The sequence below is a fragment of the Ruditapes philippinarum genome, unplaced genomic scaffold (genome assembly GCF_026571515.1).
Source record: "Ruditapes philippinarum isolate M1 unplaced genomic scaffold, ASM2657151v2 ctg3444_1_1_1_1, whole genome shotgun sequence".
NCBI lineage: Eukaryota > Metazoa > Mollusca > Bivalvia > Venerida > Veneridae > Ruditapes > Ruditapes philippinarum.
In genome coordinates this window covers 1-113840 of record NW_026859447.1, presented here as the reverse complement: position 1 = coordinate 113840, position 113840 = coordinate 1, and the positions used below count along the sequence as shown (strand labels likewise).

Below are 113840 nucleotides of genomic sequence, written 5' to 3'. Positions count from 1 at the left end.
TTGTGTACTACGCTCTGGAGTATTCGGTAATTGGCATAGCTAAAAATAGCATTTTCATTGATTAAAATGATATTCATGATAATCCGAAGCTTTACGGAAATAGCCGAACATTTTTCATTGGGTAAAAAAGATATTCATCCGCGAAATTTGTGATTGTAACCTCATATTTCTATTGACTAATCTAAACTTTTAATGCACTGTAATTCGTTAAATGCCTACATTAAAAATTATTCTTTCTTTTAAATTGCTGGTTTTTAAGCAGTTTTGAGTGAGAACTACTTTGCGTTGTTAGGACTGTTAGGAAATTTTGTGTTAGACCGTGGGAGTTAGCTATGTATTTACTGATCATACGATCAGAAAATACAAAAACCTTCTTAACAAGTTAACCTGTCAATTAAACTCGATGCTATTTGAACATACCTTAACATTATACTTATAACTGTTTTTTTTTTTTTTTGGTATTTTTTCTTTTCTTCGCCGTGACAATCACATTGCTGCATTTCCCAGCAATTTTTTACTTGTTCATGATGTTTTATCAGTAATAAACTACTGATGTTTTATCAGTAACAAACTCCTGATGTTTTATCAATAACAAAAAAACTGATGTTTTATCGGTAATAAACTGCTGCTGATTTATCAGTAATAAACTACAGATGTTTTATCAATTATTATGTGATGTTTCATGGGTAATAAACTTTTGCTGTTTTATCAGTAATAAACTCGTGATGAATCATTAGTTGCAACAATGACCATCTCTTGATGTTTGATCAATAATAAACTCATGTTTTTTGTCATTAATAATCTCCTGATATTTTATCTGTAGTTAAAGCCTGATATTTTATCATTAATAAACTACTGATGTTTTATCAGTAATGAACTCATGATGTTTAATGGGTAAAAAACTACTGATGTTTCATTAGTAATTATGAACTTCGGATGTTTTTTTCAGTGATCAACTCCTTATGTTTGATAACTAAGAAACCCCTGATGTTTTATCAGTAATAAACTCCTTAAGTTCCGTTAGTAATATGTGTTATCCGAATCATATGCTTTGTCCGAACATGAATTGTACAAGTAATGCACACCTTTTTGCAGAATTTAAATCCATATAATTTCTATGATTAGTTATATTATGTCATAATACACTTAAACAACACAGTTTAGAACATTATTTATTATTTTGTATCTGTTTAAATCCATAACTGGGTGTACAATTATACGAAACATTTTGCAATTGAATTTGGCGGCCATATTGACTTGTTCTACTACGGTGCAAGAATATTGTTGTCATCTTGATATATATGCTAATAATTAAGTTTGTGTTACAAGTTGAATTAAAAATTGATCGTTAACGTATATTTTTGCATTACATATGAAATACTACAATGGATGATTGTTATATTGTATTTGAGAGTGATTGATTCTAAGGAACTATTTAAGGCACTTGTGCGTAAGAAAGTTAGCAAATGTTGGCAACTATTATTTCTATATGTCAAGAGTATTTTTGATATATTGATACATTAATGATTATCAGTCATTATTTAGGAACCTCTTGTTATGTTTAACATGTATTATATTGTATGTATGTCGAGTGAATGATGTTTATTTATTTGAAAACATTGTAGAACCTTTATACGCATTTTTATGTTTGCAAGTTCTGATTGGCTGACGCTTTGTTTGCCAACACTCGACTCTCCATATACAGTAGCACTACTATAATTTAACTTAATTTGTAATATAAAAATAATGGACTGGTTGATTTGGCTTTCGTTAAGGTAGCATTTTGTTCGGTCTTCTCAGTTTAATTAGTTTAAACATATTTTATTGTATATATATACATACAAACATAAATTTTCACAATTACACATAAATACATTAATGTAAATATACAAAAGGGTTGGGCCAAAAGTTATAACAACATTATCGGGGGCCCTCCTCAAGGAATACAGTGTACTGTTGAACATTCATTCAAACGCATTTTACGTGCGCGCAAATACTCGAGATTATTGTCACTGGTTACTGTATGTTAAGGTGCTGATTGACTGTTGTGTCTTACTTTCGGCTCACAATTCATATCTTTGACTCATAATACTCTGTGAAAATTCCAGGGAGGAATCTTTTCACAAATAAACCATTTAAAGGAGGCATGGCTGTTGACGTATCCAGGGCTTTAAAAAGCAAATAGACCCTCGCTAAACAAACGCTAACTGTATATTAACAAATTCGACTCAATTTTATAGAGGTAAAGATTAAGTGGAAATTGTTCTGAACATTTTGTTCGATAACAACATAAGTCACGAAAATGCCAACCGCCTCGCTCAATCATTGATTTGAAATACATGTATAATTAATATAACAAAGCACTCTTCAAAGGTTACTTAAAATGAGTAAACAAATCCCAATTCTTTAAACAGCCTGCTGTTGGCAATACATTCTACCTGTGTATGCCAAGTGCAGATCAAGATCAACCGTTGGCGGCACATTCGTGGCGTCTGATCATGGTCAGCACTGTTCGCTATTCATTCGTACTTATTCCCAAAAATGATCAATGGTTTTATCCAGATTACAAATGAACATGCTTATTTAAGAAAAATAATCGCGGTTAGGGTTAAAAAGTTTTAAGCGCCTTGCAACTGGAACACTTTTAGTTTTATACTAGTACTTAAGATATTAAAATATACTATATGTCAATTGCTTTTCGCAGTATTTTGTTTCATCTTTGTAACATGTCGCGTTGTTGATAAATTATTTAGTGTCAACTACTTATGGGGAAGATATGATATATAACATATGATATATGTTTATCGTGTTTAAAGTAAACAAATATTGTACTTAAGAGATAATTGTACTGTTAAGTGTTTAGTGGGTGCGTTATACCATTGTGATTCAAGTTTCAAGTGTCAAAATCAGCAAATCAAACAAATGCATTTGGCCATTTACAAAATATACATGTGAATGCAGTTGACAATACAATGACCCCCCCCCCCCGGTAAAGCGATTAAAGTACATTTTAATCAAACAATACTTAATCTAAGAAAATTTTCATAAACAATTAATTAATAAACTTTACAAGAGCCCACCACCGTGCGGGAGTTACGCTCGTCTTTTTAATTTTTCTTAAAACATACGAAAAATAAAGGTTTAACAAATCTTAAAAGGAAAATTAAAAAGAAGAGTTTCCTTTCTTAATAAGTCTGTTAAGTAAACCTTGTTGTTATGTTTAAATTTGAATCATTTCCATTTATAAATGACAATGTTAAGAAAAAATAATCAAAATTCAGTCAACTGACCAGGACGGTCAAGGTCATTTAAAGGTCAATGTCATAACTATGTTATTCAACGTGTCCATTTAGTCACGGTTGTAGTTATGTCCATGTATGAATCAAATCAGTACAGACGTAAATAGCAAAATTATAAAAACTTAACCAAAATTAAAGCATGTTACAATTAGGTCAAGGTCATTTTAAGATCAATGTTATTGTGGAATCAACCTTAAAGAAGGCCTTGTCCAAGTTTGAAGATAATTTATTGATTAGTTACTAAGATACAGCAAATAAAAGAAATAATCAGTAAAAATTCAATAATTTGACTTTCAAGGTCAAGGTCATACATGAGTCAAGGACCATTAAAGTCTGAAATATAAAAGGTTCTGACATAAAAGGTGTTTAATCTAAAAATCAAGTTAACCGTTAATAAATAACAAATTTATAGAATGTTACAAGAAAAACAAACAGAACTTTATTAAGTTGACCTTTTACAACCAAGGTCAATTTAAAAAGTTCAATGTCACAAATAGATATTAAATATGTTCGGTAGCAAGGCTTGTTTTGTTCAAGTATAAATCAAATCCGTACATAAATAACAAAATTATGGCATTTAAACCAAATTTCAATCATTTGCCCTGAACGGTCAAGGTCATTTAAAGATCAAGGTCAGTTCAATCTTTAAGAAGGTCTTGTCCAAAAGGCCCGAGTATGAAGATAACCCATTAATAAATAATTAAGTAACTGTCAATTATAGCAAAAAAGTGAAAAATTAATAATTCAACCTTCCAGGTGAAGGTCATTAATGGGGCAAGTTAACTTTGATGGTATTATCCTAAAGAATGTTGTGTATTAGTACAAAGTTAGTACATTCATTAATAACAAAGTTATAACCAGAACATCAATAATTTGAACTTTTATGCTTAGGTTATTTATTATTAAAGATCAAGGTATATCTGCTTAACTTAAAGGTTTATCTCTAAAGATTGCTGTGTTCAAATCCATTCAAAAATAAAAAGTTATAACCTCTGATAGAAAAAGAAATCAATAAAAATGAAGCAAAATTATGTCATTTGACCTTGAAGGTCAAGATCATTTATGACTGAAGGTCAAGTTTAGTCTGGTTGTCTTGAAGGTCTTGCCACAAGGGCTGTTGTGGCCAAATATGAAGACACTACACCAAAACATAATGAGCAACGTTAAAGTGTTGGGGATGCAACGGGGATGACGACATGACTGTAGCTATACCTTGAAAAAATGTCGAGCTAAAAATTGTTATATAATATACGATATATTAGTTTAAATACATGAATCGATATTGTTGTCTTATCAAACTTATTTTTATAACACCTGATATCAAGTATGTTTACAAATATTTCTTTGACATTTCATTTCATTGGTTTAAACTTATTTCATTCGATATATTTACATTATGATGAACAATATTTACACAATATATTTGGAATTGTGCAGAAAGCTTTGAAAGCTTATGAGTGTCCTGTCCCATTCCATTGCTTAAATGGCTTTTCATTTAATTTCGAATTGTTAACGAAATGACTTAATGAATACGCCATGATTATTAACATAAACTGCCACGAAATGAACCTGTCCACTTTGACTTTTATGATTTAAATCTTAAGTATTGATGATATCCTGGTTGGAAGTTTACCATTATCGCGCATGCCCATTCATTAAATACTTGTTCTTGTTACACAGTGTTTGCGTGATATGATAAGTATTCATCAAATCAACAAAGAAAAATTGTGTGTTACATAAGAAGACTTTATATCTATAATGTATATGCTACATTTATTTTGAAATTGGTTTTAAAAGACATGATGATATTCTTACAGTCAACAAAGGAAATTAAAAATGTGTAATAAAAGAAAATGAAAATGACGCGTGTGTCTTACACTTCTTTTTGCAATAATGTAAATTGTTAGAATTCAATAAGAATTTATCTATCGAAAGGAAAACGGTTATGGTCAAGAATATTGTTGATACTTTTGCGATCATGTACCATCGTAACGTGTTATTTGTCCTTTTCAAAAAGAGTGTATCGCTTTTCCAAGACTTAAAATTCTAAAGCTTTTCAGGTATCACGCAAAATCCGATAGTATATGAAAAGAATTATATTTAGATAGGTTTTATTTTTTGAAAAGGCCCTCCTTTAAGAGTCTTACGGCATGTTTAGTACAGGCAGGTAGTCAAACGTTTTTTTTTTACAAATTGTTGGTACGCGTCAAAAGATCAAATCAAAATGACCGCCATTGTCCTTAATCATGTAATTAATTATTCCATGTTTAACTTACTAGTTATAAGGGTTTTGTTTGTCCATTTAACAACGAGAAAAATATACGTTCTTGATACTTGAGCAGCCAATTCTGGATACTATGTGACTTTTAGGATATAGAAATAGATGAAAACAGAATCCCTAAAAAAATAGTCCAACACGGCAAAATTGTAAAATGTTGCAGGCTCGGTTTGATTGGGCCTGTTAATGGACGGTACTGGAAAGTGCAAGTTACCGTCCACGCCCCCTATGCACCGGCTTAAGCAGAATTCAACATTTAAACATAAAAATGGTGTAATTTTGAATTTAGATACATCATACGGCAGTTACCATGGAACCTTCAATGTGACACAGTAGTGTCATTCCATGAAAACCAGCGTATGGTCCCCAAGTAAAAGAATGCGTGTGTCCTAAAAGAAATAGTGGGCGGAACTATTAAAATGGAATTTTGAAAGGAGATCTGAGGTTATGAAGCCTGCATATCACAGACAAGACGTCAATATATATAAATTTGAAAAGCAGGCAGCATATGCCAAGGGTGATTGTACAGTATTCAAGTAGGAATACTGGAACCACCCAAGTTGAAAAAGGCCAAATACAAGAAACTAAAAATACCGTCTAAAATGTTAACACAACAATAATGTCGTGCTGAACGATTTTCGAGAATCGGAAATATAATATCATTGATTAAATGTACGGGGACACTTTTTACAGCCGCCACACGGCACAAATAACACGGATGTGACAATTAAAAAGAGAAAAACGAAGCCCCTAAAAAAAGCCCAACAAGGCAAAATTGTAAAATGTTGCAGGCTCGGTTTGCACATATTTACCACGTATTTTTCATAAATATCGTTGCTGTTACCCAACTTATGTTGACAAGTACCCGTAATTGTTCAAGATATCAACGGTTTATCAAAATTATGAAACTCCGGAAATAGTTTCATTCGAGATCATTAGAGATCATTCGAGTACACCATGGAATTGAATTAAGTAAATTAAAGTCCATGGGTACACACCAGAATGTAAAAATCGATTGCAAGCATATCCTCTAATCGAAAGAAATATATATAATAAATATCTAAGACCTTTTTCCAAAACGGTGTATTCTTAGAAACGGTAGTAGCATTTTTTGTGCATGCGAATTCTACGTAGGACAACAAAATAGGTTTATAAGTATTAAGCTACTTCTTTAAAAATTTGAAAAATTATTGAAAGATCCCAAATATGACCCGCTATTTGGATAATAATAGATTTAACCATAAACATTGACATGTGTTCTTTTATTAACAAGTATTGTGCGGTAAAATTCTTATTTTAATTAACTAATCAGATAATTCAAATTGATTATATGCAGGGATCTATGCATCTACCCAAAAGTAAGAATAATTTAATTGGATAAACAACCGATGCAACGGTGAAATAACGTGAACCGCGCCATGACAAAACCAACATTATGGGTTTGCGATCAGCATGAATCCAAACCAGTCAGCGCATCCGCGCAGTCTGATCAGGATCCATGCTGTTCGCTATCAGTTTCTCTACTTGTTATAGGGTTTGTAAGCGAACAGCATGGATCCTGATCAGACTGCGCGGATGCGCATGCTGTTCTGGATCAATGCTGGTCGCAAACGCATTATGTTGGTTTTGTCATGGCGCGGCTCACGTTATTAACTTGAAAATGTACGCATTTTTAATTAATTCAGGGTCTTTTTTATTTAAAAGATATATTTGATTTTGACAAAAAGAACTTTCGTATTCCAACATTAGAATTAAAAATGCCTTATCCTTTCAATCAGTATTGCTAATTTTTTGTCGCTCATTTTCTGTTAAAGATAATAATAATAATAATAATAATAATGATAATAATAATAATAATAATAATAATAATAATAATGATAATAATGATAATAATGATAATAATAATAATAATAATAATAATAATAATAATAATAATAATAATAATAATAATAATAATAATAATAATAAAAATAATAATAATAATAATACAATATTTTTGATATTATCAAATATAACGTTTTATGATTCAAACAAATTTTGTTTGAAGACTTGGTATCAATACGGTTTTTGTGGCTTCAACACGAATTTATTTCAATATGATTTTAGGGTATTTAGTGATCAAAACATGCGCTTAAGACAGATAATCATTTTGGTCTAGTGGTCATTATATTGCATTAACTAAGCTGATTCACCGGTTCACCCAAAATGAAATCCGGTGTCTTCTTCATAGCAGCATTCGATCAAGCTAAGTTATGTAAAAACTGACAAGGATAGCATAGTGAAGATAACAAGGAGGTACATATAAGGCTACAATGTTGCGTCAAGTGATTTGCGAGTACCGACTTGATGTTTGGCAGGATGCTATGAAGAGTGTAGAGAATTGTTCGAAAGTGTTTTGAAGCAGTTTCACTTCCTGTTGTTTCACTTCAGATATATAAAATTTTAATTAAATGAGAAGTTAATTATACTGTTTGATAAACTCGGATGGCTTTGAGTGGGAATTTTAAACTAAAACAAACAAACAAACAAACAAAGAAAAAAACTGTAAATACGTGTCTCTGAATTTCAGATATGCCTGCTTTAGACACAATTTAGATATTTATTTTAAACAATATAAGCTTTAATTGCTTTGAAAGATGTTTAATGTACTTTCTCATTCAAAATGCATGGTGAGCTATCACATCGGCTATATATTATGTGTCCGTTATGATGTGTCGTCCGTCAACATTTTGCTAGAAACAACATGTTTGCTTAAATTCACCAAATTGAACAACATTTCCGAGAAATCATTCTTGCATGGTTCTCTGCAAAAGTTGTTTAAATGATTTCATTTCATAAAGAACTCTGGTTATCATGGCATGTACAATATTTTTTTTCTTCCAAAAGCTTTTTGCATTTGTCTCAAATCGCAAGGTCTAGAGCTTAGATATTTAGTGTGTAGCTTTATTTAGTAATCCTATACCAAGATTTTACAAATAATATCCAGTAGGCAGAACTGACTCCGGGGATCATTTATTTTATATGACCTACATATGGCAAACATTTATTCAGGATATGTTTAAAGTCAAATTGGTTATGTCCAAATGTCAATCTAAGTAATTTATTAAATCAACGATCTTAAGGTAGCTCGCTACTTTCCGACCGAAATTTGACAATATCTCAGATCTTGATGATTTCTAGTATACAGACATGTAGATATGTAAGCTTTACTTCTGCAGCATTATTTTATAAATAAACAGCGATACTATGACGTCAAAGCGCCCTCTATCGGTGGCGGCGAAATTGCGTCTTTTTTATCAATAAACATGTCTGTTATTATCAATTTTCATCCGATTTCCTTCATTTTAATTTTATAATGTTCAGTAAATGTATGTCTTTGTAATGATGTCTTTCTTGAACATTTGCTTAATACTCTGCGATTCTGTGTTATTTTCCCTCTCGTTCTGACGTCCATATTTGATGCAAATATCGCGCGATATCGCAATAAAGATTGTGAAATAATAAAAAATCAACACGGTGAATTTTGCTTTAATTTTTTTAGCATGTAGTGAAGTCATAAAAGAAAATATTTATGCAATAAAAATATAGGGTCAACGCGTAAGATATTTTGCTATTACTATTTGAATATAAAATAAAGGGTGAGTAAAACGTAATGATTTTGGTGACGTCAAATATTTTTCTCAAGGAAATTTTCACGACTTTTTCGATAAATAACATACTGACAGGAATAAAAATGTGTGAAAACCATCAACAACAATAGTTTGTAGACATGTTCCGTAAAAATGTTCTTTTAAAAGTCCTGGCAGATGCCTGCATTTCGATGAATATCTTCAATTATATACATGTACAACAAATCAGGGTATAACTGTCTGCAAAAGTTGGTATCAATCGCTGAAAAACTGCAACGAATGGATATAAATACCTCGAGGACTGAAAGACAATTCAGAATATTGAAAGATATAATTAAAGGGCCACCTAAGTGGAAATTATAAAAACATAAATTTTGCAAAGAATGTCAGAAAAAAAGAATGAAAAGGCTGATGCAGTCGCAATGTCATCATGTTATGTATATCTCGGTACAACATAAACTTCCATGTTATCATATGTAACAATTTTGAATTGTATATATCAGTTAGTAGGAACAGAGACATAGATAACATCTATGTCTGTGGTAGGAAATAAATCAAATTTACGTTTCAAAAATATATGATCAACTGGAAGTAGCAACGATTTGTACGTAAGCCATGATTCACTGGTAGTCTTAATTATATTATAAAATCTAGCAGACATTTAATTCAAAAATTTTCTACACGTATATATTTTATTTTTTTATTCAGTATGATTTTGCTTCCAAAATAGTTTATAGTTTGTCACATAAGTGCTCATTTTCTAATTATCATGACATTTTAATTAGATTATAATTATATAATCTATGTATTGCATAGACTTAGAAATGGTAAGCAAAAATAAAAACAAAATAAAGGTTTTTGTTTCTTGTACAGTTTGTTTTTAAATATTCTTAAAGGGACTCCAATGAGGTTGAAAAGCTAAACACATAACATTTGAATTTCTTACATAAATGAGCTGGGCACTTTAAACAGAAATATATGCGAAGATAGTTAAGAAATATACTTTGAAATAAATTGAAAATCGTATTTTTATGTTTTTGTTAGCCCGATTGGGTGAAAAGCGTTTAAACACTTTTCATTTTGAATAATTATTCTGGAAAAACGAAGTGCGCGAATGCTCTGAAATTTTGCACAAAGATTCGTGGTGTAAACCTACATCAAATGGTACATTTATCTGGAAAAAATATTTTCAGTTCCATCATGTCAAAATACCTCAGTGGAGTCCCTTTAACATATTTGAATATTATTTCTGAATTTTATTTATCACTTATTTCGGCACATTTGTATGCATATCTATTTGAATTGTATTTTTACGATGTGTTTTGACACCGAGGCTCGTCTGCCTTTATGTGATTTTATGAAAGTGTTTAAAGGCTGAATGTAACGTAAAATAAATATTCTACGGGTAAGCGACCTTATATTCTTTCTACATTCATACAGCAATATGTGAATCTTATTTTTTGCGCTGAAACTAGTTAATTCATATAATAATATAACACTTTAACAACATCACATTATAAAATTAGAATTAAAAGATGTATGAGACTGTGTCCTGCAAATTAAAAAAGTATTTAAAAAGGGATTGTCGGATTAAACATTGTAAATGTGCTCATCTAGCGCATGCTTTCAATGAGAAAATAATCAACAATTTAAAAAATATACATTTCATCAAGTCCCTGTGTTGTTTATACTTACAATCGTAATGTTTGACGTAAGAAAATTGTTATTTGGTATTATTCTTTGAACTCCAACAACTATTAACGTCACCAAAATCATAACGTTTCACTCACCCTTATTTTATTTTAAAACAGTAATAGCAAAATATCTTACGCGTTGACCCTATATTTTTATTGCATAAATATTTTCCGTCACTATCTCACTACACGCTCGGAAAATTATAGCAAAATTCACCGTGTTGAATTTTTTTTATTACACAATCTTTAATGCGATATCGCGCGATATTTGCATCAAATATGGACGTCAGAAAGTAGAGAAAAATAACGTAAAATCGCAGACTATTAAGTAAATGTTAAAGAAAGACATCATTACGAAGACATACATTTACTGAACATTATGATATTAAAATGAAGGAAATCGGATGAAAATTGATAAGAACAGACCGGTTTATTGATAAAAAAGACGCAATTTCACCGCCACCGATAGAGGGCGCTTTGACGTCATAGTAACGCTGTTTATTTATAAAATAATACTGCAGAAGTAAAGCTTACATATCTACATGTCTGTATACCAGAAATCATCAAGATCTGAGATATTGTCAAATTTCGGTCGGAAAGTAGCGAGCTACCTTAACCACAGCCCAGTAATCTACATTTGCATTTTAGTCTCTTCGTTTGTGGTTTTTTTGTAAAGTCTTTATGAAGTTAATTAAATTACGACCACAGAAGACCTCGACTTTTACCCATTGACATACTTTTGCTTTTTTACAAACATTGAACTTTTGGATCAGATGTAAAGTTATGTGTGAGTTTTTAAGAAACTTGACCATGGTCTAATGACATTCGTTTACATTTGTCAAGTCATGCCCTTTTTTAATAGGAACTAAGGATTGTATGTGACCTTGAACTTTTACCTCGACCGCAACTAAGTGACCTACATTTTTGAAGCTATTGCTGTCACATTTGAACAACAGTAACATTTGGGGAACACCTTTAATATTGTTTGACCCCTAAGAAAACCCATTGACCTATTTGTGTATCTTTTAACTATTATTTGGTTATAAAGTCAGCGATATAGAACAATCACCGGCTCTTTGAGGGGAGTTAAAAAATTGCAAACTTTTAGTATTGTGTGTACGATTCGTTTACGCTCAAGTTTTTTTTAGATAAAACAATGTTGCTTTGTTATGACCCTTTCAAAGGAGATGTTTGTTAACTTTCTAATCAAGGTCACAATGACCTGTTAAAGATATTCACTTAAATATTGATTGCAACTTTTGTCAGAAAAGTGAATATGTACTTTGTAGACCATAACTGAAAAAATGCTTATCTAAATACTCTGGATTTAAATCACTGCTGTAACCGGTTATCTAGTTGTCCCGGCGGAATATTACTTATCTGGGAAGACAGATGGGGTATTCATAAAGGTTTTGCCGTCTGTTTTAGACAGACGTTATTTAAGAATAATTATTATTAACTATCACAAAGTTGTAAAAAATGTATGTATGTATGTATGTATGTATGTATGTATGTATGTATGTATGTATGCACGTACGTATGTATGTTTTTTTCTTCAAAACCTACGTGTCACATTAAATTCTTTTATAACAGATCTACATGGCTGTCTGATTGAGACAATAAAAAGATAACTTGATAAAGTCCATGACTGTCACTGTGTCACTGTGCACGATATGTCAATAAATGTTAAATAAAAGCATTATTATTTTTACTATTCTAAAGCTATGCCATGTAAACATAACAATAAAATGTTTAGGTATATTTGTTTAGAAATATACCTATATACATCTACATACATCTATAAAGACTTTTTTTGGTCATCATCACTTTTATGTCAATAGAATACGACGATATCACGTCATGTGGATATCATTGTTTTATATAACACATATTCCAAATAAAAGTATTTTATAAAGAAAAATAGATGTGTGTACGTGTGTGTGCGTGCGTGCGTGCGTGTGCGTGCGTGCGTGTGTGTGATATCTCATATAGATATAATGCTGTAAGACCATAAAAGTGTTGATTTTAAATGTTTTATATCAAAATAAATGTTAATTTCTAATATTACCTGTGAATATGAACATGTCCTTTTAACACGTACCAAAAGTATATTGTGCTCCTCTTAGTTAACGTTACTTAACACTTTGAAACATAAAGGAAAACAATGAACTAATCTTTTAAGAAATTGTCATAAACTGAAATATTAGGTATTTTCCGCTGTATGACAAAAGGAAACAACAACATATTCAATCAAAATTAGATTACATGGTCAAGGTCTGTCATTTTGAAAACAATATGTTATCGTTTAAATCGTTTTTTTTTTCTTCGGGACCCAACAATAAGGGTGAACCAATTTATTCCCCTGTCCAAATGATCAGTACTGGTCAGGAAAACCATCCCATACTGACCTTACAAAAACCATTTTGCATAAACATATGTCAGATTTATATATACATAATTATTCATAATCTATAAGAATTCACAATGTCAAAAAGTGGGTTGTGGTCCTACCCTAATTGATGGCCTTTTTTTGATAAATAATGATAAAATTAAGAATGATTTGCATCAGGGTAATTAGGCCGTTTATTAGGTGAGAATATGATGCTTTATTTTATTCAATATAATATGTCTATTATCGTTTTTAACGCTATACTTTTTTTTTCAAGTTCAATACATGTTCTAAATTCGGTTCTAAATTATTTAAATTTGGGATCATTGATTTGCATTTACATTTGTATTTGTGGTACTTTGCATGTGCAGTAAGACATTCCCATAATAATTGATCGAGATTTTAAATGATTCGGAGCTTTACATTTATGTAAAATGTCACATATCTATGGATAAACTTATATTGAAAATTTTTTTTGAAGTTCAGTCTCCTTGCAATATAAAATAGATGAAATATTTATTGCTTTCCAATGAAAATTATTGCTTAATTTTTCCTCCAATTTTTGTTCAGATTTACTTATTCCAACTTGTATATTTCTTGTTTATTCAAATCCTTCTGAGATTTATAAAGTCTATGTTACAAACCCTAGACAAATATTTTTAGTGTCGTTTTCCAACTTATTCGTGACAAGTTTTATAGAATGGTGACAACTTGTTTTTAAATTTTCTTAGGACATTTTAAAACAAGACTGTAACTATTAATGAAAATTGTATTTGCCATATGCTCATGTTTCGTCAGCCGTTTGTAAAAATTGAAACACATTTAATCATTCTGAAACTTTATAAAATGATTATGCACAAGTTAATGCTTTTTGGGCATGTCAAAAGTAGAATGTTAGTGAATTGAGTTGACATGGCAAGATACCAAAGTTTTTAAAGCAAAGTTTGCTTCCAATCATTCTCATGAAAATGGCATCGTTTTAAATGTTTATAGCAATTATTACAGTATATTACGAGTGGTCGGATCTCTTCGATTACCTTGTCAGAAGTAAGATTTTGAACTGTATTTTTAAAAGCCAAAACCTAACAACAGACGAAAAGTATACAGCATATTCATAAATTTATTTACATGTACCTCCTTAACATGTTTAAAAAAAAAACAAAAAAACAATCAAATTGTAACATTGTCCTGTAACATGTAAAGAGAAATAAGATATAAGGATGTTGTGTGTATTCTTAAAGAAGGCGAAAGTTAATAAACCCCATTGTTAATTTACAAAAAAATATATTGACATTAAATCGTGTTAAAGAAAAGTAGAACTGAGTTTATAAGAACATCAAGGTTTCTCCACTATTGAAGACAGTTTCGGATATCCAAAAATGAGTACAACAAATATCTGTCATATGACCACCATTTTGCCCTTCCAATTGATTTACCCTTGACACTTATAGATAAGATATATAAAACTGTTAAATGATATATACTGCCTGTCAGATCGGGATGAGGCTGCTAATGTATGCGATCAAAAGAGAACTTAAACCTACTGAAGATAATGGAGAAATATGAAAAAGAAATATAATTATGTAAGTTAACTTAAACATTTATCTTACATACGTATTTTTGATGACGAAATGCTGGTTCATTTCATGCGAATGAATGAATGTATTTACAAGTATTTTGTGTTTTAACAAAATGTTAACTGCTTTGAATCTCATTTAGTTTAGTGTTTTGGTCGCCTTCAAAACCATATGGTCCGAATGTCTTCACTTACATTTGTTTTTGGTCACAATAGCACAATGTGCTTATTTTGAGCTTTTGTCATAACTCACTTTCCGTCGTCCGTTTGTCCGTCCATCCACACTTCTGTTCTGCAATTACATTTTTAGGTCAATAATATCTTTTTGGAATGATCTTTATTTGATTTTATTGTTTAGATCTAAATACATTTGTCCCATACAGATACCTATTTTCATTGGCAATGAACCCAATTTGTGAACAGTTGTATACTGTATTGTACAAAATATTTGTTCAAATGTGCCTTTAAAATAAGGGAACATAATATTCTAATCTACAGTGGAGCAAGTATGAATATTTTGGGAATGAAGTCTTAGGCACTCACCACAATTAAAACAATCATAAAAATTTCTTCCTGTAAATGTGTCAATCTCTCTTTATCAAGTAGATCAAATTTATACAGTTAATCATAGGATAAAAAAATCAAAAACCAACACAATTTATCAAGACTAAGTCTTGTTTCGCTTTTACGAGTATAAGCGTAAAAGGAAAGTTATAACATCATAATAAAATAAATCGTCTATTACTGCTTTATACAAAAAATGCATATGCATCTATAGACGTAATTATTGTAGATAGCATGTGTTATTTCCGGAAAAAAGATACATAAATTAATTGGATCAAAAGATACATAAATTCAGTCCTACGCATAAACCCTTCCAGCCTGCTGAATCTCAGTAAGGGCTTATCAGCTAGTAAATCACTATTAACTGTATATCTCCCATTAACACTCCACCGAGTTGAGAGTCTTGTCATCATTAATTGGTCCTCTGTATTCTTATCTAATGGCCCTAACATTGAAGGATCAAATTTCTGAAGATACACTCACTTTTTATCGATGTTTTGTTCTCTGGGTCTGCAGCCCAAGTGAATTGTGAACTTTAGCAATAATTGAATTATTTGTAAATATATATATATCACCAATAAATTTTAGCTACTAAATGAATTATATGTTGGGATATACCTTTATAAAGGATCTTCATCTTCTTAATTAATAAACTTTCATAGTTAAGTGTCACTGTTACTCATGTTACTCATCCCCCCCCCCAAAAAAAAAACACTAATTTTTAAATGTAATTTTTTACTGTAAAGTGCAAACTTAACTAAGTGACCAGGTAAGTGATATTTTTATTATTAGCTCGACTATATAAAGTATATGTAGACCTATCCTACTCACCTCGGTTTTTAAGTTTGCGCCAGCGTACATACTTTAAATTAATGCCTATAGATGTGCAGTAAATATTTTATCCCTAACTTTTTTATTAGCTCATCTGAGGACAATGTTCGTGCGTCAAAAATTTATTTAAACAACTTCTACTCCTAAACCACTTAGCCAAATTTGTTAAAACTTTGCAGGAGTGTACCTTGCATAAAGCTCTACCAAAGGTGTTCAAAGAATAAAATCCCATGCAGAACTTTGATTGCCATAGCAATCAAAAAAAAAATTATAAACCTTTCTTTTAAAAAGTCCAAAGAGCTAGATCTTAGATATTTGGCATGAAACATCTTATACTGAGTGTCTATCAAGTTTATTCCGATCAAAGCCCTGGGATAAAAATTGGCCTGCCCCAAAGGGTCAATAATTTTCATTATACATCTGTATGTACACATGTATATCTTATCATCATACACATCATGTGATAAGGTGTTAAACTAACAACTACATCATATGTGACAATGTTGTTCACTTAAGCACCAATATTTTTCCAGAATATTTCCCCATGAACTCATTTTTTTTCCTCAAAATAATTATGTTACTTTTTACTAACTTCTTTATTTCTTAAGGTATCTACTTCTAACTTAAAAATATATGTTCCTTATACATGTGTGACAATATTCATAACTCTAGCATGAATATTTCCAGAATTATTTCCCCTTTGAACTTAGATGTTAATTATGCCCCCGAAGGGTGGCATATTAAAATCGAACCGTCCGTCTGTCAGTGCGTCCAGCTTTATATATATAGACAGTGGTGGTCTTGTCCGTTCTGAAACTTCAGTATACATGAAAGGATTTTAATTTTATTCATATATGAAATAACCAAAGATGTATGGTGTGTCGCAAACTAGACTCGGGTTCCTACGACTAAAGTCAAGGTCATTGTTGGGGTTCAAATTTTGTCATTTTTTATGTTATATAAATATAAAAGGGTGGTGGTTCTGTCCACTCTGAAACTTCTGTATTTCTCTATATTATATGCATGAAAGGATTTTATTTTTTCTTTCATATAAGAAATAACCATAGATGCATGGTGTGTCGCGAACAAGGCTCGGTTTCTTACGACTAAGGTCAAGGTCACTGTGGGGGTTCAAACTTTCAATTTTGATGTTAATATACAAAAAGGCAGAGATGGCCGTGTATGCTCTGAAACTAATATGCATGAAAGGATAATATGTTTTATTTCACATATGAAATTATCATAAATGTATGATGCGTTGCCCTTAAGACATATAAATGGTGGTTGTTGTGTCCGCTCTGTAACTTCCATATACATGAAAGTTTCTTTTTTTTTAAATATAAAGTCACCATAGATGGACAATGTGTTGTGAACAAGACCAAGGTTTCTTTCTCTAACTTAAAGGGCACTCAGCTGGGGTTCGAACTTTGTCAATTTTTACCACCACACAACATGTTATAGGTGGTTCATAACTAGAATCCTTTAGGGGCATTTGTAACGTTCTGTGACAGCTCTTCTTTATATATTATTTTTATACATTTATATTTTTGCTCTTACTTCTTTATTTATGAAAGAATTTACTTCTAACTTTAAACAATAACATGACAAGCTACATAACTCAAGCGTCAATATTTTCAGAATCATCATCCTTTTTTACTCAGAATTTTCCGCATTAAATTTTGACTTAAAAATATGTTTCTGAACACTTATATCAGGTGCGAATAGATTTATTAGTATTATCTCCATTAAATTTTGAACATGGGATTTAGTGAAAATTCATATATTTCTGAGTATTATCTTTGTCCTGAGTCCTGGCTCCTCTGGCAGCTATTGTGACTTTTGGTGTTCAGTTATGGTTTCCTAACAATAACTTAAAGGTCATCAAAAATTTTACTATTATCTGCTCTTTTGCAATTGGCAAAGTTAAAGTGATTTAGTATTTTGTATGGAAGTCAAAATACTACTTTGGTTACATTTTGCTACCTTTTTTACATTTTTTTTTCACTTCAGAGCTACTTTTCAAATTGAATGATAAGCATCAATAATGCTTTAAACCCATTATTTTTATTATTATTACTAAACATTATTTTGCTCCTTCAGAAAAAAATAAAAATAATATAAATGTCTGAGGCATGAAATGCATTTACCATGAAAGTAATTATACATTAGTGCACAGGAACTCGGCACAGTGTTGGGATAGTGTAAAAAGAAATTTTAGAAATAAAAAACCTATTCAATATTTTTGTTTCTAAAATTAATTTTTTACTACTGTAGTATATCCCAACACTGTACTGAGTCCCTGTGATTGTGAGTTGTAAGTGATTAAAATTCTTTTTAATGTAATCCAGTCATTTAAGTCTTTAACTTATTTCAAATTGAATGTATCTATGAAAATCTTAGTTTTCCTTACATCTAAAATGTTCTCTATATCCTCCAGCTAAAACTATACATTCTTGAAACATGATAGGGTCATCAAACATCTAGGGTGCTGCTATCAGTGATACTGTGACAAGCCATGTAATTATAATTAAATGCTCATCACTGGCCAGAGATATGAAATTTTGGGGGAAAACTGGAAATCTTGGGTTTATGCGTAGGACTGAATTGGTACAGAGAAACTAGGCTATAAATTCAACAAGTGGGAAAATAACAGTTACTTGCGTGAATGTTGAGAATTTCGAAAAAAATTGCTTTAACTACATTTTGAATTTGTAAGAAGGGAGATCATAGTTTAGAAAACATCGACATCATTAAATATAATTATAATTAAAAAAAAACAAAAAAACAATACCTATCTATTATCATATATATCATAACAGGCGTGAATAAAGGGAGGTAATCAAATAATATGAATTGTACTGAAAAAGATATTTAGTGGGATCATATGGTGAAAAATTGTTCACTTTGTGATAAAAGCAACAAACTTGGCACGTTTGTTGATGAACCAATTCTGATCAATTTCAGCTATGGACCCATCTTCAATTTTCAAAATGGCCGCCATTTTCAAGATGGCCGCCAAGATGGCTTCCATAAGATGAAACAATTACTTGCAATGAGAATACAGTTTAATAAATTGATAAATTGTTATCAAATTTACTTATTTCATGTTGCACACATATAAATCATTGTTTATCTCTAATAAGATTTGAATTTAAGTGCTGCATTTATTTCAAAATGGCTTCCAAAATGGCCGCCAAATGCACAAAAAAGTGTTTTTTATGTTTCAAAGTATAATTGATGTATTCAGGACTTCCATTTTGATTGTGTATCACTTGCAGTCATAGATAGGCTTAACAAACCAAGATATACCAATATTACTAACAACACCATAAATTACACAGACCCTAAACCTCGCCCATAAGTCTATCCTCGGTCACAATCTCCACCACACAGACAAAGAGCTGTGCACATCAAGTCAGCTTTGATACATTTGCACCTCCCACGACAACCTATCTGGGGACTACAGCTACACTTCAGTAACTCCTGGCAAGACTCGGAGGCCTGTTGTAATGTTGTCCAGAACGGCTCCCATGTAAATATCCTGACCTTTTACCTAACCCCAGTTACTTGGACAAGGAAGTTCTGGGGAGGGCAAAAGCGCCTGTCCCCAGCAGTACCCAGCCTGGTATGCAGATCTTCCTTTTCGTGTGAAGAGGTCTTTCCGCGCTTCGTTGACTCTTGTAGCAGCATTTGATCGGTCGTACCTAAGTATTACAAATCGCTCCAACGTTGGCATAACAGTGGCAATAGAGTCATCTGCTGGAGATTTACTAAGAACTTTAAATGCTTCGACAGCTCACTAAATGCTTTTAAGGTACCCCATGCTGTCTTTTTACCTTTGCCACAGAATGATGAAGTTTAATCACATCCAGTAAACGCATGGAATGCCGATAAACAACTTGCTATATCTTGACCGAGAGCATTACAGAGTTTATGTACAGGTATATATCTAAAAAAAATTCCAGTGCCAAATGCTATCCATAGCTCTTCATACATTCATATGTTGAAAGACTGTTATAGCTATGACAACAACATCTGTATCAACAGTGCGTACAAGGATTTTTGTATTGTTCAGCCTTGCAGCATGAGCAACATGAAGTAAAAGCCTTGTATCTGCTTCTTCGTGTGTACATGAAGATATGATACTGCTTTCTTCTATTGGTATATTGCTCAGAACGTCTGATCCTTTTGTGGTTATGATCTGCTTATTGCTGTCACATGTTAATGTTATCACCTGATCTGCTAAATACCCAAATAGCTCTGTTTTGTTTTCATCAACCTGAAGAAAGGCTTCCCAACTTCCAGGAATTCGTGAATCTGACTGGACTCTTCTACGAATACCTTGTCCATGTTTGCCTCTTGTTGCAGCTTTTAGACTATTTGTTATGTATTCATCCCAAACAATGTCCACTCTAGAAACACTCTGTATGTCAGATACAGAGCGTCAGGCTCAACGAACGGTATAAACACATTCTGTGAGTACTCAAGGAATGTTTGACAGCCATTAGGTTTTAATATATTGATAATGGCTGCACCATCGAAAATCTTTACACCAACATCTGGTATTTCATATTCAGATGGACATACTTGCTCGAGGCAGTTTAACAATTCAGATTTACAACTAAATCTTAGATGTCCGAACTGTGAAATTGAAGGAGAATACTTGCTTTTCTCATGGAGAAAAAACTCATCAAGGTCCCGTGTGTGCACCTGGCAAGATACATACAACTTTGAAAAAAGCGAACAAGTGTCTTTTAGTGAAGAAATTTGTTGTTTCTCCTTGCTCTTTTCTTAAATTGCAGGCCTACTAAAAAGCGGGAATTTATTCTGCTTTATAGAATCAGTGACAGGCTTTTGTCTGGTATTAAATAGTTCAGTAATGAAAGTTTCAAACTGTTCTTTGCCAACTCTTTCAATTTGCTTGACGGTGTCCTTCACCTGATCATCAAGTATGTCCCGAGTATCTAATACTAAAAGGTCCTCTGTGTAATCATTGAAAGGATTTCCAAACTCTTCAATGACTGCACACAAGTCTTTTACTTGGCAAGATCTGCAAGCTTATATATGGTTATTAAATCACTTGACTTACTCTCTTCTATATACGACACTAGTTCTGCAAGAGCAATGCCATGTATTTGTTGACAAGATTTATTTGAATCATTTTCTGCTTGCAGCTTCCTGGACCTATTGTAAAGGGTTACCAAACAATTAGAATGATACATGGCTTCTTGTGATATGAGGTCTCCCGCACTAAGTTTTGCTAAAAGAACTGTATCTTGTAACTCTAAAGCACATTGGCTAACTTTTGTGTCCATTTCAAATGTGGAAGCTTGATGAAGATCTCCAGATTCTGTATTACAAAAGAAACATTTTTTACAATCAGCCACTGTAGCTGCCCCACAACTCTTACAAGTTATTTTGTTTGGTGTACTGCTTTCAGTTTCGGCCTCAACTTTTAACTTGTCCTTGTGTAGCCTTGTAAGTTTCAGTTTGCTAACTTTGTTACGGCAATTCTTGTGCCATTTAGCTTCATTTTTTTAAAGAAGTTCAACTACATATTTCTGTTCCCCTAATAATGTTGAATTAATCGGTACTGTAAAATATCCAACTTCATGATAACTAGATATATCACTTAGCAGTGTCTCATAGCCTGCACTTTTAGAAACATCTTTGCATTTAATCAATGCGGGACACTGAAGTGCTTCCCTTGAAGGTGTTTGACAGAGAATACAATTTAACAAATCTATAGGACAATGTACTAGTTTAGACTTTGGTGATGTTTGTGACACTTTAGGCGTGACGTCATATAACCTTGAACTTGAAAGAAGCACTGGGTTCTTTGTAACATTTCCCACATTTCTCTGGAAGCTTAGATTCGTACCTGAAAATATATTAATTATAGATAACATATTCAATATGTCTGTCAAATGAAGTATTTTTTCTGCTTTTGTAAATTTATGTAATCAACAATTTCTTTAAAATGCTTATTACATTACTTTTGTTCTAGACTAGAATAGACATACCTGGGCTAGACTAGACTAGACCAGACCAGACCAGACCATTGATGCGTTTGTAAAAAGATGTAATTATATATGCTTGAAAAAAAGATTTGATTTTTTATTTTAAAAGTACTTTGGCAGATTCGGAATTTTTGCAAACTCAGCTACCTTTTTTAAAAGGATTAGAGGATACTAATACAATAATATTTATTCTTTTCACGGTGCCTGTTTTAATGATTATGTTAAGTATTTTCTTACGCTTTCTTTGATTGATTCCTTAGCGAATAAAATTTTCATAAAACAAATTAATACAAGAAAAAAAGGGAAATTGTGCGGAAAATACATTATATTTGAATACCTTAAATTCGCCGAGTTACGCGAAAATAAAATTTCGGCTGCAAACTGAAAACAAGAATAATGTGGTTACATTTTGATTTATCTTTATAAAGGAATATCAATTAATTTAGTACATACATATCATCGTTTTAATCTCTTTATATCGATCATATGTGCATTTTCATAAAGATTGTAATTCCATGCAAAACTTATTTTTGTTAACTTTAAGATCTTATTTTCATATAAATTATTTTTAAACAGATTAAATATGTTTTGATTTTTTTTTTCGTGCAGACATTATTTAATTTTGTTAAAATCTTATATTCATAGGCATCTTATGATCGTATAGATTTTATTTGTGAATGGATCCTTTTGGATCTTATTTTCGTAATATTTTTATATTATTATATTATTCTCATTTCCTAAAAAGGGATTTATTCCCATTTTTAAAATAATTAAATGTTTAATAGTTTATGAAACAAAAGCACAGTATGAGATGTAGGCTGATATGCTGACAACTGTTAAAGTAAATAAAAATGAATTTAAATTCAATTTAGATTTGAGGTGCTTTGTTGTTGCATTTTTCGTTTTACTGCTGTTCTGGCATTTGAATTTCATCTGTCTTTATTGATCATACTAAATTTTGTACCTTATATTGTGACGACAACAAGCTCTGGTTCGAAACCCTTGACGTAAACAACGGCAAATGAGCATAAGTGATGGTTACCTCTTCGACCAATCAAAAATACTCACCTCCCTTTAATATTTGTTGATTCGTGTATTTTTTTGGGCTGTAGTTTAAATAAGAAATATAAATTTTAAAAAGTCAACTGTACAACTTTACAGGTTTTCCATATTTTGGAGTAATTAAGTCGTGGCCACGAGAGAGTTAAGATGTGTGCACGGAATACTTTGTCGTGGCCACGACATAATTAAGTGGTGCGCACGAGAACTTTGTGCGCACCACTTAATTATCTCGTGGCCACGACTTAGTACCTCGTGGCCACGACATAGTATCTCGTGCGAACGAGATAAATAAAAACGCACACATATAAACTCTGAATCGCCGTAATTGGAAAGACATATGTGCCTATCGATAGTGAACAGAATATGTTTTCTTTTTCCAGATTGTGTAATTTGGGATCAGAATTATTAGACGTACTGACGAGGGAAACTTGAAAATTTATGTTGAGCGCTTCCATAAGGTACAATTATGTTTTTGTGTGTGTTTTTCTTCCTCTTTTTTTCGAAGCTAGTTTTTTCTAATTAAACAATACGAAAGTGACTTATGCGAGAACAGGGAAAGTGGCTTTAAAACTATTAAATATAGCGTTTAAATTGATATAAGTATGTAGACGTATATTATCAAATATGAATAATATTTAATTAAAAATAAAAAAAATAGTGATTTAAATTATATGTGCTGTGTTAGATTTAAATTTCAAGAGCGTTCAGTTACAGACAGTTTGGTAATCTTTTTTCAATATCCCATCTGCATCCATGACTAGCGAATATTAACTAAAGGATTTCTCCTTTATACTTTACTGGTATATTCAGTTCAAAATTATTAAAAAAATTTCGTGGATTACTTATTTCTTTATTTCTTTTTTTACAAAGCAAAATATTATTTTAACACAACGAGTGTGTTTTGACCACTTACGCTTGGATGAGCATAATTCCACTGTAATCTGCGCATCAATAAACAACGTTTCATCATTTACATAATCGATGACTGGATTACAGTAATACCTTAGCGATATTGGCCGTTACCCATCGTATATGAATAGATACGCAAGAGTTATTTAATTTTGGTGCAATAGAAAAAAATTCTGACAATACAATTTTAACGAAAAAATGAAATAATGTTTAGCTGATATTTAGACAGGTAGTAATCACAAACAACACAACAGACCATTATAGCGTGATTACTGTCAATTAAAGTGGGTGCGAAAATGTTATGAAAACACGTGTTTGCACGTAAATAATCAAGCTGTACTTTCTTCTAATTGCAATATTAATATTAAAATCTATAAAAACGTTATATTTGATATTCAATAAGTCACTTTCGTCAGGTTCACAGTTAGTGAAAGGTAGAAAGATGTCTCAGCTAATGTATAGACAATATCATAGACATTATCTATGTCTTTGAAATATACGTCTATAAACTGCAATATTAATACAAAATCCAATTTAAACGTTACATTCACTATTTTTAAAGTCACTTTCATTTCCTCTCGCTCACATTCATCCGAATAAATCACTTTCGTTTTGTTCTGTCTAAGCGAAAGGAGATTCTCTTGTATACATTATAAAAATTATGCGAACAGTTTGATATTAAATCTTCATGCAAAAAAAAGGTATCAGTCATTTATGAAAAATACGTCTACAAACATCAATTTTAGTATAAATTTCAATTTAAACGCTAGACACTTCCGTATTTTTCAACAACATAGTACATTTTAGTGTCAGACAGGGACATAATCTGATAAATCGTGTGCCTTAAAGAGTTACATGAAGCCATTTATTCCTAAACTGTATAGTAATTTGTTGATTTTTTCCATATCATATGACCTTGGAATATATTAAAAAAATATGAGTTGTAGACAGGACCAGTGCTCGACCAGTATTTCACAAAATCACAGTGAGACTCATGCAAAACAAAAAGACTGGTGGAAAAATTAATTTGTTTGGTATGTTCCCTATTTCACTAAAGCAAACAATTCCTAGAAAAAATTTTCATTTTATTTATATAAATATGCAATAATTTGCAGAAAAAGTCTATATGAAGTTCAACAGTTAATGCCATGGTGCTCCTTAAGGTGGCATTCCAAAATAATTATCTCAAAATCAGAAGCAAACGCTAGATATCAATGTACCAAAATATTTATTGATGAACGTATGACATTAAAGTAAACTAAACTTAACATTACTTGAACATGAATTAATGTTTGAACTAACAGTCCGATTTCCAGGTTAAATCCTTGGACTGTTTCTGTGCACAAAGAAAGAGCACAAAGAAAGAAATGCAAAAAACACGAACAGACAATTTGAATATACTCTTTTACAAAATAAATCCATTGAATAATTTAAGTACATAAGTATTAATTTGATCAATGCTGTAGCTTAAACACATATGAAATACCTTCACTCCACTAAGTAATTTTTAATACTCTGTACTAATAGAAAAGATCTTATAAAAAACTAAACATACAATTTTAAAATTGATGTAGTAAAATTTAAGCATACAATTGTAAAATTGATGTAGAAACATATTAGCATACAATTGTAAAATTGATGTAGAAACAGAAATATAAATAAAATTAGATAAAACTTTCCCATGTATGTACATATTCTTGTTTGTACCATCAACAAAGGGAGAATTAATTGTTGTATTGTCCCGAGATCCTGTTTTATAATCCCAAACTGTGTCTCTGAAAAAATGAAAAAATGATACAATTACCAATCATGAAGGAAATTTAGAATATTTTCCGAAACACATTTCTCAAACAGATTTTTTCAGATTTCTCCCAAAATGAGCCGCGTCACGACAAAACCAACAAAGTGGGTTTGCGACCAGTCTGATCAGGATCCATGCTGTTCGCTTACCAACCCTATTTCAAGTAGAAAAACTGATAGCTAACTGCGCGGAGGCACAGGCTGGTCTGGATCCATGCTGGTCGCAAACCCACTATGTTGGTTTTGTCGTGACGCGGCTCAAATGCATTTGTATACATAGGATCTTAATCCCATCTGGACAAACAATCTGTAATACGATTCTCATCAGAGCTCAGATGAATTACTCTCATTGCAAGCAAAACAAAAATATGGTATTATCCTTATCTGGTATTCAATTTTTAATATATCCTCGGGCAATCTTGACATATTGGTCAATTTTGTGGTCTGAAGCAAAATTTGAACTCAACCTAAAATTGATAAAGTACCAACTGTGTACAAAAAATTCTTAAATAATGTTAACTTTTAGAAATATTTTTTTTACTTTTAGTAAAACTGAACTTTGATTCCATGGGTACAAAAGCAAACCAAGTTAGTGTTCATATAAGCTTACTAAATACCAAGTTTGGTTACAATATATCATGCCTAACTGTAGTTAAAGTTCGGAAAATTATTTTCTACTTTCAGTAATGGTAAGTAAAAATTAAAAAAAAAAAAAAAAAAAAAAAAAAAAAAAACTCGAGTCTTTACATAAGTTTACTATATACAGTGTTTGATTACGATATTTTATTCGTTGTCTAAAGAACATTTTTCTATTTTAAGTAACAAGGCCCCTGACTTTGAGCCCAGGGGGTCCAAATGCAATACAACCCAGGTATTCATAAAAGCTTGCTTATTACCAAGTTTGATTACAATATCTCATTTCTAACCCTAGTTATTGTTCAGAAACCATTTTTTTATTTTAGTTACAGTCCCTTTGACCTTGACCCCAGGGGGGCCTAAATGCAACACAAATCAATGTCTTCATATTAGCTTGCTAAATACCAACATTTTTCTTCATTACTTTAGTTTTTTTCCGAAAACCATTTTTCCGTTGTTAGTACCGGTATCCTTGACCTTGACCCAATGTTGTCCAAAAGATATGACAACCAAGGTCTTCATACAAGCTAACTATATATCAATTTGATATTAATACCCGATCGCTAACTCTAGTAATTGTTTGGAAACCATTTCTTTTTATTTTAAGTATCGATGACCTTGACCTTGACCCAAGGGGGTATAAATGCTTTACCAACCCGATTCTTCATATAAGCTTGCTATAAAGCAAGTTTGAAAAAAATGTAATACCTAACTAAGTTTTAGCTAGAAAAACATTTGTTGAATTTTAATTACAGTAGCCTTGACCTTAACCCTAGGGTCCAAATGTATTACCAGCCCAGTTCTTCGTATTAGATTACTAAATACTGAGAATTAAAATATCTCATCCCAGTCTAGTAATTCTCTCAAAACCATTCTTCTATTGTAAATAATGGTTACTTTTAAGTTGGCTCCTGGGTGTCCAAATGCATAACCAACCCAGGTCTTCATATACGTTTGTTATATACCAAGTTTAATCACAATTAAATCAATTCTAACTCTAGTTATTGTCCGGAAAGCATTTTTGCTATTTTAGTTACAGTGACCTTGACACGAAGGGGGGGGGGTAAACGGAATACCAACCGGTTATTTTAGATAATGATGCTACATACAAAGTTTGATTATGATATCTCATTCCAAACTCTAGTTATCGTTCGGAAATCATGCAAAAGACCCACTGACATACTGGCAAATAGACGGACAGAAAGCCAAGCTGAGTCCTTTTTTACCATCCTAAACTTCGTTTATGGGGGTATAATTATGCAAACGGCTTAACTGCTTCATCGCAATGTAGTTATAAAAGAACAAGATTTCCTAAAATTTATTTACAAGATACACTTAAGTTAGCCCCAACCTAGGCCATGAAGCCAGACCTAAGGAGCCAAAGATTTCACAATTTGAAAGAGGAACTCTTCCTCACCAAACCTATGTACAAAATTCATCAACTTTATACTAGAGGAGGAGAAGATTTTAAAAGAATTAATGCATTTTCACTACATACTCATAAGAGCACCCCCTCCCTCCCAGAAAATAGAACCCCTGACCCTAGGGCTATGAAATTCATAATTTTGAAAAGACATCCTCTCATCATAACTATGTATTAACTTTGTTTCTTTATTGTTTGTTTGTTTCATTTTACGCATTTTCCCAACAGTATTTCAGTCATATAGGCGGGTAAGGGGACAGGAGACCTGGGGACTGGGGGGGGGGGGTAAATAAAAGAAATAAAAACTAGGGGCAAAGGGAAAGATACTTACCGTAGACGAGAAAACCACAAGGGAAACAAAAGTGACAAATTTATTCAAAGACTAGAGGAAAAATACATGGTGGCTGCAAGTATTTTTACATTTATCCTGCACCCTTCTGTATTTTGACAGTTATTCTCAAAGCACGAATACTGTGCTCCCTCAAGCGGAAATTATGATCCCTTCCAACTGTTTTCAGTGTTATACTGTTCATCTGATACAATAATATTGTGAGTGATAAAGTAAGTTGACAATACTCTAGCTTCATGCTTCCTAATGCCCTGAATAAATCTTCATCCTGCACATTCATACAGAAGAACAGAGACATAATGTATAAATGCCAGGAACTGCACCTGTTATAGTGTATGATCTAGACTAAGTTTAATAGCAAGCTGAAACTTAGCAAACTACATGCTATATAAATCCAAAGTTTGCATTTTTAAAATATCAACCTCAATCTCCAGCTTGCTGTAAACTTGCGGACAGATTCCAATTCTAAGGTTTTTGCAAAAATAGAGAAAATAAGAATCCCTAAAGAAAGCCCAACACGGTAAAATTGAAAATGTTGCAGTCTCGGTTTGATTGAGTCTGTTCATGGACGGTACTGTCAAGTGCAAACTACCATCCACGCCCCTAGCACCGACTTAAGCAGATTCAACATTTTTAATGAATTGGTACAATTTTGAAATTTGAAACATCCGCAGATGTGTACATATGGCGGTTATCATGGACTCTTCAGTGTGCCATTCCATGAAAAGTGGCATATGGTCCCCAAGTAAAAAATTGCGTGTGCCCTAAACGAGAAAACAATGGGCGGAACTAAATAAAATGCAATATTGAAAGGAGATCAAAGGTTATGAAGCCTGCATATCACAAATTTAAAAAGCAGGCCACACATTCTAAGGGTGATTAAACAGTATTTAAGTGAGGAATACTGGAACCACCCAACAAGAAAATAGCCGAGTAGAAAGAACTTAATTACCACAAGCACAACAATAATGTCGTGCTGAACGATCTTTAAGGATCGAAAATATAACATCTCTGATTGAATGTACGGGGCGACTTTTTACAGCCTCCACACGGCACAAACAACGCTGAAGTGGTGATAGAATAGAGATTCAATATTCATTTGAAAACAAAACCTGTAATAAACATATCACAATCTTGAGAAAAAGTCTTGCCAACTTGGTTTGAGATAAGCATTGGGAAAAATAAAGTCAAGTCTTACCAATATTGATTACATAAAAACTGCTTGAGTATCACAATAAATAATTCTTTCTTAAAACGGCACACCATAGTTTAAGAAAAATAATGACAGTTAACATCTCCAAAAAAGTTATGCTAAGATTCTGATACAATTGAAGTCAGGAAAATCCAAATGGAAAAGCAGTTACCATAAATACCATCACACCCTGTCAGACAGCTGTCGAAACTAAAATCCGAATCTGCAAGAGACAATTCCCCACAGTCAAATAATTTACCCTGAAATAAAGATAAATAAGAGGGCCATGGATAGCTCATCTGAGAAATAGGCCAAAAGGTCAAATTTAAGCACCTTTTCACCCCGAAAGCACAATTTGAAAACAAGGGACAGCTTAATCTGAACAATTTTTTGTATACCGTCACCAAGGAAAATTTGTGTTAAATTATTTCAAATTGAACCAGTGGTTTAGATACTGTTAAGATGTTGTTGTTTTCTAATTCTTGCTCTGGCAGGCATTTTATTAAACAGTTAAGCCTGTCATTAAGTGAGAGATGAACTAATAAAACAATGACAGAAAAAAGAAAGTAAACAAACATTTGACCTGACTGCGAATTGAACTGTCGACTTCGACCCTGGGGCAGTACCAATTTGACCCTAGGGGATTTATTTGAACAAACATGTTAGACATACACTAGAACCTGTTTCATGCCAAATATCTAAGCTCTATATTTTTTGGACTTTCGCAAAAAGATTTTTTAAGTTTTTACTATATAATTATGTATAAAGACAATCAATGACCGGGTAAATTTTGACCCTAGTGCTTTCACTTGAACAAACATGGTAGACATCCATTAGAAGATGTTTTATGCCAAATATCTATGTTCTAGCTCTTTTAGATTTTCACAAGAAGATTTTTTTTAAAGTTTTTACTATATACATGTATATATAAGAAAAATCGACGATCCCTTGGGCCTTGCCAATTATGACCCTATGGCGTTTATTTGAAGAAATTTGGTGGACATCCACTAGAAAATGTTTCATGCCAAAAATCTAATCTATAGTGCTTTTAGATTGTCACAATAAGATTTTTTTATAGTTTTTAAAATATACATAAAAGGAAAATTAATGACTCTATGCGGCGAGGTCTATTTTAACCTAGGATTTTTTTTTTGAACAAACATGGTAGACATCCACTTGAAGATGTTTCATGCCGAATATCTAGCTCTAGTCCTTTCGGTTTTTTACAAGAAGATTTTTTAAGAGTTTTTTGTAAAAAAATCTTTTTGCCTCTGGAATTAAATTCATTGAACTTTGGTAGAGCTTCATGCAAGGAACATCCCGGCAATGTTTCAACAAATTGGACAAGTGGTTCAGGAGGAGAAGTTGTTTAAAGAAATCGTTGACGCATGCACGTACGCACGGCCGGACGATGGAGTACGAACAATGGGCCATCACAAAAGCTCACATTGAGGACATATGCACCAAGATTCAGCCTTTGAAACATTATCATTAGTTCCTAATTCATCCTTGGGAAAACTCAAATCTAAAATTATACATCTCTCATTAAGGAACTGGGTTTATTTGAGAAATGATCATACCATCCAAAAATAACACGAACTAAAATCCCAAATTTCAATAAATCACACACCAATATATGATTGTAACCATGTAAATCTATCCTGTTATAAATATGAGTATTACGATGTATGATCAAAAAGTTCTCGGTCCGATATACTTCTATCACTACACTGATATTTACACACGATACGTCGGTACCGATATCTTATTGAAGATTAACGCGGTTTTACACAGATAAAGTAACATAAAACACATCTGATCAGTAGAAAGGTGTGTCATTTAGACTAAATGGAGAAAGTTGACATCGGAGCCGTCATTAAGTACCTCTGTAAGAAAGGGATTTCCCCCAAGGAAATTCACGAAGGCTTCTTGGATACACTTGGGATGGAGTCCCCTTCCTATAGTACTGTGAAAAAAAATGGCTGCTGAATTTAAGAGGGGCAGGGAGAGCAGTGGAGACGATGAGCGTCCTTGGCGGTCAAAAGACGCCACCAACGATGAAACTGCCGAAGCTGTGCACGATCTGGTCATGTGCGACAGAAGGCGAGACCTTGCTAGGGAAGTGAGTATTACCTTTAGTTCAGTTGGGGCAATTCTGGCTGATGTCTATGGCATGTCAAATGTTCCTCTATATAGGTCTCCAGACAGTCGACTGACAGCAAGAAACGGACCAGACTTGACATTTCAAGTTATCTTTTGTCTCGCTACGAGGATGAAGCTGATTTTATCTACCGGATCGTAACTTAGGATGAAATAGGGTCCATCACTTCGATCCAGAATCCCAAAAACAGATAATGCAGTTGAAGCACCCTGGCTTACCCCTCCGAAGAAATTCATAAGGGTGCAGGAAAAATGATGATTTCAATTAATTGGGATAGTCAGGGTTTAATCATGATTGACTATTTTTGAGCAAGATCGTACCATAAAAGGTATGTAGAGGAAATGAGACGTCTGCGTCCAGAAATCGCGCGTAAAAGAAGGGGAAAACTGACTCAATGCGTGTGCTTCTGCACGACAATGCTACGGCACACACATCCCAAGTTGCGATGGCTGCTGCAACTGACCGCGGCTTTGAAATTCTTCCCCAATCGCCATTTTCTTCGGATTTGGCCCCTTCTGACTCCGAAACTGAAAACCAAGCTTCATGAAGCAATGAAGGTCTCATGGAAGCGTCAATGAGTTCTTTGAGGATCAAAATAGAAAGTTCTATTTTGAAGGGTTTAAAAAGTTGAAGCACAGATTGGCAAAGTGCATTTATGTAGAAGGGGATTATATTGAACAGTAAGACCATAAGTTGTGTTTCTTGACTTTTGGAAGTACATCGGGCCAATAACATTTTGATCAATCCTCGTACAATGATCATAATTTCAAAAGTTAAAAAGCTGTTACTTTCCGACTAACCTCAATTTTTTTGAGATGACAGAGATAGTTTCCTTTCAATGGAAAAGAAATCGTTAAGTAAGAATGTATGTAATATTTCATACTTTTATGTTAATATTATATACTTAGCGATTAACGCAAATAAAAGCGTATGTCGTGCTTTGAGGGTACCTATGTGTTCAAAAATGAGAGGGTACCTGTGATATAAAAATTCAAATGAAGAGAGGTAGCCAGTGCCGCTGCAAAACCGAAAGTAGGCTGTTTTTATGAATTTTACATTTATTTTTGACAATATACTGCCATTTGTCCAAAGATGATATTATATGAATATATTAGATATGTATGATGTATATATCATCAAGCTACAGGTTCATTTCAGCCCGAAAGATATGTCATGGTGATGGGCGAGGCAAGACATGTCGATTTTTTGTAGCTTATTGTGAAGTTGCAGTACATGAAAATCGGGCACATGACAAATCAGCACATAAATTAAACATTATAGTGTTCCGTGGTATACATCTTTCCTACGTGTCATACCTCCTTTCCTTATTACAATGAAATTTTACTGGATTGTTATCCATCGATGGTTTGTTTTTAGCAGAGAATGACCTGTGCATGTTCGAAGAGGGTACCGTTTGAGCAGATTTCGCAAAGAGGGTACCGATATGGATATGCACCGTGATATACATCTCACTTAGTAGAAGTGCAATGCATAAGATAAGATAAAATATGCAATGCATATTTCCCACTGTAGCTTAACTCATTTTACTATCTAAGGTAACATAATTCCATTTAAATTAATGTTTTTTTTAATCCAATTTCGATAATTAAAATATTTTATGTTTTACTAAAAACACTTTTAATTGAAGACACAGCTTCGAATACCCATGGAGGATTTCTTGGATTAGGTGAAAACACCAATAAGCATTGATTTTGGATTTTAATAATATTTTTATGCAAATTTATGCATATATGCATACAATTGTGACTAGAAAATCCTATAAAAATATAAAAAAGGAACCAGGAAAAGCAAAATTTATTTTATTTAATTTTCCTTTTATTTGTTTACTTTAGGAAAAAGGTTAATAAGGTCGAGCGTGGCCCCCGCCCTAGTGTGTCTCTTGTTATATTTCAACATGTTTTCTGTTATTAAAAATGATTTGCTTTTACATTTTTAATTTTATTCGGTTTGAACTTCTATAAACAGATATACCAAATTCATTTTAACAACTGCTATCATATGGCGGGGTATATTAGTTCAATGAATTTGCATATTTTTTTGTTTTTGAGTGCCTCGGATTATTATCAGAACTTCAGATGTAATATTATGGAAGGAATCAGTGGAATGTTATCCAGGCAATTATACGAAAAAAAAAACAAAATTGTCGAAACTTAAAGATAGTGCGTAAAACATAATAAACAAACTCCTGATAGTGGAAGCATTTAATACCACTAATTGTTTTCTCGTTTAGGGCACCGAATACTTTTGGGGATTACACGCCGCTTTAAATGAAATGGCACGAACGTGACAAATTGATGGTTCTATGGTTAACGCCGTATGAACACATCTACGGATGTTTGTTAACTCTTCATACTTTTTCCATGTAGAACTCTTTTATAGCAGGTGCTAGTGGGTGTGGATGGTTGCTTGCAATTTTTTGTATCATCCATGAACAGCCTTAGTCCAAATTAGCGTGCGACATTAACATTTTTTTCGTTTTCGGCATTCTTTAAAAACTTATGTTTTTTCATCTTTATTTTACAATATTATCAGAAATAAGTACAGTAAATATAAAACGATTCCTTAGTGTCCTGTATCCATAACTTTATTTGCAACATTATAGAGATGCTTTAATGGATGCATCTTATTTAGTGTTCGGATAGTATTATATTTTAGCCTATAAGATATCCTATTATTTGATTTTAGGAAGGACTGAAAATGGCAGAGTCTGCTGATATTGTGATGGATATAAGTAAAGTCATCATAAGAAACTTTGTTGCCCTCAAGAAATATATGCATCCTGATCCTTTAATTGATTGTGACACAGGCTTTGAATTACTCACGATCACAGACAGAAGGAATAGCAAGGTATGCTGTAAATATACATTGTTATTAAGTTTAGATCATATTAAAAGTAAAACTGCTTGTCGGTATTATGTTATATACATTTGAAGAAGAGATAGGATCGCAGTCCATGCTTGAAATTAAAAAGCTTTATCTATTTATAACATTTTTTCATCAATACAAAAATCTGGAAACAAAATGATCCCTCGGAAGCATTAATCACAACAAAATTACATGAAAATCGCAGACTCGGTTTGATTGAGTCTGTACATGAGGGATAATGAATATCCCTTACGCCCCCTAGCAACGGCTTGAGCGGTACTCAATTCTCAACACTAAATAGTGCTGGCATCAATGACCCCGAAGACCAGAAAAATGTAACAACACTGAAGTGAAGTACAGGCAACTTTTTACAGTTGCCACACAGCACTTGACACCTGCTGATGTGCAGTATAAAACTCTGGAAACAAAGTAATCCCTCGGAAGCATTAATCACAACAAAATTACATGTACATTAAACAAGTACATTACATCCCAGTCAGTTTCGGAATTACTAGCTATATTTTTGTGTTGTCTTTTATTTACTCTATGCTTGAACCCTTCTAACCGAAGCGTTAACCTTTAAAAACTTATTGAAATAAATATAGAAATGTAATAGACATTAAATTACCTTACAGAATGAATATAAATTGTTAATTATTATGAAGATGCAATGTTCAATATTGTAGGGTAAGGACATTACAGATAAAAATGAAATGATTTTGAGAAAAGTAATATCCAAAGGTGTTAAAGGTTACAGTGACTTTAAAGAGCGGCTTAAAAAGACTTGGCAGACTGAACTATTAGACCTATTGACTTGTGCAGAGAATGAACAGGACACAACAGAGATAGAGAGTCGGCTTAAGAAAACCGCAGTGTTAAGTCAAGAGTATATCAAACACAGAGGTGGTAAGTCAATTGTTTTAAGTTCATCTAAGCACATACACCGGTGAGCTTTTCTGACAGCATGTTGTCGAATGTTCGCTGTCTGTCGTTCAACCTAGCTTACTTACTGAAGATTCTTTTCCACAACATTTAATTTATCATCATCAGTATAATTTAATGACGTTTCATTTTTAGCCAACCCCGAATATGCGTTGTTCTATGAAATGGTGTACTCGCTGCAGCAGTATAGCAGAAAGTAGTACGACTACGAGCACAAATATAGGAGAACCATTCGACAATATATTGAAATTGTATTGAAGTGACATTAGTTATTCAATAATTTTATACAATATGTCAATAAAACTGGCCAACTAGTATCGAAATGAATAAACAGCCATGATTCAAGATTCAAGATTTTATTAAGGCACAAACATAATGTCTATAGCCATAAACAATAATGGCGTGTATGCATACATATAAACATATTAACAAATCCATGAAACATCTAAATACGAGAAAAGTAATATTACATATATAATATCACAGTCATGAAATAAATATTAAGACTATAATAATTTATGTTTGAAATTAGTTGGAATTAGCTACCAGTTGTTTCTCTAGCTAACGTTGCATAGTAAATAAATTGAGATAATTTCTTTATAACATTCTGTTGTGAGTTATTCATTAACATTTTAAATTTGTGTACATTTGGCCAAGAGCAGTAGTATTTAGGTAAATATTCTCTTCGTAGATCAATGTAATACGGACAAGCAAGTAAAAAATGATATTCCGTTTCCACTACATTCATATTGCATTTTAAAAAAATCGTTGATTTCTTTCAATATTTCTAAATCTTCCTTCTTCAATCATTAATTTATGAGCAGAACATCTAAAACGTGAAAGGGCTATTCTATATTTATCATTTATAATACAATCAAGATACTTCTCTTTTCCAAACGTGCTTTTAATTAAACTATACGTATCAAGTTTGCTAGAATTATTAATTTCAGAAAACCATTGTTGATAATATTGATCATATATAAGTTGGATAATAGACTTAAGAAAAATAGAATGTGGGTTATCAAATAAGTAAGAAAAGCCTAAGTCTTGGAGGAGACATTTTACATCATTGGTCCATTTATTAACAAACTGATTGTTATTATCTGTCATCATCATAAGTTTATACAAAAATGAATCTGGATTCTTAGCAGTTCTAAACCAAAACTTTACAATACTAATCTTACGTAAAAACAAGAAGGGGAACTCTACCTAATTCACCAATATACGGTAGCATTACATGTTTGTTGTCTAACACCTAAAACTTGGTTCATAAACTTTTTTATGAACTCGCTCAATATCTGGTGAATTATGAAAGCCCCATATTTCAGACCCATAGTTAAGAATAGGCATTATCATAGAATCAAACAGTTTAATTTTTTCAGAAACATTCAATGACAAGTTATCAAAAAAGCGAGTTGAGTGCATATAGAGCCTTGAAGGCTTGCTCAGATAAACATGTTTGTGCTTGATTAAAGCTACCGTTTGAGGAAATTGTTACACCCAAGTATACAAAGTTTTTAACAATATTAAGAATTTTATTATCGTAAAGAAAAACATCATTTGAAGGCCTATTGCCCTTTTTACATATCATTACAACTGACTTGTCGGGGTTAACAGTTATTCCCCAGTTTTGACAATATAAATGTAGTTTGTCTAATAATATTTGTAATCCTTCTTTTGTATATGAGAACAACACAGTATCATCAGCAAACAATAAAAGAAATAATTTTAAATCTTCAATAGAGAAAAAATCTATATTGTCATCGTATAAAAAGTCATACATATCATTAATAAAAAATATAAACAACAGAGGAGATAATGGTTCTCCTTGTTTAACGCCTGTGTTACAATCGAAAAATTCACTTAAGGAGCCATTTACTCTTACAAATGTTTTAACATTTTCATACATGACTTTTAACATATTTACAATTCTAGAAGACGCTCCGTGTTTTATTAGTTTTAACCATATACCATTCCTATAAACAACATCAAAAGCTTTACGAAAATCAATAAATGCACAATAATAATGTTTTATTTTCATTTTTTATTACTTTATTTATAATTGAGTTAAGAGCAAAAAATACAGTCTATAGTGCTTTTATCTTTACGAAAACCAAATTGATAGTCGGACAGCAAATTATTACTTTCTGCCCACCCTCGTAGGCGAGAATCTAACATAATTGAAAATATTTTTTGAAAAAAACACTAGTTAAAGTAATGCCTCTATAATTATTTACATAACTAGAGTTTCCCTTTTTAGGCACGGGAACAATAATTCCTTTTGTCCAGGTTTCCGGATAAACACAATTGAATATACATATAATTGAACAATTTACAAAGGGTTGGTGTAATTATATCTTTACACTCACTTATTAAATTATCAACACCTCCGCTTTTCCCGCACTTTAATGATGAAATTGCTTTTTCAGTTTCTGAGATAGTAAACTCTTAATCTAATTGTAAAATAACATTTTCTTCTAAACAAGCCTCAGCCAAATTATTCTCTGTTTTCATCATTGCTAAATACATTGTCTACTGAAAAAAGGGTTTTAAAATGTTCAAAAAATTCCTCTTTGCTAATGTCACTCGCTGTTGATTTTTTATTTTTTATTTTACGTATTTCTTTTCAAAATTTTTTTGGTTTGATGTTTTGCTAAATATTGTAGATTTTGATTTTGATTTATATTGTATTTTGCACGTGCTTTCTTTTTTGAAATTTTATAAACAATTGCGTTTAGTTTTTAATAACATTGTGTTTTCAGAAGATTTGTTTTTCCTATAATATCGATTAGCTATTCTAAACTCCCGCCGTGCCACCTCGCAGTCATTGTTAAACCAGGATTTTTATATTTTCTTTTATTTTCATGTTTCTTATTTGTTTCAATTGAACACTTCTTACCAAAAATATTAAAATGCTTTGTCGTAAAGAATATTTGATATTTGAAATACACCATCATTAACACCGATTTCCTGCGATACAATATTGCTTACAATATTATCTATATTACATAATTCTGATAAAATAGCAGATCTATAACAATCAGTTTTATTTTCATCCCATACGATTTTATTATAAAAACAACTATTTATTACAAGAACATAAATTTGTACAAAAGATTTACAGTTATATCTATTTCAATAGGACAATGTGTCGATATAGAGTATAAATCGTGAACTATAAAGTTTTGAAAACAAGGGGGAACAACTCGTGCGAGCATAATGCATAATCAATCAGGCTATTGCCGTTCGGTGAAAGGTTCGTGTAACTACCAATACCGGCATCGTCACCGACCCTACCATTTATAAATACATATATTGCTACTTTGACATAATTCTAATAATCTGTTCCCGTGTGTATTGATAACTGTATCCATAGAAAATCTATGGGGAATGTTAGGATTGTTATCACAATCATCACTGTGTTCAATAGTTGAAATAAATTTATCAAAATATGAACTACTTTGAACGTAGTCTAATTTACTACCACATCTAGAGTTTAAATCACCTATTACGGCTAATTGACCTATTTGAGAGTATTTACGAATACCTTTTTCTAAGACTTCAAAAAAACCCTCTCCATGTAAAGTATAATATATGGAATTACTAGGTGGTATGTACAAGCAGCATAAATAAATATCAGTCTGTAATTTAAAGAACATTTTTACATAGTTTAATCCACATAACTCCACTAGTATCTGTTTCTATCACTGAGATACCCCTCTTTAAATTGTTTTTTGGTAAAAAAGACAAATTCCTCCATGACCCCTTTTTGACTTCAAACTTTCAGGCCTTGGTACTGTCACACATTCAAATTCATCTATTTGGTATATCTCATTATCTTTTTGCCAAGTTTCGCATAGAAAAATAATGTCAAAGTTAACAAACAAAATTAAGAAAATCATCGTCCTTAATACAATTTTTAAGGCCCTCAACGTTCCATGAAATAATTGAGAGGTCATACTTTTCTCGCAAAAATCCTAGTCACTAGACACGTTCCGTGCATAACTGTCGGGTTAAATAACTGGTTATCGATAAATAGTTTGTCTCGCACCAATACCGCTTTTCTACCTTGATTTCTCGCTTTAATAAGTTCCGGAATTAACTGTTTTTTTCTTTCTTTGACCTCTGGGGGAAACTGTTCTGACACGTTTTATAATCACTTTGTTTTAAATTAATGTTTTTCAAGGCATTTTTTACAAGCATTTTTGAATCTGTATTTTTAAATTTTACAACCACAGGTCGAATTTTCCCTTTGACAAAGCTGCCAATTCTATGGGCTCTATCAATTTCAATTCTGCTACTTGCTCCTGATATATGTAATACTTTTTCGCAGAAATCAAAAAATCTTATACACACAATTCTCAGTACTGGATACTGCCGAACTGGTCAAGTGTGACGTCATCGACGCATCGGTAGTGCCTGCGTCATAAGCACTTGAATTGCCTCGACCAATCCATGCAGGTTTTTGCGGCCCTTGATGTGTTTTTGGGATATTCGATGTTACTGTCCCGGCGAGGATCTTCGATATTTGACTCGTTAATCACACCAGTAGACGATAATGCTTTTATCTGCGAGCTGCCCTCCGGAATGCCAAAAAACAAGAGATTGTCACGCATGGAGCGACATTTAAGATCTATAACTGACTCCTTCAAGCTACTATTTTTCATTGTTTATGCCAGAATTTTGTTTTTTTTCAAAGATTTAACTTCACACTGTAAATGTTCAATATTCTTCTTATTAACATTGGTGCAGACAGAAAGTGTGTCGTATTGGTCACTCATGAATTTTTGGCTTTTTTCAATACCGTTAATTTTTCGACTCCATGCTATTCAGTCGTGATGTAAGGTCCGTTATTGAACTTTGAATGATATTTTTTAACTGGTTTAACTTTTGATCAACTTTGTCAAGCCTTTCCAGAATACATTGAAGAATGTCATTATGTTGACTTGTTTGTGTATATGGAATGTTTTGTTGTAAATGCACAGGCGAACCAGAGTTCAATTTCATGTATGATGGCGTATACAGGTATATTGGGGGTAAAGAGAATGACTGATTACCATGATTGCTTGGCGAAGTTTGTCCCGGCTGCACGGGTAAATCGATGTGCTGTTTAGGGTTGTTTGTCGTCATCTTGTTCTTTGTTTGTCTCTTACCGCCAGTGTCCGTTTCGTTCGGAGTGATGTCTTTGCGTTTTCTGCCCATCAGACAAAAACTAAATAGCACCAACTTATTTCACACATTGTAATCCACCACTAGTTCAAATTGTTAATTAAAAGATATCCGTTTTTACTGTTAAATTAATTTTTTATTATCCGATTTACTGAGAAGAAAAATTACACCGCCATTAAAACGCATGCGCAAAAAGAATTGATACCCGAAGGCACAACTAATATCACAAAAAATAAAATACGGTTAAGAAGACGCAAACACATCACTATCAGTATCCTTTTCAATTTGTGATTTTGCGTTTCAAAAAGGTATGGGTGTGGTCTGCATTTAACAATGACCTTGACCTAAACAATCAAGCCGGTGAAACATTATCTTTTATCCCTAGTTTCAACGTTGAATTTCTACCCTTACTCACATTTAATCCTTGAGAATTCACCCTGTCAATAATTCAACATTGAATTTTAATCAAGAAGTCTTTAGAACTGAACAGTTGTTACATGTTGATAAAAAGGGTCAGTTATGAATTTGGTGACACGTCTGTTTGTAGTAGAGAAACGCTTTGAAGAAACAAAATCTCTCACAATCGTCATAAACATATTTTTACATGCGTTTCAAGGCTGAGCATCTGCCCCGAACTTTTAATCTACTGAGCAGGGGAAGTAACCGTTGCGGGGAGTTTACAACTTTTTGAAATAGTCTCTTCCCCTGTTCAGTACGGTCAGTACTATAGTCTCCCTGTGATAGCGAAAACAAAACATAAGCATGCATAATTTTGCAAGCAATATAATATTTTAGTTTGGTTAATCTTTTATTATTCCCAATGGTGTATATAATGTACATAAAAGTAATCAATAAAATGGCCGTGAAGTACGCGGGGTAACGGGCTAGCAGTCTAGCGGGTGAACAGTGTGAACTGGGCGGGCTAACAGTCTAGCGGGCTAACAGTGTGAACTGGGCGGGATAGCAGTCTAACGGGATAACAGTGTGAACTGGGCGGGCTAGCAGTCTAGCGGTCTAGCAGTGTGAACTTTGCGGGCTGGCGGGCTAGCGGGATAAAACTCTAAAAGTTAACTGATTTAACATGAAAACGTTATGATAGTGTGAAATGGCCGGCTAACAGTGTAGCGGGATAGCAGCGTGAACTGAACGGGCTGGCGGGCCATCGGGCTAAACTTTTGTACATAATTTAATCCACATTAACAAATCATGATATATTTCCTAGCAGTGTGAAGTGGGCGGGCTGACAGTGTAGCGGATTAGCAGTGTGAACTGGGCGGGCTAGCGGATGGCGGGTTTAACTGTAAAACTTAACTGATTGAACATGAAAACGTTATGATACATTACCTGGCAGTGTGAAGTGGGCGGGCTAACAGTGTAGCGGGCTAGCAGTGTGAACTGGGCGGGCTGGCGGGCCAGCGGGCTAAACTCTAAAACTTAATTGATTGAACATGAAAACGTTATGATACATTACCTGGCAGTGTGAAGTGGGCGGGCTAACAGTGTAGCGGGCTAGCAGTGTGAACTGGGCGGGCTGGCGGGCCAGCGGGCTAAACTTTAATACTTAATTGAATCAACATTAAAACCTCATGATACATTTCCTAGCAGTGTGAAGTGGGCGGGCTAACAGTGTAGCGGGCTAGCAGTGTGAACTGAGCGGGCTGGCGGGCCAGCAGGCTAAACTTTAATACTTAATTGAATCAACATGAAAACGTTATGAAACATTTCCTAGCATTGTGAAGTGGGCGGGCTAACAGTGTGAACTTGGCAGGCTGATTGGCCAGCGGGATTTACTCTAAAACTTAACTGATTCAACACGAAAACGTTATGATACATATCCTGGCAATGTGAAGTGGTCGGGCTAACAGTGTAGCGGGCTAGCACTGTGAACTGAGCGGGATGGCGGACCAGCGGGCTAATCTTTAATACTTAATTGAATCAACATGAAAACCTCATGATATATTTCCTAGCGATGTGAAGTGGGCGGGCTAACAGTGTAGCGAGCTAGCAGTGTGAAACGGGCGGGCTAGATGGCCAGCGGGCTAAACTTTAATACTTAATTGAATCAACATGAAAACGTTATGAAACATTTCCTAGCAGTGTGAAGTGTGCGGGCTAACAGTGTACCGGGCTAGCAGTGTGAAGTGTGCGGGCTAACAGTGTACCGGGCTAGCAGTGTGAAGTGGGAGGGCTAACAGTGTAGCGGGATAGCAGTGTGAAATGGGCGGGCTGGCGGGCCAGCGGGCTAAACTTTAATACTTAATTGAATCCACATTAAAACATCATTATACATTTCCTAGCAGTGTGAAGTTGGCTGGCTGAGAGTGTAGCGGGCTAGCAATGTAAACTGAGCGGTTTCGCGGGCCAGGGGTTTAAACTTTAATACTTAATTTAATCCATATAAAAACGTTTTGAAACATATCCTAGCAGTGTGAAATTGGCGGGCTAATAGAATTAACATGAAAACGTAATGAAACATTTCCTAGCAGTGTGAAGAGAGCGGAATAACAGTGTAGCGGGCTAGCAGTGTGAACTGAGCGGGATGGCGGGCCAGCGGGTTAAACTTTAATACTTAATTGAATCCATATTAAAACGTTTTGAAACATTTCCTAGCAGTGTGAAGTGGGCGGGCTAACAGTGTAGCGGGCTAGCAGTGTGAACTGAGCGGGTTGATGGGCCAGCGGGCTTAACTTTAATACTTAATTGAATCAACATGAAAACGTGATGATACATTTCCTAGCAGTGTGAAGTGGGTGGGCTAACAGTGTAGCGGACTAGCACTGTGAACTAGGCGGGCTGGCCGGCCAGCTGGCCAAACTTTCATACTTAATTGAATCCACATTTAAATCTCGTGATACGTTCCTAACAGTGTGAAGTGGTCGGGCTGACAGTGTAGCGGGCTAGCAGTGTGAACTGGGCGGGATGGCGGGCCAGCGGGCTAAACTATAATATTTAATTGAATCAACATTAAAACTGATGATTCGTTACCGTGCAGTGTGGAGGTGGCGGGCTTACAGTGAACCGGGCTAGCAGTGTGAACTGGGCGGGCTGGTGGGCCAGCGGGCTAAACTTTATTACTTAATTGAATCAACATTAAAACTTCATGATACATTTCCTAGCAGTGTGAAGTGGGCGGGCTCACAGTGTAGTGGGAAAGCAGTGTGAACTGAGCGGTCTGGCGGGCCAGCGGGATAAACTTTAATACTTAATTGAATCCACGTTAAAAATCATGATACATTTCCTAGCAGTGTGAAGTTGGCGGGCTGACAGTGTCGCGGGCTAGCAGTGTGAACGTGGCGGGCTGGCGGGCCAGCGGGCTTAACTGTGAAACTTAACTGATTCAACATTAAAACGTTATGATACATTTCCTAGCAGTGTGAAGTGGGCGGGCTAACAGTGTAGCGGGCTAGCACTGTGAACTGGGTGGGCTGGCGGTCCAGCGGGATAAACGTTAATACTTAATTGAATAAACATTAAAACCTTATGATACATTTCGTAGCAGTGTAAGCTCGGCGAGCTAACAGTGTAGCGGGCTAGCGGTACAAATTCAGCATACTAGCAGCGTAGTTGTCTAAATTCTATACTTAATTACTTTAACACTAAAACGTTATGAAGCATTTGCTAGCAGTATGAACTTGGCGGGCTAACAATGCTTGTTTCATATGGTATACACGATCCTTGAGAATTGTCACAAATAATTATGTACACTAAATGTTTGAAAATCAGTATTGATATTTAAATGATGTATTATATACAGAAAAAAACGACAATCTTAACTGAAACAGAAAAAAAACACTGCAACATAAGATTTTAGTAGGGCAATCAAATGTAGAACCTCGTGTAGTGAAGCAGAAGATGCACCAGAGGTACATACATAGCTGCATATTTCGTACAATGACAGAAGCTTGTCCAATAATATAAGGACTAGGAATCTAGCGATTTATTTAGGAGCGGATCTGTGGTCTGGTGTTAATACATATATATAATCCAGGGGTCTTGAGTTCGATCCTCCCTAACATTACCAACAGTCTTTCGGATGGGACTTTAAACCGAGGTCCCGGGTATCGGTGCTTTACACCGGGCACATAAAAGATCCAGGTATGCTTCTGAAATGGGCCATCTTCTGTACTTCCTGCACTATCTTCACAAATCTAATTACGAATGTCAAATTGTGAAAAACCACAAAGCGACGGCATACCGATACCGACAGATGTACCATTAGAGTTTCCTCACTATATGGGTATTTTACGTGGAATCGGCGGTGATTCGCAGCATGTCATATTACTGAATGAGAACCGGAAAGCAGTTCTGCAGTACATGAATTCGAAAGCTATAAATAGCTATAAATGTTCTGATTTTTGACACTTAGGTAATAAATTTGTTATTTCAATCTTTTAGAAGTACATGTAATTATAATTTGTTACATTTTGAATTACATTTACACTCAGCATATCAAGTATACTATTTGTGATTGAATTTGTCAATATAATGAAGATTTCAGACATAAGACTTTAATAATTTTGCTTTTTGATAATTACTCTTAATTTATATTTATGAAATTAAATGTTTAATAATAACATGTTGATATATTGATTGTTTTGAAATAATTAAACTTTAGTATATAAGGTTACATTTTATTGGCGCCATTGGTATTGCATACCATTTTGTGCTTCAAAATTAACTCTTTAAGGGTATGACTGGTGACATGTCCGGGGTCCGTATTCGACACCGAAAGCTGCATTTTGTTGCCTTACGAGCGGGTGGACCCTCATTAAGCATAGGCTATAGATAGATAGCATCATTGATAACAGAATCTTTGATCTGCAGTTTGAGCATGAAGTGTAATGTTTTATACGCCCGTTTGAAAAACGGGACGTATTATGGGAACGCCCCTGGTGGGCGGATGGTCGGGCGGGCGGGCGGCGTCCAATTTTGTCCGCAGCATATCTCCTACATGTATGGAGGGATTTTAATGAAACTTCATAGAAATGTTCACCACTATGAGGAGCAGTGTCGCGCACATGAACCAGTTCTCTAGGTCAAAGGTCAAGGTCACACTTAGAGCTCATTAAAAAATGCTTGTCCGGAGCAAAACTTCCACATGTATAGAGGGATTTCAATATTACTTGGCACAAATGTTCACCATTGTGAGGCGGCGTGTCGCGCGCAAGATTCAGGTTCTTGCGGCCAAGGTCAATGTCACACATAGAGGTCAAAGTTCAGATAAAAATATGAAGATGTGTAAATGGACCATTTAGTCATCATTTATTGAAGGATTGTAACACAAATGGTCATTATCAAGACTATGGCTGTGATACATATAATTTAGGTCAATATATACAAGGTCAAGGTCACTAAAGATGATGAAATATCCAGATTTTGTCCGGAGCATATCTCCTACACGCATGGAGGGATTTTAATGAAATTTCATAGAAATGTTCACCATTATGAGAAGCCATGTCCCGCACATGAACTAGGTCTCTAGGTCAAAGGTCAAGGTCACACTTAGAGCTCATTGAAAAACGCTTGTCCGGAGCAAAACTTCCACATGCAAAAAGGGATTTCAATATAACTTGGCACTAATGTTCACCATTGTGAGGCGGAGTGTCGCGCACAAAATTCAGGTCTTTGCAGCCAAGGTCAATGTCACACATAGAGGTCAAAGTTTAGATAAAAATATGAAGATGTGTATAGGGACGATTTAATCATCATTTATTGAGGGATTGTAACACAAATGGTCATTATCATGACTACGGCTGTGACACATGTACTTTAGGTCAATATATACAAGGTCAAGGTCACTAAAGATGGTGAAATATCCAGATTTTGTCTGGAGCATATCTCCTACATGTATGGAAGAATTTTTATAATACTTTATGGAAATGTTCACCACCATAATATGTATTGCTCCATGCATGATCCAGGTCTCCAGGTCAAAGGTCAAGGTCACACTTAGAGCTCATTGAAAAACGCTTGTCCGGAGCAAAACTTCTACATTCATAGGGGGATTTCAATATAACTTGGCACAAATGTTCACCATTGTGAGGCTGAGTGTCCCACGCAAAATTCAGATCCCTGCGACCAAAGTCAAGGTTACACATAGAGGTCAAAGTTCAGATAAAAATTTGAAGATGTGTATAGGGACCATTTAGTCATCATTTATTGATGGATTGTAGCACAAATGGTAACTATTATGACTACAGGTGTGACACATTTAATTTAGGTTAATATTTGCAAGGTCAAGGTCACTGGAGATGATTAAATATCCAGATGTTGTCCGGAGCATATTTTCTACATGCATGGAGGAATTTTAATGTTACTTTATAGAATTGTTCACCACCATGAGACGTAGTGCCCTGCACATGAACCAAGTCTCTAGGTCAAAGGTGAAGGTCACAGTTAGAGCTCATAGAAAAACGCTTGTCTGGAGCAAAACTTCTACATGCATAGAGGGATTTCAATATAATTTGGCACAAATGTTCATCATTGTGAGGCTGAGTGCCGTGCATAAAATTCAGGTCCCTGCGACCAAGGTCAAGGTCACACATCCTGTGCATATCTTCCCTACTGATTTGTTTTAAGGTTCATTTAACAACACAGTGCCAAGAATAAAAACTTGCTTGCTAGATAACACTTATCCATAATGCCCCCATCTCCATCTAAAGCTTTCGTAAACGGGCGTATTTTGTGACTATGGCACCCTTGTTTATGAATGGTTTTAAAGCAATTAGTTAAAACAGTATATTGATCTCAATAAATCAATTAACAATAGTTTTATCACCATTGTCAAATAGCTTTTATATATTTGACTCGCACGAACATGATGTTAGTGAATTTCCTCATACCTGCCTAAAATTCAGGTAACAGTCTTCTATTATATTGATGAATACTGTATCACCATGTAACGCGTGTATAAGAAGCAAAAAAAAATCCTGAATTTGGTCTTTTTGAAATTCATCCCATTTTTTCATTCCAGAGTGTGTTCTACTTTCAGTATTGAAAGAAACCATTTTTTTAACCTGACATTAAAAAAACGCATGTTATAATACTATATTATAATATTAGTCCCTTTTGTTACTATTTGTATATTTGTTACAATTATAATAATAAAAAAAACAGACTTTGATATTTTATCATCTTATGTTACTGACTACAGTAGTGACACAAACAGAACACAGTACAGTCATGTCACATAGCATTTACAAGTTTTGTAAGTCTTGTTTGTATTCAATGGAATTACTTTCCTTACCAGGTATGCATCAGCGAAAGCATTTTTTTATATTTAATATCTGGCCCCTCTCTTATGGACAGTGCATAAGATAAGTATAATCATGCAAAAAACATTCGGAAAAAAATCTACAATAGTACTTAATCTGAATAAAACATGACCTGTGCGTAGGAATAATTTTGTAAGGTATCTGTAATGAGCGCATTCTTTGCGCGGAGCTTCTCAATTGCTGCATTGCAGCAACATTTGTACTTGTGAAGTATAGAATTTAGACCACTAGACTGCTAGGCACGCTGAATTTGTACCGCTGGCCCGCTACACACTGTTAGCTCGCCGAGCTTACACTGCTAGGAAATGTATCATAAGGTTTTAATGTTTATTCAATTAAGTATTAAAGTTTAGCCCGCTGGACCGCCAGTCGTTCCAGTTCACAATGCTAACCCGCTACAACTGTTAGCCCGCCCACTTCACAACTGCTAGGAAATGTATCATAACGTTTTCATGCTGAATCAGTTAAGTTTTACAGTTAAGCCCGCTGGCCCGCCAGCCCGCCCAGTTCAAACTGCTAGCCCGCTACACTGTTAGCCCGCCCACTTCACACTGCTAGGAATTCTTTCATAACGTTTTTATGTCGATTCAATAAAGTATGCAAGTTTAGCCCGCTGGCCTGCCAGCCCGCTCAGTTCACACTGCTAGCCCGCTACACTGTGAGCCCTCCCACTTCACACTGCTAGGAAATATATCATGAGGTTTTAATGTTGATTCAATTAAGTATTAAAGATTATCCCGCTGACCCGCCAGCCAGCCCAGTTCACACTGCTATTCCGCTACACTGTTAGCCCGCCCACTTCACCACGCCCGTTTAACTCACAACGAGTGAAAAATGTCCATCGGTAAAAATGTTTTGAGCAACTTCCGTTCCTCGTTGTGAGCACCCATCTTTGACGTGTGACACGATAAACAAGGCGAGTTTTTCATAATTTTTGAAGATTACAGACATTTATGTAAAAATATCGAAATGCAGTTAGCTAGCGATGTATGTTTTCCGAGTATTTACATGTAAAGATATTGCCTGTTGGTGGACAATTTGATGAAAATACCGTGCGACGCAGTCACTCGGGGTAGATGGAAAACTGGAGATAACTTCTTTTTGGACCTAATTTAACATTGAAAACGTCGATTATGGTGACGTTTTGTGCATTCTAACCTAAAACAGATGCCAACAAGTCTTCAGCGTAAATAATTATCTGAAAGTCTTCATAGAAACGAAGATATACCCTTTTTTGCTTTAATCCTCGTTGTGAGCACCATAACCTCGTTGTGAGCAAGACAAGCGCAGTGCTTGTCTGATTTTAATATGTAATTCAGAAGGTGAAAGTATAATTTTCAATCTACCACAGCAATTTAAACGTTTTTGCACAGCAGCATTTCTTTGCAAGACGTTGTGCATACCCCAAAGGGAGGCATATTAGTTTTGAACTGTCCGTCTGTCAGTCCGTCAATCTGTCCGAAAACTTTAACATTGGCCATAACTTCATTATTAGTAAACGGATTTGATTTATATTTGAACACAACATCCCTTAGCACCTTCCTACGGACCTGTATTTTTTTACCTTGACCCCTGAATGGCCTTTACCTTGAAGTTCAAATTGTCCAAAAACATTTATGATTTGCCATAATGTCCTGGCATAATGTTTAGGCACAACACATCTTTGGACAAGGCCTTTCAACTTTCCTATATTCTGTTGACCTTGACCCCTGAATGACCTTCACCTTGAAGGTCAAATTGTCCAAAAACTTAAAAATTGGTCATAACTTCCTTATTAGTATACGGATTCTACTCATATTTTGAAACAACACCCCTTTAGGCAAGACCTTCAAACTGATCTGTATTTTTTTACCTTGTATCGTGAATGACCTTCTAGAACATCCAAAAACTTTAACATTGGTCATAACTTCTTTATAAGTAAGTGGAATTAATTCATACTTGGACACAATGCCCCTTTGGACAAGACCTTCCAACTGACCTATATTTATTTCACCTTGAGCTTGAATTACCTTCACATTGAAAATCTAATTGTCCAAAAACAAATAAGCTATCTGGTCCATAAATCAAGGGACAAAGCACCACTTCAGGGGCATTGTCAACTTACCGTGATAGTTCTTGTTTTACATAACTTGGTCAGTCTTCAGCTCAGGATAAACACATGTATGTGTGAATCACACAGGTTGTGAAATTGTTGAAATATTCATAAACACCCCGTGATGTTCACTCGTGCCACACTAAGCAATACACAATAAGCCCATCCACTTCACACTGCCAGGTAATGTATCATAACGTTTTCATGTTAAATCAGTTAAGTTTTAGCGTTTATTCCGCTGGCCCGCCAGCCCGCCCAGTTCACACTGCTAACCTGCTACACTGTCAGCACGCCCACTTCACACTGCTAGGAAATGTATCATGAGGTTTAATGTGCAAAATCATCGCTTAATAGTTGCTAAAATGACAAAAAAACAATTTTCGTTGCAAAGTTTGACAAAACAAGTGTATCATAGTCATAAACCGATGCAACAGTATCGTCTAAATTATGTAAAACACAATATGAATTAACGTGTTTTACTTCGTTAATAAAATCAAAAGCAAACATTTTTTATTGTGTTTATTCCGTTTTATTTTGCATTTCTGTTCAATATTGTCACGTTTACCTAATTATAATCTTTTTCATTAATTTGAGAATATTAATATACATATAAAACTTTTAATTTATAAGGTTCATTCATTCATATATTTATTCGTCGTTCGTTCGTTCATTCATTCCTTCATTGTTTCCTCCTTCCTTTCTCTTCCTTTCCTTTCCTTCTTCCCTTCATTCATTCATTCATTCATCATTCATTCATCCATTCATTCAACCGAAACTCTTTCTTATATACGCAACCAAAGTCTGGCTTAGTTTACAATACACCATTTAAAAATATTACATCTCTTTTGTTATAATACACATTTAATACTATAATCTGGATTTACTAACAATTAGCAATTCTCTTTTGCTGAGCATTACTCTCTTTTTCTTCACACTCCCTAGTGTTATAATATCCGTGTTATACGATTCATGATACAATGCATACAAATTGATAATATATTTTTTTGGATATTACATTGCCGAACTATAATACAAAAACAGCCGAATATTACCCTTTTCTTTATTCATTTGTTATTGTAGAAAAATTAATTTTATGTTACATCGAATTCATGGTACTAATAAATTTATCTACTAAAAATCTCTAATCATGTCATAACCAAAATTGATTTTAATAAACTTGATATGTGACTTTAAAATACTAGAAAAACTGAATAAATACTGAATTAATGAACGCAACATTTTTACTTAGATTAGAAATTGTATTCATCATTCATGTTATAAATGGGCCTTTTTAATTTATATAACAGTCTTTCTCATTCATCTACACTAACATTAAATTCTTCTAGAATTAGATTGAAAAGGTGATATCTTCATTCTGTATAACAAACAGCATTTAACATTTAAAATTTGGTCAAAAATCATAATGCATTCTTCAAATTTGACATAATGATAACGTTTATATATTTGCTAAAATATCACGTTGTCAGTACTATGTAACGCAATTATCATCATTTTAACCACTTTTGGATATCTTCCATTCTTTATAACAAACACAATTTCATATATTTACAAATTTTACCAATCTCCTATCCATATTTATTCTTCAAATCATTATAACCATTATATTTTATTCTAATTTTACATAATGATTGCAATTTTTATAAATTTGCTAGTGCAAAAATTCTATTTTTTATCCAAACACATTTCATTATATAAAATTGTAATCAACAATAGAACCTTCCTTAATGATTCCTCTTTGTCAGTGTTATATACGTCTTATATAAATAATTTGACAAACAATACACCTTTGTAGTAATCTAATAACCTTTGTTATAGAACGCGTCTAATAAGATTAATTATATAATGCATATTATTTGATTTCGTAAATACTTTAAAACCAAACCAACAATAGATTACGTGATGGCATTCAAACTATAATACAAAATGGCCGTCGCGCAAAATAAACTGTAGGTGTCCCATAACCGTTCCCTATAATTATAACCATATCACAATGAATTTCAAAAGATTTTCTGATGTAATAGTTGATTTTTCTAACATTTTTCGGTTACAAACATTAATCTGCACAAAATATAAAAGACTGCCCCCCTCCCCTCGCTCTTTTAATAAATTGACCTTTACAGGTAAATTATGTTATCATGTTTACAGAAATTCGCTTTGACCATGTCAGTTTTTTATTGTTCATTTGGAGTAGATTATAAAACTGAAAGGAATTCTGGCAAAATGAAGTCATATTTTGACATTTACATGTTCACTCACTTAATAATCTTGGATTGGCACTTTAGCTGAATAAATGTAACACTTGTTCGCCTTGTATGATTGTTTATGATTTAACATTGATCGTCAGTCTTCCCACTGTGCCATGCTCTTTCCGTCAAACTTCGGATGCGACCTCGAACACCAATTGTAAATTTCCTGCTATTATAAGTTTTCTATTTTAAGATTTCGGGTGGCACGAAAACAAGTTTTAAAAACCTTTGTATTGGCGCAACAGTGCAATCGGAACATTTGGGCTATTATTCGTAAACCTCGAACTTTAAATGGATTAAAAGTAGCTCTACCACGTGAATTTAGATGTAAACAAAAACAGACAGTGTAATCTTTGAAAATGTATAACGAATGTATTTTATTTTCACATCAAAATGAAAATAACGTTTATTTTAATAAAATAAAGATTGCAAATATGTCTGATAATTGCCAATCGGTAAACATTTTATATAAATATAATGTACTGTTTACTTTTATATCTCTATATTTAGGTAGATTTTACACGATGTATTGGAACAATCGTAGTCAACAACTTCAAACATTAAATTGATATTTGTTTACATGTTAAGTTTTTTAACGTGGGTTAGATAAAAACCTGTATTCTTGGCTGTGTTTAACGCCAGATATAATTGAGAGATAGGAAAAAGAAATTTTCTGTCAGAATTCAATTCGAATTTCTTGTAAGTGTTACTTTTGACAGTCTTACAAAACTAGTCCAAGCTGTAGTAAAATTGTGTGTGGGAAGTACAGTACCGGTAATGCATGTGTGGTTCCGAAAGTAAACCCCCTTGAAGTCAATGTGCAAGATTTAATGTTTCTCGAAAAGCTATTCCAATAACTTGAAGTATATTCATGCATTGCATTTTGTAAGATGTTATTAGGCTTAAAATACTTACTTTTTAACAGTGTTGTTTAGTTTGTTTGTTTGATTGATTGAGTTTATGTCACAACATGTGTGATGTAAAGGTGATATGGCGACGTTATAGTTTTACTTGTGGGGGAATACCTTGTGTTCCCTTCCATGCATTATTACTCTACCTGAGTAGATCAACGACGTTGCATAAGCTTGCTAGCTAGATAGCTTCCTCACATGAACGAATCCAAAGTCCGTGTCGGGATTCGAACCCACAGCGGTGATGGGCAGGTGGTGTGTTGTTAAGCGCAATTTGTAGATGTCAACGGGATATCCATAAAGGCTGAAATGGAACTAGGGGGGGGGGCGGGGGGTCAGTCGTAATTGGACATAGATATTGACCTTAATTAAATGAATGTAATTATGACTAAGATAATTTAAGTTTTTTGTTATATAACATAATATTATTTAATAGAAATTATTAAAATGACCTTTATGTTTTGACATGTAAGCAATTCGTGTAAGAAAAACACGGAATGAAATTTATTAAGACCCGGTCAGTAGCTTTTATTAGCTTTTAAATATCAAAATATTGCCTACTTATTTTGGAAAATTTTCAGCCAGGTGAGCTCCTTTAAGTCATGATTGTCCTCTTATAAGGGCTTTAAAATGATAAGTCCCGTTTCCTTGGATGAGCATACAAATATATAAATAAAATAATTTTCTACATTTTTTTTTTTATTTTATTTATGTACACATATAACCAGCTATTTTAAAGTAAGTAAATTATATCCAGGAATACTGATAAAGTAATTGACACTTTTGGTCTGTTTTAAATAGTATGTAAATGAAAGAATGAAACGCTTTAAATGTATACAAAAGCTATGTTCACGTTCATTTATGTCGGTTTTTAAGATGAAATGATAAACGTATTTGAGTATGATTAAAGGTTTCTTTATAACTAATACAGAAACAACAAAGGAATTTTTATTGGCAATAACCACTGCTTTACATTTTGGAATCAATTCAGTGACCTTAATAATATAGATATTACCCGCATTACATCACAAAAAGATCAAATAAGCTGATTTTGAAATAACACTTACATTTATTTGAAAGATATCACACTACAAAAATTTAACAATTCATATCTTAAAAGAATTACATATCCTTCAAGTAATGATAGTTTTGGACTAAAACATGTTTTCTGTTTCTTCGATGCAAAAAATAATGCCAAAATAGTAACATATTACTCAATCAAATGATCTGTCACGAAAGTCAAAATAATCCCATTGTTTAAGTAAACGATTGTTTGATATTATTAATACCCATCGCATCGCAATCCATCACAAGTTTTCTCGGTCAATTAGTTGAGGAACAAAACAACCTCTTTTGTCGCAATTGTATAAGAAAAAAATTATAACAATAGTTGATGTTTGTATTAGAAGTAATAGAAAGAGCACCGAAACACGAGGTTATCTGATTTGTACGAGGGGGCGTAGCCCCCGAGTATTAATCAGATTACCGAGTGTTTTGGTGTTCTTTCTCTTTTGTATCATAGTCAAACATAAAAACACGTTCCCTGTTGTCACAATATGAAACCCCGGCAAAAATGAACCAATGAACGAACATCTAAATATGATAATTTTGTCGCTTTCCCTTTCTCTGCCGTCACAATATGTAAACCCCAGCAAAAATGAGCCAATCAATGGACATGCTCTGGAGTGCGGGTAACTAATACCCGCACTCCAGTTAACGCACTGTGCATGTATATGTATACGATTTAAACCTGACACATTTTCAACAGAAAGGTCTCCAAACTATGATACAAGCATATATTCATGCATGTTTCTCCTTAAATAGAAACTGAATTTATATTATAAACAAGATGATTGCATTTGCATCTTAAAATTAGTTGATATGTATTTGGTTTCTTTTTCTGATCTTTACAGCATACACATTCAGGTCTCTTCGTGTTGCAGAAAGAAGATATAAAATATGCAAAGTGAAATCAAAGTTATATAAAATAATCATTTTCAAACGAGTGTAAAAATTTACGCATCCAGCTATACTTTTTAATGGTGTTAAAAGGGTCACGCGAGTTAACATCCGTGGACAAAATTTGATTGGTTTGTTGGCGAAAAAAATGATCATGATTGAATATCATAAGTTTTTTTTCGTATAGGAGTTTCACGGTGGAAATAATTTCACAAAGCATTTATCTATCACTGAAGTTTGAAACTTAAGTATAACTACCAATTTTTCATAAGGGTAAACACACCTTATTTTGAAACAAGTGCATGTATGATGATTTGATACTGTAACAGATAAAGTGTTTTAACATTGAATATTCTTGTGTACATCTTGCAAGAATATAAAATTAGAATATTCGTGATACACAAATTACATTCTTATAAAAAGGATTTGTATTTGATAAGATGATAAGATATACAGTTTTCTTACATCATCTTTTTTATATTTAGTTCACATAAATGATGTATATACATACTCTTCTATTTCATTTCTGCAGAACTTAAAGATTGTTTGATAGTATTCTACAAAAAGAGACACAGTAAAATTTTTCTGTCGCCACTTTTTGAAGAGAAAGACACACCCTTGCTTCCTTTCTATATCAGACCAGAGTTGAACTCAATTGCCTCAACACAGACGGGAAATGATGATAAAATACCAGTCAAATCGCTATCGGAGATGTTCAAATCTGTACATAAAGGTAACCGAGAAATATATGTACCCGCTGATGCTGGAGTAGGAAAAACAGCATTTTCAAAGTATCTGGCAAACTTATGGTGTCAATTCAATTGTCCAGATGAAGGCATGACACAATATTTTGCTGAGGATGATTTAGACTGCATGCAAGAATTTGATTTCTTATTCCTAGTCTTATTGAGAGACTCGTATAATTTATGTTCTATAGATGATCTCATATTTGAAACGATTGTTTCAAATTTAGGTTTTCAAAATGAACCCTCAAAAGATTTCCTGTTAAAGATTTTGAAAAATGAGAAATATCTAGTTATACTTGACGGACTGGATGAATGGACCCACCCCAAGAGGAAATGTTCCAGAATGCCACGATCGATCCCCCACAGGAATGACCGAGAAAATTGTACAATACTGACTACCACACGACCATGGAAATTAGATGTTTTGCAACTTAAGTCGAGTGAGATAGGCGAAAAAGTAGAACTTACAAAACTAAGTAAAAACTCGGCAGATACCCTTACAAGGAGGATATTACAAATATTAAAACCTCAGGTAAGTGAGGATGCATTACAAAAAGACGTCACAAAATTGAAAGAAGAAATAAATAGTAGAAAAAACGCCGAACTTACTTCTGTGCCTCTACTTTTAATATTTACAATTTGTTTATGGTGCGACGGTGCTAAAATAGGAAATTCAAAATGTGATATCTATGTTAATCTGATCGAGCTACTCTTATCGAGAACGACTCGGAAGCAGAGACAACTCAAACAGCTGGACATTTCTTCCAGTGACATCCCAAAATACTTTGCTGAATATGAAAACTGTATGAAATACTACCTACTCCTGGTGAATCTAGGAAAATTAGCTTTTTATACATTACTCAATGAAACAAAGGAAAACACGCTTGTATTTGCTGAATCAGTAGCCAAAAAATATCTCTCAACAGACGAGATGAAGTTCACACTCCACTCAGGGATGTTGTCTGAAAGTACATCCAAAACACTAACAAAAAAGTATAGTAAAGTATCGTTTTTCCACAAAACAGTTCAGGAATTCTTTGCTGCCATATTTATAAGTTCACAAAGTGACGCTCAGAAAACTGTTCTAGAAAAATGTAGAAATCTTCAAGACATTCTGGACATGTCAAACATTTGGGAATTCATAAGTAAATTGAATGCTGACCGGATGTGTGCAATATCAAATGACTTGATGACTGTGAGAAATGAAGACGAGAAAACGCGCGACTTTAGGATAAGGACATGTGTCGAACACTACATATACACTATTCCATTTTATGTTATACAGACAATGTTCATGTCGTGTTTGCAAGAAATGCCTGAAAGTGAAAATATTCAATTATGTTTACAAGATTTCTTCATTGACGCGATCAACGAGCACAGTGAACTGTTACAACGTTTATTAAAACAAAATAAACACAACATAAAATCCCTTTATATAGACACCATTAATACTTCAAGAAAATTACATGAACTTATAGATTTATTCTCTCTCACAGATCTATGTCATATACAGACACTTTTTTATGAAGATGACGAGGAGAAGGAAGCTGAGATCAATCTAATATTGTTTCCCAGTTTGCAAAGTGTTACTTTGCGGACTGGTAAATGGACAAATGGTGAAGAAACTCTGAATGAAAATTTGGCCCGATGTCAAAAATTACAATATTTACATATTAGCAGCTTCACGTTATCTCACAAAATAATGGAAACAATATTCAATTTTGTCTACCATCAAAAATTAATGAAAGAATTAACATTAAAGGGGTTAAAATGTAAAGAACACGTCGGCCATGAGTGTGAGAGATGGAACTTAGACGTGTCTCAACACTCAACACTAACAAAGTTAAAGTTGCGGAACTTTCCTAGATTACACTTAAATATAACGACTCCGTCATTAGTTAATGTTAAGTTGTCGTCCATCAATCTAGATGAAAGTTCTTTAATACTGTCATGTGACATGTTGAATATTGCTCATTTGGAGTTGAAGGAGATAGATATGTCTGCAGGAAGTTTACAGAAGATTACCCTGCTGGAAAATCTGCCGCAGACAGTTACAGTAGAGATGGGTTACATAAAACCGTTCACAGAGTATGACCGTATTAGAGAAAATATTCGGAGATCACAAACATTTAATGTGATACGAGACGACGACTGGCTTAGCGTCGTTAAGTTGGAAAAAAGTTCAGAAAAGACCAAAAAAGAAAAACATTGTGAAATAAGCTGAAGACATTAATTTAAATATTGTAAATGAAAATACTTAGAAAAAACCAAAACAAAAAACAGAGACTTATCAAACTTAACTTTATCGATTCAGTATATTTACATTCAGACTAATGATAGACAATTTGGAAGTTAATTAAGTGACAGTATAGAAAACATTTAATTGAAAAGAATAATGCACGGACGATTTTACGGAACTATTTCATATACAATTTGAATAGTCGTCATTAAAAAAGGAAATAGTTGACAGGTACGAGAGGTTTATACTTTTATTATATGGTTATTACAATATATACTGAACTAGATTTTTAAAGTGAATAGTGTTCTAAAATATGCTTTTAATTTAAAAGTTTAAACTTTAATAATTGAACTATTAGTTTATTTATTCATAGTGAATACTTTTGATATTATTTTGATATCAGATTGAAATTTAACACATCTATAGATTTTTATAGTGAGCACTTATATATTGAAAATTTGAAATTATAAACAGTACGACCATGAGCAATTGGCATGAATGTGCCGACCGTTCTTGGTTATAACTAGTTTAACTAGTTGCATGAGAAGTATATTTAGTTGCAGCCATAAGGTTATATATATAAACCATATGTATATATATATAAACCATATATTTATATATATATCTTTTATTACAGACGTCTTTCATTACAGATTTTTCACAGAAAACAAAATATTGAACATTCGGTCATATCATATGTCTAATATCACTTGTCAGCGGCCGTGGAATATTTGTGATGCAGAATCAATGATGACACCAAAACAATGAAAATGAACTACTTATCAACATAGACATGTTTCTTTCTTGCCAATGTAATAATTCTTATATTATCTTAAATGATTTTCCGCTCAATAAACTGCAAATGGAGATAGAAAAATGGTACTCGAAGATAGCCTCCAGGAAGATATTGCTGACAATTTGCCTCATCTCACAAATTTACGAAGCAAAGTAAAGAGGTTTTTCTTTAAAAGAATATTTTTTCCTCCATCACCTAGGCATGATTCATTTGTACTGTTGTGTAGTCTAATTAATAGAAATAAATGGAATTTTTCCAGTTTCGTAGGTAATGTACTGTGTACTCTTATATTAAAAACTGCACTAATGGGAAATTCCTTTCTCGTTCCTTTAAGATTAGATTAAGAATAATCATTTATGGAAGGTCGGTGTATCTACTTGGATGTCCGCTTGTTCTTTTATAAACAAATACATTTTTATTCAGCTGGCTATCAGGCCACTGTGCCTGGAATCTTGCATTTGATACATACGAGGTATTCACCATAGATATTTCTAAAAAAGCACATAAAATATGTTAAGAAAATACTTACATCTGTATTTTATTATGTTTAATTATTCATTTATTTTATTTCTTTTTCCAGAATTTCAGCTTCACCAATCTACAGGGATGATGAGAAATTTACTCCTGGTTCCCGGCTTAACGAAAACAAACCCAAAAGCAAATTGTTTAAAACATGGTTTCATCACCAGTACCATGTGTATGCTTCTTGTTCCTGGTTTAACTGTGTAAAAATACAAACTTGCATCACAAGTACCATACTGATATCTGATTTCATCAATGCAACTTCACATCAAAGAAAATTACACCATGACCGCTGTCAAATGTTTAAGAACTAAGAAACTCTTTTATCAGTGAATTGAATTCCTACCGGTAGAAAACACAAATGTAACCACAGCTATAATTACACTAAGCCATGATTAAACTTATGTAGAAAAAAAATCTAGTTTAAGCAAGTCGATTCGAAATATTTTTACTTCATAATATTTGCATTAATACTATTTTTTGCAATTTAAGAGTGAAGTGATATATCAAGAATTGTTAAACAGTAAATGATTTTACTATTAAGATGATTGTAAAGCCTGGTATATGTATAGATGTTTATTGTACTATTAGACTGGAATTCTGTATTATTGTAGGATTTTGATGATAGTTTCGCGCTTATTTTTATTCATTCATTTTTCTGCAGTAATAGTTGCTGATGACATAAAGGAAACTTGAAAGTTATTAAATTGATGCTCTATATGTATAGATAAGATAAGTGAACATGTTCTATTTTGCTGTTCGTGATGTTAGTATTAACATTGATATATTTTCTCATGATTGATATGTACATGTATATAAGTTAGTAATTTAGATTTTTACAGGTTATATGGACAGTTATAATCCTACACATTTATAAGGTCGCTTTTCACTGGATAATCTTGACGTTTATATACTTATTACTTGTATTCTGTCAGAAGATTTTATGTATTACATATTTATGATAATGGCACAGCTTCTGTCTTTTTCTAAAATGGACTATATATCTTGAGTGTGCAACAACCTTGTATATAGATGATGTCCTGTTCAAGTTGACATTACACATGTACAGTATGATAAAATTAGTTATAAAGGTTGTTGACAGGTTATATGGCCCATCACAATCACTTGTGAGATTTTATAACCTGACCCGCTTGACTTTGGTTATATCGCACGGCCATATATCCTGTCAAGAATCTCAAACGAATTTATTTAACAACCTAATTCCTTAGAATGAAGAAATGGGAAAATGTCTTCATAAATAATTGCAGCCATATTTTATTAGTTCTATAGATTTTTGACAGGTTATATGGCCCTATATAAATGATTATATTGCAAACAACCGTTTTACAGTCATATAACCTGTGAGAAAAAAATTTATTACGAGTTTATAATATACAGCAAGCATCTTTTTAGAGATAAAAGTGAGATGTCTTCATAAATTGAAATCAGTCGTGTATATAAAATTATAAGTCCAATGAAAAGGGACGTTACAAATGTGCACCATTATAAAAATGTGATATACAATCATGCAATATTAGGATTTCTCGTCATTTTGTTTTTCATTCAACATTGGTTGAATATTTTGATTGTTCTGTAAAGTTATTGTTTTCTTTTGTCCTTGCATTTATATATTTTGGTTACTCATAGATGTATTTATATGTAGAGGGTTGCGCTGATTTGATACAGATTTGTATATACAACAATATATATATTAATTGTCAATGTTGTTTACAAAATGTTCTAGTCTGATACAATGTATTTTTTGTAAATATAGATGTATATACACTATACTTATGAGTTCTCATTAAATACATATTATGCCCAAATTTCATATTTGAAAAGAAACAAACTGATTATTACTATAAAGCCTATTTTAAAATGTATAATAAACATCTTTTGAATACACACAGAGAAGATATTTTCTGTTTTAAATTCTACAGACTACAGGTAATATCAGTATAAATGCATGGTGTCATTAAATTTTTAAGGGACTCCACTGAGGGTTTTTTACATGAACGTACTGAAATATTTTTTGTAGATAAATGTACCATTTGATGTAGGTTTAGACCACTAATCCTTGTGCAAAATTTCAGATCATTCGCGCACTTCGTTTTGCAGAATAATTATTCAAATTGTAAAAAATGACCCAAAATGAAAAGCGTTTAAATGCTTTTCACTCAAATCGAGCAAAGAAAGGCATAAAAGTACGAGTTTCAATTTATTTCAAAGTATATTTCTTAACTATTTTTTGCATATATTACCCCAGCTCATTTATGTAAAAAGATCAAATGTTGTGTTTTTAGGCTTTTAAACCTCAGTGGAGTCCCTTTAAACTGGCAGTTTCATAAGAAATATAGACAAAATTAGTTTAAGAAGTAATAGGAAAAGAGCTTCCCAAGTATAGTTTATACATTCCCTAATCCATATTAGATATAATTAGGAAAAATTTACTAGATTTCAATAGAAAAAAATAAAAGTATTTTACAAAAAATGAGCAAAGTATATATTTAATCACAGATTTATAGTAATATAAATCCGTGATTTAATGTATTTTTTCATCTTATTTGTAAAAATGTTATAATCATAATTCGTCGCCCTATTCTAAAAATGGTGTATCTACAATTTCCTCTTTTTTGGGAAAAAGGGGTTAAAGGTTCAAGACGTTGTAACTTTTATTTAATAACTCCTAACAGTGTGGACTTCTGGATTGGTATTATAGATGTCAACATGTGATGAAAGCACTTTGTTATATACCTTTATAACTTGCAGTAATTGTAAAAATTTAAAAAAAAAATTGGAGATAGACCAAAAATGTTTATTTTTAGATAAAAAAATTACTCTAAAAATGAGTTTGCGGAGATATGACAAAGTAAGGCTAAAATTGTAAATACTTTTTGAGTTAGCATTTTTTAAGAGTAATAATTTTACTATAGAATATAAGTAGATTTTTACATTCTAAAGATCATTTTCAGCCAGAGTGGTTGAACCGCTGACACTGAATCACTTTATCTTCGTAAAATACTATGTCAAAGTGTAAATTCATTCAGGTGATCTCCAACTTGGGCCTTTCTCGATAATAACAATATAAAATTGTGCCATAAAAAAAGAAAAACAAACATTTAACAAAATTTTTAATCAATGAACTTGCTAAAACAAACTGACATATTTTGAACCATTATGAAAAATGAAATGATTGTAACCATCTCTAATATTGTGATTAAATGATACAGATATAAATTATATTACCATTTCATTTCATTTCATTTTATTGGCAAATCGGCAAATAAACATTACCTTTGGTCATTAACAGAGTATCATGACAAATATGGCCAAAAGTTAAATAGTTACAAACATTACATCATACAATATATAACAAAAAGAGTACAAGAATGAAACTAATTAAGAAGCAGTTACATCTTCAAGAGACTGTTGCCTCAACTTAAATGCATTATGAACATAGTGAGCACATTTAAGAATAAGCTTTTTGTTATTAGTGGACATTATAGTCGAAAATTTTTGTATAGTAGGCCATGAAATGTTTCCTAAATATTTGGTTCTTATAACAGTATAAATTGGACAACATAAAAGGAAGTGGTATTCTGATTCAATACATATACATAGTTTACATTTGCGATCGTTTCTATCAATGTTAAAATGTTACCAATAATTCTTTTTAATTCACACAATTAAAGTCAATACCACATGCATTCAAAGTCTCAAGTATTGTTTGTGGTTTAATATCGACGTATGAAAAAATATCTGCTCAAGTTCTTAACAATCTTTCAAGATTGCAAAATCGTCGTTTTCAAGATTTTACATCCAGTGAATTTTGCGATCTCCCATATTGATGTTTGTCGCACAACGTAGATACTGGACATTCCATGAACAGGCTAACTCAAACCGAGCCGGCAACATTTTAGATCATGCCGTATTGTGCTTTAAGAATTCTGCTATTATCTAATAAATATAATCATTGATGAGAACACTGAAACTCGCATGCAAACTTAAAATCTATGTTTTGACAAGACAGTGGTATTCCGATCCCATTGGAATGTTAATTATCTATTTATTTTGTGAATATTTTAAGACTTTAAACAATGATTTATCTGAAACTGACGGCAAGTCAAAACTTCACCACAGACTTGATGTTGTTGATATAAAATTCCATAGTTTTGTGGAAGTTCTGCTAACTGCAGTCACAAGTACTAAGAGACAACATTTCTGTAAGGACAACGTCAGATAATGTAAGTAAGTCTGACCTGAAATGGACCAAATATTATCATTAACAATTAAACAACAACAATGTTCGATACTCCAAATAGTTCCAAATAGTTAATACGAATATCCGAATATAGTTATCCGAAACTATGTGATTGTGAAACTTTGAGAAATATATATAAAAGAATGATAATACTATGAAACAAATACAAAAAACAAAATATAAATTCACTTAAAAACGTATAAAAGCTAAAATATATTACTTACATGCTTCAGAAATCATTTTTTAACTGTTACTTTCCTAGTTAGCTGGCTGATTTAGATACGATTGTTGTTGTTATCACTGGAGTTAGAACAATTATATTGTCAGGCCCCTTCAGGTCACATGACATATATTTTTCAACTTGATTGGCTGGCACGAAAGATTAGCCTAAAAGTGTTACATGTGTTGGAGATACGACGAAAAAAGGCTAACAGCAAAGCTTTCCATTGGACATAGAACAAAATACAGACGCTATATCTACAAAAGTATGACGTAAATCTTCACAAGTTTTGTTTTGGAGATAGAACAAACTAATACTAAAATAAATGTGCAGTTATCTCATTTTTGGTAAAAATGGAGTTAGGACATTTTTAGAATAAGGCGACGAATATGTACATACTTATTAGAGAAGGTGAAATGCTGACACGATTATGGCGTAAAATGTGACGTCATTTTAAAAGCATGGACTTCATTACATATATATGTATATTTGTTTCAGATCTATGTTAGATTGTAGATATTGATATCATGTAGATGTCTCTAGTTTATATATTATAATCGTGCCGTTTTAAGTACTGTCGTGCATTTATTTGGACATGACATCATATCATTTTTTTCAAATTTAACATAAGCACACGCCAGCGTTCTTATTTCAGGTTTGTGATTAATAGAATATTATATTATTTGTAAAGCGTCATAACTTATTTTATTGAACTAGTTGAAATACATGTAATATTACGCTAGTCATAGGCGGGTATGATATTTTATTGCATATCATTCAATAAATTCAGTATTAAACATCACGCCTGGCAAACTGTCGCTCCACTTCAAAATTGTGGTGTACGGTAAAATGAGCGAACGGTATTTCCGAGATAGAGCGGAAGGCCGATTTAAACGCCTAATTGTAATTGTTTATGTTTTTGTCTTTAGGATTGATTTAGGCTTCCAATTATCTAAGCTGTTACAAAAAGAAAATTATATTAAGCCCGGGAGAACTTTTCTAAAATATATAGTCGTTGAAAGGATATCACAATAAATTAGTTCTCTGTAAAAGGTATACATATCTCGGTCTTAACACTTGATCATGTCTATTTAAACTTCTATAGCTTTTATTTATAAAAACCATCGACTACGCTCCTCCTAATACGTCAAATTAATATCGCCTTGCGCTCAACATCGAACCTTTTGCTCCATCTCTTGCCCTTTCGCGCCACTACTTTCGAAAAATATCGATTTACAAATTTAAGAAATCCTTCAGGAGTAATTTATTTTGCAAATTTTGCACGAAGAGCAAGTTCTTATTACGGGTTGATAATTTACTAATACACTTTTTTACAAGAAATCCAAAAGGTATGGCATTTCTATGGTTGGGAAGTTCAATATTCTACAAATCATCGTTCGCTTCGCCAGGGAGAAAAGTTCTCCCGGGCTTAACATAATTTTCTTTTTGTAACAGGTAAGATCATTGGAAGCCTAAATCAATCCTACACGGAACTACATTTTCCGTTTTTCGAAAAAATACAATTTAGATAAATAACAAGACAAAAACATAAACAATACTTACAATCGGCCTTCCGCTCTATCTCGGTAATGCCGTTCGCTCGTTTTACCGTACACCACAATTTTGAAGTGGAGCGACAGTTTGCCAGGCGTGAACATACACTCATTCAATACTGTATTGTCAATGCACGTTTTCTTCTACTGGAAAACATTTTAATTAATTCTAACATTATAACATATTGAAACTTCAACACAATTGTTTAGTTTATTCAAGCGAGCATTAATGTATTAATAAACATGTATTATAATATATAAAATCGCTTTTTTTCTATTGTTGATTCACTGATTCACAATCAACACTAGAATACAAGGTGTTTCATAATATCTGTCCATATTTGTATTTATATTTGTGTATATTAAAGTGACACTTTTCCATATGAGCAAACATTTTTTACAAGAAAAAAGTAAAATTTTAAAAATACAGAAACGCATACATATATTAATTCATTATTCCGAAAATTCTTCGCATGTTTTAATACGCAATTGAATATGTCTTATTTAATATTTTGTTTATTTATGCTGTACACTGTATACTTATAAAACAGAGTAATGACTTTTTTTTTACATAATGATATTTTAGACATTACTTTTTGTGAATTTCAAGTGCAAGGTTGTATGTCTTAAATGCATAAGTCATATTTGTAGCTTTACGGTAGTTTAAGGGTTTTTAAATGATCAGCTAAAACATAAGCATTTGTACTTGAGGGTAGTTTTATTTTATTTTTTACAAATTTACTAATACATGTACAATGCTAAAATAAGTGTCTTAGATTATAATAAATCACTTAATTTGTACAATTAATATATATACTATCACTGATGTTCCAAGATTAAAACCTTTAAAACAAGTAATTTTATGGATACTCAGTATCTAAAGTTTGAGCTGTAACATTGATTGATTTGTAAAAGTACATGCATATTAATAACTATGAATCCAATTTCCCTAAACTAGATAGATAATAGAATTTAATTTACAACTGAAAACATTTCTTTAACTTAAGAAGAGTTTAGTTTTGCTAAAAAGTAGCGAAGTAAATACAAGTAGATTATAATACACATTTATTACAGTATGATATATGGCATTCAAAGTTAATTCAAGATTGTTTCCTCTACAAAAGTTGATTGCAAATTAAAAAGAAACGAACAAAAAAGAATTAAACTATCGTATATTTACAATAAGAACTGACAGAATTTCAAGTTTAACTTTATTTTTCACAATTTTAAGATTTAACCATTGTCTAATGTTTTTAGTGCATGCAAAAACTTCTAACTGTAATCTGAATAAGCTATTCCATCAAGAGAGATAACTGTGTGTATAGTTTAATTATTTTTATGTTATTATGACTTTCTGTTAGTTTAGTGTTAAACAATTAAGATATGTTAATAGCATATTTTGTTGTTTTAGAATTTATGTTGATTGTTTATAAAATATTCATATCTATAAACCTATATTTTTATGTCTTTGAAAATAAAACATTTTAAATTGAATAGAGTTTATCATTTACTAAGAAGCCTTGATTTTAAGGCTGGGAACGGACCCATTAATCCTTAATGTTTACACTGTCCTTGAAAAGTCATAGCCGTAATTTTGTGACAACAGCACTTGTTAGTCCAGCACACCCAGGTAAAGATGGTTTAATTAACATTATTAAACTTTTCTCAACAACATAAGTCAAAGCAAGTTCTACTGGAAGAATTTAGGAAAAACATACCTACACATATAGATGTACCCAGTTAAAGGCTTGAGCCTTACTGCGAAAATTATATTTTGTGACACAAGTACTGGCGAGTACAGAAACGCTTTCAAGAAACAAGGAATGGTCTAAGTTTACAAAGGGCCATAATTTATTTGAATCAAAAGAAAAGTTATGGGCCTTGGAAAGTGATATTCAATTATGGTTACAGAGACATATATTAAGGTCCAAGTGGTGTCACTCGAACCAGAAATGTTCTAACTTCACAAACGGCAATTATTCTGTAGAAATCCTTGCTATATGTCTCGACCCTAGACAGTGACCTATAATAGTCTTGGTAATAAGTATGAAAGTGACCAACAATTATCTCAAGTTGGTAATGAGAGAAAATATGCACAATAATTTGTACGTAAAAGTTTTACCCTGGTGTTACATTAAATATGACCCAAATTTCCCCATACCGCTGTGGGTTCGAATCCCGACAGGGACTTTCACTTTGGATTCTTTCATGTGAGGAAGCTATCCAGCTAGCTTACAGAACGTCGGTGGTTCTACTCAGGTATTCCTGCCTAAAATAATGAACGGAAGGGCAGCTAAGGTCTTGCTCCACCAGTAAAGCTGGAACGTCGCCGTATGATCTTTACTGTGTCGGTGTCCAACAACAACAACCAGCTGCAAATATACGTCATCAATTGTCAACGTTTGACTTCTTCCCAACCCATGCGTGAAATGTTGACCCCCGTTGAAAACTGCTCAACTATAGGCCTAGGCATTCCATATTTGAACATTGATAAGTGATGAAATATGCCAATGGTCATACATAGTAATATTTTTGTATTCCTTTAAGATCTGTACATAAGTGATGAGCATTTGCCAATTGCAAGCAGAATAATGTATGTTTATGTTTTTCCACAGGGGGTCGAGTTACGGTCTCTTATTGTTACTATCACATTAGTTAAAATCCATCTTGACCTCTCTTAGGATGCATATTAAGTTAAGGATCTACAACAGCCGTGTTATATTTAATTTTCTTATTAATATATATAAGTGCGTTTGCAGCTGGGGCTCAGTTGTTTTGTTTTTTGTTGTTGTTTTTTACCAACTGGTCAGGGGAAGTAACCGCTGCAAAATGTTTGTAGTGTAACCGCAAACGGTTACTTCTCCTGGTCAATAGGAAGGTTGGTGCATTTTTCGTGCTTGTGATGACGCCTGTGAGAAATTATGTTTCTTCCCAGCGTTTTTCGTTTAACTAAAATTGAAACTGACTGTTATAATTAATCAACATTTAACGATGGATCAGTTCTCAACGACTTTTTGATAAAAAATTAATGTTAATTGTTGGCAGAATCAATTCCCAACTCACCCAGGCTCAGTTTTCAACGTTTAAAAATGACCAATGTTTATAAATTTTCGTAAATTTTCAACGGCGTCAACTTTTAATGTTACACCGGTTGTAATACTGACTCCGTGGACATAGTTGGTGCGATAGCTAAGTTCGTTAGACAACTAGCTGTCACTCCTGGGCTCCCGGGTTCGATCCTGGGTAACACCCTTAGGATTTGTCAGAAACATTTTCAGTGTTTCTCACCTAACTAGAGGTGTACTGGTAAGAAATCCAGGTAATCCTCGCATGTAAAAAAACCAATGGGTCTTTCCAATAAGAGCTAGGGACAGGTTCCCGGATTCCCTTGTATCTCAAAGTTGTCTCTGAAGTGACTAGTCTAGAGTTATGTCTACGTCCTCTCGAAGGGTTTGACATTAATGGAAGATAGATAGACTAGAAGGAAAACTTTTCTTTGAACGTAGGAACTAACAATTTGGTTGCATTCAAATGGAACCTTACGAGGACAAACAAATAATTTTCAAAACCAAGCATTAACTGGCCGCATTAAGTAAGGAAGAAATGACCAGTATCTGTACATCCCGAGAAATAATGGAGACAATGTTCCGAACCGGCCAGGTTTTCATCATTTTTCTGGCCGACATGACATTATATGACACTAATATTTTCATGTATGCGATATATCGTTACAGATACTGCTTATTCGCGATCATTGTTTTATGACTAATCATAATTTGAAACCTGAATTGAACGGTTCAACCCCTTAAGTATTCAAATGGTGTCTACAGTGTAACTATGAAAAACAACTAAAGGGGCCATGTTGTGAAGGTTTCTGAATTTATGAAAAAAGCAAACTTGTACGAAACTGTCTGTTATGGAGAAAGAAAATGTCGTTAATAATAAAAATTCATTGGAAAGTTCAGACGCTCTTGTTTCCGGCAAAATAAGACACTTGTTCCTGGTCCAAAACAGAGTCCCCTAATCGCCTTGTCTTATAGAATCAAAATTAGATTCTTTTTCAATGTCAAATTATATTCTTTTCAAAGCTTTAATTACATTTTTTCAAGCTCAAAATATTACTATTTTATAACTGAAAATTATATTCTTTTCCAAGCTCAAAATTACATTATTTTTTTCTCCCTCTCTTCTTCTTACGAAAACCATATTCTTTTAATTCACTGAATATAACATGTGGATGCCAGTTAAATATTCTTACAAACGTGAAAATTTTAAAATATCGCCAAAAGAGGCACAATAATAACTGATCTGGATGACTCTACTGTGTCTTCTGTATAAAATATTCCATTGAATGATTGATTGTTCTATGGTAAAATGAATATTTGTACGAATCTTGACTGATGTGGCAATGTGTTTGTATCTATGATGGCAAGACTGTCTTGTTTTGTAACCTGATGGAATGAGTAAACAGGAACCACCCTATGTTTTAATTTAATGTATTTTAAATCGTGACAAGAAAAGAATTTCCGAAGCACAGCGTATATTTAAGTACTGTAAATGAAAGTGAATCAATTTCCTCGTGATCGCACGATAAAATATATTCGTGCTATATAATTTCTTTGACCTACATTTTCATCCAACGAGAAGGCCTGTGTAATTCGAAAATTTGTGACTGTCTATTTCCCATAAATAGTCTTTTAAAAACATTTATCTAACCATTGTAAAACTTATTTAAATAAGTGCGTCTTAATAGACAAATACGTGCAAGGGTCAGTTAAATAAAAGAAAAACAGAATCCCTAAAGAAAGCCCAAAACGGCAAAATTGAAAATGTTGCAAGATCGGTTTGATTGGGTCTGATCATGGACGCTAGTGATAGTTGCAAGAAACGTACCCCTTGCAACGGCCTAAGAAATATTCAACATTTATACATGAAAATAGTGAAATTTTGGATTTAGAAATATGCGCAGATGTGGCGACACATTTGGACCATGTGAAAAGTGGCGTATGGTCCCTGAATAAAAGAATGCATAGAACTGATTGATTAATGTACGGGGGACTTTTTAGAAATCCCTTAATTAAGAATGCCCGAAACAGAAAATTGAAAATGTTGCAGGCTTTTTTTTTTTATTTCAAGCCTGTTCATGGAAAGGCCCGAAAGAAGTGGTAATTGCAACTACCGTCCTACTTTAAAGCTTTTTTTTATTTATCTAACGTTTTTTCTTTTGTTTGTTTGATTTTTTTCTCAAAATTAACGTTTAACAATGATTTTGTGGGTGGGCTATTCGCTTATAGGGAAATATATAGAGGATATACAAGTTTCTTTTTTTTTCTGTAAATACAGGATCTATTTTCGTCGAGTAGTACGAAAATAGATTTCGCGAGTGACAGTAGGTGAAATATAATGAATTTCATATAACAATATGGAAATAAATCCTGTATTTATAGGAAAAACACTTGAAATTTCTGTTTATTATGTACATTGTACTTTTTTGACAGAGTTCCCCAGAAATTTTGTGTATTGGCTGAATTTAGAAGAAAGTAATCAGCTAAGACACAAGTAAATATACTGAAAAAATGTTTCACTGTGCGCAGTGAAAAATAAATTTTACAGTGAAAATACGGAAAGTCAAAATACGTATTTTATTTCATCAATATTTATCATTACGTGTGCATAATAAACCATGGAACTTAATATAATAATTGTCTGAATATCTGTGAATAAACTAACATATGTAGTGGCCTACGTATCTCTTCATGGAATTTGAATTATTCTTTTTTCAAAATTGAAACAAAAAGTTTGTTAACTACGACAGGACACGGATTTATAATATTTGTAATATAAATCCGTGGACAGGAACATCTTTTATTTTACCGGTCCAGTATTTTAAGCCCAAGATTTTAATAAGACACTTCAGGCAGCAGAGGCTTTAAGAAAAAAAAGAGCAAATTATTTAGTGGCGTACTACCTTACAATTCGTCAATATTCTGATACAAATTTTACATGCACCGCCTTTAATTTTTGCATGGACACAAAAACTGAAATATTTTCAGTTTATTTATCGTATGTGTGATTAATTTGAGATTGCAATGACTAAATATTGAATGCCAAGTGATTGCTTTAACTGTTTGCCGTTCCTCTTCGCAGTTTTTATTTTATAACGTAAGGACGGTGTAAAAATTTAAGAAATCAAAAATGTCTGAGGAAGGCACTGCGCCACCAATGGATGAGAATGAGAAGAGAATTGTCAATGAATTTTGTCATCTCCTGGAAAAGTCAAAGCAGCTGTTTAATGGATTGAGGTATAATTAAAACTAGAATAAGCATCTTCTTTAATTAATGTTTATGTGTTATAGTTATTGTTGACATAAGTTTGAAAAAGAAATCAATGTCAAAATATTAAATAATGAATGTCAAAATTGCAAATTCCTAGTTATTAACGAATTGACATCTGCTGATAAGATCCTGATGTTTAAACCAGTGCTGCATACAGAATTGTATTATACAATGTAGCTTTTTTCTGTAAAGATAAGTATTTCAATATTTGTAATTGTTCACCACTCGGGGTTCCTGATGGAGGTGACGCGATAGCTCAGTTGGTTAGACGGGTGATGTGGTTTCGTTAAACTACCGTTTCGGCAAACTGATCTTATAAAATAAAACAGGTAGTGGTTTCGGCGAACTTAATTTATATTGTCAGGGTTTCTATTGACGCACATTTCCTGCGTCCTTGACGCAAAAATAGTAACCTAGGACCCTCAATTACTCGAAGTGTGCGTCCATGGGGACGCAAATTAATTTTTCCTCTGTAAATATCATTTGGAAATTCCTTCCGCTTCTTTAAAGGAAATGACGTAATTTGGTAGACGGGTTCTAATATTGAATGAGCAGAGTTATCTTTCTTTCAATTAATTTCAGTTTAATACGGAATAAAACGGCGCATACTAGAATTTAGTCGACCTTAAAAAAGCGTCCCAGTCTATGCGTTTTTTGTTATAAAATAAATCGTAAAACATGTCGGCTGCTCCCCCAATTTTAATGAAAAGTGGCTAAGTTAACTTACCCGTGGCTCGTCCAAAACGAGAAGACCACGGATATGAAATGCAGCCATTGCGTCTCAACCAAAAAATGTAATCCATTTGCCTCGGAAAATGGATGTTTGAACTTCCAAAATAGTAGATACATTTGTCCGTATGCAGTTAAACAATTGATAAAATTAGTCGGACCAGATGTGAAAGATCTTGACTTTATGCAGGTTGCACAAACATTCAGCCAAATGAAAGAAATGAAAAAATAAAAAGTAACAATGAATGATAAATGGTTTATATTTTTTCATTTTATTTATCGATAACAAGGTCAATAAAAATGCACATGTAGTTGAACAATGTATATAAATGTAAAGAATTAAACCTAGACAATATATATAAGTAATACCTTACTTTAAAGTAATAAATGATTAGGACCCAGGGCTCGACATTAACGGTTGTCCGACTGCCCGGGACAACTAAAAGTTTGGTCCGGGCAAGTTATTTTGAAAAGCACTTGTCCGACAGGGCAAGTGAAAATAAAAAGCATCATTGACAAAATGCATGTACAATATGAATAGAAATAACATCTTTTCATTTATAAACATCTTTAAAACAAAATACACCATGAATCATTATCAATAATGTGAATATACTACGGTCATGTACATTTGTTGATATAGGAAACGGAAGGAAAAATATGAGCATGCGCCGCGGTAAGGTAATACCCCGTTCTAATAATAGACTATATCTAATTTTGTACAAGGTAATTCCCGGGTTAGCTGTTGTTTAAATTTTGATGTTTGCATGTAAAGATATCATTGAAAATATGTAAATAATCATATTGATCTTTAAATATAATTGATAAAGTTTTTGCATTTAAAATGATTTATTGGTTAATCTAATATAACAACATTATGAACACAACGAAGACTCGTTTACGGCTGTTGACTTGATGATTGAACGGGGAATTACCTTACCGCGGCGCATGCTCATATTTTTCCTTCTGTTTCCTATATCAACAAATGTACATGACCGTAGTATATTCACATTGAATAAACAGATGAACCGATGTTTTAGAAAACTACTAAATACAAAAAATATTTGTGTCTAACTAACAATCAATTTCATAAACAATATGTCCAGTTTATTACCTAATACAAGAAGTATTTAATAATGTATGAGCTTGTTTGTTTTTCTAATTTATACATTTTTACCATTTTTAGGTCAGGACAAGTAAGTCTTAGGTCAGGGCTAGTAGTTTTAAAAACTACTTGCCCGACAGGACAAACTGATTCAAAAGTTAATGTCTAGGCCTGGGACCCTCATATTTTTCTCTGGGACCCTCATTTTTTATGAGCACGAGTCCCTGGGACTCTTAAATAAAAATTCCTAGTAGAAACCCTGTATTGTGCGAACAATATCTATTGTATAATGGGCATGCCAATTATCGTGGGTTTTAATGTGTGGTTTATCACACGTATTCATGCAATTAAAGACAAGATGATAAAACACTTTATATATATATGAACCATTGTCTACATTAGTGATGGAAATCGGATGAAATTTGTCCCAATCGATCATCGGTTCAATCGGATGGGACATAATCGATTACTTTCCGATTAAAGTCGCGTTAAAAAGAAATAGGGAAGAAACATTTTTTCCCAAGGCACTTGATTATATTCAGTAATATGAACTTCATTTAGCACTTTTCAACACAGTTTTAACCCTATTTAGTTATTATTTTACGAAATAGATTTAATTTTCCAATGGATGTCAAATAATAACATTCACATCACATTATATTACTATTGTTTACATCACGTATTGATCCTATTCAACTCCAAATTGTCTCTGAGATAATTTTTTTGCCATCGGCGAGGTGTTCCTAAAAGAAAATTACCGTCAGAATTAATTCGTTTTGACACTTTAAACATTTTCGACGACGTTGCGGAACAATTTTTTGTGAATCGATTATTGTCGCTTTACATAACAGTAACTGATTATCAGCGACTTGCGACAATCGGAACATCACTAGTCTACATTGCCTTTAATTACTTTATAACATAAGGTCGAAGAAACCACTTTCACACCTCTTCATAAATTAAGTTCGCCGAACCGGTAGTTCGACGAAACCACCATAATTCGGTTAGACCACTGACTGTCACTCCTGAGGTCCTCGGTAACACCCTTGGGGTTTTTCAGAGACACTTTCAGTGTTTCCCACCTACCTAGACGCTAAGAGGTGTACTGGTAAGAAATCCAGGTAATCCTTGCATGTATCAATGCTATACACTGGGCATGTAAAAGAACCTTTTATATATAAGAGCTAGGGACTGATTCCTGGATTCCCTTTTATCTCATAGCTGTCTCTCAATGTATTCAATGTATACCAGCTTAGTGTAATCATAAACAATTTTGAAGCAGTATTATGTAGATGAAGATGCTAATTTCAGCGTCCCAGTATGCAAGTTTATGGCTGCTGGAGACAAACCTTTCAAAGCTAGGACAGGGCTCTAGCTAGACTAAAATTTTAGGGAGAAGTGACTTCTCCCTCAGCTCCTATCAGGGAGAAGTTTGACGACATAAGGAGAAGTGAAAAAGTGCTTATAGCACATTGATTTGATCTATAAAAAGGAGTTTTACCTATTTATTGATAGTGATATTTGAAGTATAAATTCTAAAACCCTCTATCATCAGACCATTATAATGATTTCTTCCTGATTAACTCCACACACCCCCCTCCCTTAAGAAAATATTCATTGTACAACACATACTGGCAAAATTCTCAATCAAAATTAATGTAAACAATACCTTAAGGAATTTTCATTAATAAACTACATTTTAAGTGCTATTGGACACATTTTAACAAAACAAATTTTCCTTTTGGTAACTTTATTTTTTCATCGTAAAAATCGGCATCGCGAAAATATGTGACAAATGAAAATTTGTCTGTTTCCTGCAGAAACACTTACAATTCTAGTTGTTGTTGATTTTGATTATATTAAATTAAATATCCAATGATTATTTTTAGATTGTTATTCATCCGCTATTGCAACAGGCATTGTAAAACAAAATTTTCAAATTTGTAGTTTACCGCATAATTTACCGACGTTTATTCAACTTTTTGAAGACAAAGTTTACTACTGTTTATGACTTGTCCAAAATTGGTCTAATGTGGGTCAATGTTTTTTAAGTTCTTTAACAAATTTCATTTTTACTATCAAACAGGTATCAAAATATTTACTTGTGCTTCTGTGTGTATTAATTTATATGCAAGTAAATTTACACGGTCTGTGTGAGGTTGCGTGTAATTACTATGCAATTCCGGGTGTAATCTTTTCACACTCGCTGATAAAATAGTGGCAGGTGTCGTAAAATTATGCTTAAAAATGTGATGTTTACATCGGCGAATTAAATGGCTATAATGTCCGATGCATCTGCATATCATGTCACTTTGAAAATGTGTTAATTGATGTCAATTATCGGCAGTAACTGTGCCAAACTCCTCACAGCGGTTACGTCACGCTTTGCTACTTTAACCACTGCCACCACTGAAATCACGTGATGATAGTTGTATCATGTGACAAAAACATGGCGGCCAGTTTCAGAACGCCAAGGATCCCATATCAAACTGGCAGATTTATAATTACATCCTTACCAGACAAAATAAGTTCAAGACACACAATTTGTTATCACTTTAAAACAAGTGCCGGATCAAATCTTTTTGTGCAATCGTTCAATAACTGTTTATATTCTGCCATTGGGTATATGCATACGGTGTCACAGTGAAAATATCTTTCGTTATGTTTACAAAATAATTTTTATACGTATATTTTTTTACTTTCTTGTACATTAAGCATAACTATTTAACGAAAGAAAACTAAAATGATATAAAGTATTCTATTTTAAAATTAAAAGTGAAAAAAATATATCCGGCTATATTCGACCGAATTTCCTTGTGGTGGCAGTGGTTACTGTACAGATCAGGGGAAGTAACCGCTGCGAGGAGTTTGTAACTGTGCATCACTGATTCAGTTTGATTTATGCCTGGAGGCGAGGATTAACTTAATTAACATGCGCTGTATGATATTTATATGTACATGTGGTCAGTAAAAAAGCGCGGCGAAGTCGTTTTCGCTTTGATGTTTAAACTCGGCGAAGTTATGAAACTTTAGGCGACTTAGTCGCCCAAATCGCCCAGTTGCTAGAGCCCTGCTAGGATTCTGTGAAATGCTTTTAATTATCATGTGAAAATATCTGAAGTAAATGGTTTTTTTCTATCAAATAAAGAAATTATTGGTCGCAAATTGTATCAATATTCCTACAAGTTTCTTCTTTCACAATTTTACAGAACATAAAGCTGCAGCTTCACAATTTCAAGAAAAAATCATGCTTTGTCATTCACAAATCAAAAAGACCCCGACCTCTTTACAACTTCTGAATTAGTGAATACAAACTGATAGTTTATTTGTATTGATTAATCATACATGTAAGAGGTTGATCAATAAGTTTGTATCATAATTAAAAATTACATAAGCTTAAAGTAAATCAAACAACTGTTGAAATATTTGTACAATATATTATATATAAAAAATTATATGGTTTTATAATGGTAGCTTTATGATGATACCACCTCAGTTCAAGTGAAAAAGATAAAAAATGTACATGCACCCCACCAACTACAAATGTGAATGCTAGTTAAACAGGATTAAGATGAGGGTAAATACGGGTTTTAGGTACGGATAAGCGGTTCTCACAACATGAATAATTTCTAGTGTAATCATGCTTGACACAACAAAAACAAGATGAAGGGTCCCAAAAATAAGTGTGTTTTCGCCAGTAAATGGTCTACAGATGATGAATATGTTGTTGTTTTGTGTTTTCAGAGATTTACCTCAGTATGGTCATAAACAATGGCAGTCCTACTTTGGCAGAACATTTGATGTTTACACAAAATTGTGGAAGTTTCAGCAGCAACACAGGTTACTATGTTTTATTATTGTATGATCATTAAATTTATTGACTTTTTTGGCCATTTTTCGGAAAGAATAGTCAATGTTATAGTTTTATACTGGTGAAATTGGGAAAAAGTTTATTGTTTTCCCTGAATTGGGAATTAAAAAGCTTGTTATTAAAAAGCAAACAATAAAGCTTAACAGGACATACACTGTATCACCCCATAGTGGGATATTAAATAACTTGGGGTATTATTTAACTTAAATTATAAATGATTAAAGAAAGCATGCATGCATGTGTGCATTTTAACTAATTGTTATCCTGAATTCGAAAACCTGTTACTACTTTTGTTAAGGTTATCAAATGATAAAAAAACTATGAAAAAATATATGTAAAAAATGCTATTTAAGATATACTAGTTTTAATGATAGTAGAAGTAGAATATGTTTGCTCCACATACATAAAACAGGCATATATACAACAGAAAAACCTAATACTAAACCTTATATTAATTTAACAAAAGTTACACATGTGTACATGTAATTGATGCTCATTTACATATTTAGTGCATGACTGAGTTGAAAAAGCAGCATGCATATATTGTATGCTTGGAAATAAAAGATGCATTGACACTGTTTTCTTGTTTGTTTTTAACAGGCAAGTTTTAGACGTAAAGTATGGATTAAAACGATGGCAGATAGGTGAAGTAGCCTCTAAAATTGGGCAGCTTTATTACCATTACTAGTAAGTATTTTAGCTCACCTGTCACAAAGTGACAGGGTGAGTTTTTGTGATCGCTTTTCGTCCGGCGTCCGTCCGGCGTCCGTCGTCCGTAAACTTTTTCTTTAAATGACATCTCCTCATAAACCACTAAGCCAATTTCATCCAAACTTCACAGGAATGTTCCTTTGGTGGTCACCTTTAAAAATTGTTCAAAGAATTTAATTCCATGCAGAACTCCATGGCAACCGAAAGAAAAAAACTTTAAATATCTTCTTTTAAAAAAGCATAAGAGCTAGAGCTTAGATATTTGGCATGAAACATCTTCTAGTGAGTGTCTACAAAGTTTGTTCAAATAAAAGCCCTGGGGTCAAAATTGGCCCCGCCCCGTGGGGTCATTGATTTTCCCTATATGCATATAGTAAAAACTTAAAAAATCTTCTTTTAAAGAACTCAAAGAGCTATGGCTAAGATATTGAGCATCAAACATGTTCTAATAGGTGTCTACCAAGTTTGTTCAAATAAAAGCCCTTGGGTCAAAATTGGCACCGCCCCAGGGGGTCATTGATTTTCCCTATATGCATATAGTAAAAACTTAAAAAATCTTCTTTTAAAGAACCAAAAGAGTTAGAGCTAAGATATTTAGCATGAAACATGTTCTAATAAGTGTCTACCAAGTTTGTTCAAATAAAAGCCCTGGGGTCAAAATTGGCCCCGCCCCGGGGGGTCATTGATTTTCCCTATATGCATATAGTAAAAACTTAAAAAATCTTCTTTTAAAGAACTCAAAGAGCTATGGCTAAGATATTTAGCATCAAACATGTTCTAATAGGTGTCTACCAAGTTTGTTCAAATAAAAGCCCTGGGGTCAAAATTGGCACCGCCCCGGGGGTCATTGATTTTCCTTATATGTGTATAGCAAAAACTTAAAAAATCTTCTTTGAAAAAACCCAAATAGCTAGAGTTAAGATATTAAGCATGAAACATCTTTTAGTGAGTGTCTACAAAGTTTGTTCAAATAAAAGACCTGGGGTCAAAATTGGCCCCGCCCCGGGGGTCATTGATTTTCTTTATATGTGTATAGCAAAAACTTAAAATCTTCTTTGAAAAAACCAAAATAGCTAGAGTTTAGATATTAAGCAGGAAACATCTTCTAGTAAGTGTCTACAAAGTTTCAAATAAAAGCCCTGGGGTCAAAACTGGCCCGGCCCCAGGGGTGTCATTGTTTTTAACTATATGTGTATAGTAAAAACTTTAAAAAAAATCTTCTTTAAAAAAGGCCAATGAGCTAGAGCTTAGATGTTTAGCATGAAACATCTTCTTATGGGTGTCTACCAAGTTTGTGCAAATAAAAGCCCTTGGGTTAAATTGGCCCTGCAACATTGGGGGGGGGGGGGTTGGGGGCCTATATACAGGTGAGCGACCTCAGGGCCATCATGGCCCTCTTGTTTTAAATTCTATTAAATAAATCGTTTTCATTCCATGATGTACGCATAAAAATAGGAAGAGCAAATCATGATTTACCCATGTAAAATTGGTAATTACTGGTAAGTTAACCAGGAAAGCTGAGATATGACCAAAATGTGTTAAAATCAGCATGAAAGTCAGAAAAACAAACAGCTTATTTCAAAAGACTTAAATTTGTACCCTTAAATGTTGTGGACACATGGGTAAAAATCCACACAGAGAAATAGCTTTCTGGCCAGCTTAAGTGATGTTGCCACATGGGTATAAATCCTCCAAGAGAGCATTATGAAACTTTGAATGCTCTACTCCTGTAAGTGTATGAAAGGACACCCAGGCTGTTTTTGGTTTAGACCTATTGTACTCATGTTGCTGTCATAGTCTCTGTCCTGTCACACTTCTGTTAACTTTTGCATGCAGGTTAGTATCTCCAAAACTACTCAAGGTAATGGGTTGAAACTTCACATCATGACTTGAAACTACACTCAATTAATATAATATGTTGGACACAGGTGCAGTACCTTTGAGGTACTTCTTTACAGAGTTATGCCCCTTTTCTTACTGTCAAGCACTGAGAATAGTTGAGCATTATGTCTTACAGACAGCTCTTGTATCTTTATACACTGTACATATATATAAACTACATGTACCAGTAAACAGACTCATTCCCAGTGCCAAAACTTCAGGTTCTTCCAAAATTCCTCAGTCTGCATTTATTTTGTTGTTGATTTTCTTTGTTAAAGTATTTTTTTTATCAAAAAGGGAGCCCTTTAATATTATCAAATTACTAATACTACTAGAACATATCAATACAAAGGCTATCAATGATAGATTTTCTATTGTTCATTATACATGTATGTTCAATATAGTTATTATTTGTTACGTCTAAAATTCCCAATTTTGACATTTTCTTTTTCCCAATTTTGACATTTTCTTTTCCCCAATTTTGGCATTTTCTTTTTCCCAATTTTGACATTTTCTTTTTCCCAATTTCAATGGTGTGACGGCCTGCTGTTCCATGCTGTTCGCTTACAAACCCTATAACAAGTAGAGAAACTGATAGCGAAAAGCTAGGATCCTGATAAGACTGCCCAGATGCGCAGGCTGGTCTGGATCTATGCTGGTCGCAAACCCATTATGTTGGTTTTGTCGTGATGCGGCTCATTATTATTTATATTATATAGTAAGTAATTAGACCTTTGAAGAGAAGATGGAATTTTTTTTTTGCTCTTTGTATCCTATAGTAGAGAGATCAACAATGTTAACATGAAATAAATTCTTTGCCCATATGAAATATATTTTAAAAAGAATAAATTTTTATAGGTAACGAATCAAATAAATAATTTTAAATACCAATAACTGCACAGTGTTGCATCTAGGCCACACGATTGCGCGTTTTACGCATTTTTTATGCAGATCGCGCATTTTAATTATATCAAATGCGCGCCAAGTCGCGCATTTGATGATCTTTTCAACCTTATTCAATTTATCTTCATCGTATCTTGAACGCTTCAGCCATGTTTGTTTTCACTCGTGGTAATGACTAAAATACGTACTAAATTGCGTGTAGCAGCCGACTTGGTTATCTCGCGTGTGTATTGTAGTATTCGTCAATATTTTATTTTCCAATTTCCGTTGTTGAGCCGACGCTAGCTGTAAAAAATGCTTGAAGGTAAAATAAATTAATTCTTTTCGGTACGTCATATTGTGAGGTAAATGTATGTCCCCCACATTGTTTTCAAATCCCCCACATTTTTCAGTTGATCAGGGGACTATTCCCCATAATTTTGAAATTCTAGATGCAACACTGAACTGCCATACCAATCTTGTTTGCAAGTAGAGCTGGTATGTATAAAATAAGTATAAAAACGTCTTGTTTATATAGGTAGGGAAAGGTAAATTACAGGGTTTACCATGGTTGAAAATTTCTCTTAGCCAGATTTATGCCACTGTTTGATCTAAACTTGATCTAAATTGCACATCATTGGCAAGAAATCCTTTAGCTAAAATTCAAATAAGTAAAATTTGAGCTAATTTTTAAAATGGCAAATCGCAGAGTGAGAACCCTAAGGGCTTTTTTCTCAGGTTAGGGAAGGGGCTCTTCCTTTGAATTTTGATGAAAAAATAAATTTGAATTTTTGCAAAAGGGAAAGAAAGAACTTTTTTATGGAAACAAGATTTAAGGAAAAAAATACATGATTTAAAAAAAAAGGAATTTTTAAGAGGCTTTAAAGAACAAACCTTGCTATAAAAGGGGGCTGGGGAAATCCTGGCCTTAAATTATGTTACATGTATAAGTTTGAACTACAATGGAAAATTTCTACATTATAAGAAAGAAGAGATCATCTTTTGTCTGTAGATGATATATAATTTTATAACAGCTTACATAATGATCACAGTATCTTAAATTCTCCTGTCTTTCATCTCCCCCACACACAGTAATTGTCTGCCTTAATGAACATTGCTAGAACACTAGATACAGTGCATGGCCACTGGGGAGTTACTACTTGTTTTATTACATGTCCAGTAAATTGGAAAGAATTCTCCCGGATGATGTAAAACTATATCTAGAGGTCAGAGGTCAACTGTAGACAGTTAGGAGTTGAATGGTAATCATAAATGATGTTATAATATATCCATAAATCATTTTCCTTCAGAAAACTGTAAAGTTAATTACTCTTTGCATGCTGGGAAAAAAATGGTGTTTGTTGAATGTTGTCTGCTTAACTTTTTTTTATACATTTATAATTTTATCCAATATTCTTGAAAGGAAAAAAAGCACCAAGAAAATATAGCTGTTCTGATACCAAGCTGATATACTTCACTGGTCTGGTACCAACTGGGTGGTTAAGGTCGTTGACTTCAAACCACTTGCCCCTAACCTCTGTGGGTTCGAATCCCGACAGGGACTTTGGATTCTTTTTAATGTGAGGAAGCTATCCAGCTGGCTTACGGAACGTCAGTGGTTCTACTCAGGTATACTGTGTCCATGTGACGTAAAACCCAAAACAAACAAAACAAAACCAACTGAGTAAATGGCATCTGGTCTGATGTACTTGGTGTCTGGTACATGTACCACTACCAAGCTGTATTGTTGGTGGGTGGAGGGGGCGGGGGGGCTATGCATCATTTGTCAAGACCCCCCCCCCCTGATATTAGGCTATTATGTCATAAGGTTTACATCAAGGTAATGACTCTCAGGCCCAGATTTCAACAACAGACCATTGGCCAGTGAGACATTACTAGCTAGGTTCACATCTAGTTAAGGACTTTTAGATTCTTTGTTGTGAAAAATATCTAGTTACCTAATGGAAGGTTAATGAGTTTTTGTTCTTAAATAATGAATGAAGGGGCACCTGAGTAAGCTGGCTGAAATGTCTCCATTCTAAGGTATGACATATAAAATATATGAGTATGACATATAATTTATATAAGTATGACATATAACTTATATGTGACTTATAACTAAAATAAGTATGACATATAAGTTAACTTACATAAATATGATAATAACTAAAATAAGTGTGACATATAACTTGTATAGATATGACATATAACTATTATAAGTATGACATATAACTTATATAATATGTGTCACAATTAAACCAAAAATAAACAAATCCAGCTGTAAGGGTCCATAGGTCATACTCTGAAAATTCTTCAACATCACACTGTGTTTTTAGTTATTTGTCAATAAAGTATACATCACAAATAAACAACCTATCTCACATGAATCAATGTATGAACTTATCAATTATGAAAAAGGCTGTTGACTGTTTATTGATGTTGAAATAATAGCTAGGTCATTACAGCTAATTATTGCATAGAAAATAAGGTAAATTTTCTCTTGTTTAACAGATACTGCTAGTAATAGAATAGGCTGGTTTAGGGTTATTAGTTTTGTATTTACAGTTACTGTACAATGTACTACATTTAGAATAAATATAGGGATGAGGAAAGTAGGTGGTGGGTTGGGGGGTTTGGGGATTGAGAGGGGAGGGAAGTATTAAGGGTTATTTTGTTTTAATATGACTGAATACAAAGGCATAATACTAACTAGGAAACATACAAAAAATGACATTTTGGAAAATTCAGTCATTGGGATAGACTTCTTTTGAAACCTACTAGGAAGGCAATTTCTGAAAAATAAGGCATTTAGGTCAAGATCAGAGGGGTTCTTTGATATTTAAAACTCTGACAAAATGACTGGAAAGGTTTTGGTTTAGCATTTTGCCTTTTTTCAAATGATTGAAAGTAAAGTCCCGGGGTTTTTCAAACCCCTCATTTATGAAACATTAGTAAAAAGATGCAAAAATGCGTTTAAATATTTTATGTCCCAGGGTGAGTCTTTTATCGGAAATTTAGGGGAGAAATAAAAAATTTGGGAAATTGCCCCTAAAAATTGGGAAAAACCCCCCTTTCAAGTGACAAAAAGGGGATGATTCAATATTCCTGACTCATTTCTTATGATATAGAAATTTTATTGGGTAAAAAATAGCTTATGGGTTGTAAAAGGTTGCTTTTAGGGTCTTAAAAAAAGTCAAATGAATATCCCCATGATGTTAACCAGGTCAGAATGCCCTTTCTTCTGTGCTAAGTACATTTGGATACTGGCTTCCCAGTAAAATTTGTATGAGATGTTAACGACTAATGTATATAAAAAATGTATGTTATATTTCAGTTTTAACAAGAATTATTAATCAGTTACATTTATCCCTGTAATAGATCAATAAAATTAACAGATTACTTAATCGATTACCCATCCCTTGACATATGTTTATATCACACTCTTTATGATTAATTATTTTGTGTTGTAAAAATGTATTTCATTAAGATTGAGTGATTAATATTTTACAGTAACTGTTATATTGACAAGGGAGACTTGAAAACAGTTTAATACCCAGGATTCAAATTTGCACGCGCTTCTTAATTAGGCCTTGGGTTACATTTAACTCGTTCAACATCATTTTTTGGTGCTCTTGAATAAAGTTTTTAGGGACACTGTTAAAAATCCAATGGGAACCCATCAACTATTATTCTTGATAATCTCGGAGTTTATGGGGATTGAAAGTAGTTCTACCACATGTCTTTAGATGTAACCATACACAGAGCTTGAAATCTTTGTATAATAAGTAACAAATTTATTTATTTTACACCAACTAAAAATGAAAGTCTTAAGGTAAAATTAAATTATGATTGAAAATATATATCTGACAATTGGAATCATTTCAAGAATACCAAATTGTCAGCCAACTAGAACCACTTAATCTGAAATTTCAGGAATGCAGTTGGTTCTTTAGGTTTCTAAAGACAAAATAATAAGTTAGTTATATAAATATTGCCGATTTTACTTATATATCTATAGATAAACTTTATTTTAGTGATGGTGCGACGTAAAACCCAACCCCAAAAAATTCTTTAAGTGAACGTATTCATGATATAATGAACTGTTACATTAATTATCTCGACAAATCATACTCCTTGTTAACATATTAAGGGGCGTCAATGACTGAGTGGTAAAAGTGGTTGACTTCAAACCACTTGCCCCTCACAGCTGTAGGTTTGAATCATGACAGGGACTTCTTTTATGTTTGGAAGCTATCCAGCTAGCTTGCAGAATGTTGCACCTGAGGCTTTAGCTGGAAAGTCCCCATATGACACCTCTACTTTGTTTATGCAACATAAATAAAAAACAACAACAACAAAACAAGATACATAAACCTTAATGAAACTGTATTTTTGTGCTTTATAAAGAAAATAAAACAAAACACTCTTAAATTCAGCATTTATTGATGTTGATAATAAATTGCTCTTATTCTTAAATAATTACCGCTTAAGTATTGATCATGAATAGTATTTGTTTATGAATTATTTACCGTTGATGCATCAATTATTTTGTTAATAATGATTTACTATAAAACTGTATAATATTATGTGTATCGTGGGCGGGAGGCCTTAACTACAATAAAACGTAATGTTGTGTTATGTAATATTGTGTTATGTTATGTGTTTGGTCACAATGAGAAACTTTGATACAGCAGTTACTATACAAAATGATTGCTTAATGCAGGGTTATAATTCCCTTGCTAGTGCTATACTATATAGTCAATTATAGGAGTATTGTAATAGTGACGGTTTTATTGACTGGAATTAGTGATAGTTGCAACATTATTATTTTCTTGCTTCCTAAGCATTTACCTTCAATTACTTACATTGACAAGGAAGGTTCTTCATGGCCGGTGGATGGCCTCTGTAATTTTGAAGTTAGTCGTTCCATGGTCAAATTTAACATTGAAAAAATGGTCCACTTGTTAAAAATTCTAAAGAACCATTTTTTCGACTTCAACTCTCATTTTTACAGGGCAGGTTTTTCATGGCTTAAGCAAATGACACCTATTGATTTGAAACTAAGTTTAAGGTCAAGGTCACAGTGCCCTTCAACATGAAAAAAATGATCCTCTCATTTAAAATTCTGAAGAACCATTTTGTCTACAACCCTCATTTATAAAGCAGGATCTTTATAGCAAGAAGATGACCCCTATTTATTTGAAATGAGTCAGTTTAAGGTCAAGGACACTATTATAAGCCTGCAACTTATAAATATTTCCTGCTTAATAGTAGATTTTGAATTCATAGGTTGAGGTTGCAGAAATATTCAACTCAGTGATTTCAATCTTTTTCTTCAGAAAAAAATAGCAAAAAAAATCATTTGTTGTTCTCATGTCAAATCACTCCTCACACTTGAGAGATTGGTCATGGCCAGATAGTGTCTATGCAGTAGGTCTTTTGTTCAAATCTCAGCTGCTTGAATGTGCCTGAAATAATGCCTGTTTCATTTTGATCAATGTCAAGGTCACATGGGGTTAACTGGTCAGAATAATTTGATGAAAAGTTACTTTCAGTAGGAGAAGGAAAGATATTCGCAATGCTAATAAAACAGAAGATAATGAGTTTGGTTACAGAATTGTTAGTGAATGATTATAGGGTACTATTTTAGCTGAATAGAATTAAGGTCAGTGAAGTCAAGGTCACTGTGGTTTAGATAGTTGAAGAAAAAATATTTGATTGTAGCAGTAAATAAGTTAACAAAAGGTGTTGAAAGTTTTGTCTCCTCATGTAGAGGCATTAAGATAATAAGGTATGAGAGGTCAATTGGTCAAGGCCATTGAAGTCAGAAATAGATGCATAGTGTAAACATGTAAACATTCAGCTACTTAATAATCACCCATCCCCATTATACATATTGTTGTATGAATGATATGGAAAATAAATCAACAGCAGAATGGAGAAAAATCAACAGCAGATTAAATTACCCCCCACCAAAAAAAAAACACACATAAAAATAAGAAACAACAACAAAAAAAACCAAAAAACAAACAAACAAAAAACCCAACAGTGTTATGATTTTATCATAAAATTAATGTTTGGGTGAAAGTTATTGGATAACCCCAATGGTACTGTTGAGAAGCATGAAATATTGACTAAGGCAGTTAATTAAGTCTGTCCGTAGCAACAAAGTTGTGGATCTGAACAATATTAACAATGCATAATGTCATAACTTTGATACTGTTACACTAAGTCTTACACTTTGTTATATTTTGTATCTTAAATATTTGATTGGTTTATATTTTCAGTTTACGTACAAGTGAGACGAACTATTTAAATGAGTAACATGTTTGATACGTTTATATTTTCAGTTTACGTACAAGTGAGACGAACTATTTAAATGAGTCATTCTCCTTCTACTCAGCAATAAGAATGAGAGCCTACTACTCAAAAGCAAACAAGGAAGAAAGGTGAGAATGCTTGCGTAACTGTTCTAAGTCCTTCTTTATTTCTTATACAAGTTAAAGCAGTTTTGTAGTCAACCCTTTAATGTTATATAAGTGTGATATAAGTCAAATTGATCAAACTGCAGAGATTGAAAGTTCCACTCGTCTGCTCGTATTATGAGTAGAATTTAAGAGAACTCGGTGTATGACATGTAAAAAAATGTTAACTACATGTTGGATTCAGAAGCTACTGGTCCTACAGGATGAGTGTCTTAATAAAATACTTTTCAATGCCTGCACTGTTTGAAACAGTTGCCCTTCTGTACATTGAACAGCACTGCAAAGTAGAATGCATTACATTTAATACAGGACTTTCATGTTGTAAATTTGTGTCATTTTTAGCTCGACTATACGACAGACCTGGGGATGATTACATTGATCAGTAATTGATTTAATTACAATTACTTTCTGATTTTATTGTAATTGATTACTATTGATTACTCAGACTTACCTCTGTAATCAATTGAATTACAATTACTCTAAGAGTGTAATTGATTGATAATTGATTACATTCAATGTAAAGTAGAATCCCTACTAATGACCACCCCTGAATTAAGACCACCCCCTTAATAAGACTATTTTTTACAAGGTTCTTTGTGTCAATGGTTACATGATCCAGAATTAAGAACAACTGCTTATCCACTTTTAAGACCACCTAATTCAGTCCAAATTCTTTGCTTTATTCTTAATTTGACCCAACTATTGAGACCACTGATATTAAAGTCAACACCTATCTAGATCTTAAATTTGTTGTTATGATCTGCTTGAATGCTTTGCATGACACTTAATTTCACAAGGTGTGAAAAACTGTTATTATTGGGTTATTGTATGAAATAAGGTGAAAAGGTAAATTTTAGAGTGGTTTAATGTTGCTTCCAGCAAATTTATTTTTTGTGAAGAATTAATTTTTATTTGATAGGTGATTCATGTACATCATATAATAATTGATATTGAAATCTGACCAAAGAGAATTTTAAGTTAATTTTTTTTCAGAAATATCATTATATGTTTTCCTCTCATCAGATATCAAAACATACTTTTATAGTGTCTTTTATATTGCACTTGTAGCTTAAGATACATACTGTTGTTTATTTTTTCAAACAAAATGACTAAACCAGACCATTGTCATAAAGTATGTAAGCAATGATAAGAATGTTCACAGTTAAGACCACCCCACAATTAAGATCATGTTGGTCCAGCCCAGATGATGGTCTTAATTAAGGGCTTTTACTGTATAAATGTAAAACAAAAGTTACACTATATCATGTAAAATAATGGCATCATTTGAATAAAAATAGTTTCCTGTTAAATCTGAAAGTAATCAATGTCAATCAAATTGTAATCATGATTACTGACAGAATTTTAGCTGTAATTGATTAATTACAATTACATTAATCAATTTTGGGCTAGGTAATCAATTACATGATGATTACAGTGTAATCATGTAATCAAGTAAAAAATCAATGATTACAATTAATGATTACCCCAGGTCTGCTATACGAAGTATATGGAGAGCTGTCCTACTCGCCCCGGCGTCGGCGTCCGCGTCCAGATTTTAGATTAAAGTTTTGGTGCAGTAAAATATTTTTCACTATAACTTTGTCATTTCTTAAGGTATCAACTTCAAACTTCAAATATATATGTTCCTTAAGGAAAATTCTAAGTTCAAGGGGAGATAAATCTGAAAATATTGGTTCTAGAGTTATGAACCTTGTCACATAAGATACATCAACCTCATACTTCAAATATATGTACCTTATCATCATCCCCATCTAATGTGACAAGGTTCATAACTCTAGCACCAATATTTTCAGATTTATCTCCCCTTGAACTTAGAATTTTCCTCAAAAAGTACTATTTCTTACTGTTTCTTCTTTATTTCTTAAGGGATTACCTCATACTTCAAATATATGTACCTTATCATCATCCCCATCTTATGTGACAAGGTTCATAACTCTAGCACCAATATTTTCAGATTTATCTCCCCTTGAACTTAGAATTTTCCATAAAAAATATTATTTTTTACTGTTACTAATTTATTATACGCCCGTTTGAAAAACGGGACGTATTATGGGAACGCCCCTGGCGGGCGGCGGCGGGCGGCGTCCAATTTTGTCCGGAGCATATCTCCTACATGTATGGAGGGATTTTAATGAAACTTCATATAAATGTTCACCACTATGAGGAGCAGTGTCGCGCACATGAACCAGGTCTCTAGGTCAAAGGTCAAGGTCACACTTAGAGCTCATTGAAAAATGCTTGTCCGGAGCAAAACTTCCACATGTATAGAGGGATTTCAATATTACTTGGTACAAATGTTCACCATTGAGAGGCGGAGTGTCGCGTGCAAGATTCAGGTCCTTGCGGCCAAGGTCAAGGTCACACTTAGGGGTCAAAGTTCAGATAAAAATATGAAGATGTGTATATGGACCATTTAGTCATCATTTATTGAGGGATTGTAACACAAATGGTCATTATCAAGACTATGGCTGTGATACATATAATTTAGGTCAATATATACAAGGTCAAGGTCACTAAAGATGATGAAATATCCAGATTTTGTAAATAGAATTTAATCAAAGGGAGACAACAAAGTTATTACTTTGTTCATAAATGACTTACACAATTACTCCCCTTGATCTATTTTCTAAAAATAGAATTTAATCAAAGGGCATGAAATAATCCTCTTTCTTGGACTTGAGTATGTTGTAAAGAATGTAACATTTATTTACACATGTTTCATTCATTGGTCAAGATACTTAACTGTGATAACTATGGTGTTCTGTAGACTTGGTATTTGTTCATAAAGATCATACAGTAATTACCTTATCAAATGTAAATACTTTCTCATAGAAATTTAATTATATCTTAATTTTCAAGTAAATATCAGTTCAGCTCATTCAAAGATTAAGAATTGTAATGAAATGTATTTCCCTAGAATAAAATCTTAAATCAGAATTTTTTAGTTATTAAATTACATGTACTTTTTATACGCCCGTTTAAAAAAAGATAAAAATATGAAGATGTGTATAGGGACGATTTAATCATCATTTATTGAGGGATTGTAACACAAATGGTCATTATAATGACTACGGCTGTGACACATGTACTTTAGGTCAATATATGCAAGGTCAAGGTCACTAAAGATGGTGAAATATCCAGATTTTGTCTGGAGCATATCTCCTACATGTATGGAAGAATTTTTATAATACTTTATGGAAATGCTCACCACCATGATATGTATTGCTCCATGCATGATCCAGGTCTCCAGGTCAAAGGTCAAGGTCACACTGAGAGCTCATTGAAAAACGCTTGTCCGGAGCAAAACTTCTACATTCATAGGGGGTTTTCAATATAACTTGGCACAAATGTTCACCATTGTGAGGCTGAGTGTCGCATACAAAATTCAGATCTCTGCGACCAAATTCAAGGTTACACATAGAGGTCAAAGTTCAGATAAAAATTTGAAGATGGTTATAGGGACCATTTAGTCATCATTTATTGATGGATTGTAGCACAAATGGTAACTATCATGACTACAGGTGTTACACATTTAATTTAGGTTAATATTTGCAAGGTCAAGGTCACTGGAGATGATTAAATATCCAGATGTTGTCCGGAGCATATTTTCTACATGCATGGAGGAATTTTAATGTTACTTTTATAGAATTGTTCACCACCATGAGACGTAGTGCCCTGCACATAAACCAAGTCTCTAGGTCAAAGGTGAAGGTCACAGTTAGAGCTCATAGAAAAACACTTGTCTGGAGCAAAACTTCTACATGCATAGAGGGATTTCAATATAATTTGGCACAAATGTTCATCATTGTGAGGCTGAGTGCCGTGCATAAAATTCAGGTCCCTGCGACCAAGGTCAAGGTCACACATTCTGTGCATATCTTCCCTATTGATTTGTTTTAAGGTTCATTTAACAACACAGTGCCAAGAATAAAAACTTGCTTGCTAGATAACACTTATCCATAATGCCCCCATCTCCATCTAAAGCTTTTTCGTAAACGGGCGTATTTTGTGACTATGGCACCCTTGTTTATAAAGGGATCAACTTCATACTTCAAATATATGTACGTTATCATCATCCACATCTTATGTGACAAGGTTCATAACTCTAGCACCAATATTGCAAGAATTATCTCCCCATAAACTTTTTTTTTTTTACTAGAAAAATGTTATTTTTTATTATAACTTTTTTATTTTTAAAGGTATCTACCTCAAACTTCAAATGCTTATTCCTTATCATCAATTACATTTTATGTGACAATGTTCATAACTCTTGAAGCAATATTTACACATTTATCACTCTTTGAACTCTTTGAACTTAGGATTGTCTTTAAGAAATATAATAACTTCTTTACTTTTTAAGGTATCTACTTCAAACTTCAAATATTTCTTATCATTACACTAATGTTGTGTGACAAGGTCCATAACTCTAGCGTGACTATTTCTAGAATTATTCCCCTTGATCTTGGAATTTATGTTAACAAATATTATTTTTTTACTATAACTTAATACATAATTATACATTATTGATTTTTCTTTCATAGTTTTATCCTCCTTACTGCGTCTAGTATTTTATTAGTCGAGCTTCGCTGTCTCCTGTGACAGCTCTTGTTAGGCTTATTGCTTGGTGGTTTTAGCCTTGAAAACAGAAAGTTTATCCAACCTATAACTAGAGATGGTTTTTGCATACAGTTGTTAGATTTATTGTGAAAGTTGGTCATGACAAATTAATGAACCTTATTAGTTTTAGGGTCATAACTACCAGGTTTCCATGGAGAGGTCATATATATTTCACAAACATTACTTGTTTCTGCATCACAGCATGGTGCTCTTAAAAGTATCAAAAACTGCTGGGACTTCTTAGTGCCATATATAACACACTCACTAAATTAAACAAACAAATGTTCTCAATAAGTAAGTAAGACAGCCTCCTTTTAAGCATAAAGATACAGTATTTTTCTTTTAAATAAGAAATGGATATGAAGACAGCTGTGGCCAAGTAGTTATGGTTGCCAACTTCAAATCACTTGCCCATGACTGCAGCTGTGGGTTTGAATCCGATCTTGTCCATGGCTGCTTTGGGTTCAAATCCTATCTGAGATTTTGGATTCATTCATGTGAGGAAGCCTATCAGCTAACTTACGGAAGGTCAGAGGTTCTGCTCAGGTGTGCACTATGCCTGAAATTATGCACAAAGTGTAAAGCTTATGAGGTCTTTGTCCACCAGTAGAGCTGGAAAGGTCGTCATATATAATTATACTCCTTACTGTGTCAGCATGACTTAGAATTCTACAAAACTGTTCATGTCAATAACCAAACCATTAGAAATGGTTCAATCTTGTCATGCATGATGCTTAGAAAAAAATTGAGGGAAAGAATGAAAAATGCTCTGCCCCTTTATGGAACCCAGTTATTTAATGACCCTAAAAGATAATTCTAAAATGGATATTATTATTTCAGACCAGATTTAATGGTGAAGAAATTGAGATTCTACGCTAGATTTATTGTTGTTTGTTTACTGTTGAAGAAAATGAAACTGGTCAGAGACCTGGTACGAGTAAGTAAATAATACTGCAGTCTTAATTTATATGTTATTTTATATGTTCTATATGTGACATATGGAATGGCAAAGCATTTGAATATTTGATGTCACATATGGAATGGGAAAGCATTTTAATATTTGATGTCAGATATGGAATGGGAAATATGTCTCAAATGGAATTGGAGGATGGATATTTGTCAACAGAAAATTAATACAATATCATGATAAAGTGGATGAAACTGAAAGCTTATTATAATTCTCGCCACAAAGAATGAAATATTGCCATGAAAAATAGTATTAAAACATAGATATCTAAGAAATATTGCCATTTTTAATGGTTAACAAAAATATGATATCTACCTGTGGGCATATATTTATGAAATATTGCCATGATGAATGGTGTTTAAGTTTTGATGGTTAACAAACTTGTATGAAATATTGCTTGTCTAAGCAATATTGCCATTTTTTACAGCAAACGAATATAAGATATGTAATTATGGGCTAATATTAATGAAATATTGCCAAGATATATGGCAAGGAGACAATAAGATATTTTTCAGCAATAATGCTATTTTTGAATGCTAAATAACAGATACCTCAGCATAAAGCAGATATTTTTGTTATGTAACAGGAGTTGTCGAAGCAGATAGACGATTATACAGGAACATATGAACCTGAAGATCACATGGAGTGGAATCTAGTCCTTGGAGAAATAAAAGCATTTATAGAGGTAAACTTATATGATTGAATAATATCTTCTTGTTATATAAACAACAGCACAGGAGTGTAATGAATTATACTTAGCTAGTGTTATAACACTTTGACATGACATCTTTTGAGTTATATACAGGCAAAGCATTTAAGCATGCTAATGTTAGCATTACACTATAGACGCATCAATGAAAAATTAACTCTTTTGAACTGTTTTAGATATATGTGATGAATAGATTATTATATTTGTGTAGATTCAATACTAAATTTATTGAATGAGTTGCATAATATGATTTTATTCAACTGGTTCAATAAATTAAGTATTACATCTACACTCATTTAATATCCTGTATGTATTATATACCTGTCAATTGTCTTACAATGACCAGAAATTTTCTGATGAATGCATTACCAGTAATTAGTTTATACAGAATTTATATTACTTTGCTTGTGAAGGAAGCTTTAAGCTATAAAGACATACTCTTGAACCAACCAGTTCTAAACAATGAGCATGAAATTTCTTGCTCAAGGAAACAACAGTTTGCCCTTAACAGGGATTAAGTCTATCAACCAGCAATCCTTAGATTACATTGCATTAACCATTTGGCGCTAGTCTGATGTGTTAACCACTCAGCCAAAGATGAGTCAATCTGTAACTTGGCTGACAGCCTTATATTTTAGATGATAAAAGATTGACACTATTAATAAGCTGACAACCTTAAATGTTTGGTGTTCAAAGCTTTATGTTACCTATATTTAGGCTGATAACCTTATATTATTTGTGTTAAACGGTTGATATTATCTTTTTTCAGGCTGACAACCTTATATCAGTGGTGGACGTGGATGCAACTGCCATTGTTTTATCTCACAGATTGACGCCATTAAATACCCCACCACTAGACAAAATGTCACATGTACATTTTACATTGCAAGAAATCATTATAGTTGGCAATACACATGAACAGGTAATGTAGGGTTATTTCACGAATTTGTTCTGATTAAAAATTTATGTAGTGTTGGTGTTCTGCATTTTGTCTGATAAAAGTTTGTTGTAATTTCTTAAAAGTACTCTGTCCCCGCATTTTAGCAGGCCCTATTATATTTTCAAAGTAATATATCACCCCACTATAGCAAGCCCTGTTATAACACTTACCTCAGTATAACACTAATCAGCCTGATAACACTGTTTTTAGGCTTTGGACCGCAACTTGAGCATTACAGCGGGGTTTCAGAGTTATAAAGTTTTTAAGTTTTAAAAGTTTTGGACTTATATATTTACTGAAATGTTGAGCTTTTAATCCATGTTTTTTTATCCATACATTACCAGAACATAATATTAATTATGTTTCAGGTTAAGTTCAGTGAGTTGACGTTGGACATGTTCCGAATGTTGCAGACGTTAGAACGGGAACCGCAAGAGGAATTAACCAATCAGATATATGATGCATCTCCGGCACCCGGACGGCAACCATTTGTATGTTGACCTATATAATTATTATCACCATTGTATTACATTTTGATATATAGTCCAGTCCACTTATAACAAGATTGGTATATTCTGTTCAGTCCCAGTCTCCCTTAATGTAAGATATATCTTTATAAATTAAAAGGAGACAAAAAAGTCAGAAAGTTCTCTCACAAAAGTTTGATGTTTAATTAACTTTCATGTTCCTGCTGTTAATAATTTATTTTCATATTTTTTAAAAGACTTCCTACCTGTAGTGCAATTAAATCAAAGAGTCACTTTCCATACTGTACTTAAAAAGATATCTGTTTAACAAATAAAAAACCACAAGAAGAAAAAAAAACAGCCTGATGGTGTTTGAGGTCTTAATTTGTTTTGTCCTGGTTTTGATGAGACATGGTTATAATTAGGGTGCATGTGTAGATTGACACTCTAGAGGAACCATGTGTGGTCTCTGTGATCTTAAGGAACTATGTGATGTCTCAGCAATCTCAAGGAACCTTGTGTTTTTCCTGTGATCTCGAGGAACCATGTGTTGTCCTAGCAATGTCAAAGAATCATGGGTTTTCCTGGCAATCATGTGTTGCCTCAGTGATCTCAAGGAACCATGAGATATTGTTGATCTCAAGGAACCATGTGTTGTCCTGGCATTTTCGAAGAACCATGTGTTGTCCAAGCGATCTTGTAATATCTGGATTGAACCATGTGATGTTCTGAGTGGGCTTTATAGACTCTGATTTCCATTGGCTTACAGGCAGACACGTTCAACTAGTTCAGAACAAATTTTTGCCATCGGGGGTATTTAACCTTTACCCTGCTAGAGACAAAAGTGATTTACCTTTGCCATCAGTATATGTATCAGGCCAGCCTGACCAGGCTCTATACTATTAGTTAACCAACTTTAAAATGTTCATCTTGATATCCCTAAATTTGATAATGGACAGTTCCATCCAAAACTGGAAGCTAAGCAAGTCCATAGAGTCCTGATATTACAGCAATGTCTCTGTCATGATTTTGATAGTGGAGAGGTGGTTGAAATAGCCAAATTATTACCTTCTGTCTGTGGAGGATACTAAATCTGCTAGCAGAATACCACCAGTGCAGACCAAGATATGAAAACACATCCATGACAGCATATTGTGGTCTGCACTGTTCACTATTCAGTCAGTACATATTTTGAAATTTCCCCATGAAAAGTAAAATGGTTTTCTCCCAATTGAAAGATGGATAGGTTCATTTCCAATATTATGGGAGATCAAAGGTAGGCAAGCATTTCAGATTTGTTTGTATTTATTATAGGAGAATGGTGACAGGCCCAACAAGAGGGAGAATCCCCACAAATACTTACTGTATAAACCTACGTACAGTCAGCTTAACACATTCCTGGCCTCGGGATTTAAAGAACTACCTCCTAATGGGGCCATGCTGTTGTATATATCGGCAGATGGTTGCCATGGAAATGCAAAACATACAGATGATGGTAACATATTGATTTTTGAATGTATTTAAAGTACCCCAATAAAATAGCTCTATTTTGTTTAAATTTTGCAGATTTATTTACCGTACAGTGCTGTAACTCAACTCTAGGTATCATATGTTAAATGAGCCAAATTTAATGGACTCCACATATTTACATAATGCACTCGATTTGAATGGGCGGGATTAAGTGTAAGTCGGTTATAGGTTATATTTTGGGCGGAGAATTATATATGAATATTCGAATATTAGAAACACTACCGAATATTCGAACATTGAAAAACGAATACGAATATTTGAAAAAAAAAGAGTGTTTTTTGTTGTTATTACTTTCAAATTTCAATTAAGATCGTAAATTAAACCATTGACCTTTACTTGACCAGGTGTTCACACGTTTGTATGACGCTTGTCAACGATTATCACCAATTAACTGTGAAAACTGGGGTCTAGTTGATCAAAAGGGCACCCGTTTCACAGTTTGCAATTTACCTGTTTAACGGAATATAATGTTATTATTTCCGATTTTAATTATCTTATTTATTGTTTTCTGTGCAAAAATCTTTCAGATTAATCAGTAATTGTCTTAAATTTTGTGAAGACGAAGAAATCGACACATATTAATCGGTGCTTTATGAAAGCATGGTCAGTGTCTATATTCCGTCAAAATATATTTATTCAGTAGAAACTAGACTCCGAGTGATATTTACTGCATTATAGCTAAATTTATCTGAAGAATATTTTAAACCTTATCTAAAATTATAAATAAATAAGAAATATATTTAATTCAAATTAAGTTTCAATATAATTATGTGTTTTGGGGGCTAAGAGACTACGGTGATTCATATTACTGCCAATCAAGTCACGTGAATTATCTCCCGTTAATAAGACAAATGATCAGCAGTCGGATTAACTGAACAAAAGGCAATCAAATTATGAATTTATTTCAAAAGTAAACATTTATGTTGATTAACAATATATAAAATAAAAAACTTTTACCTAGTAATATAGGTATTTTTAATCGTTGATTATTCCAAGCTTCTTAAAGTAGTATAGTATTCGACGCAATCAATTTCGGATGCGTATACGTCAAAGAGAAATATTGGAACAAATGTTGTAAAAACGAATATTCGAATATATTCGAATATGGAAAACAAATATTCGAACATCAAATTCCTTATTCGTTCCCAGCCCTAGTTATATTCAGATTTTAAGAATTTAAGATTTTCTTAAAACTCTGTTTATAACCTAAACTTAATGGCCTTGGCTTTGAATCGGTCCTTTGTTTATATGTTTTTGTTTTTATGAAATATGTATCATGTTTTGTTATGGTCAATAATAAAGTACAGTTTAGACTTCAGAGGCTCATAAATATAATAAATAATACAGTTTGTAAGATTTTGATTTGTCTGTTTTCAATGGTCATTGATTCAAATCCAGTTTGAGATTTTGCATTGTAAGGGTTATTTTCGAAAGTTTTCATATAGAGTTATAGGCAGAATTAAAACTGTTAAATAGAATTTCTTTAAACTTTGCATGTTGTTAGAATATGTTGCATAACTATTTTGAGCAAAAAAAATGGGTCTCACTTTTGAGTTATATCATTTTATAATAAATAGTTATAAATATTCATTTAAAGTAGAGTATTCTTTAAAATTTAAGCATTAATGAATTCAGTGTAAAGTAACATAGTTCATGAAATTAAGATAACTTTTTTTACCCAAATACCTTATCCTAGATTGAATATTCCTTGTTTATACTCTTTTTGATGTTGAAAATTTTCTGTGGAAAAAACCAGCTTTACATGAAATATTGTAAACGTTAACCATTATAATGGAGACAATTTTATATATATTTAAAAAGAAAGCAAAGGGGAATTTTTATATAATTGTCTTATTCCTGAATGGTTTTCAGCCGCCTATGACCTTGGAGGTGTGGTAACAAACAGTAGACGTGACGGTGAGGTCACAACTACAACACCCGGTAAGCCTAAACGACCAGGAACACTCAAGGAAATGCATTGGTATGTTCACTTTAATCTCCACATTTATATCCGGTAACTAAAACTTTACACCAGAGGTTAACAAAAATGATTCTGATGCCTCAACTCTTAAAGGCAACTTTTCTGAGCCACAAGGGAATTAGGTTTTTTTAGCTCACCTGTCACAAAGTGACAGGGTGAGCTTTTGTGATCGCTTTTCGTCCGTCGTCCGGCGTCCGTCCGTCGTCCGTCCGTCGTCCGTAAACTTTTACTTTAAATGACATCTCCTCATAAACCACTAGGCCAATTTCATCCAAACTTCACAGGAATGTTCCTTTGGTGGTCACCTTTAAAAATTGTTCAAAGAATTTTATTCCATGCAGAACTCTGGTTGCCATGGCAACCGAAAGAAAAAACTTTAAATATCTTCTTTTAAAAAACCCTAAGAGCTAGAGCTTAGATATTTGGCATGAAACATCTTCTAGTAAGAGTCTACCAAGTTTGTTCAAATAAAAGCCCTGGGGTCAAAATTTGCCCCGCCCCAGGGGGTCATTGATTTTCCCTATATGCATATAGTAAAAACTTACAAAATCTTCTTTTAAAGAACCCAAAGAGCTAGAGCTAAGATATTTAGCTTGAAACATGTTCTAATGAATGTCTACCAAGTTTGTTCAAATAAAAAGCCCTGGGGTCAAAATTGGCCCCGCCCCAGGGGGTCATTGATTTTCCCTATATGCATATAGTAAAAACTTACAAAATCTTCTTTTAAAGAACCCAAAGAGCTAGAGCTAAGATATTAAGCATGAAACATCTTCTAGTTAGTGTCTACCAAGTTTGTTCAAATTAAAGCCCTGGGGTCAAAATTGGCCCTGCCCCGGGGGGTCATTGATTTTCCCTATATGCATATAGTAAAAAACTTAAAAAATCTTCTTTTAAAGAACCATAAGAGCTAGAGCTTAGATATTTGGCATGAAACATCTTCTAGTGAATGTCTACCAAGTTTGTTCAAATAAAAGCCCTGGGGTCAAAATTGACCCCGCCCAGGGGGTCATAGATTTTCCCTATATGCATATAATAAAAACTTAAAAAAATTTTCTTTTAAAAAACCCAAAGAGCTAGAGCTAAGATATTAAGCATGAAACATCTTCTAGTGAGTGTCTACCAAGTTTGTTCAAATTAAAGCCCTGGGGTCAAAATTGGCCTCGCCCCGGGGGTCATTGATTTTCCCTTTGTGCATATGGTAAAAAACTTAAAAAATCTTCTTTTAAAGAACTATAAGAGCTAGAGCTTAGTTATTTGGCATGAAACATCTTCTAGTGAATGTCTACCAAGTTTGTTCAAATAAAAGCCCTGGGGTCAAAATTGACCCTGCCCCAGGGGGTCATAGATTTTCCCTATATGCATATAGTAAAAACTTAAAAAATCTTCTTTTAAAGAACCCAAAGAGCTAGAGCTAAGATATTTAGCATGAAACATCTTCTGATGAGTGTCTACCAAGTTTGTTCAGATAAAAGCTCTGGGGTCAAAATTGGCCCCGCCCAGGGGGTCATTGATTTTCCCTATATGCATATAGTAAAAAACTTAAAAAATCTTCTTTTAAAGAACTCAAAGAGCTAGAGCTGAGATATTTAGCATGAAACATGTTCTAATGGGTGTTTACCAAGTATGTTCAAATAAAAGCCCTAGGGTCAAAACTGGCCCCGCCCGGGGGGTTGGGGGGGGGGGTCATTGATTTTCTTTATATGTGTATAGCAAAAACTTAAAAATCTTTTTTGGAAAAACCCAAATAGCTAGAGTTTAGATATTAAGCATGAAACATCTTTAAGTAAATATCTACAAAGTTTGTTAAAATAAACGCCCTGGGGTCAAAACTGGCCCTGCCCCAGGGGTGACATTGTTTTTAACTATATGTGTATAGTAAAAACTTTAAAAATCTTCTTTTAAAAAAGCCAATGAGCTAGAACTTAGATGTTTAGCATGAAACATCTTCTTATGGGTGTCTACCAAGTCTGTTCAAATAAACAAATAAAAGCCCTTGGGTAAAAATTGGCCCCGGGGGTGGGGGGGGGGCCTATATACAGGTGAGCGACCTCAGGGCCATCATGGCCCTCTTGTTTAGCTCACCTGTCACAAAGTGACATGGTGAGCATTTGTGATCGCTTTTCATCCGGCGTCTGTCCGTAAACTTTTACTTTAAATGACATCTCCTCATAAACTACCTAGCCAATTTCATCCAAACTTCACAGGAATGTTCCTTTGGAAGTCAACTTTAAAAGTTGTTCAAAGAATTTAATTCCAAGCAGAACTGTGGTTGCCATGGCAACCAAAAGAAAAACTTAAAATATCTTCTTTTAAAACCCCCAAATAGCTAGAGCTTAAATATTAAGCATGAAACATCTTCTAGTGGGTGTCTACCAAGTTTGTTCAAATAAATGCCCTGGGGTCAAAATTAGCCCCACCCCTAGGAGTCATTGATTTTCCTTATTTGTATATAGTAAAAACTTAAAAAATCTTTTAAAAACCCCAAATAGCTAAAGCTTAAATATTAAGCATGAAACATGTTCTAGTAGATGTCTACCAAGTTTGTTCAAATAAAAGCCCTGGGGTTAAAATTGGCCCGGCCGGGGTGGGGTGGTCATTGATTTTCCTTATTTGTATATAGTAAAAACTTAAAATATTTTCTTTTAGAAAACCTTAAAAGCTAGAGCTGAAATATTTGCCATGAAACATCATATAGTCAGTGTCTACCAAGTTTGTTCAAATCAATGCCCTGGGGTCAAAATTGGCCCCGCCCCGAGGGGTCATTGATTTTCCTTATTTGTATATAGTAAAAACATAAAAAGTCTTCTTTTAAAAAACCCAAATAGCTAAGGCTTAGATATTTAGCATGAAACATCTTCTAGTGAATGTCTACCAAGTTTGTTCAATTATAATTTCTGGGGTAAAAATTGGCCATGCCCCGGGGGGTCATTGATTTTCATTATTTTGTATAGAGTAAAAACTTAACAATCCTCTTTTAAAAATCTAAAAGAGCTAGAGTTTAGATACTAAGTATGAAATATTTTCTAGTTAGTGTCTATCAAGTTTGTTTAAATAAAAGCCCTGGGGTCAAAATTGGCCCCTCCCGGGGGTGAGGCAGGAGGGGGGGGGTGATTGTTTCAAATATGTATATAGTAAAAACTTTAAAAAATTTTTTTATAAAAACACCAAAGAGTTATAGTTTAGATATTTACCATGAAACATCTTCTAATGGTTGTCTACCAAGTTTGTTCAAATAAAAGTCCCTGGTTTAAAATTGGCATTGGCCAAGGGGTCTATATACAGGTGAGCAATTTCAGGGCCATCATGGCCCTCTTGTTTCTGTATTTAAGACGTAATTCCCTGGTCGCTGAGGGGTTGCCTTTAACGGTTTAGGCATCAGAATTGCAGCCCCCATTTATCCCTGTGTGATCTTAATGGGTTTGAATATCTGGAGTCTTCGTATCTCTTAGCTCTAGCAGGTGAGATGGTTTTGAACTAAGTTTGTAACACCTGAGCAAGAAACTTGTAGCACTCATTGCTCAATACTGGTTGTTTCCAGAAACAGATTTGAGAGTGTGTCTTTAAGCTGTCTTCACAATCAACCTAAAATAAATTCTGTAAAATCCAAATATAAACTGTTAAGAACTGAAATCAAATATAAATGAAGTGGGTGGGGGTGTTTTAAATTGAATTGGGGTGTAATCACATTTAACTTCTCAATTGGGAAATATTTTGTATTCTTAAAATAAATACTTTATCTTAGTATTGATAAATGCTGTACTATTATATTTAGACAATCTGATATGTATTCATTGTTTTAAATTTCATAAAGTTTACATCCTGGTGACCTGTACCCATACACAAGAAAACCTTTGTTCATCCTTGTTGACAGTGACAACAGCTCAGCATTCCAGGTAACTTTTTTTCTACTTTAACTTTTTTACAATATTTCGGCATTTAAGGTAATAACATTAATTATCTTCTTTCCCTATAGTCATGACCACAGCATTCCGGGTAAAAACTTTCTTGCCTTTCTCAATGAGCAATTAGTAGGAATGTCTTATATACCTGGGAAAGCGTTGAAATGCAATTTACTTTAGGGGTGTCACGTTTAAACGGGTATGGTCGGGTTTTTTTTAGCTAAAATGATATGACAATTGTTTGTATTTTAGTTGTACTCAGCAATGTATTTTTTTTCAATCTGGTCAAATACAGTACGACTCTAGCAGAAAAAAGTTACTCAATATATGGATATGTATGGTAATCATTTTGAGTACAACAAAATGCAAACACTAGGCATAAAGAAACAAAGTTAATGTTGAAAATCTAGGGATTTTATTAGTATGGTTGTTTAAACATTTAACATTGTTATTACGTAGCCATTAAACGGTTAGCAGCTTCTCTAACTGTGACACCCCTAGTTTACCAAGCACAGACTCAAGAAATACTAAATTAAATTCTGTAATTTGAAATTTTCAACCATTGTTCATATACAATTTTTACCAAGTGTACATAGAGAGTTTCCATTGTAATCACTTGCTTACAATCCACCTAGTGCTATTAGATAAGTTTATGTTATGGTTTAACTTTGGCAGTTCTCATATTAGTGTACACAGTGTCAATCTAGCTAGTGCTTATTCAATGATATTTTACTTGCAGAAACCTCATAAATTTAATACACCTGTCCTGGAAAGAAGTACATTGTTTACATCATTCATATATTTATATATTACAGCACTTCCCCAACCTATTTGGACAGCCAGTGGTATGTCTGTTATCACCAGAGCAGGTGCCTACCACCATGCAGGGTATGTCTATCTCAGCTTCTTAATACACAGCTGCCAGTGTTCATAAAATTCCATGAATTTTGCGATCTTAAAGACCGTTGTATTGGTGTAAGATGGATGGATGTTAGATGTAATTTAGATCTTGTTCGTGATGATCTGCGATCGATTATTCACGCAAGTTTATATTGTACCTGATAATTGGTATTGGAAATTTGATTGGTGAGGTATTCCAGAAATTGGTCTCGCTTGTTCAACATGATCTATAATCCACACATCTTTCCCCGCCAGTGAAGCTTGCAAGTTGCCATATGACCTTCACAGTATTGATGCGACAGAAAACCCAGAACCAAAATATGAATTTCATTACATGTATATTGGATTGATTGTTTATTGCTTGAAACAAAGTAAGTCAGTAAGAGTAAGTTGAGTATGCCAAACGTTGTCTTGAAAAATGTTTTTGGTATTGCTGTAAAGGCTTTTTATTAAATTTTGTAGGCAATAATGTATCTTTGAGTTATAATGAGTTTCTTTAATCCTTTCCTTGCAAGTAGCAATAAATTCTACCCATGCATTTTTTGTAGCTTAATTATAAGTTTAAAGGTTAATTCCTATCCCTGCTTAATAACTTCTATAAACTTGTCAATCTCGACATGAGCATTCTTTATTTTTTAGGGTTAATTTCAAAGTTATTTTTTTACTGAATAGCGAAAAGTGCCGACCATGTTCAGATGAAACTGTTGTGATGACTGATTTTTGTCTGCAGGAGTTGCATGGGTAAATGTAATGGCTGCCAGCAGGCTAAGAGTTAGTTTATTACAATGACATTATATCTTATTTAGTTAACAATGACATTGTTTTATTTTAGATATGAGACAGAAGGGCAACTTGTTCACGTTATTCCTGCATTGCCCGCTGATGGCGTTCTGTCACGTATGTAGTATTATAGATATCCCAATCACGATGTGGGACAAATGTCAAAACTACGTGGACAGATTCATGGCGGAGGCCAGTAAACTTTTTGTACGATCAAGATCCTTAGGTAAGTATCTGATTATATGTGTTACATATTGTAGATGAGAAAAGTTCATAGAGCTTACTGTGAAAATACTTAATTTTGTGCACATGTAATTTGATGGTTTTGTCACAAAGGATATATGCATGGGTTCTTATATTAGTGGACTTTTTGTTTTTCCTAAAGGTAAAATGTAAATACTGTGATGCAAAATAATCTTACAGCTTCATTTTTTTGTATCTTAAATTCGGGATTGACCTATCTCACTACAGACTTGGGAGTTAATCATGTAAGGAAGCTATTTAGCTAGCTTACTGACCGTTGGTGGTTCTACTCGGGTGCTTAAAATGATGCATGGAGGAGCACCTGAGCTCTTCCCCCACCAGTATTGCCGGTAAGTCTCAATATTGCCTTTAAAGTGCAGGTACGTCTACGACTTAAAATAAAAAAAATAAAAAATGCAGTATATTGGTCAATGGTTACAATTATGTTAAAACACCATACTATGTAAACTTGTATATGAAATCAATAAGGGAAAATGTGACCGATGTTTGATCATATTATCAGTTTACCCATAATGCATTTCAGATCACGCCTATATGCAGTTTATTGGTGACGATTTCCTACGTCTGCTAATGCTCAGATTTGTCTTCTGCTATATTGTTCTCATTCTTCACCGAGGATTTAAGGTAAACAAGTAAAAAATTTAGTCAACCTTGATTAAGTTTGATTAGAAAAAGTTGTTTTCATTGCCCCCACCTTGAAGGGGGGCAAGATAAAGTGCCGATAAAATGTTTGAAGGAGGAGTCAACTTTGTTTCTTATTTGGTTTTGATGGTGTTGATAGTTTTCACTCCGTATCACGGCAGTAAGCCACAATGAATTTTCCAGAGCACAGTTAAGCCATCGCATCAAGCAGTTTACCAGAACTAGTTACTTCTGTACGTACTAGAGCCGAGGTTCAGTGCAATGACAGTAGGAAAAATTTGATCAATCACAACGAAAGTGACCTGCCCCGTCCGGTAATTGAACCGGGTCACCCAATTCACAGTCCAACGCTCTACCTATTGAGCTAAGTATTGTAAAACATTTATATCAGATTGCTAGAAGATGACATTTATTATATTAAGCTTAAGATATATTGGGAATGACCCCCCTCCCCATTCCCTGCCCCCCCTTTCTCAAAAAAGACTATAAAGGGAGGTAATATATGCTTAGTGACAAGCATCTTTACATTTGTTATGGAAATGTTAAATTAATTTTTTCAGGGACCTAGCTTTTATCCTGTATCCCACCCACCACTGCCAACGGAGGAAATTCTGGAACATCCTACCCTTCGTAAAATTGTGCTAGATCTTACCGCAGTCCTTGACTGTCGAGCCCTGTTTTCGGAACCAGGAGAAGGTGATATACACGGAGCAACGTGAGGTTATCCCACCATTATGTTAGAACCGGTTTTTTAATGAAATTTTTCCATTCAAAATACGCAAGTTTTTTTGTTTTTGTATACAAGATTTTCTGCTGGATATGTTAACGGTGTATTGACAGTACTTCTTGGAAAAAGGACTTGAAGAGGAACGTGAAATGACCTGAATCCAAAGTTATGGGTTAGAAGGTCGTATGGGTTTTTTTGTTGGATTTATGTACTGCAAGACAATTATGGTATATATGTATATGAGGAACTACGTAATTTGATTTATTTATAAATACACCCGTATATAATCGTGTATGTTTCTAAATTGATTATTTTTTCTTGTATTATTACGACTATAGAGGGTAAAAACTTTTGTCCCTTTCATAGAAAAAATTCTAAACTTGATCTGTTGAGAACTACGGCAAAAAAAAAGACCAACACGGACAAAACCAAAAAAACATTCCAAGATATGATTTTTATTTGAAAATGGTAAAATAATTTTATCAAAATTTCAGATAGATTATTACCTATTTTACAATTGAGAGAAAGTTGATATATATTTAATTTTTTTGACATTTGAGCTGCATCATGACAAAACTAACATAATGGGTTTGCGAACAGCATGGATCCAGACCAGCCTGCGCATCTGCGCAGTCTGATCAAGTTCCATGCTGTTCACTTACAAACTCTATTACAAGTAGAGAAACTGATAGCGAACAGCATGGATCCTGATCAGACTGTGCGGATGCGCAGGCTGGTCTGGATCCATGCTGGTAGCAAACGCACTATGTTGGTTTTGTCGTGACACGGCTCATTTACTGTATGATGATTTTTTACATACAATGAAAGCTTTCTGACTGAGAACTAGAATGAATGTTTTTTTAATATAATATATTATGTAAATCTCTTTCTCTAGGAAAAATATATATACATTTATATAGCATTTGCCTTTTTCAAGACAATTTGTATTTAGAGACTAGTGGGCTTTTTCTATACCTGATATATGCACATGTGTATATATACAGGTAAAATATTGCATAGTACAAAAACAAAATGTATTCCCGTAGATTCTAAGAAATCATGAATAGCAGTCTATAATGTTATATCTAAATTTAATTAATTTACATTTATTTATTTATTTATTTTTTGTAATTTTGTCCTTATTTATTTATATTCATTCAAATTTAAGATTTAAATGGATTAATTGTTAAAAATCAGTGTTATAATAACTTTATAATAACTTATAATGTGTCAATTTAATTTTACAAACTCTAGGTGAAAAAAAAAGTCATACAAAAACAAAACTTAAAAAAATTTGAAATTTCAGTTTTGAGTTTCATCATCAATATTGGCTTATGTTTGTTATTGGTTTAGTGTGTGACATAATATAATAAAATAAGCAAATACTGACTAGAAAATCTATCTTACATTGGCTTCCAATTGACTGTGGATCGATCCGATAATCAGAGTGTTTTATAATCATATATTAATGCTGTTCTATTTAAACTATATTGATGAACTTTTCATAAATATAAAATCATGTTCTGACCATTTAGAAATTTCGAGTGAACTGTTAAAATCTTAACTAAAAGGCCAGTTGACTAATATTTTTCTTATTTAGTCTGCCGTTTACTACGCACAAAAAAGATATAGTGTCAAGCCGGCCACAACAATGTTGCAGTCTGATCACATACTGCCCTGCCCTTCTTTTCAAAGATTTTCTATTTTGATACTTGATTTAAATTCTCTGATATCCACAGTGGACAGTGTCGAATTTAACCCTTAAAGTGACATTATGCCCATCTAAGGGCATATAATGAGTGAATGATCGAAAGTAAAAATGAGTTTACAATTTGCTATAATTCCTTCCAATTTTATAGTTTACTTCTCTTGAACAATTGATAACTCACATGGCCCAAGGAAATGTCTGTAAATATTCATCAGACTTTACCTGTAATTTTGAATTTATAAAAAGTATGGGACAGTCTTTATATTTAAGGCAGATTAGTATTTTGTTCTAAACATTTTTCTGTATAAATTGTTGGTCAGGCAACATTATGATATAGTCAATATTTTGAAAATATAGTCAATTCAGCTAATCTGCTAAACTAAAGTAACAAAATGAGCATAATGTCACACTTTTACCTGCTTGAACCAAAACTGATTTGCTGTACCACCAGTGTTCATGTAGACCCAGGCCAGTGTGCACTCTTCGGTTTGATCTGGCAAGGCCCCTATACTGTTCGTAGGCCAGTTTTGGTAATGTGACACTAGTATTGAAAATTTAAAATCCCCTTAAACTTTGTCTAGACTGTTTGATTGTTCTAAAATCAAGGCTTAGCAAATCCCTTATAAAAATCAGCAAGGTTAAGGGGTTTAAAGCTGCACGCCTCCAGATGAACCATAATATTTCAAGAAAATCAGACCTGAGAAAAAAGCTGAGATTTTAAGGAAAATGAAAAGATTCAAGATGAAAGTAATACTTTCCAATATGTTGTGCGATTTGTGGCCAAATTTGTAGTATTTTCCACCATATTTCTACTGTATTAGTGCATTACTAACACAATAAGGGCATTTTTTTTTCATATTTGACCTCATTTGGTAATTTTCATGGGTTGTAAGTGCTGTTTGCAATGTGAAAATTATCTTCTTTGTTCACAAAACAACATTTTTCTTTGTAATACATTTTCAAAATTTTCATAAAATTTAGCATGAATCTGGAGGTGTGCTGCTTTAAACAGGACATGTCCATTAATATGAAAAGCATAAAATCTAAATGTAAGGCTTCTTATTGGATAGTGTAATTCAGAGAGCAATAATTTTTTTTCTTCATATGTTAATATAAATAACAGTATTACGTATGAGTGATATAATGGCTTTCAACTTGGCATTTGTAAAAAAAAAAAAACTGAAAAACGTATAAAATTGGCTTAGTTAATCAAGGTAAACTGGTGTTAATTAAAGGCCCATTATGTCCCAGATATACCTTTATTTTCATGTCTCAAAAGCTTCCTTAATTTTTGGTGGCCTGTTATGGTTTTCAATAAATACTCATAGGCCAATTACCTGAACAATCTTTAGCTCTGATGCCTTTTGGCAATTAGAAGTTTTAGTGATTGAGTATTTTGTATGGAAGTCAAGTACTGCTAGGTTGGATTTCATTTTGGGAAATTAAGAAGTTTGAATGTATTTGATAAAATAATAAAAATGCTCGAAATCAGTATGAAAAAAAAAAAACACTACTTAATTTTGATTTTCATGTTTTTACACAAAATAGTAGCATCAGATTGCACAACCCCGATTTTCAGTGAAATATGGATGGTGCTAAATTTGTGTGTTGAGTGGGCGTGTTGATCCTGTTTTAAGATTAGAAAGTGGGACATGATTAAGTATAAGTAACCAGTACCTGTACGAATAGATAATGATTTTTTCTTTCGAGGTTAAATTTAGTCAAATGTTATCTACGCAACATTTGCAATAGCAACGTTTGCAATACACGTTGGATCGTTAAATCTTTTCGCAAAGTCTGAAAATCATATTGACTCATTCTACGCAAAATATTTCATAGCACTCTAATATTAATATTAAATATTGTGCGTATTCAATGCTTTCAAATTTAAGGACATAATGAATAGAAATATTTCAAAATAATTCAGCATTAGGAATGTTTAAAATCTTAACGTCACTGTAAAAGATTTTTGATATTTTTCATGCCAGTGTGAAACCCAACAGGCTGGTTTTTTTTGTTACTTTACATTTTCTTCATGAAAATTCTGATATTTATATATGTACTGCTAATGTACACAGTGAAGGATATAATTCATATCTCACTGGTAAATTATATATATTTAATTTTTTACACATTACTCCTTTTCTTTTGAAATAACTTGAATAATTTGTAAGACAGTCTATGGTAATATATAGTGAATGATATAGTTTATATTTCACTCTTAGATTTAAATAATATGTTAATTAGCAGTTTCATATGATATATATTTTTTCTGAAACAACTTGTAAGACATTCTATAGTAATATATAGTGAATGATATAGTTTATATTTCACTGTCAGATTATAAATTAATTAGCAAATCCATTATGATATACAACTTACTTAAAGTGTCCTTCAAACGGACTGACATGTATGTTTTTTAAACTGCAATGTATGATGTTTTAAATTTAGCTTATAATATATTTAGCCCACCGAATAAAGTGCTAAAATCAAATGATATAGGTCTTGAAATGTTGGCCAGTTTAGCTCAAGAGGAGAGAGTATCGAATTAAAGTAATCCAGGGATCACTGGTTCAATCCTCAAAATGATTGTTAGTAATAAAGCTAGTATCAAGTAATTAATGCATTGATGACGTGAATTTTGAATTTCCGTCTTGAAACAGAAAGCATTATAGGTATCTTTAAAGATGAAACATTGTTAAAAATGATTTAAATGTGTTTGGTTTTTTATTGCAATAAGTAGTAGGGTATGGTAAGAGTTTTCATTATAAAGACAATTAAAAATATTCAATATTTACAACTGTATATGTGTATGCATTTCTGTATGTATTTTAATTGTTTTTAAAGATTTAAATAATTATGGTTTTCATTATTTTCTTTCCATACAGTTCTGTTTACATGTTAAAATGCTTGTGTGTTTTTTTTTAAAATATATTTTCTTCTCTTTCTTTTTTCTTTTTTTTCACTCTAGAGAGGCTATAATAATATTTTTGTTATCAGCTGTACTGGCATGCGAGCAGTTCCCGTACAGAAGCAGTACCCGTATTTTTCATTTAAACGATTGATTTTTACTTGCATTCTTCAAAAATTCATTTCAAATCAAGCAGATACATAAACGAGACAAAATCTCAGTGTCAGTTCGGCAGTACGTATATAAAGTCTCATTTTAAATCACTTTCACCTGTGCGTCGTCAAAACGTGACCTTGTTTTCTCTGGGGGATTCCGTCCTTGCGCACATGCGCAAAAATACTTACACGTGGGGCTTGTTAAAGGGTTTTCCACTAATACCACCTGTTTACAAATAAGTAGGCAATGTGATGTAAACTTGTTTAGTTATCAGAATGTTGACCAATATTACTATATATAATAATTTTATGGCTTTGATGCGTAAAATAGCATGCATACAAGCATGCTATTGCATGTGAATGCGTTGGGGTAACGGTACCGGTTAATTGATACCCGCGTTTAGTCTACGCTCTATTTCCTGAATTACATCTATTTATCTCTTAGATAATGGTCTGTTCAACAATTGTAAATGAAAAATAGGTCCGATATAATAAAATTGTATAATTATAATGTGTTAGATTTTATGTACGGGAACTACTTCTCTTCATACAAAATAATGGATAATTTCGGTACCCCATATGAGGCCTCATAACTAAGGGTTATACTATGTTTAGAACATGATGGAATTTCCATGATTTGTGTGACGAGCTGAACATTGATGTGTAACATTCAAATTTTGGTGAGTGAGCGTAATAAAAAATAATGTTTAAGTAACTGTGATTTTTGTACGGGAACTGCTCGCATGCCAGTATGGTTTATGTAAGAAGAGTGCTGTGTATTTAAAGTCCCCTTGAGTTTCAGACTTGATATATTCTAAAAACTTTACCTTTTTTTGTCCTCCTACTTTTTCTTATCTTATGAGAATTCCCAAATTTAAATTTTTTTACGACAGTCTGTCTCGCAATTACTGGCCTCAATAGCTTTCATATAACCATTCTTTTAAAGATTTCCTCCATCTGGAAAAAAGGTTCCTACACAGAATAGGTCATTGACTAAGTTAGTTAAATGCTAATATTAGTTAAAAATGTCAGTGTCTATTACTTACATGTGTAATCGCAGTACACTTTTAAAATTTGTACCCTTACAAATTCATTATAATAAATTCATGGTTCAAAGAAACGTTACTACTTGCTGCTTTGATCTTTTTAACAGAGCATATTGATTCTATTTATAGGACTTAAATCTATTTATAATATATTATGATCTATTTATAGTACTTTGATATAATTTTAGTACAATAATCTATTTATAGGACAATGACCTTTATACAGGCCATATTTATTAATTTATGGGCCATAGTGATCTATGATTGATTGTAAAGTTAGGACTAATGATCCTTTCTGTAATGATAATGATTTATTTATAGGTTAAATTGATCTATTTATAGAACATATTTACATTTTCTACATGTGCTTCTTTACCTACATGCATTAAAAAACCACACATTATTTTAAAACCATACATTTATGCTTAGCTTGTTCAGAACCATTTGTTTGATTAACCATTTATTTATTTATACTTTTCTTTGCCCTTTTCATAATTATGATTTTGTTGTTGCATTTTGCTCACCTTAATCTGGGGACAGATGTCATAACAGATGATTCTGTAAAGTTAGGATTGTAACTTAACCCTTGATCTGTAGGGAACAAAAGTAACTAGCCTTACAAACCAGTTACGAGCCAGGCCAGCCTAAACATCAATGCAGTCTTATGGGGCGCTAAACAATGTTACAGGGTGTCCATGGCAGAGTGGTTAAGGTCATTGACTTCAAAGCACTTGCCTCTCACCGCTGTAGGTTTTGATTCGCGCCAGCGTCGTCAAATGTGAGAAAGCTACCCAGCTAGCTTATGGAACATTGGTGGTTCTACCCAGATCCCTGTTTCTGCCTGAAATAATGCACTTAGGAGCATCGAGGTCTTCCTCCATCAGTAAAGCTGGAAAGTTGCCATATAACCTGGACTGTGTTGATGCAAGGTAAACCCCAACCATGAAAAACAAAGAAACAAATACATACAGCGTTGACTGACCCAATTTCAATTTTCTTATTGATATCACTCCTAATTGATAAGTCCAATTTTAAGAAATTGAGAATGGAAAGGGTTAACTTACTCTTCCAAAGGTGTTGTCTTTCTGTTTTTAGTTTGGTTAGATTACCTTATTTATTGTTGGTGCATAAACATATTAATATAATATGAGCCGTGTCATGACAAAACCAACATAATGGGTTTGCGACCAGCATGGATCCAGACCAGCCTGCGCATCCACGCAGTCTGATCAGGATCCATGCTGTTCGCTTACAAACTCTATAACAAGTAGAGAAACTGATAGCGAACAGTATGGATCCTGATCAGACTGCGCGGATGCGCAGGCTGGTCTGGATCCATGCTGGTCGCAAACCCATTATGTTGGTTTTGTCGTGACACGGCTCATATGTTTGTTTTTGATTTGCGTTACAAGTATTATTTCTTTGTTACTGTGTGCTATTCTTGTTATTGTATAATTATTATTTGTTGTTTTTAATTTGTTTATTTTTCAGCAGGGATTATTTCTTGTAATTTTTTTGCTTGCCATATTTATGTAGTGTTGCTTACATGTAGCAACAAGTTTTGTTCAGTTTTGCTATGTATTTATCCAGTTAAAAAAAAAAAAAACTTTAAAAAATATTTTTATTTCATTCCGTCCTTAACATAGGCACCTGAACATTTTTATTTATTAAAGGGACTCGACCGTGTTGGGTTTTTTGATGGGACTGGAAAAGTTTTCTTTTTTGAGATTGATATTCCTTTTGATGTAGATCTAGACCAATAACTTGCATGCACAATTTCTTACAATAAAAATAGTCATTCTGAAAATACAGAGTGAGCTAATGATCTTTTTGAAATTTTGCTCACAGGTTGTTAGTCTAGATTTGCATCAAATGGAACATTAATCTTGAAAAATTATTTCAAGGGCCATCATGATAAAAGACTAAC

The 113840-nt window shown here is 33.2% G+C and overlaps 2 protein-coding genes across 2 annotated transcripts; both read left to right on the top strand.

The window, feature by feature from the left end:
- Positions 1 to 31499: 31499 nt before the first annotated feature.
- Positions 31500 to 61858, top strand: LOC132756548 (uncharacterized). Its single transcript, XM_060747645.1, has 6 exons — positions 31500 to 31619; positions 34519 to 34680; positions 35385 to 35604; positions 55845 to 58528; positions 58951 to 59245; positions 59674 to 61858. The coding sequence occupies exons 1-4, from the start codon at positions 31500 to 31502 to the stop codon at positions 58280 to 58282; spliced, it is 2940 nt and encodes a 979-aa protein (XP_060603628.1). The 3' UTR covers positions 58283 to 58528; positions 58951 to 59245; positions 59674 to 61858.
- A 9796-nt stretch (positions 61859 to 71654) lies between these two features.
- On the top strand, positions 71655 to 106659 carry LOC132756547 (protein SCAI-like). Its single transcript, XM_060747644.1, has 15 exons — positions 71655 to 71951; positions 77564 to 77659; positions 78291 to 78377; positions 87515 to 87613; positions 93128 to 93224; positions 93841 to 93939; positions 94733 to 94885; positions 95272 to 95394; positions 96685 to 96865; positions 98773 to 98881; positions 102693 to 102774; positions 103596 to 103668; positions 104513 to 104686; positions 105248 to 105348; positions 105927 to 106659. Exons 1-15 carry the CDS (start codon positions 71845 to 71847, stop codon positions 106083 to 106085), a joined length of 1740 nt encoding a protein of 579 aa, XP_060603627.1. The 5' UTR covers positions 71655 to 71844; the 3' UTR covers positions 106086 to 106659.
- The last annotated feature ends 7181 nt before the right edge of the window (positions 106660 to 113840 follow it).

Coding starts and splice junctions, on each gene's coding strand:
- LOC132756548 (XM_060747645.1), top strand. CDS start 31,500: ATGGAGAAAGTTGACATCGGAGCCGTCATTAAGTACCTCTGTAAGAAA. Junction 31,620..34,518: donor AGTCCCCTTCCTATAGTACT/GTGAAAAAAAAT, acceptor ATTTGATTTTAG/GAAGGACTGAAAATGGCAGA. Junction 35,605..55,844: donor GTATATCAAACACAGAGGTG/GTAAGTCAATTG, acceptor TCATTTCTGCAG/AACTTAAAGATTGTTTGATA.
- LOC132756547 (XM_060747644.1), top strand. CDS start 71,845: ATGTCTGAGGAAGGCACTGCGCCACCAATGGATGAGAATGAGAAGAGA. Junction 77,660..78,290: donor AAGTTTCAGCAGCAACACAG/GTTACTATGTTT, acceptor TGTTTTTAACAG/GCAAGTTTTAGACGTAAAGT. Junction 98,882..102,692: donor ACACTCAAGGAAATGCATTG/GTATGTTCACTT, acceptor AATTTCATAAAG/TTTACATCCTGGTGACCTGT.